Source organism: Achroia grisella, unplaced genomic scaffold (assembly GCF_030625045.1).
Source record: "Achroia grisella isolate CSIRO2021 unplaced genomic scaffold, CSIRO_AGI_Agris_v1 utg4116, whole genome shotgun sequence".
NCBI lineage: Eukaryota > Metazoa > Arthropoda > Insecta > Lepidoptera > Pyralidae > Achroia > Achroia grisella.
The window spans coordinates 348,057-492,235 of record NW_026712845.1 but is presented as its reverse complement, the minus strand read 5'-3'; the positions used below and the strand labels follow the sequence as shown (position 1 = coordinate 492,235).

Genomic DNA, 144,179 nt, shown 5'->3' with positions numbered 1-144,179 from the left:
TCGTCTGTGATAATAATTTACACAACAACTGACCACAAATTACTTATCGGGCTTACGTGCATTTGTATGTTACATGTATATACAAGTATACGTTATATAGATATAATTAATGTAGCCATCTCTGGCCGTTCGGTTGCCAATGATGTACGAAGAGGGAATTTAAACATTCCATTAGTACGACAGTTATTTTAATATAATGGTAGCACTATCAATTCAAAACCAACACCTCCTTACATTCGCTGGTCGCCGGTTCGATTAATAGCTGGTAACAACATTTGTATTCCTGAGTATGATTGTGTGTATAGAACTGGTTGTCTTCTATGCATATTAGTACATATACTCATAGTTAAAGTTTTGCTTTTTGGAACTAGATAGCGCTGTATAAATTTAAAAAAAATGGAAATTATGACGAAGGTGACTTAGTGGTTTAACACTTCGCGTCATGTTTTCATAGGTGCTAGTTCGATTCTCTCAGGTATTTTAAAATATGTGTTTTAGTATTTTATTTTTGTACATTAAAATTTACGGTTATTATCCTTAATATCAGCCCAACAACTATTTTGGGACTAGATGGCGCTGTATCATATTTAAATTTTTTTTTATTTAGTTAGGTGTGTATTTATAAAAATTTTATGTGGCGTTAAAATATCTACGACAAAATATTCAAAGAAAAGTTTTCAATATTTTGTTGTATGTATATTTTCTATTCGCTAAGCTATAACATTAAAACTCGTACAAACTGTTTATTTCATATATATACATATTTAACTTTTTAAATATATTATTTCCAACAAATTGGTAAATTCATATGAATGCAATCAGAAATGTTTCACGACTTTTTTCATTACTTATATCACATTTGCGAGATACACGCCTCCAAAGTGTCGTAAAATTGGAAAAGTTTCGCTTCCCTTCCCCCACCCCCTCTCTAATACAACTTTGTAACTACACATAAAAAAATTGATTGAAATCAGGATAGTAATGTTGTAATAAAAAGTTTACCTTTTTACAAAATTTTTATGAAATAAGCAATATTTAAAAGTACTATTTTTTTGTTTATAACTTTAATACATATGTACCTTACATATGGCGGACTTAACACCTAGAGGCATTTTCTTCCACTCAATCATAGGGCAAACAGAGATTCATGTGGGCGGTACATTGTACGGCGCACATACTTATATAAATTAATAAATAATTTCACATATACACATTTATAAACATAACTACGTATATATAAATACCTGTTTGCATACTTAGTTGATTATATATATATATATAGAGATATAGATTTAATTGTAGTTTTATTTTTAAATGAACAATTGACAGAAAAACGTAAAACGATGTAAAGACAAATAATAAAAATATTACAGACTATTCTTCATATGGGAGAGATTTGAAGACAATTATTTATTGTATTGTATGCCATATTTCCACACATGTATCAGATAAAAAAATACTAATATATCAGAAAATATTTATTGTACATAAAAATCAAATATGGTTTTAATGTAAAATACTATAAGTCACCTTTAATTTAAATCATTAAAATATGCTTAGTGAAATGTGTGTAAGTATTGCGATTATAATTCATCGGTGAGAATAGTTGATACACCAGAAACAAAATTGAATTAACAAATAATGTTACATCATCATCATCAGCCCACTTCAGTGCACTACTGGACATAGGCCTCTCCCAAGGCACGCCACTGGGCATGATCTTCGGCCCTTCTCTTCCAATTACTACCCGCAACCCTACATATGTCGTCGCTCCACCTAGCATCCAGCTGCGGGGCATCCTTCACTACATACTCAGACAGTTACATACTCATACTAATTTTAATGCCGAACTTCCATTGCCACCTCCATTAAACCTTCAAAATAGATCTTCGTCGCTATATTACTGCATTTGCTTACTTACACATATATTCTAAACCAAATTCAAATTCAGCTCAATCGGTTACGAACTAGCTGTAAATTCAGTAGCAAGATTTGATGACATACTCTCAACTGGGTAAGTTGAAACAACTTGCGAAGTGTCAAACTCATGTGATGGCCTGGGAATCTCTCATAGTTTGTTATTTCTGAGAACTAAGATGTTATGTATTTGTACCCTGAAATTGCACTGTTATATCTCATTCTTGAACCGATATACCGCTTAGAAAGAAGATGTTTTGCGGCTGACTAAAAGAGATAACAAATACGCGATTTTATACAAAGGTTACTTGTGGAAAACTATAAGCGTATAGGAGTAATGAGAACAAGTTGATTTGAAAATTGATGGAAGACTACATATGAAGTAGATATAAAGACTGTGTACATTGTCTTATTACGTAGAAAATACTTCAAAAATACAGACAATCAAATCTTACTATCTTGCATATTAAAACAATCACAAAAATTCGGTGTTTACTTTTAAAGTAATTTTAATTACATTTGTTTATATACGATTTGTATATGAAAATCCTTTATGGAGAAAGTCGTTTATTATTTATGGCTATTGCTGTAATATATATTTTGTTATATAATTTCTATTGGGATTGTTAAAAAAGGAGTCATAAAAAAGTGTAATAGTGAAGTAAAACTTAATTACAATTTTATTAAGAAGATAAATGCCTTGGTTTTTTGTATTAAGATTTTATAATCCTAATACAAAAAAGCACCTTGAGTTATAGATGTTGTAAAACGACTCCTTGTGCTTATAATATACTTTTACGGCGAATATCGTAGATAGCATAGTCAAAGGCATAATCAACTGCCTTGATAACCGCAGCTCATGCCCACATTTTGCTTCGTATATTCGATTCTACAGTTACAAAAAAAGTAATTTATTTGAAAACTCACAACCAAACCTAAAACAAAAAGTTTATTCAATAGCTACAATACGGCTACCTACCTAATGATTTTTATTCGCGTGGTGTCGCTGTAAACACACTACATATAGCATTAATGATGTTTAGTTCATCGCTGTATATATATATAATAATATTTATTTGTCCCCAATTATGAACTATTACAATTGCTACTTATAACATTCAAAAGTAATGATCGATTTTGATATAAATGCCAGAGTCAACGAAATATTCAATTCCAGGTTACGAAGGATTTCTCTTCGCCCGAAAATACTAAAAAAATTCAGTATATAGGATGTATATATATAATGTTCATATATATGTGATTTATTTCAGACGCCACCGGTGGGCACACAAAGTTCTATATATATATATATATATATAATAGTTATTATCCATGTCTCCAATTATCCTAAAAATTAATAAACAAAAACTTGAACTATTTTGTACAATTGCTCACTTATAACATTCAAAAGTAATGATCGAGACAAAATGTCTTTTCATAACTCATGTTAAAATGAAATAATGCGTTTAGAAAAGTAATTTTCATATATTTACTCATTTTGAGTCCACCCTCTCTGCTATTCTGTTATGACCTTTATGATATTTTCCAATAATAAGTTAATATATTAATACAATCAAAAGATCAAAGATGAAGTGTTGTCATATTAAAAATAAATACATGCATTTTTTTAATAATCGATAACAGGATTTTAAGTTCTAAACTATCATCTAATAGCCACATAAAAATTTAACTAAATTATATTATACTAAATATGCCCACAGTTTCACCCTCGTTAAAATTCAATAAAAAATATAGGCTATGTGTTATTCTGACACATTATCCATATTACTGTAAAATTTCATCAAAATCCGTTCAGTAATTCATACATTTCAAAAATGAACTTTTTATGTAGAAACATTGTTTTCATACATCTCATACATTTCAAATGTAGAATACATACATTTCTTTCATACATTTCAACATTTCAAAAATGAACTTTTTATGTAGGTACATCCATACTCACAAACTTTCGTATTTATAATATTAATAAGATATATAGGTATATATGTATATATATAATGTGTCATTATATATGTGATTTACGTAGACTATTGTACAATGTCGTTTATTTCTGTCGCTAAGCAACTTGTTTGCGTTTGCTTTGTAAGTTATTTTGTAAATAATGCAGAGAAATTACACACAAAGGAGGCATCTTAGTCTTTAAGGAATTACGACGCATAATAACTATATAATATCTATGGATTCACATTCATAGGCCTCTCGTAACGGCAATGAGTGTCCCAGTGATATCATTATAATATTTTCTCGTTAAATTTTATTGTAATATACCATCATGTAACGGTCGTCACATTTATTGAAAAACCTCCAGTCCTAAAAATTAATAAACAAAAATATAGCTTGATTTCCCCTTTCAATTATTTAATTAAAAAGTAGCCTTTCTCAGGGTCTACATTATCTGTCTACCAAATTTCAATTAAATCAGTTCAGTAGTTTTGGCGTGAAAGCGAGACAAACAGACAGACTGAGTTACTTTAGCATTTATAATATTTGTAAGAATATCGCTATTAAAAATAGGGGTTGGTGAAAGACGGGTGAAAATTTAGGCGTGTATGTATTTTCAATGTAACATTATAAATAAATAAAAAATTGTCCATAATACAAAAAAATATTTTTTCGGGGTAGGCCATCGTATAAAAAATAGATAACAACCCTACCTGCAATATTTGTATAACACTGTGTCAAAATTTATATATAAGATATAGCGGATATTAGTAAACCATTAATACATTTAATTGTATAAAATCAGTCTCATACATATAACGATTGAAATAAAACACCGTATAGCCCGATTTTGATACGAGTATAAACGTATCAAAATCAGGCTATACGTGGAAAAAAAATAGGCATGGAATGTAAAATAAACCATAACACAATAGGTATATACATTGGCACATAAGCCATATCTGCAGAGTGTCGGCTAACGATATTATACCTACACATTTACATTGAATCTTGAATCGTCCCTAATGAGGTACACGATACAGTTACCTACATATCTATTATATACCTATGCAAAACAGATGTCATGTAGACTGAATTGACTGCCATCTATTTTCATGCTTTGTTACTAAGCACCCACTAGTAATCCGAACTGCTTCAGATCTAGCGACATCTAGCGGCTACGGTGGCGAAATAAAATAGCCCGAAGAATAGCCCGAGTTAGGAAGGAACCATTTTCTTGTATGGGATGGGGTATCTGTATGTAATATTATGTTATCTGTGATTGCAATTCTCAGTAAGTAGCTACCTGGAGAAAAAGAAGAAGTAATCAAATTATCTCTATATTCAGTGAAGGAATTACAGAAACCAATAATATATACGCCTACATTGTATTTTGTACCTACAAAATAAGGTAGGTAGACGCGGTTTCATATAAATAGTATGGCAGCGTAAAGATTTTTCTGCCAATATGGTTATTAATCACTCAGTCGCTAAAAATATTCATAAAGTCGATACATGTATAGTACTGTTTAGAATCCGACTCAGAATAATTATTTAGCTGGGTCATTCAAGATTAAGTAAAAATTTGATAAGACGTAATACAAGACTGTATGAAAGAAGATACTGCATTGAGCCCAAATATGATAAGATAACTGAGGATTATGTAAATAGATTATTTAACAGTCTCGGTGGTCTAGCGGTTACTAATAAGGCAGTGCACCGCCTTAATAGTCGCGATTTCGATTCCTCAGACAGTACAAACATTTGTATTCATGAGTATGATTGTTGGTATCGATCTGGTTATTTTATGTATGTATAACAGTTATCTAGAATCCATAACACAAGCTGTTACTACCACCAAGTTCATCATAGCTGCAAACTACAAAGAAGTTAATCAATGTGACATTGTTCAGCAAAAGTTTATTCGACACCGTGTCAGCCCGTTATATGGTATTTTCAATCTATTATAAACGAGAGTTTGTATAGCCACCTGGTTATTTCAGAAAATCCAGCCACACTGGAAGTTTGTTACACTCAATAACCATCTGAATATAAAGTGGGTCATCAGAATTGATTGAAAAAACTCCCATCGTCGTCGCACCAGCCCCCGTAATAGACATAAGATGTTATGAATCGCCATTTTGTATCCTTTTTTACTCGCGTTGAAATCGAGCTGTGCAATATGGAAAAACGTTTTGATAGCCTTCGTGAGGCAATGGTCAAGTCGTGTCGTATATATAAATATTGAAATTATTTCCACAGTCGGCTCAAATTACATTTATATTCATTTTTTTAAGTAATTAATAAATACATTTTTTAGAAGTCTGAATTACATATTAATGCTACATCAGCCTATGTGTTATTTATTTTGAAATAGATAGAAAATGGGATTTTAACTTTTAACTCTCAACAATGTATCTATTTTTCAAGTCATATTTCCTTTAATATCTAGGTATAGAATCTTAAAAACTATGGGGACCGACAATTAGACTTAATTATAATGATATTTACAACATAAAATGAATTTATTAAAAATGAAAACTAAATCTATATACACTGAGAATTTGAATTAAAATGAAAATTAATAAATCGTTGTTAGATATTTTGTTTCTACTTTTATTTTAATATACACCATAGCAGTAGCCCTTACGTACTAATTAAAAATAAATTTAATAGTTTTAGATAGAGAACATCTTATTAGAGCTGTTTCATTTTTTTATAATATTTTTGTACGTTACAAGCGAAATATTTTTAAATTATTATACAATATCTATTTATTTAACTCTTATAATACTAAATATACTATAATTAATTGTTTATTGGCATGTACACCACAGATAAGATAACATAATCTGAATTTTAAGTAAATTATGATACTGCCAAATAATATATTGAAAATTAAACAAAAATACATCTGTCATCGGTGCAGTAAGTAAAACGAATCTATATGTGCATACATCCTGGTATAAGGAAGTATACAAACTTAAATAGGTCGTCAAACACTGCACTCATTCTGCTGAAAGGAGCTTACATAGGTCAAGTGTTGCTCATAGAGATGCCCGACTCATTAGACTAGGGTAGTTAATTTTAAAGCTACTCTAATACTTGATGTTAAAGTATATTTTTAAAAGTAAATTACTGAACTAAAAACCCTAACTCTTGTGGACAGGCACAATTTTCCATTTATATCTAACGATCTGCCATGATTTCGCAGGGGTTTTTAACAAAAAATATAAAAATAATAATAGTTTGTACCGTTATTATTGCATATACATTAAAAAATTAATTAGTGTGACATAACTGTAATAGGACATATAGTATTGGGGACTTTTTTGTAGATATTGATTTCCTCTATAGAACTGTAGTAGGTACATTAATTTAGTATATTATCAATATTTTCTACGGCGCGGCGTACGGACATATAAGAATTTTATTTTGTATTTTTTTTTACACGATCCGTTACATTATTTAGTTTTTATATGGATCTCTAACGATTTTGAAAATGTCTATCACCTATGTAATTATATTCATCACGGGTAATATAGGATTCGAATGTTAAATAAATTTTTCGGACCGGTCCAGTTGTTTCGGAGCCCATTGAATGCATGCAAATATTCCAATTATTCATTACTATAATATTATTATAGATATTGATATATATGTAATATAATAACATTATAAATGAAAAGTGTAATATGCATTATATTAGTGTTACAAGTAATAACGATGTGTCTTTTAATTATCGACATGCTATAATTTTAAAATTCTGGTTAGCACAATATACGCTTCTATATATGTATATTATTTTTAAATCACATTTGATCTCTATGATATTTAACACATCTAATATCTATAACAAAACATTTGCAACTAATGAAGTGGTCAATGAAATATCATAAAGAACTAAAACATGCTATCAAGTCTGATAATCGGGATAGTCAGTCAGAAGTAGTCAATCCGAGTAAGTAAGTAAGATAGTAAATCAGAGATGATGAATATAATACTCGAAATAACCACATTTTGTTTGGTATATTTGAATCAACGAGACTGTAAACTCTCTGGGTAGTACATTTCGATTTTGTAATTGGCGTCACCTTCACCGGAGAGTCAGAGAGTATTTATTAGTGCGAGGTTAGAACTCACGACCGTTTGGGTGTAAAACAACGTACAAAAATACTAGAACACGATGCTCAAAAGACTGTACGTAATTACGAAACCGTTGGTAGCTATTTTTTTTATTGGGGGGGTTTAGGATATTGTCAGGTGTTAAGACCTGCACTGCGACCTGTTCTTAGATTCTGTTTTTAGATCTATCGTGCTCACCTTTATTCAAAGTTGAGACCTAAGTTCTACTCAAACATGCTGGCTTACTCTGATTTCTTTTGTTTTTGTTTCTTTTTTTAAATGACACTGCGTTTCATTTATTTAATAATAAGACTTCATCATTACTTCTGATAGCATAGGATAATAATATTTCCTGCTGAGTTCAAAATTCAATCAACAGAAAATAGTATTGTACAGATTTAAAATAACAGGCGAGCCATTTTCATCTATAAAGCCCCCGTATTGAATTGAATAGACCAAATGAAAACGATATTCTCCTGTCAGTCAGAACTTATTAAAAACTGAATTAGTTAACAATATATATTTATTAATTCAAATCGTAGCTAACAGGATTATTCTATTCTATTATAGTTGTATCTTTTTTAAACATTATTATATCCTAGATATGTAGGTATTAACAATAAATATTATAGAATATTGTAGCATTATAGGCTTTAATTCGATACATAATGTAGAGTATGAAAACAATTACTTACCTTATTTTAATTTACTTTTTTAAAGTGACAGAATGAAGACGGAGTTATGATGTATTAGCGAACATTTATTTTTATCAATTGACGGCAAATCCAACAGATTATAACAACAAAAAATACGGGCCCATTTCTTTAATTAATTAAAATATTGCAAGGTATATTATTCCCCAGTTATTTACGCAATATGTCATGTAATATACACAAAATATTGAAGTCGTAGTAGATATTTATTAGTCTATGTCCAGCACTGTTTTCAATTAATCCTTATCGACTCTAGTCTATGACCGACCACAAGGTTTCTATGTAAGGCCGCAACGTTCTATTAAGCTTTCTACACCATTTAACGCGCCGTCCGTCGGTTCGTTACGGGAGCACTTTGAGCTATGTCACGGAGGCCATACAATACGGAGAAAGCAACCCAACTCAGGAAAATATACGTATACTTTTTGGAAATAAGATCTAAAATCATAAATTTTCGTTCAATTATTCGTCATTCGATAAACAAATAAAAATATTATAACAATAACAAATGTTGATTAAAAAAATAAAACCTAAAATCCGTTCAGAATTGGCAAAAATATTTCGTATAATCAAAACTTGCCAACAATATAAAAACATTTCATGTTGAAAATTGGTGATATTTAAAAATAGAACATTCACATTTTTAATTAAACAGACAAACATCTAGGGATTCAAATAAAACTAGAGTTTGCTCTTCTATTTCGAGTCCGAATTATGAGTATTCTCACATTTTGTATCGACGTCTTTATTAGGTCAATGATCGAATCGTAGATATTTAATACCTATCCTATATTGCTATGAATTTTATCCAAGCAAATTTTAATTAAATACAACAGCGGCAACAAAGAGTTGTACCAATACTGCAATAGACTGAATGTTGAATATCAAAGGAGAAATAATAAAACAACTGAACAGTCAATCACGATAACAAACCGAATTAACCCGGGGGAGCGGGGTACGTTCGCACCCTACCACGTTCATTTCAAATAATTATGCTCAGCGATGTGTAGGCATGTGTACGTTACGTTAGCCTTGTGGTGAACACAAGGCTTATATTTGACAATACCTCTGATTAACCCAATTGGTATTATGACCGTGACGATATTCATTATTATTTGGTCATATTAATTTTGAAAAACATGATACCAATCTCGACAACATGACTACCACAGGAGGAAATGCTCTTAATTGTAAAATAAATCAACAAAAAATAGCAACCTTATTGTCTGTAATATTTAAAAGTATATTTCTTTTGATGTCGGATAAAAATACTCTTTGACATAATTAATCGCAACATTGTCGATAAGATCGTTAATTGGAAATTTGGGCCGATCTTTGATCTCAAACGGTCACGGTATGTGAACAGAAATGCTCATAAACGGCTAGGGACTAGGATCGCCTAAAGATGGTATCCGAAGAATGCGTCTTATATTTCGATATTTGTTACACGATTACAGTCTACATGAAGGCGGTGTTTTTTGACCTATCTGTTAAAGGATATGAGACTTTTTATGGAACATTTACGAAAATAGGTAAGCCCTATAACAAAACACTAGCCAGTTGGAATTTATTTTAAATCTAGAATTATTCATCACTAAAATGTAAGCTAAAGCCAAAAGCCTCGAAATATATATAAATAAAATTTAAACATACTAAATTCAAATTTATTACTATTTTAATAAATGATATCATATTAAATACTTCTTACATTTAAGTCGCCAACTAATGTATAGACATTAGTTGGCTATAATGTTGCTATTATTTATTTAATTTCCGTTTTTAAAACATTACAATTATTATACTAAATATAGTATATTTTATGTAATCAGAGAGCAAGAAATCAGTAACATTTAGATTCTATGTTCATTTACAGACCATAAAAGTATATGTTTATTTATGACCATAAAACTATATATTTTACAAAAGACTACAAAATATCTCCAATACTTTTTTATAATTTTCTATGAATAAGTAATTATTAAAATACCTAAGTTTATATTGAGGGAATAATTGAAGATCAACAGATTAAAATAAAATAACCATGTACCTACTTCTTTGTTAACATTTTCATGAATATATTTAAAATAGAGCAAAGTGGACAAAAGCCGGATTAAAGAATATTTTAGTATTTATTTCAGTGTGGAATAAAACGTACAGACATTTTCAGATAAAATTAAAACTAGATGTAATAATTGTATAAACTATGGTTTTAGTAAGTCGAAAAATTTACTTAAATCTGATGTCATATATTTAAAAGAAAGGAGATGTTTTCATATATTTATATAATAGTTTTATTGACTTATATACTAAATCACGTATAAAAAGGTTTCTTTTTAAATAGTAATAATCTTTAGAGAAATAAGCTTTATTTAAGCACTTATGTATAGTCATGTTTGTACTTTACAAACTATTTGAAACATACAGGTCAGTTAAGAAAAATGAGCAAGAAACGCTTACTACTCGTTATTCATACTATATTCAAACATTTGTTTGAAAGAGGAACAAAGCAACAGATATCTGTTGGTCTTTTATGCAAATTTTACACAACTTACAATTTTAAATTAACAAATAATATAAATTCTTAGGAGTAAAATTCGAGTACTATAAAACTGCTCCTGAAAATAAATAGGAATAGCCTTAAAATAATGATATTAATAATAAAGGGCCACTGTTTCTTAAATAAATACTTGTACACAATGGGGGCTACAGACAGTACATGTATGTCGAGGCTACTAAATAAGAAGACTAAATGTAGAGTGCATAGCAGTGGCCTCCCAACGAATGTATACAAATCCTTGAATAAGGAATCGCTGCGAGAAGCAACAGCGGATTAAATAAGAGACTAAATGTAGAAATGACCATAAACAGTTAATTTACAGGTAATTCAGTAGAACAAATAAATGAGGCATGGTAATAAGTATAATCAAAGCAGCACTCGTTCATGAGTATATCAGTTATCATACAGGAAATTGGATTCTGTAGTTCTATTACACTTCCCATGTATTTGTAAAACAATACAGTGTATTGACTATTCCATCAACTACTTCTAAACAAACTAGACAATCCAACTGAAGCTGTACATTATCACATACAGATCCGTGCCAAAGATACGCTAGCGCGGGAGCCGACATAGTGGCGCCAACTTGGTACCTTTTATTCGTCGTAGATCTTGCAGCGGCTGCAGCGATGTATAAATCTAGTTTCCTTTTGAATTTCGAAGATTTATTTTAAATTACAGCTGTACTGTACAAGTAAAATATGTACGTAGATTATTAAACTACTTTAAAAACATTGCATCAAATTCTAAATTTAAAGTTACTGCATTTTATTGTGTGTATACAAAAACAATGAGTATTTTTAAATTAAATTACTAAACAATAGAAAGCTACCCTATCAATTATAACTGTAATAGATTGCAAACAGTTTTGTGTGAAACGTGAATGCACAAAACTTTTTCAATTTCTATAAGAAGTGTCTTAAAACATAGACATAGTGACAAAAGATTTCTTACTAACATTTCCTTTTCAATGACTCGTATCGTATAGATTATATAAACGTAAAAAGGATTTCGGCTTCTAGTAAAAGATATGACATGGCATTTTGCGACGGATTTGAAAGCTTTCTCGTAATCCTCAAATGCGAAAGTGGATGAAAGCGTATAATCTAGAATATATCTTGTATACCACGGGTCACCACAGTTTGACAATATCCCGCCATCTTTATCTAGCCTTCTACGCTTAAATAAAATAGATCTGAAAAATCTTGGTTATTTGGAATGATAACACGATAAGTGTTGGATCTTACTTCTTTATACTACGATTATAAATAAAACATACGGAGCAAATATAAAACACGATTTATTTTCCACTTTTTTACAAAGAGAGAGAAGGATGATAAGCAGTTTATTTTTTAATAGTGTTCAGATTACAGAGTGTTACATGATTAACTTCTATTGAGTTGTGATCAATTTTATAATCAAATCAAAGCAACATAACAATAAGCGTATTAGGTAGAAACAAATGCAATAGAAATATGTGAACAGTTTGTTTATATTTTTCTATTTACGTGACAATTACAGTATATTTCAGGAAATCTGCCAAATTATTACTACTACAACTATTACAACTTATAATTTCCTAACATTAAGTTTATTCTATTCCCTTTTGTGTTTTGTACCGAATTATAGTTTTTTTTTTACATTGGTTATAAGTGAGTTCTACAACTGTACTTTCTGTGAGAGGAATAATAAAATAGCTTTTATTTCAGTTCATACCTCATACCTTACATCACAACACTATTATACTGTTTCACTTTAATTTATATTTCGTTAATTTCATTATATACCATAGTATTTAATCTCACTATATTATTTTCAGTATTATCAGAATAATTTTCTTTTGTTTTTTATTGTAAGTTGACTTATAATTAAAAATAATTATAAAAGTCGTCTACATTTCAATTAATTGACCCTGGTGACTCGATTTAACAATGAGATAATTATGTTCGCTCATTTTAAGTTTATTACCTCCAAAGCATTATTTTTTAAAATAACACCAAGCTATTGAAATTAATCGTTTTCATTAATGCTACCTCCTTTTCTTTTATGGTAGAAACCAATTTAATAATTAGACTTGACAAATTATAAAAAAACAGTTTTTATCCATAATACGATTTGAAAGTACGTGAAAATAGAATAAATTAATAAGTGTTTGTTTTTCTTAAATTAAGCAGGAAATTGAAACTTTAGTAATAACATTCTTTTATTATAGTCACAAAATTGATCTAAATAAATAGCTTAAACTGTTACTAGTAGAACTACTTGGTCATATTTTTCAGTAAACGCAAATCAATATACTCTTTTAAATTTGACGCGTTTATTATTTATACGTACAATTAAGAAAAATTACAAGATCTTTTTTTATTAAAATCCCGATAATTCGGCAGTGTTTCAACCGTCATGATCACGGGGAAACTGAAGAACAACGGGTAGCTTATCTACTAAGGGTACAAAATTTCATTAATATAGTTGATCGGGTCTTAACCAATGTCGGTGGGTACCAGTAGTTTGGTCAACTAACCGTTAACCGCTAACATTGTTCAACGAAATATCGCGACACATAGCACCACGGCATGCGGCATCCTACTTATTGACAGATGCTACCAGTACCGAACTTTGTTTAAACTTATTTATCACTGAATTCTACGCATATAACTTTAACCATCTTCCCAGTAAGAAGGGAGGTAATATCTTATTTATTATACAATTATTCGTGTTTAAAATTAATTAACTAAATTACTAACCTTGAGGGTTTTAAAAAAGGAATATTTTAGTATTACTAAAATTTGGTAGTAAATGTTTTGAAATGTTTTTTACGAAATTATAGTGAAGGTTCACAGCTATTACCTGCGAAATCGTTTCCTTTTTTTTTTATGGATAAACTTAAGCTACGCGTGACCTTGTGAACAAATAAACAGACACACTTTCGTATTTATAATTTTAGTATGGATGTTCGGATGAAGGTGTTTACACTAAATGTATATAAGAATAATAATAGTTTTTTAATAAAAACTCTTTATTGTGCATAAAAAAGAAATAAAATAAGAAAAATAGTATGGTAGAAACTAAAAACAAAAGGCGATGTTCCACAATAACTAATTTCTTACAGAATTTCTTGAAAATCTGGACGGAGGTACTTAGATTATGTAAAATGTGAATACTATACATAACTATCAGATGGCAATTGTAAGTAGCTTTGACGTGGTCTGGTGTTTTGAGTAGTCAAGCTCACTAAAATGTCCAGACTTGTGGCGGCGTGGTGGGCCGGGTCATTGGACTCCCTAAAATATGGTCGAGCGCAGTGATGGCTGGCTCATCCGTCATACTCGTGAACGAGTGCTGCTTGTAGGGACTGGTCTGCTCTAATCACTATGACTGATTTCCTCTTATTAATTGTTTAACCAATTGGTTATATATTTAATATTTTTTCTATTTGAGTATTTAATTGAATTAGTGCTAATTGGTGGTTTGTATTCACACACTTAAACTTAAAAATATAAAGTAATAATAAAATTATTTAAAAGAGCAACACGCAAGTTTCTTGCTCGTTCTTCTTGTGATGAGACAACTTTCCGAACGAGCGGTAGATTAAAAAAATGTAATGACCATTGAAAAAAGTGCTTCAACGTAAGTTTATTTGAATAAATGATTTTCTATTCTATTCTAGACAGATTATAGATATGTTTTTTTTTATAGTCGGATAAAACGGTCGAAATAACTCCTGTCTCTAGCGCTACAAGTGCTTCAAACTACAATGCTTTGATAGAATGGGTCCTCGCTCTGAACAAATCTGATCTGAATCTGAACACCTGATAACTTTACTCTCCTTTATTTTACAGTCGGTTAAAACAGTCAAAATAACTACGCTACAGCGCTACAAGTGCTTCAAGCCTCAATTTTCCTACAGGGATGTATGCTTTGGTTGAACGGGTCATCGCCCTGAACAAACATGGGGTAGACAAGACCTGTACCGAACGATAGAACGAGACCAAACCACTTTAGGTTTTCAATAACTGAACACACAAATAAAGTAAATAATATATGAATTACTGGATAATTAATCTTTGTAAAATAAATGTCGAATTAATGTTTATTTACAATTAATATTAAATGATAATTAACAAACGAAATAGAGAGTAAATAGAGTACTTATATTTTTAATAGAAAGAATTATGAGCAACGCTCAGAGTAGACTGTAGTATACTCTGTGCATCTGTGCCAGACTACAACGCTATCAGTAAGTAGGGTGCTGTTTATTAGGAGCGCAATAGTATGTCATAAAACAAATTACATAGGTATCTCTAAGTACATAATATGTATAACCATAAGTACATAAATATGTATGTATGGTTGTATACTTATTTAAAAAATTATCATAAGGGAAAGACCCAGTCTTTTTATTATTACAAATAGCCCATAACCTTCAGTTTGCAAATTTTCTTGTTCAACAGTTAAGTTTGAGTAATTAAAGTATATAACCAACCAACTCACTTCCGCATTTATAATATTAACTACGATGTACTGGATACGGTATCGATTTCACAACTCTCAGACCATTGTTTCTATCGGAGAAACTTCACTGTTATTTAGCTCTGTAGGTCGATGGGTGCATTGTCTGTTCTAGAATGATCTCTATATTCTAGAATTAACGATTTTCCATCATCTTCTTAATGAAACAGACTATTATTATTATTGTCAATTCTGATGTATTTTTGTGTAACTATAATATATTTAATAATCCAATTCTTAACAAAGAGTAGTAGTAGTTATTTTACGTAGTACTTATTTCATCACAATTGATGTTTTATTCAGATTTATAGAAGAAGGGTTTCATTCCGCCAGATTGCAAAAGGATACCGCAGCTTCATTAGGGGAGGGATTGTTAATAATGGAGAATAGTTGCCCTATTGCTACTAACGTACCACGTGTCAACCTTTACACGGAACTTTACCTGGAAAGCAACGTGATTAATTCCTGGTGAATTCGCCACGATGGGCCCTTTATACTCATCCAATCACTCTGTACTGGTGCCTCGCCGACATTTATCATAAAGCAGCGTAGAAGGGTATAACATTCCATTATATCATCCACCAAAAACTATAAATATTTATTATACTTGCACATTACATAACCCAGAGATAGAAATATATCTAGATACTGTATCCATTGCTTAGTATATCGGTATGTACTGTGTATAGTGTAACTGTAAACAGTTATAGTACGTTACCTCGCACATTAAAAAAATACATTAAATTATTTTATATAATCCTAAAATATAATACATTACCTACATAGGCAACTATCAAAATTTATTGACTAAGAGGTGAATGTAGTTCAGCCCCAAAAATCCGATATAATCTCACAGGCACCTGGGCCTCTTCAATGTAAACTTATGGAGCCATAAATTATTATTAGGTAGATGATATTAATACCCATAAGACACGGTCAATTCAAAAACTAGGGACTAATAGAAGTCATTCAATTTGTTTATATACCTAGCTACTGTACGTCTACTTTCAAATTATGAATTAAAATAAAAAAATACTATTTCTTATGTAGACTTGCCCCTAAACCAAAATATTTTCTGTATGAACCTATGATATAATGTATTTAACAAATAAATTATTTGCATAATATTTTTGTGAATTTATTATTAGTACCTACGTATAATACGTTGACGTCACTTAAAATATTATGAGACAATTTTTGGGGGAAACTGTGAAAATTATCTTTTTTTTAAAACATTAAAAATTGTAAAATCTCTTTTTGTCCGATTCAATAATTTTCTCTCTTTTAAATTCATGTGCCAATTCTTATAAATGATGGTATTAATTGCTGTATTGTTCAGGGATCTACGTCACTTAAAACAAAACAATTACTGTTTCGAACTGTAACTTTCGATTTCGTTCACAAAAGCTCTATGTCTAAAAACAGGGTTTATTTACTAAGTGACTTAATTTTGTTATCATGAATTTTCAGGTAAGTAAATAAAAAAAAATCTCTGCAACTTCTGTAGAAGCAAATATTAACAATGTTCACACTCCGCTACTGTATGAAAATGTATATATTTAACTATCTATTTACTGCCTTTCCCTGACGTAAAACTAGGAGGCCAATAGTTTTTAATACATCATATTTGATGCTATTGTTGGCATACTATAAGTTTTACCGTATGCCAAAACTCTTTTTGTGAAAAACTATTAATATTAAAAGTTTCGACGTAGATATAATTTTGTATCCATGCATACTCTTAAAAACATACCGCTAATTACTTTGTAACTTATGCTAGGATGATTGAGGAATCTATATTCATTTCAAATTTCAAACACAAGCTGACGGTTAGTGCTCGAAATTTAAAATTTATGCATTTAAAGATCTAATTACTTTTACAGTTCTTCTTATAATTGCAAATGAATGTAAGCAAAAAATACATACATAGGACTAATTAAAAGATTTGGTACAGGATTTTTCCAACGTATAAGCTGTGTTAGAGATATGTTTATTCAGACTATTAAGAGCTTTTCCATTGGAATTTCGCCCAGGCATTGCAGGCTGATTGGGTGAAAAAAAAGACTTCGATTGCTTTTCGTATCGAAAAATATTTAACAACAGTATTGTATTTTTTTGTTTATAAATAAATAACTTTTATAGAATAAAAGGTATATCCGATAATATATTTTTAGATACTTTTGATTATTTGTTTGAGATACTCTAAATTCATCGACATTCAGAATGATTATTTAGCCAATAACAATGGCCAAGAAAATTGGACAGTGCTTTCTTATGCAAAACATATAGAACTTGTCACATAACTTTTAGAGAATATAAAATTCTCAATAACCTAAAATTATGAGTTTATCCACTACCGACTACTCCTCAAAAGGTTGCGAGTTCGAAACTGGATGACAGATGATGCTATAGACAGACGGGTTTGTGTATAATGTGTGTCTGTCTATAAAGTTGTAGATCCTAAATGAATGAAAGAAATTGTGGCACTATTTTTTTTTTATTTGTAAGTTGACGTGATCCATATGTGATCATAGTCCTAATTTATTCAACTTTATTTTTGACGTACTTTATCTTTTTAATGTTATATTTATTTGAAAATGTACTTATTAATGCATAACAATCATATCGTGCGAGGAATCGGCGATGTTTGGAACCAATAATAAAAGTAAATACCTACGCATTGTAAATAAAGTGGCTTTTAAAAAAAAGTAATTCAATTGAGTTTCTTGCCAGTTCTTCTCAATTGGATTTATATACCGAACTGGACGGTAGGGAAAAAAATATAATGTAAAAACTTGACGTTCATAAGCGGCTAAAATGTCCTACATGAATAAATGATTTTTAAATTTGAATTGAATTTGAATAGTTCTAATAATAAAAAAAACAAGTGGTAACTCATCATTAATTAATTTTAATTTATACGATGTGGTTTCATAAGAAACGAATACGATATGAGTGATGTCTATATTATTATTCGTTTCAGATTAATGATATATCCTTTTGTTATACCTGATTTTTTTGGACTGTGGTCTAGCGGTTTAGCACTCCACTTTACTTCCGATGATTGTGAGTTCATTTCCTCGGACGGTACAAACTTTCATATTCTTGAGTATGGTTCTTTAATTCGGTCTGCATATTTTCTATGTGTAAGGCTTGGTGTCGTAGATACTTATTTACTTACTATAGGCACTTATTTATATTTTTATCCAAGACCTAAAACCTTAATATATCATTAATACAGTGTAGCATTAAATTATTAAGGCTTTGGCATTTATGTGCTTAGCTTTCGGAAAGAAAAATATTATTAAAAAATAGTATTTTTTAATACAATTATGACATTTTTATGTCGGTTAAAAATGATGAAACATGAAATACAGATTATGTAACCGCAGTCATCTTTTTTGGAACCACTTACAATACTCGTCATATTGTATTGCCACCCGAATAAAAATAAACCCAACACAATACTTTACCTTCCTTTGTACTTGTCCATGAATTCGGAGAATCTGTATTTTTTGCCGTAAACAGTTGGAAGTTCTTTGAAGTTATTAAAAAATAACAAAATTAGTATGTACTTATTTATTTGAATTTATCAAAGTTTATTTGAATTTGGAGTGTGGAACTAAGAAATATTATATTCCAAATTCAAATAATTTGATATCAAATAAATTATCTATTCGATTTTATACGATTTAAATTATCGAATTATATGAAACTATATATTCCAAATTCAAATAAGTACATAAAATTTCTAATAAAACCCACGAATAGGGCGTAGTTAAATATTTCTACAATATAGGTATTCTGCTTTCAAATTGTGATCGCATTACATATTCTGTGGTACTTTGTGTGCTTTTGAATAAAGTAAAGTGCATCATGCATATTTGAATAGAAAAATGTTTATATCTATGTACCTAAGGTTGTAGCATTCCTATAGCCATTATACTCGTATCTATTATGCTAGTATAATAAGAATATAATTTCGTGAAGAAAGTTTTACCCATATTATAAAGAAAATCTGTAATTTTTTGAGTATTATTCACGAATTAAGTTATAACAACATATAGCATGGATACAAATGTGAAATATAAAAAAATCTATTTTTTTTCATCATTTTGAAACTGAAACTATTGTTAATATTATACGTTTGTATAACTACATGAATTTATAAAGCAATTTGAAACAAATATACATAAAACTTGCCTTAGCAGCTAAAATATCCTGAGAACTAAATGCTTTTACATTTCAGTTTGAAATGACGTACGAAAATGTGGAATTGTAACTCTCTTTTAAAAGTAAATTCTAGAATATTAGTCTATTAGACACAAAACTTCAAACTTGAATTCCGATCAATTGTGGTTTTAGTGTAACATCTATAAAATTGTCTGTATCTAACCGTATAAAGAAGACAAAATACAACGCATTTTACCATTTCCCCTCAATGCAACGTTTCAGAGGGTGATAAAAATGTGTGTCCATTTATTCCAGAGCCTGACCGAATTTTGTTGCATCAATATATTGTATTGTTTGCACATAGTTCAGGCTATTACTACAGCTCAGATTACGTTGGCCTCTTCCCTGCAACGGAGGCTTGGGACTAGACGGCGCCAGTTTTGTGACTCAACTTTGCCGAATCACAAAACAGCTGCTTTATCGCTTTTCAGCTGACTCACTATAATACTTCATTGATTCCGCATAATACTTGACAGCACTTAAATAGTAATGATGTCATTAATTTGCAAATATTGTAATCATCGTGAGATGGTGGTAGACTGGTCCCCCGACACCTTGCATTCATTGGATGCATTCACCTAGATATTAACAATTGTCAATGCCTCTGATTACCCTATCTAAAATAATGAACGTGAAGATATATTATACTTATATATTCGTATTTTATTATACAATTTATTGTTTTGTAATGGGTTTGCACTTCATCATACTTCGTAAGAGAAAGAGCACATATATATTGATGTAAAACAAATAATTTAAAAAAGGAAAACATAAAAAGTTGACGAATTCCCATCATCAACTAGAATAGATTCTTGAAATACCAGAACCGATCTTAACAAATTCCAAATAAATTTTCAATTACCATCACGTCAGTCATCAAACAAAAAAAAACTTAAAAATTGGTTTGTCTGTGTGGGAGATATAATAGATTATTACTTTTATAACATAACAATAAGTAAGATAAGTCAATAGATACGAGTAGATATTTTTTTCGGAAAGAGTGGCAAATATTCGAACTTATAACACGTAGGCTACATCTACTATTAAATACCACAAAATACCTACCTACTGATATGTTATGCTATACCTACATTGAAAATCTTATTTGCAACAAACGCAATGAAACAAAATATTTTTTTTTTCGACACGATATGATATACAACTACGGTTAAGAAATCACATTGTAACACTATGAAATATCTGAAGCTCACTAATCGTAAATATTCTAATAATAATAATGTTCTTTATTAACTGTAATAACAGAATAGGGAGTCAAAGGCACTGTCAACCATCGACGTCGTGGTGAACGCACCACTTATTATATGCCCACATTTTACTGTCAGTCCTTCTAAGGGGACTGTCCCCTACTTCATCGTACAATAAATTTTGTTCTGAATAATATTTATTGTTAGTCAAAAATAAAAGTTATAATTCAATACCGAATGATTAATGAGTTTCTCTAATTTATACTAAAGTCATACCCTTATTTCGATAGTGATCTATCACAGACAATTTTGATTAGGCAGTTCATAATATAATATTAAGATACACCTTATTGAACCATTTGATTGTAAAATAATATTATTTTACAATCAAATGGTCCAATAAGGTGCCTTTAATAATACATATTTCTATTATCTTATTATTATGATTTAGATCAAGTTTAATAATAGCAAATTATAAATAGACGATATTTATAAATATTCCATTATTAAACTTCTTTCATTAATATACATATTTAAATTATCCTTATTAAAACGACAGAAACATTTCATTTTTTTGTATAATAATTTATAGAATGTTTGAACAGAAGAAAAGTTAACCAAAATGCAAAATTTCAGAAAATTTTACAATTTATTTTAAATGTTGGTATTTTTCTTTTTTGACAATTTGCTTACTAAGACAATATAACGTCTGTCGGTACAATTCATTGACGATAAATGATAGGTAACAAATCCTTATGATTTAATATCCTAAGCAGACAAAATATACATGATTTGTAGGTAAATTACATATAATAATAATTATATATGTAGTAATGTAGTAATTACTGACATTTGTAAAAATGTGTTTGTATACATACACAACCATACGAATTTAATGTTTTTTTCTGTAAAATATGCTAATTGATATCTGATATGGTGCAACAAGTAGGTACATACTTATATACTCAGTGTAAAATTATTTAAGTGCGTTTTCCTCAGTACGCAAAAAAGCTTTACTTATGTTTAGTTAGAAGAACTACGCGTATAAATTAATAGCACAAAATATATTGCTATATTAATATGCCATGGGAATATACTATTATTAATACATTACTAAAAATATGTGTATTAAAACGCGTTCTAAACTTTCGCTCTTATTAATATACATTATAAAATGAGATATTCACCGTAAAATATTACACTTTGTAAAGAATTCATGAAGCGCTTTTATACGTACCTATTTCAATATTGACATACTTTGAAATTATATTAAAAACAACTTTATTCATGATACCATCATCACGAATTAATTACTTTTATAACACGTGAAGCATGAGTTATAAAGCGTTAAATAAATAATGTACGAGTATAGGTATTTATTAGACATTGACAAAATTCCCTGGTGTTCAAACTACCTATGTGCTGTACCTAAAACCGCGCCATGATACTTTGGAGATTTCCTTAAGGCGATATATTTATATACAAAAGTTATGAATTGGCCAGGTCGTAAAATCGAAGGCGGTAATTTACACAATACAACGTGGCCGCCACTTTGTTATAAATGTTGTTGTCAGAATAATGGAAATATGAAAAAAGATACATTTTCCCATGAATGTTTCCTTATGGAAATACAACCATTGATTTGCCCATTTTGAGTACATTCGTATACAATGTGGCGATAAAAAATATACTCGTTAGCTTAGGAAAAGAATCCACATACTCGTAACATATTGTGTAAGGCATTCGGAAAGGCTTATATCCAACAGTGGATAGAACAGGTTGAAATTATATTTTCTAAATATTATAAAGCAAATTCATTGTTTACATGTGTCTCTTTCTTCGTTTACTTCTTCTAAAGCATGTGACAGGTTTTGTTGTTCTTTTTATTATTTAGATATGTATAATTATCTTTTAGATATGTTTTAAGGAAATAATACGTTTATTATATGTACATCTTAATGTTGTCTATATAAATAAAATCGGACGGTTAGCAGTAATAATATATAATAATATATTATTCTCAGAACTTACTTTATCCCAAACTTACGTTATCCCAGCTAGGATAGTCAAAAATACTTTATTCGAAAATCTTTACTCAAGCAAAAGAAAAACTAATTTTAATTTTAAATTAACCTGTAATATGCTACATATCTAAATGGAATATTAAATTTTATATAAAATAAATGTAATTTAAAAAATAAATTACAGATTGTTAATTTATTTAACTTTTCTATTATATTTGCATAAAGAAAAGGCATTTATGTGGAACGGGAAAAGCTTACAATAGCTTCTTTGTTATCTCTCCAAGAAATTTCTTCTAACAACCCAGATCAAGTCGGTTGATATTTCCTCATGTTATCACATTTCTTAAGATTGAACACGTGTTAAAAACATTTTTAAATTTAGAATAAATAATAAAATACATATAGCCAGATTGCATTATTTATCAAAAGTAGACATTGTACTCTGTCTCACCTATTTCAACTTCCAAAAAACTACCTTTGTAAGCTCGGTTGGAGGGTGAGATGTGGCAGTTATATTACATGATATGGAGGCATAATACGTTAAGCAGAGTTCTCAGAAATGGCAACTCATGAGTACTTAATTTGTATGTTGAGATGATACCAATATACATTTAGAGAACTGTTCTCCCTTACTATCAAACGGGCTGTCTCCATGTGTGGCTGTGTTACCGTTCCGATAACATAAAAAAGTCCTATTTAGAGTTCAGTGAAGTTAAAATATGTATGTAAGACACACACATCACTCCTTTGACACTTGCAATTATGAACTCTTGATTTAGGTATATCCTATCTCCAATCCTATCGCCAAATAGTTTTAGTTTAAATAAAAAATATAAATAATGTTTCTAATCAAAATACATCATTATTTAAAAAGACTATAATAGATGTGACCTCGTTCGATATTTGAACGAATGAACACGTAAAGCACACAACGGTTCCCACAAGAAAATAACCAAACTTTTAAAGATTTAATATGAAACTAACAATATTCCAATTAAAACTGTCCAACTACTATATTAAAAAAGGGACATTGCGGCCTTCGGTGCGTGTTATTTCTGCTCTTCAGAACATTTCCATAGAACGTGAAACTAAAAGTTCGTATCGAATCAAACCTACGACCATTGGAAATAGTACACCAAACGATGTGCTAAACCGGTAAGACAACCAAAAATATAAACGGTCCTATTGCAAGAAATCTTTTAAAACTCGGGCGAAACATGATCTAAATGATCGTAGTTTAAACCAATCCTAAAGTTAATACTTGGAATAAACCTAACATTATTATGAATCCAAATCTAACAGAGAACTACTTAGTACCACAGTTAAATCGTTCATTATATGTTCCCCATAGATAATATACAGAAATTAGTTACTCATTTCTGTTAGCGTACAATTGCGTTCCGTTTTACCAGAAAACTAAAATTATCAAAAATAATATTACTTCAAAGAAAAATGTATAAAGTGAAAATAATTTTATTTGTATTTATCTTCGTCTTCAATATAACTATTTCATTAATATATAATATTTATTAACGTATTAGGTAAAAATCAATTTTAAATTATAATCAATTTAAAGAAACGACGAGATATTTTTATTGTATCGATCCAATGGTGTCTATTTCAAAGTCAAAAGAGTGAAAAAAGTAACAAATAATATCTTTTATATATTTTTATTATTGTAAAATTAGCTTTATAATTTTTAGCATAGCATAGCATTTAGACCCCTAAACATTACTATACTGCATCGCAGGTCTAACTTTACGAATCACGGTTTTGAGATAAACTTTTTTTGTAATAAGGAATACTTTGGTCAATGGTTTATTATTAGTGCTAAACCAGGTTTATCTTTTTGTAATAAGACAGAAATAGTTTAACAACTAATAATACAAAACCTCGCTGTTGACATACTAGGTACCTATTCCAATTCATAGAGTAGATAGATACAAAAGAAATCAACGTAAGATAGAGTTAGCTTACCGCTGTTTCTTGTTTTTTATTTTTCGACGCTCGTTTAATTAGGTTTCAAGCTGAGAACAATAATGTAGAACTCAAGTTTCCAAGAGTCATTGATAATTTTTAATTGACATTTCATTTCATTTCAAGTGTTATCTAAGTTAGTTATTTTGTATGTCTACATTTGGATTGATCACCTCTACATGGTGTTAAAAATTATGTACATTCATATTATACAAATATACAATACAAATTATTCGATAATAATTTCGTTTCTATACTATCATTAATTTATTACTACAAAAAAAAAAACAATATTCCATTTGGATAATTTGGTCTTTAAAAAACTGCTGTTGATGCTAATAAGATTATACTATGTAATGATAATGATAACCATTTCAGACGAAAATGTCTTTATTGATTGAAAATATTTATTTATTTAGGTATTACGACAAGTCATTGATTCCTTATAATATTTACTAAATCATACTGAAAATTGTCTTTAAAGACCAATTTAAACAAACTACAACATTTCAATTTAATGAAGTTTTGAGTATGAAGTATTTAAGTTGAAACAAATTATATTTGGAATTACATGAAAGTTCATCTTCATCGTAAAGTATATAAAAGAGAATTTAATAGCATCCTATAAAGTATGTTAATACAGTAATAGACGTTCAAAATAACAAAGTTAGAAATGGCTTCACATTAGATCTAGTGCCACTTGTAAATTCTCGGTTGTTGATGTCGTTATGCTGGTCACTGATAGCTTCGGTAATGATGTTCATTCCGTACTGGATGAATGGATTTTTAAGATATCAGTATATTTTTAGGGTATCGCAAAACTTTCAATGATAAACTCAAATCATAAAATCACTAGCTAAATTTTTTTGGTTCCTATTGTTATTTTAATTTCAACGAATCTATTTGTCATTCCAAATTATTGCAAGTCGATTTTCAATTAAGGGTTTTTATAGATAGAATTGTCATTTTTGATTGTAACCGATATTGTAATATTTACATGCATAGTTAAAACGATCGGTAAGAGAATACTTGTTATTTTTATTCAATTTGATAATTCAAATTGAAAATAAGGTTATATAAATAATTTGGAAATCTAAAGTATTAAATTATATAAACAAACTTTCGCTAAGGAATGTCTACAAAAATTAACATTTTACCTACATATCAAAAATTGGTATTCCTAATAATTTCGGTGCATAATCAAAAATTGTAGAATTCTATTTACCACTATGTAATATTTTTTTCTTTTCTAATTACTATTCAAGGTACAATTTTTTTATTCATACTGGTGTAATCTGGGAGTTCTAAAAATTAAGAGGTCATAAAAATGTTATTGTCTTCTAAAAAAAAATAAAGTGTTGAGATCAATCAAAGATGTCAAAAATAATTTTTGATTAACCGCCACTTTCACAAAATATATGAGTCTGGAAAGTTCGTATAAAGCCCTTCTCTCTGTAACTTTTTAACTTGCGTATAATAAATCCGAATTAAATTAGGGTAGGCATTTTACAAAATCCAACGTAACGAACATTATTTTCAACAAATCAACACTTTACAAACAACTTGAAGAGATAATGAGCGATCAAGTATAATTCGTGAACATATTTGGAGAACCCTTAAATTTTTTTAACGGCTTTTATACTAAGTTTGTAGTTAATTGACGACCTCAGTTTTCTAGCGATTTAGCACGCAGCAGTCTTACATCCGATCGTTGAAGATTCGATTCCTGTCACGGCAGAAACATTTATAATCATGATTATGATTGCTTTTATCAATGGGAGTTTTCTATGTATGTATTTACAAAAAAAAGGTACTAATGTCTCTAAAATAGTTCTCTAGTACTCATAACATAAACTCCGTGAATTGTCGTGACATATTAGCAATTAGTTTTTAAGACTTTTCTTTCTCAAGTAAATCAAAGTAGATACCAATATCAGAAGGGAGATTGTATAAAGTTGTCTGCAACTCACTTGATGTTGTGGTCAACAACTGACTTTGTAACTTGTGTTCCAGTTTAAAGATTATATTATGACAATAAAACTGAAGGTTCCGGCTGTACTTTAGTTCTCAAGAATAGCATCGCACATGAAATGCTACGGAAGCCACTATGCATTTTTTTATATCCATGGTACTATTCAAGTTTTATATATAGGCGACATTAACCAGTTTCTAACAGGTATCTGTACTGTATATAGCGATGGGCATATTAAGATTACTATAATTGAACACTTTTCTGTATATGTTATAGTTTCTGCCATCAACGTGCATATGGATAAACACAAATAATAACTATCGTTATACCTCGGTAACAATTACGTAACGCATTTAAATTGTTCTACAGTACTAATTTACGTTTAACTTTTTTCTTAAAGCTAATTTTTAATAAAATCTATGAAATAGCAACTGAAAGGATGTCTTACCTTAAAAGACATTCTTTCATAGTTCTTTCTATAGTTGTAATGGAAAAAGTATGTAGTGATAAATGTTTTATTCTAAACTATCTAAGTTCAAGTTAAATTTGCAAAACTGTAGAGAATTATTAATATGTAATAATATTATAGAAGTAAATGCGAAAGAACGTCTACCTGTCTTTTGTTACGTTTTCACGGCTAAACGGCTGTCAAACAGCTGTTAATGAAAATAGATAGGTATTACGACCGTCTGTTTGTAATATTGAAATAACCGTTATTTATTACATACACCAAAATAACATTTTTTACAATTTTTGTCTGTCTGTCTGTCTGTCCGTTTGTTCTGGCTAATCTGTGAAATGGCTGGATCGATTTTGACGGGACTGTATTTAACAGGTAGCTGATGTAATAAAGAGTAACTTAGGCTACGTATATTTTAGAAAAATAATGTTAAATTCCATGCGGACAAAGTCGCGGGAATAGCCTAGTATAGACTATATTTTACATTAAGAAAATGGAGGATAATAGCTACTATCATAATGAATTTTTATTTATTAATAGCTAGTCTCTTAATTAAAAAAAAATTGTCATTACTATTAAAACGTAGTATAAAATTTTTAAATATACTGTTAGAAAAAAAAATACCAAAACAGTATAAGTATTTCAACATACTTTCTTTTCACGTTTCCACAACTGTATTTTGTTTCCAAGCTTTCATCTTATCAGATGGAAATTTGTGCCGCCACATTATCCCCTTTCACATCTTAAAAGGGTGGACAACTCGCGACTCAAAGGGAAGTCACGCAAAGACACGAGCGTGGAGCTGCAAAATCGACTCTTCTGTCTTTATTTTTGATTATGGATATCAGATCGTAACGCTGTAAGTTATCTAGGGGCTGGTTATCATCCCCTTGTATATTCAAACACCCCCGCCGTCGCATTGCGGGAGCATTCGGGGGAGGGCCATAAGCCGACTTATAAATTGCTTTAATTTAATATATCGTAACAGCGAAGCGGGCTCCCCGCATCGGTAACATTTTTCTTTTTAAGAGGGGCTTTGGCACCGAGTCATAAATATGTTGATGTTTACGAGATATGTGTTTGTTACAAGTCGAACAAACGTTTATGTGCAGTCTGTGGCTTCCAGATACGTAACGGCTAATGACGTATTATTTCTATTTTTATGTTTTTTATACGACCAACAAGGAAGTCAAGATGGAGTTCTATATACTATACGTATAATACTGGGAAAGGCGAAAATCCATGCTCAATCCTTATTCATGGACACATCAAAATAAAACACGCATTTTGACAAGCTATTCTCAGAATAACACTGTTATAGAATAACAAATTGCTTTAATTTATAAGTACAATTATTCATGACTTTCTTTCTGGGTCTTATTATATAATAAAATTAAGAACATCAGGGATACATAGTAACAGTAAAGTTACATATAAAAAAAGCGGGTATTAAATTAAAATAAAAAAATATTAAACGTCTGGTAGTAGTAGGTAAGCTGCCAGCAACACATGTAGTCTCTGGCAGGATCCTTGTACGTTTACTATTATTATCTCTGGTCCCTGGTGTTTTGGCGCCAATCAATGTCTCCATTAATTATACGAGTCTATGCTACACAGAAATGAAGTAGTACAGTCCAAGGATTTCATACAAAATTACATTTTCATTGAAATCATACAGTCTCAAACACCAAAATGAGTTTTCATCTACCCAAATAAACTAATAACAAAAAGGATTTCCCTACTAATAACTCGTTAAATATACGAACATTGAGCAGTAGGTACCAATTATGTTCTTATGTTCATTCTACTATTGCATTATACGCTGTATACCAAAAACAGAGTCATAAAATGTATATATTTAGCAAATTATTAGGACAAACATTTGCAATCCAAACTGCCAATATAGGGCTCGTAAAGTGGACTCACATTATGTGTTGTGGGTATAGGAGATTAGACTAATTGAACTTGTTGATTCATGTCGCATTAGCTTTGTAATCGAGAGTTACTAGAAATAGAAGTGACACAAGATATATATAATCTTTTCTATATTATCAATTGATAAGTTTATGAAATATTATATGATATGATATACATGATAAACAGGAACGTGATATTGTTTTTAAAAACTTGATTTTCAGTTAATATTTATATATTTCCATCACTATCAAGTGATACCCTTTACCATTACAAAAATTAAGGATAGAAAATAATATCCTTCATTTTTGGGAAGCTCGGTTTCTGAGTGCTTTTGTTTTCATTTAAGAAGAAAAAAATAATTATTAGATTTTTGGAATACCAGTACACATATTAGTTACTAAATTTCTTTAAAATGTACTTAATTTTCCTTATTATGTTGAATAAGAGTACGTAGTGATTCTGAGAGAGAAAAGATTTAATTTCCGGAGAAAAATCATGTCCCCTCGGTTCAACGCTTTATTTCGTATTATATTGGGAGGCAGTTCACAAGATTCAATTTACTGTATCAATGTATATAATGACAATGAGCATTGTGTTGTCGAGATATATTTTTACTTGTTTGGTTCATTAAATATTGTATTAGTATCTAGTACAGAATATTTTTCTAACAAATACAATTTGTATGTACCTAAGATAAGAATACATTAAAAAGAAAAATGTGTTAGAAAAAAAAACAGAATATATGAAGTACGTGTTTTACATATCCATAGCTTGTATGTCCATATTAAATTATATTAATAGCTGTTCTGCTATGACAACAAAACAGACAAAAAGACAGTTTAGACTATCAATTTCATAGTCATGTTATTACGTATTTCGCCTGGTTTAACTTGAGATATAAGATAGTATATGTCCGTCCTCGTGATGCAACTATTAAGTTGCATTATAATATTATAATTGCTTTATATACAACAATACATTAATATGGTCTTTATTTTTTATTGACTTTATGTCCATTTTCGTAATACATTCTATTTTCAGATAAAAGTTTATTAAGATCCGTTCAGCCATTTTGTGTTGTAAATATAAAAACGGACGCATTTACGTTAATATGGCTACTAATAATTAATTAATTAACTAGGTAAGAAACAAACAAAAAAATGTATAGATACTCAGTATAGCTACACCTATATTATCTATGCGATCGGGACATACTCATAGCATAAGTACGTATTGATTAACCGGAACAAAAAGTAGCATCCTTTGTCCATTTTCATCTTAAATTCTATGTGTGAGTATATAAAGTGTCATGAGGGTTAATGGAGGTTATTGAACACAGAAAATACCTTTTTCTTTTATGTGTACGAATCTAGAATATTACATACATACTAATATTGTATGGATAGTAATTCACGCTGTTTTATTCGTCATTGTCAAAAGTACTGAAGCGTTTAAAATGCTATTTCACTTATCGATACTCACACACTAGCTTTTCTGTTATACCGAAGAGCTAAATTTAAAAATTGTTCCCAAAGGTCATGTAAAGAGTTTAAATTACATATTTCAAATTCATAATAAGTATTTTTTTTATTTCATCGAATGGCAAATACTAGTGAGACAATGAAGTATTATTCCATACTTTTTATTAAATATTATAAAGATATTCAATAAGAAGTATTAGACTTATTAAAGATTCTCCGATTACCACATTAGTTTATGATTTCAAACGACAGTATATATATACTTTATAGAGCTAACAATTTAAATTATCCAAAAGAAATAGTATCTACATTGGTAGAGTGTAAAGGATTGTTAATATGGGGACTAGTGTCCCGATTTTGAACAATGTACCTTCACACACTCTTGTCTGAAACCATCCTGGCTAGCTCTGATTAATACTAATTACTAGTCAATTTACTAACTAACTGATTTGACTTCATCCTATTATTCTCCACTAGTGAAATCAGCTGGTCCAGGCGAAAGCAACGTTCCATTGTCATTTATTAAAAAAAGGATTTATAGCTTTAACTAACTCCAAGGGCTGCTTCTCGTCCACATATACCTTAAGGATCAAAATTCAACTTCACGTCTTGCGACTACTCTGAACCAGTAGTGACCCATTAGATCGTGACTCTCTCATTTGAATATAGTTCAAAATAGCAAATCCCGCTATTCGTTATGGGTAAGCCGGTGGAAAGTTCTAGCAATTTTGAATTAAAGGACAGATAGATTAAACGATAATTAGTAGTAGGTAGTTGCTACGCAGGTGTCATTTATAGCTAAAGTTGTATGACCGCAGTGAAATCTGCCGGCGCTGCGTCCGACGATCATGGGCTGATCTTATTTATGTACAAATTTACATTACATGTATACCATATTGCAATTTATTTATGCATTATATACAACCGAATATACTGATCAAGTCGCATGCTAACTTCCACGACAAGTAACTCCGGCAATCGTGGTAGAATTCTAAAGCAACCTAATATTTCTATTTATGGGTTCTTGAGGTGTATCGTAGCATTTTTAGTGGGTAGAAATTCCACTATTTTTTATCCATATATGGTATATTCTCTATTCGAATTTTGGTGAAGATGTTTCAAACATTAAGGAAAGGCCACAAGGTGAGTTTGTAGTTTAATTTTAAAATATATCACACTGCACCACCGCTGAGAAAAAGCGGTTCGACGGAGCCTTGCTCAAAGGACATTACAGATATATTTATATAATACATATTGCATAATATACATAGTTACCTATGCATTACTAAAAGTAAACAATAATACTACTATGTCGAAATAAAACCGCTGTAGTATAATTAAACACAAAAGTTTATTTTATTAGTATTATGATTTTACAACTTTTTCGACTCAATAAAATATCAAATGTAACGGGAAAGGGTTAAGAGTGCTACCCCGTTACTAAACTAACATCACCCGCCAGTGAGTGGGAGTCAATAAAACGAAGATTATTTTCGTGTATTCCATTTAATGAAATACATAAATTCGGGTTGGCACAACTACACAGTATCAACAGTGTTAATATAGGGAAGAAATATTTCTCAGTCATAGAAAAACTACGAATTTGGTTCTACACAGAGCAACAAAACAATAAAACACAGACGAGGGCACTTAACAAATAAGATTATATGATTATATTACATAAATGATCTTATATGGGTATACCCTTATCTTTGATGAGAGCTAACATTTCGGTGCAACTTAATCTGTACTCACCTTGGTGCAATAAAAAATCTATCTTTGTTGTTAACCCAAATAATTTGTCAACAGATTTGTAGTTTTGTAGTACCCAAAATAACAAATCTATATGTTCAAATATAAACAACACTGAACAGAATTTGCATATGTATGTATTCTTGTAAAACTCAAATTAACAATCTAATGAAACAAGTTGAACTAACCGCTATCATGATTAACTATATTAATAATGTGTACTAAACGCGACAGTTTAATCATAAAATGTACGCAATAAAAAATGGTGAAAGTAGAGTTGCGTAGTCGAAGGTATTGACATAATTTGATTGGAAAAAAGTTACAACTGAATGAATCAAAATCGAGAACAAAAGGGTAAACTTTCGGCCGGAACTGTACGTATACTTGTCATTTCGTAATTGAACACCGTACCGTACTTACGTACCGATGACTATCTGTTACAGATATATTTTTATGTAATGACAAACAAGGTGGCCGTCCACATGTTGGAAAGTGATAACCATCACCTATAAACAGCATTACGAACATTTTATATTAATGTTTGTGGCACTACTTATGTGTTGCCCATAGTAGCTGCAATTAGCTATAAATAATATTTAATATAAACATACAATACTGGTGAAATTATATTACGTACCTCAACGTTGTACCAAGAGTAGTAATGTAATTATACGAGTATAGTTACACTCATGAACCTACTTTCCTAATAATAAGATACCTATGTACGGGAATTTAATGAACTTGCCATGATTTAGTTATCTAGCTACGAGCTCATATGTTACAGTGTCTTGCACTCGCCTTGCCTGCGGCGAATGCACCGTGCTCACTCTGAATAAGAGTTCTGGATGCATTCGAAACAATTGTCGTAAAAGAAAAAAAACTCATAGTTTTTTTAAAATCTCATACATACTTGTAGTTACAAAAGGGACTAGTAAAACTGAACTGGAGTTTTAAACAATACAGTATTTTTTGTAATTAGAATTTTAAACAAGCTAACGGCCCACATGATGGTATGATGATGATGATGATGGTAATCGCCTGGTACAGATATGAAATCACATCATGTGATTCGTGCGTTGCGATCCCGAAGGACTCGTTATAACTTCATATACTGTAATTTCACTGCTTTATCTCAACTTTCAACGTTCAAAAATATTCTACAAAATCTACATACCTCGGTCAAATTATACAAACAAAGTCTGGGTACACCCATAGATATGTTACAAAATTGTGATTATCTGAACTTTATTACTTATATCTACATAATATCCACATATCTACATCTTATACTATAATGATATAAGAATATAATACAACAAAGTATCAAGTCGAAGCCTTACATTATTAAAGTGTAGATATTTTTTGTACAATACAATCACATAATTCTTTCGCAACTCTTTTTAGAACTTATGACAAATATTTATAAGACGAAAACTTATAATACTGATACTAGAAAAATCAATTTACGAGGCTCGCCACTTACATATACCTATGTACATTGAAACTTTATAAACTATTTCATTCTTTATTACATGACAATTTACTTAGCGTATTTTTAAAATATGTGTTAAATATTCGATTGAAAATATAACAGACAAAGACTCTTCATTACTTTTAAGATAAAGAATATAATAAATTAAGAAAAAATATAATGTGCCACGTCAGATCGGCTTCCAAGTGGTCCCTAAAAACCATCCTAGTAAAGTTCTAGTGTATTTATTACAATGGTCTAACTGACTTAACCTCTTGCTCATTTTATCCTCCACTGGTGCCGCACTAAGGTATACTGTTTGCACAGGCAGCTCCCATTATCATCAATTAAAAATATATATAATAATTAAAAGTAAGTAGTGTAATTTATGAATTTATATTTAATAAAGTTGCGTAGTTATAATTTTTTATTGATCTGAGTGGACGGGGTCGTAAAGATCTTTATTAAATCAATAAAATAAAACAATCAGGCCGGCGGATTTACGTTTATAACATAATAAATATATTAGTACGCTATTAACCTAAATTATTTATAAAAATCAAGTACTACAAACATATTTATATATAATAGATATTTTCTGTGAAACAATTACTGTTCAAAGTTTACAAAGTATCCGATTTCTCAGTTACTTATTTTCTTTTTTTCTATGGATAATATTTTTATTTATATAATAAAACTTTAATAATAAAATAAATATTCGCTAGACGCTAGACAGAGTTATATATTTTTTCACATTTATGCGAACTTCAGATAAATTAGATAAGGACGAATTGTTTAATGTGTTCGTTATATTTCACTTAATATCTATAACATATATAAACAATTTATCTAATTATATTATATACACATTTAATTTATGTCCTCGACAATAGCAGCAGTCTTTAATTTTAAAAACAAGACATATAATTGATCTGCTTTGCAAAATTATAAATTCATTTAGTTTGTTTATAATAATAATTTATTTTATTAAAACCAAGAATAAATAAATTTAAAAATGTCAATAGAAATAATCTAGATTCACTAGAAATATGAAGGAAATTAATGGCTGTAATGAGTGTATGTACATTAATTACATTTTATTAAGTAGGTACAATGTGTCAGTTAGGTTGTACTATACTGTATAAAATCAAATAGTTATTAGATATAATTCAGTATTTAAAATACAATGAAATCATTCGGTTCATATCGACAATTTTGACGACTGACTCGATACTTACTTATATAAATGGCGACATATATAAATTTGATCTGTTTCTGGAAATAACCAACCATATGTTATTAATGAAATACCAATTATTGTCAATAGATGTTTTTATACTGAAATTAAATATAATAAAGTATAAACATATTATGATACACGAAAAGACAGTAGAGTTTAAAAATACATGAAATTATTTATGTTTTCTAGATAATTACGGCATTATTATATTGAAAAACGCGTAGTAAATATTTGTTATAACGTAAATTGATATAAGTAATATTGATGAAATTGAAAAAAAAAAAATTTTTATAATCCGGTATTCTATACAACTGGTTAATTTATGTGTCCTGTTGTATGCAAGCACCTTATTCTTAAGACAAATTGGAGTATCTATATGTAATAAGATTTTACATTCTTTTGTATAATAAATGTTTGATAATGTGATTATTTTATTCTAATTGTTATAATTTTATTTATTTATCTCCACAACAATATATTATGTATGTATATAGGTTTTGAATAGAACTTATATAAATTCTAATCAAATATACATAAAATAAAGTCAACATATAGTGCTTTACCTCGCAAGTAAATGTGTTTTTTTGTTTTGTTACAATGTGTTAAACTATATTAGAACACATTCATTAATTTTGTCTACCTATATTTTATATACTACAGTACTTGGAAATATTTATCTCAATGCAGTCGAGAGAAGGGTGATCACTGATAGCATTATGACTGTCGATATTGCTGTTCGCCTGAGTTGTGTACCAGCGTCTGGAAAAAAAAGAAAAAATAAATCTCCCCTTTGAATTCCTTACTACACTAATCTTACATGGGATAGTAAGAAGCCTTGTCAACTGTTAATATTATGATCTTTATTACATTGTAAGCTTTGACACCCCCTATTTAGTTTAGCATCTTTCATATTACTTTTATTAGATACTACGAATACGAATACTGTAATCACTAGAGAGTCAGTCGGAATTGAAATAAACACTCCAAATTTGGGATCAGTATATGTAATGTAACCAAATAATAAAACCACTGTCGGTGGTGTTGATAAGGCGAGGTAGTAAACTATATATACTCGTATATACTAGGCCGAGATGCTTTCATAAGTTTGTATAGCTAGTGTACCTCGACTACGCCAGGGTGAGTATATCTTTGAATGTTTGTGTATATTGACACTAACTCTTTTCCAGAATAATATCTTTTTTTCGAGATATAAGATAACATGATTACAGTCAAGCTGACAGGGAGACTAATTTATAATATTAGTAATTTATAATTTCCAATTAACATAATATATGACATTTGTCACTAAAATAATGAAATAGTAACTCAAATAACGACTTGAGATATAATTTTATTGCACTGGCTGTAGTTTCTGAATTTACTTACCACATAACAAAATCTTAAAACAAAATCCATTTTTAGTTATACTACTTCAAAATCAATCAATTCAGTATCACATCATTTAACTATCTCTATAGATATACTGCGACTTTGCCTTCATCAACTCTCTCTTGTTCCTATGATAATTTTGTGAATTCCTTTCGAATAGAATGCTACATTAAGTAACCTATTTACAAAATTTGTAGATTCTAACCCCAGCTGTTTAGCCTGATAGATCGGTCAGTCAGTCAGGATAAATCTCTTTATATATAGATGTACATAAATACACGACTCCGTTTATTTAATGAAACAAGTTTGCAAATGCCTATAATTTTGAAACTTCTGTAATATACAATAAGTGATTCATAGCATGGATTTCATTAATACCTTCAGAAGATAAGTGGAATAATATATTGTTAGACCTTTATCCACACAAGACAAATTCATTACAAACCTTCCAGTCGGAGTAATTTATTAAAACTAACTGGACAATTAATTTGTAATGGGTCAGATTATAAAACGAGTTGTGTTAATAAAAGTGATATGGCAATTTAAACAATACTATTGCGTTTTATAATATGTAATTTTTATGCTAAATTCTGTCATATTGGAAAATAAAATGATCATAAAAATCAACATTACGTATATTATATATAATGATTATCAATAATAGGACGTCTTATGGGCATTTTTACATATAATAAAACTATAAAATTGTGACGAGGTGAAAACTATATTTTTATCTGTTTGTGTACTTTAATATAAAAGCAGTTAATTGAAGTAGGATATTTTGTTAAACATGGCACAGGCTAAGGAAAGCTGAAAATAATACTCCCCAGAGACGTGAAAAAATGTAGATGTATATAATTTTTAATACGCCATTTACTATCTTGTGAACTCATAAAATTAAAATGGCGTCATATGCTTGTTTGATGCTTTATCTATTGTTGTCATTTAATTATAATCAATAGATGGAGTCAAGTGAATTGTAATAGAATGAGCATATTGTAGCATTGTTTTACTTTTTAAACTTATTGTTAAATTATGCAACTAACATTAGAAGTGGCGACTTGGGATTACTCTTAGATACCCAAATAAAATATATCAACGTCACATAATACAACTTTTGTAAAGGTAAATGGTCATACATTTAACAGCCATTAGGCTTGCGTCTCATTATATTCACGTACACAATGCCAGGAAATTAGCCTAATTGCCACTAAGCTCTTTGTAGAAAGGGTGTTTACACGTATCTACTTATATTAGGTGATGGTCTTTTTGACTAAAATTTGTGGCCATACTAATATTATAAAGTCAAAAATATATCTGACTTTCTGTTTTCAGAAATAAACAGTAAAGTCGTATCCGTCAGGCGGGAGTTAGACTGCAACCGCCCTATAAGTCTTTCTGCAGGTTTGGAATACCATCTGCACTCGCCTTCTATCGTCCCGTGTAGCTGAAGGTTAATTGTTTAATTGTTAGAATATAATATATTCTAAATACAAATTAAAATATTTAATGTCATTTACCATTATTTTTATCAGATATTTTGCATGTTCAGTGCAACCTAGCCATATACACGTAAAACCTTCTCTATTTATGCGCCTCACTTACTTAATCTTATTTCGTACTTATCATTCATTTTCATACTACTGTTACTTAAATGCTTTGAATAGAAAATAATATTTTTTTTCTATATTACTTTTCAGTTTTCCATTTTTAAATGTTGAATAAATATAAAGCTTTAGAACTAGCTATTTACTTTGCACAGATTTGTTGTTCGCGATTCAGATTTCTGGTTATGTTTTTAATATTAAAAGTACCTACCTACTTGTTAATTGCAAATATATTCAAAGGGTTTAATTAACTTATGTACTCAATACAGATATTCCAGAATATTATAGTACTTTTATAAAAGAAGCCACGCACACAAGCATGATTGCCGACAGAGGTCGATGCACCATGGCACGTTCGTAAATTGGCAAACACTTTGCCATGAAGCCTGAATTAATTAAAAAGTTTTCTTCAAAATGTATCTACCGCGTAATATAAAATATCGAGACATATAAAAGAAGTCAACTATAATTAACATTATTTGTGAAAAATTTTAAAGTATGCACTACTTTAATATATTTATGATACATGAAAAACATAGGCATATGTATGGATGTACACAAAATGTTTAAAATAACCGAGTTAAAAAAATATGTATTTTTATGCTACTAAATGCTATATTTGTTTTAATTGTTCTCTAAATCCCTTCAGTAGATTTTGCGTGAAAAAGTAACAAACATCCATCCATATTCTATAGTCTAGAATATATTTATTGTCTTTGTAATATATATTTTATAAGTACAAGTATATATGAAACCGATAGATAGGATACAATGAAAAATAAACTTACTGGTCTCTGGTTGTCGATATATAGAATAAACGACCGCGTCGTGGTCCTTCAGCTTACTGGATGCCGTAGTGGGTATTCTAACTTCTATAGAACTCTTTTCATGTGTCTTAATATATATTGAGTATATAATAGCTGTACACCGAATCTGTAACAAATAATTTTATTTAGTAAAGGTTCCCTACGGTTTTTTATTAAGTATATTTATTTGTTATACGTATGTATATTGATATGATTAATTTGTGTGATATTTAGATTTAGATTCTATATAATTAAATATAACATATATATATATAAATATCGTTATATGAACAATAAATAAAAATATTAATAAAAATTTCATAAAAATATTATTTTAACAATGTCATAAAAATAGAGACTTTATTAAAAGTGTAAAACCAAAAACAATTATTGTTAGAATTTTAGTCTGCTTGTCTGAGCTCTGACCTATGAAACGATTTGTGGTAATCTTCACTTGCAATTTTGTCTTTGTTTTATGCCAATCGGTTTGTAGACAAAAACGTTCACATTATTTCATTTTAAAAATTCACAAAAATAATAAACCTTTCTACAACTAAACAATACTATTTATCAATTCATAAAACTCAATCATGCAATAATATTATTCGAAATTGAAGTACTCAATCAAACACTGTATCAATACTGCATTACATATTACAGACTCAATTACTGCAAAGAAATCGCAGTGGCGTGTTTGGTGCATCGTACTTTGATCTGGGCTCACATTAACAGGTTCAGTCTGGAAAGCCGATTCCGATATACGACGTCGTTCAATTGGCGCGTTGGGTCCTACTCCCCGCCCACGTTGGAAATGCGCCAATCGAACGGTGTCGTCGTTACAGACCGTCCGATTCTTATTTAGAAATATAAGGAGAACCATGGCGGTCTGAATACCTAGACTAGTGGCAAATTAATGAGAAAAAGATCAAGGTGCAGATCATTCCTCTCCCGTTATCACCGGTGCATGCATTCAGTGCTTATCGATTATTTGATATCGATTAGTTTGCTACTAATAATAGACCCCCAGAGTATCCTATTATTAAATGACAGTTCCCGAAAAATCGGAATAGTAATTTCGGAATGGGTCCTCTGCTATAGCACAAATAAAGATCACTGAAAACAACCTGAATAAGACTAGACAATGTTGTCTGTAGGCAGGACACGTGATACTGAAATAGTTTTCTAGTTATTTGCCAGTATTTAGACAGTCACTGCATCCAGCTAACATAATCTAAATTATTGCTGCTGCCATTTCTATATACGTATACTTTTTTTTTCTACGAAGTATAATGAAGAACAAAAACAGCTAACGCTTGAAAAAACCTGAAAGTGTTTGATTGAGAACTTTTAGGGTCAGATTGATGAAACCTGACTAATATTATAAAAGCGAAAGTGTATTTGTCTGTTACATTAACGTCACATTTGCACGACTAAACAGTTGACAGGATGTTAATTCAATTTGAAGTGAAGATATATTGTGTCACAAGGGGCATAGACATATTTTATATCAGACACGTAAATCGAGTACCAGGGCATAAAAAATGATAAAAATTTATATGAATATATCTACTTATATCATGGTTGAATTTATATATAATACAATAACATAACAAGCTTAAGGCTTTAGGGTTTAAAGTTAAACAAAAAAAATACTTACTCTTAGTCTTCCTTCAATAAAATGGTGATTTTGGACTACAAATTGAATAGTGCTGTAAGCTGTCATCAGCCCGTCCGGTGTCTGTCCGTCCACTCTATGCATTACGTGCTGTTTGTGGGCCTGTCAAAAAAAACGCATACATTAGCTATATAATTTAATACCTTATAACACTAGCTGACCCCGCAAACGTTGTTTTGCCATATAAGTTAAAAAATAGCGGTTGATGGTAGAAGCGTAAAAATTAGAGTTGTATGTATTTTAAAAATTGTCCAATAAAGTAAAAAAAATATTGGGGATGAACAACACTTGTTACTTAGGGGTATATGAAATAGATAGTAGCCGATTCTCAGACCTACTATAAAATTTCATAAAAATCTTCCAAGCCATTTCAGAGAAGTACGGTAACTAACATTGTGACACAAGAATTTTACATATAATACTATAAATATCAAAGAGTTTGGTATTTTTTACGACTGGTAATTTTTTTCCCTGGATATTTGGATTTTGCACTGCTCATTTGTGTCTCACTTACTTCTACCGCTAAGAAACTTGCAAATGTATTTCAATTGAAGGCTGATCCATATCATGTATGGCTATGCAGTAAAATTGCATGATATCTTGCATGTCCTCCAGAATAGCAACGAATGAGGGGCAGAAGGGAAGGTACATCTAGACTATACTAGTCCTAACATTCGTGGTGCTGTCATGGATATAAGCGAAGTTAATTTACCATCAGGTGGGTCGTCAGCTAAATCATTTCCGTTACATAAAAAACTGTATGATATAATGAACATTACATATATAATAGTAAGGAAAGTATTACAGTTCAATTAACCCGTCTTTTAATTTTCATTATATTCTTATTTCATTTATGGGGACTCTATATTACTTCAAAGGCTTTGTCCATGGCGTTTTTTGTTGAATTTCATGGAAACACTTCGATAATAACGTCTATTTTCTTCCTCCGTTTTTATATCTACAACTTTTTACATTATCTGAAACCTTTCATCATTTTCAAGAGGATTATTCTCCAGAAATAACGTCATCGACATAAATTTATCTACAGTTCAATTACTACTATTTTATTTACAGCTATACCCCAATAAAAACAATATATTTTTGGATATTTACGGAAGCAATATTAGTATGCTTAAATCTCTTCTGAAATTATATAATACATATGTGTATTTGGACTCATTTTGAAGAGGTCAGCATATTAATAATATATATATTAATAATAATAACAAATACATTATAATATGATATTGTCAAACTTTAGGTTAGTTTATTGACTTATGAATATACATGCTAGTAAAGATGAGCCAACCGAGAAGAAAAGTAAAAGATGTTAGTTAATTCTTCGACATCTATTTGCATAAAAGAATTGACAGTGCTTAATTTCTCTGCATTACCATTGATACTATTTTTAATTTGGGTATTTTTTTCTTGTTAATTTCAATAAATAAGAGTGCTAAATAATTCTTCTTAGCTTCTATAAATATAATTGAAAGACAGTAAGAATAGTACAATTTTGTTATTTTTAACGTACTGTAGCTTAAGCTTAATAAGATATATGTAGTTCCATTTTCCTTCAAAACTTAATCTACTCAAAATTTTATCCTATACATTTTCCTTTTATTAAGTAAGGTAATTACAATTACTTTTTACATACCCTTATTCTTGTGATCAATAGCATCAAAATGATACCTACAGGAATAAGGAAAATATATATTTATTAATAAGTAAATTTATTCCAAAAATGGGAAAAGTGAGAATGCTACTGTGAAACAATTCATCCCTTATACCATAGATCAAGCTGATATTATAAATGCACAAGTAAATCTATCTGCGAGTTACCAGTTTACGCTAACACATTGTTTATTTTCTGTGCCCTGTTATTAATTATGCACAAAGTCGTATATATCAGTTACTATGTATTATAACAAAACATGACTAATAAGTACGGCCTCCGTGATCTAATGATTTATTATACCATTTTACTTCCGATCCGATCTGAAAAATCTATTTCGGTATTTACATCAGTCAGCTATGCATTTAAATTACAAGTACTTAGGTTGTATTACTACGTCGGACATAGGTTCAATTTTTATTATTATTTATAAAAAGATTGTTATTACTGTTAGTATCTACAAATAGCTGTTCACGCTGCTTAATCTGCAAATATTTTTGCTTAATTTGGAATATTTATTGAGGTAAAAGGTAACTTACTAATTGGTGTATAATACTTAATAATAATATATTTATGTACTAATATATCCGTAACAAAAATTGTAATATAACAAAATCCTAGCTGTAATTAGTATTGTTTTTGAGTATTTAATCTGGAGAAGGACATAGTAGGTAAGTTGTTGCGTACTATTTAATCTAGAGCAGGACATAAACAATTTTTGTCCTGCGCTATGATTGTCACATGGATGAAGTCATAGCTAAAATTATACAATTGTCTTCCTTTTACATTTCACGTTGCTACTATTTAATATTATAGTGATACTAGAATTTACCAGCGGCTTAGGTAATAAAAATATGTACATAAACTTAAATTATGAAGTACTAACAATAATTTTCCAAAGTTTGAAGCAACTCGAAGGACGCAATAGTTGCGTTACAAAAATAGGGCATACCTTCTTTCATCTTCTATTATAAGTAATGCGTTAGATAAAGTAACCTATAACCGTCTCTGGAGACCCATATATATCTGATGAATTTTGATGTACAGATGCATATATGGGATATCTGTGTACCAAAACTCATCATAATGATTCAGCTGTTTAGGCGCGAAAGAACAACAAAATACTCACCTAAGCATATTACTTATAATAATAGAATGTTCAAAGGTTTAGTACTTTATTGGTTTTTAAAAACTTCATAAATATATTACATAGTTATAAATACACGCACACATTTCAAAATATTCCTTTATATATATCAAAATAATCTTTACGTCGGCAGTCAGATGGAAATCTACTTATTGAGTTGTATACATCATCCATATATTACCTACATATCAATCTTTACGACGAAAGATATTCTTTTTTTATGTGACAGAAAGGTAAAAGAGATGACAAGCCACCTGATGGTAAGTGGCAACCTTCGTTTATATATACTAACACGACTACTAACTTTTAATTATCATATACCATGGTATCTTTCAATCGTGGTTATATCTGAGGATAATGTCAAGCTGCTTTGCGATAGCAATAAGTAATATAGAGTTATTTACTTAAATGATTTTATAATATTCACCCCATTATATACATAAGAAGTTTATTTAATAATAATAATAACCCAAGACCATCCCATACATCTAGTCTTAAGCTAAGCTTGCGTTATAAGTATTAAACAACTGACATAATTACACTTAGATGTTTCTTTTATAAATAGATACATACATAAAAACACAAATAGACCGATTATTTCTTTATTTTTAATGGGTTATTTGGGCTATGGTCAGGTGCTTGGACCTGTAGCACTGCGACCTTCATAGATCTATTGTGCTCGCTCTTTTTCGTTACCTAGACCCGTCAGGAACAAGAATTGAAGGATATTCTTAGGAGCGTTGGTTTTTATCTCTCCCCAGGAAAGAGTGTAAACTTTCCAAAGGAGATATTTCATTTATGCATGAGTAGACTACAACCACATAGAATGTGCCCAGTGCCCGAGTACCAGAGAGCCCTAGTGTTGCTTTTACTTAATACTAATAGTATATTATAGTATACTCAATAGTAGTTGTATTGGAATATTTGTTCGAGTAGCCGGATATTTAGTAATAGGGGTTTTCAATGTATCAATCCTAGCATTTCCTACCAGTGATTCAGTGCTTCTCATTTGTTATTAATTTGAGATGTCCCAATTTTGGACAACGAGGCACACACGAGCAGGTCACACAAGCGTTCAGACAACAGACTGAGAATCAGTCTGTTGTCAATCATAATCAGAAATACAAATGTTTGTATCCGATGACGATTGGAAGTAAAGCGGTGTGATTAACCGCTAGGCCACCGAGGCCACTTCATAGATACTTTATCTATCTATCTCTAAACGTAGCACCTTTATATCCACACGAACACTTTAATATATGGCCACTACACAACATGAGTAGTGGTGATATATCTGCGTCCTTTCGGGTGGGAGCATAAAAGTTATTTGCCCGTTTTATGACGGGCTACCAACGCTCATTGGTACCTACATGAGTTACGTAGTACGGACCGCTGTGTGAATATGTTTTCGCTGATTTGAACGGGAAACTTACAGCTACATTTGCATGCTATAAAAGCAAGATCTAAAATGATCAGTTTAGTAGAGCCGTGTTGCAATTCAAATCTTGGCACGATGATATATTTTTATAGATTTTTGTAATATACACATATAGTCTTATTTGTTACCTGCGACTTCATATATAGAATCTAAGCGAAAACAAAACTGACGCCTAGAGAATCAAGTTGCCATGCGGAACTATTAACTTAACCTATATATACATACTACAATTATCACCTCTATACACTTATTATGTGAATAGAAGTTTATATCGGCGTTAATATACTATCTAAATTAATTTTCTATCTAAATTTCTGTTCACATGAATTGTTGAAATATTGAAATCAAATTTCAGAATTCTTAGAAGTAACTCATTGCTATATTATTAAACAGACTATGTTTCCAATTGGGAAAACTGAAGACTGATGAATTTCAATTACAAGTCGTTGCACGATACTGTATATATGGTTCTTAGTATATGTAAATTCGGCCCATATCACATGTCAAGCGGTAGCCATTGACTATATACATATATGAATAGCAATACTAACATAACAATAGCATGTGACACCCATGATACTACTCGTGCTTTGCCATTCCAGAGGCCTATGCTGCTTTTTAGGCTTTAATTTTAAATTTTCTTCACCGTTATTATAATTTTAATAATAATAATCTAGTGACAATTCACATAGCACTATCTAGACCAAAGTTAAGCGAGCTTGGCTTGTGTTATGTATACTAGATAACAAATTTGAAAAATACATTATTCCAGGTTGACATATGTGGGTGTAATTATATAAGAAAAATCTTGTAAAGTTAGGAGCACCTACGCAAAGCCCTAACGAAGCAATAAGACAATGGTAGGACAAAGCGATTACAAGTCTATAAAGATTAAGTATCATGTCTCTTTCGATTTCTCATTTGGGAAGATTCTAATGAGGATTATGTGATAAAAAGTAATCTATTATACACATTATATAAGCAAGATATTTATTATGGCAATGTTATTAAAAAACACCCGATATTTCGACGCTTTAGCTATCAGGCCGTGACTAGGACGTTTGTAACCCGTCGAAATATCGGGAGCTCTTTATTAATATTATCAAAACTTTAAAACAGAAATCTAATGTCTTTAATAATACTTAGTCTATTAGGTTTTTTTTTTACGTACATTCTTAGTAATTCTTCAAAATACACTTTTAGATATCTTCATACTTTTATTTCATACACTTCAAAGTCATAACAAAGTAAAACTTTTAATATTATCTTACAAAACGTTTCAATAGTCTGGAGCGAGGTATATAATGTCTTTGCTGATTTTATTCCAGTTAATATAACACCTACGACAGGATTTAGGTAGCCTCATCTTATTTCGTGGCAAAAGAAAAATCTTCATGGAAAGTTTTTCTTTAGTTAGGTTTCAGTGATTTTCACTATTTTCCAATAATATTGAACACAATATTTCATATATATAGAATATAACTGGAAAATACCAATGAGAAATACACGTATTTTGTATGAAAATGGAATTGAATTGAATAGCTGATGACCCACCTAATAGTAAGTGGTAACTGCCGCCTGATGAAGGTGCCGTCCTTGTAGGCACCACTAACATCACGTTTATCGTAGGATGAACCTGATACCACTCATTCGTTGTTATTCCGGAGAACTGACAGCTGATTTAGAAAAAACTGAGATACTCACTCACACAATTATTCATAAAGTCTATTTTGGTATATTATTTGTAATACAAATAAAAAATACTAATTATTGACATTAGCAAACTTTGAAGCCTTAATTACAACAAATGTAATAAAATTAGTTTATTTTTTTTTATTTTAAGCAAAGTTTATGCTTATAATTTTTATGCATTTATTCGTCAATATCAAAAATCTTTAGTTATGCCGCAGCATAAACATTTTCAAAGCACTAAAGATTTTTGTTATATGAAATATTTTTAAAATCTGAAATTATACAAATTAAATACTAATAGAGAGTTCATATTAATTTGTATAGTTACATTTGTTGTAATTAAGATCACTATTCCAGCAACTCTAATTACTTTCCTTTCATTACAGGGCACACTAATGGGTGGAAGGTAAATTAAGGTCAGGTATGGGCTATCTATGTAAGGAACGCTAAAGATATGCGTCACATAGAAAGGAAAGCGATCCCAACAAGATTTAGTAGTAGGTATCCAAAGTATCTTATGTTTCATTTTAAACAAAGAGATTGTGTATCATTATTACGTAATATAAAATAATATTCTGCTGTCGCGGTCTGTCCCTTTGTATGTTTAAATTTTGAAAACTACGCAACGGATTTTTATGCGGTTTTTTTAAATAGATACAGTGATTCTAGAGGACCTTCCTCTTTATATATAAAATACATGTACAACCGTGCGAAGCCGGGGTGAGTAACTTGTCTTTTTTATATAATTGAAATGGCATATAGGCTCATTCACCTCATGGTAAGTAGTAATTGTGAATTACAAACATAAATAGCACCACGGACATCATAAAATATATTGCGAAACCGTGATAATCCTACGCATTGCCATTCATGAACTCATGCTGTTTACATAATACAAATAAAAAAAAAATCACTGCTATTTTAGCCATATCGCCTTTAAAACAAATATTACCTCTAATTGATAAAATAAATCAATATTGCCATCTAGTTCTAAAATTAAAAAATCTGATACTATAAATATACAATAAATTAAATATGTAATAATGTCTATAATTTGTGTATGTATGTATATATCAGTTGTTCAGCATCTACCAAAAATACAAGTATGTATTAGGTACTTTATAACTAAATGGTGATATGAAATTAAAACATTAAAGTCATTTAAAACTGAATGCACTTTTACGTATTCAAAATTTTAGTCCACTTACCGGTTCATTGTTGACAAAGAAGGACAAGTTGGCAGCCGGTAACGAGTCCCGGCTGATGCACTCCGCTTTGAGCTTCATTCCTGCCTTATACCTCAATTTTATTCCGTGTAGTTCTGGCCCGGACTTTGGTAGATCTGTCAAAATTAAATATCTCGTATCATATACATATTATATACATACACTCGACGCCTCGGTGGTCTAGTGGTTTAGCACACCGCCTTACTTTCGGTGGTCGCGGGTTCGATTCCTCGCACGGCAAATGTAAATGTACATGTATTTGTATCAGTTATCTAGTACCCATAACACAAGCTTTAGCTAACTTAATTTGGGCCTAGATGGCGCTGTGTGAATTGTCCTGAGATTATTATTATACTCATATAATGCGAAAACGATATAGACACCAAGCGATAAAAATGTAGATATAGGTCAAAATGATATAGAATCATTTTCCCTAAAAAGCAAAATGTACCTAAATTCTTGTTAGTGGTGTATAAAAAGTTATGCGTAGTTATACATCTGGACGGAGTTCATTTTGATCTATCGTCGATGGCAGGCATCAGACCACAACATGTTACTTATCTCTACCACAGAGTCACCTGTATACTGGTATATATAGAGAGAAAACCTTTCCACTAGTACCGATTCTCTAAAGTTATATTAATTGCATAAATCGTTGAGGTCACCTTGTCCTTGGAATGTTTATTTTAACAATATTTTTCGTATTATTCATATATATAAAACTATAATATATAACACATAATGGTAGATTTTCTATCTCGCAGGAAAAATAAAAATCTATCTTTTTCACTATTTATCTTAGCCACAGTGCAAATCCAAAGTAAGATAAATATTTGCTCTCTGTCTTAAGAACCCTGTTAATACTACATAGTGAATACGTATCTAAGTTTTTTTTATTACGCTTCAAATAATTAACCGTCTTGATAAATTAACTTCGTAATTACTTTTTGTTTACATCAATAGATAATTAAATATTTACTCGTAACTCTACTATGTAAACAAGTAATAGATACAGCATGAAGACTCCCGAATTCCTTGAGCGAAGGTTTCAAATACGCCGATATCTGATATCGTCGTTCAAGGTATCGCGAATCTCACAAGCTTAGATATTAATTAGTGAATTAGCACACAGGTCGCAGGTTCGATTCTTCGCACGGCACAAACATTTATTTTCATAAGTACGATTGTTTGTATCGGTCTGAGTGTTTACCATGTATAATATGTATGTATTTGTAAAAAAAAAACAGCTACGTATTTGTATCAGTTATCTAATACCCATAACACAAGCTTTAGCTTTACTTGGATCTAGATGACGCTGTGTGAATTGTTCTGAAATTATTATTATTATTTAACTACCTTCGTCTAGATAATTAATCATTCACTCATATTATTGAAAACGGGCGTTTGTTTTAATTTGTATTTATGAAATTTGATCTTTTTTTAGGTACATTATATTTCACCTTTGGCTTTAGGAACATTCTCTAAAAACCATTCGGCACAACCACCTCCGTAGAGTCGTAGGCGGTTTAATATTCTCAATTCCAATAAAATTGCAAACTCCAGTTACATATAATGTAATACTAAATATAATTGGTTATCAAAACGAATATTATTTTACGAGCTTTATTGATAATAGTTGAACAAAAATTTAAATAGCAATACTAACATAACGTAATTGACTTGTGAATGAGTAAGAGTTGTATATAAAGTAATAGCACAAAATTCTCTATAAATAATTAATAATCCCAGTCGCCCAGTGTAATCCTGATGTCATATCTATCATTTCATTATAAGATATTATCTCTGTACCTTTAAATTTATTTAAAAAATAAATATGTAAGTAGTATTACATTATAAAAACGACGATATCTCTGTTGGCAGACTTTACGTTAAAGTCCCACAGGATCCCAAGATTGAATCCCAGTTCAAACACTAAAGCGACTCGCGTTTTTGTACTTCATTTTTATCACAAACTTGAAAAAGAAAGAATGTTCAATTGTACTGCATTTATTTGTATTATATGTACATATGTCGATTATTAATGTATTTTAAATAAAATAAATTCTATACAAATAATAACTTTTTACTGTTGTATAATAAAATATAATTAGCAATAGCATAACAGGACACAAATATTATTCCAAACTTCCAGGCATAAAATAAAACTGTAAACCAAGCTCCGTCTGATATTAAATATGTCAAAAAACATATGTATATGTAGTACTCATATTAATAAGAGAAAAACACAGTATTTAGAATTATTCGGTTTGCACATTGATTTTAGAAACAGTTTTCCGTATTCCGATTTTAGAAACAGATTCCGTAGGCAGCAAATCATATCAAATCAAAAATCATTTATTCGTAGGACATTTTAGCCGGTTATGAACGTCAAATTTTTATATTATGTTTAATCCCTACCAAATAGCAAAATAAATAAACACTTACCTACGACGTACATGAAGGCGTGAACTTGTGCTGTTTGGAAAGAAGGTGCCTCAGCTGACACCTCGCATGTATACCGGCCTTCGGCTGTTGTCGGCATCGCGGCTATTATTGTCAATCGTTCTGCTCCAGTTGCATCTTCCTGTGGACAACATTATGCAAATATATTACCCCTGCCTTGTTTTTGAAATTACTGTGTCCGTTGAACAAAAACCGGAATTATTTACCTCAGATTAAGAAATTAACAGATGCATTAAAACAATAACATATACTACCGAATGTTAATAATTATCAAGAAAAAATGTATTGTATATGACGCTATTTTTTTAATAACTGCTTATTTGATACGCTATTGATATGGTTGTGGTCATTATGTAGTGGAGTGAAGTCCAGATGTCTTTCGTTTTACGACATTTCGCCATTTCTTCTTACTGGCTGCCGTTCTCTTTCATTTGTAGAGAGTTAATAAACTACTTATTTAAAAAAAAAACAACTAATCAATCTCTTTAACATGAAATGTATATACTATAGTACAGAAGTGAGTTTGGTTATTCGCTAATAATTAAAATAATTAATGAACATCTCTATATTAAATATATTATGAGTTCAACATAATATTGCATTAATTTTATTCATTGTTAATTGTAAAGGGTATTAAATGATAAATAAATTAAATTGTTATATAATTTACAATACTTATACGATACTTTATTTCTAGTAATTATTGTGTACCGTTTATGTATTGAAACGTTTGATTATTCCAATACTTGTAATAATATGATTAGTGTATAAAAATTATGTAATTTTTATTATGCCTACGCACATTTAAGTCAAACAGTTGCCCACACAATTTATATTTGGCCAATTGATATTGTTACAACTGTTTAAGTAAATAAATATAATTTTATTTCATTATATAAATGGAATAGCAACCAAATGTTAAGGCCCACTTTTTTGCAACCGTCGCCTATACATAACGACCGCTATGGAGATCATGTTATCATGCGACGCCCGTGATACCACTCATGCGTTGCCCTTCCGAAGGACTAAGATGTTATGCCTTCTTACCCTGTAATTTCACTACTATATCTCACCATCTAAATACAACTTACAAATAATGCTCACAATTTAGTATAACTGTCTTTGTCTATTAATGTAATAAGTGCAATAAAGTATATATATAATCTGGTTTACTGCTGGCTAAAATGAGTGAGACGTAGTCACGCAGAGATTGCGTAAAGTGTGCTTTCGATTATTAATGCGTGTAGTTATAGATTTTAAGATAGATGTGAGTAAAATCGGTAGACAATGAAAAATCTATCTTCAAAATGAGCACATAATTTGAGAAAAAATCTCGTAACAACATGTGCATACAAATAGACATACTTGAAAATCTCTTCCTTTTGAAAACTTTAACACGGTAGTAAGGGTTTGAAATTAAGAAAGTATCTAACTAGATTCAAAATTTACAGAAATGACATTGTTAAATATATATAAAATAATTTTATTATACACTAGGTGTATTATTGTGATGTATAAGCTATATTACTGTAGAGTATTATTACAGCAAAATGTATATTTATTTCTTTTCGGGTTTACAAATAATTGGATAAAGGATATATTTACAAGTTCTCGTGTACAAAAGATCGAATATTACTTTGTCTCAAATCTTTCGGAGCTACAAAAGACATAAATATTAACAAAGTACCTTAGACTTGCCTAAAGGACTTAGATCTGTATATAAAGTACTTGCTTTATTTCTTTTAATAATATTACTCGTTGGAAATTATATAGCATTGACCATTGTCCATCGACCTAAACCTAAACTAACTAACCTGATATAAACTACTGATGTACTGACAAATTGAAAATAACTAGGGCAAGTCCAAAAATGTATGTAATGTTAATAGAAATGTGTAGGGGAATACGACTGTAGTAATGTGGATTAAACCTATTGTTAGTAATTTTCTATCTCAGGTTGACCTCCATATTTGTCCTGGAAACCATTATGTAAATTCCTGGTGAATTTGCTACGATGAACTAACTAACATACTCATCATCCTCCACGCCCGGCAGGTGCCCCGCCAGCGTATACTATTAACGCAAGCGGGTGCATCATTCTATATTATATAAAAGAAATAGAAGTATGTCAGTACTCAATTTCTGAAGTACTGACTACTGAATGCAAAGTTATAATACAAATAAGACTTCCTACTTATAATTATTTACAATTCTATTCGCCGACAAGTAAAACTTATTTTAACTACAATAATTCTGTATCATTTCTTATACAAGGCAGAACGTTCGTAATGATTCCAGAAAACATCTAAATAATTATCTTTTTTTTTTCTAATTGGTGTGGTAAACAAGATGACAACCCATCTTATGGAATGTCGTAACCATTCCCTAGGATGACGGTGCAAAAAACAACGTGACGCCAGTCATGTCACTCATGCAAATTAGGTTAGAAAAATGTATACCACCTACGAATTATGAATAGTCTTCCTCTGGTAAAGTGTATGATTTAGAGTATTTTGTTCTAAATTTGTTTTATATCCTTGATGACGTACTTGTGGACCTAATTTATGAAGTCATATTCAACCAAATTACTTGTTTCATTTTCACTTTGCTTGGATGATAAATGCCTTGGCAGCTAATGATGACAAATAACATGTACCTGAAATTTATCTTCACTTCTATCTCGCTCTAACCAGCTTTTCAATATACCTTTTGTCTTTTTCATTGCCATTTTCTCTCTCTCTATATGTAATGTATGTAATCTAATTAACACATAATTGACATTAGCTATAGAAGTAAATTTCAATAGCTTACGGCTATCTCATACAATACGGACTTTTCTATTAGTAATTTCGTTAATCAAATAGATATTCTACTTTATCTAGGGGTGGCGAAAGGGATGAATATAAGTATATTTGTCCTATTCAATATATATTATGACAGTTTTACATTCTTTTGTCGAACAAATGCGAATTATTTGTTTTTATTTAAATTGTTTAATAAATCTATTTATATCCGTACGTACTGATATAATAAAATGTAAATTGTGTCAGTCTATCTGTTTCTCACCTTTTCACGGCTACACAGTAACGTGTCTTAATGAAATTGGATTTGGAGATTGATTGTATCACGGAGACGAATAATGGTTAAGGTTACACCAAAAAAAAAACATAAAATCGCAGGCGAAAATCTGTTTAAAATATATTTATTTTAAATTATATATGAATATGTATGTATTTCCAACACAATATATAATATTATGCAGACATAAAACCAACTCACGCGATGTCTTTTGTCTTGTTTTATCTCTCTATCCAAAAATTATTTGAAAGAGATAGTTTGAACGTTAAGACCGCCTTCTGCATGTAAATAAATAAAATGTAATAAATAAAAATAAAATTATAAAATATTAATAAATAAATAATATGTATTCAAGTTAAATATAAATTACTTTTGTATCAAATAGTAAGTTAGATTACAAAGATTAATTTCTTTGTAGTAAGGGTTTTGTGTAATAAATTAATAGTTTCTATAGCTTGACCAATATATATGTGCATATAATTGAAACTATATTATTTCTAGGTAAGGCTACATCTTAGTGTATTATTTTCATTGTCGTTGTTTATTTTACGGATTTATGTACTAAATATTTTATATTGAATGTGGCGACCAGTGTACCATTGTGGTCAGCGAACTCGGTGGTCTAGCGGTCTAGCACACTGCTTTACAACCGATGGTCGAGGGTTCGATTCCTCGCACGGCACAAACATTTGTAGTCATGAGTATAATTGTTTGTATCGGTCTGGGTGTTTTCTATGTATAATAACAGTTTTTTTTGGTAAATACATACGTATTTATAAAAAAAAAATTACGTATATGTATCAATTATCTAGTACCCATAACACAAGCCTTAGCTATCTTAACTTGGGTCTAGATGGCGCTGTGTGAATTGTCCTGAGATTATTATTATTATTATTATCATAATATTATACGTATATCTAGCTGAGCCCACGATTTTAGAACCCTATAACATTTTTTGTTTGTGAATAAAACATACACTAAATTTAAGTGAGCCTTACTACAACTTTAAGCTCTAGCTTATAGCTCGTACTCTAGTACGAGCTATACTAGTACTACTATATACTAGTTAAAACCGTACCGTACCTAAAATGGTGTACCTAAATGTGCGTTTAAATATACAAAGCGACAAAAATTCTAAAATATCATTATTTTGAGTTCTATTACGTTGATAAAAATCCCCAATAAGAGTTATTCTCATATATCTTCTACGTACACACGATCACAGATCACAGACTTTATATTTATATTATACTTAGATTAACATTTCGTACTCTCACCGCCATTTCACTAAATATCGGCCTACTTCACCTCCACTCTATCGTAACATTTTGTAGAATAGCAAAATTGAATAACAATTGCACTTAAAATGTTACTCTATTTTGTAACGTTCACTGATGGGAAATAAAAGCACGTAGAGTACGAGTATACGTATTGCCAATATTATGTACTAGCACTTAAGGTACTTGATTCAATTTGCATGCATCTGTTCGAACATGTCATTGGGAACTTCCCCATGAAATATGAGTAAGTACCTATATTGGCGACAGATGATATTATTCCATTTGTCATTATAAAAAAAACTAGTCAAACAACATATTTTTTTAATTTATATAGATTATATATATTTTTTATATCACAATCGTAACTGTACCACGACGATCTAATATATCATCTCATATATGAGAAATAACATTTTCTAATAGTTAATAGTTTTCTAATAGTCATATTTCTATTATACTTAATAATCTAGTAATATCGATCACTAAGTTTCCTTTTACGTTTTAGGAATGACAAGCAAGCTGACGGATTTGATGGTAAATGGTAACCGTCGTCTATGTACATGAACAGCTCTATGTATATCATGTCATCATATAACGCGAGTGATACGCATGTGTTGCTTTCCTAGAAAACTAAGATATTTAGGGTTGTCCTGCCTTAACCAAAATCCCTTCAACTAAAACACAGCTTACAAAGCTGCTTAACCGTTGAAATAGGTTAAATAAGTACCCAAACAAACGACTTCTTACATAGTCCATAGACTCTTAGAATTTATTTAAATAAAATGAATTTTGTATAATGTACGTACCTGTATAGATTATATAACTGTTAAATAATTCATTAGAAACATAGATAATAATGATATAGGAACCTAATAATATTAAAAAGTAAAATATTATACATATATGTCTACATAATTATACCAGAAAACCTTTGAGTTTGTTTATGTGACGTGGCAATATCTGAAACCAGTCAACCGTTTTTTGATGAAAATTGACATGTAGGATCTAGGAATTGACGCAACGTGTACTGCTGGAGGTCAGCATGAATTTAATATGATGGCTATTCGCAGGTAAAACTTCTTAAAGAAAATAAGAGACCAAAAAAATAATAAGAAAAAGATAAATGTTTACCCCAACTTAGACCTATAGGTGGATCATTTATATAATAATAGCTGTTTACCGCGACTTAGTTTCCTTTTTTCTTTGAGTTAACAGATAGTCTATAACTATCCTCGGGCTACAACCTATCGTAATGGTAAATTTCATAACTATCCGATTAGCATTTAATGCATTTGTAATACTTGTTATAAGTGATAACAGTAATATGTGACTTACGGCCTCAGTATACAATCTATTTTAACGTCACATTGAGAGAAAGGGAAAGTTCTTCTCACTTCATGAGATCTATTCAGCCGTAGTCTTAAAAAAATATCAAACAGATACTTTCGAATATTAAAATAGCTGAATAGGGTATATTTTTTGGAATGGCAAATAAACCTACGTCTAAACTGGTAGTAAGCGGTATACACCTACCTATATACATGAACAGTGCTACGGACACACGTCATCACATGACGCCCGCTCATGCGTTACCATTGCATCTGAAGGTGTCACTTCGAACATAGCTTACGAAGGTATCTGCTTGACGGGAGAATTATATGATACTGCGGTACCTACTAATACAGACAACTTTATATAATAGAATGTTATTATTTAAATATAAGCAGACTAGCAGTCCACCCCGACTTCGCTTGGATATTTACCAAAAAATTCAAATTACATATAGTTTAACACACACATCCTTCTTTTTGGGTCGGACGCTACTAAAAGTATATTATAAAGACAGTTTTGATATTATTATTTTAATTACCTATATTGTTATTTGGTAAAATAGTGTTTAAAGATTTGATAAAGTAGACAACAAAGGTTAAAAGGAAAACATTAATTCTCGGATTAATATCCCATTAATTTTGTCATTTATTTCTCGCTCACTTTCATTCGATAGTTAAATACATGAATAATACATTAAAAGGCACTCGATTTGGAAATACGATTCGTTAAACACAAATACCCACTTGTAATGTGACGGTCGGAGGACGTATGTAAATAAAGGAGTTTAATACAAATAAAGGAATGGGAGTTATCGAACGGATTATTAATGATCTCGTTACAGACACTTAACAGTTTATGTACTTATGTCAGGTAAATAGGGTTGTCAATTGTCTCGATTTCATAATTCGTAGGATTATTACTAATGCGAAAGTATATAAAGGAAACTATACGTGTGAACGGATTATACTGACGGACTCGATGGTCAATCTTTTTAGCACACCACCTTACGTGTCGTCCCTGGTTCCTGGTACGAAGCATGAAAATTATTATATAATCTTACTGTTATATTTAGAAAACCGTCAGACCCATATAATAATTTTCATACAAATGTTTGCTTAGTACCAAGAACCAGGGACGACACGTAAGGTGGTGTGCTAATGTATGTATTTAGAAAAAAATATCAATATTCATATGTCTAGGTGTACCAGTAGTCTAGTACCCATAACACAGCTCTGTTTTGAATTATGACTAGATGGTGCTTCATGAATTGTCCATTATTATAATGAAATTTGCCATGAAAATACAATAACAGATTATCTCACGGAGAACGGAGCTAAGTATTATCACAAAAAAAGCAGGCATTATCGTGAATAACAGCCAGTTTACAATATATGAAACAAGACATTCTAGAAGTACGAGTATACCGGTGATTTATGCACAAAGCCATTAATTACATTTACCGTAAAATTATATACGTCGCTTGTCAAAATGAAATTTTTCCGTTAATATATTCTGACCTATTAAGGTTTTAGCAACACAAACATATTTTTTTAATTAGTTCCAAATTATATATATCAATATATTCAATACATTAAACAAAGGACTTTTATCGCTTGCCGAAATATTTTCAACTAAAATAATATTTTCAACTAATAACCTTGCTACTATTGTTTCCAGAAGTAGGATATTACATTGTTTCAAATTATTAAGAAACTTAGATAATTAATTGAAAACATTTTTATATTTTTTTTATATTTCATCAGCTCTAAAATTTCTTAGACGTTGATATTATATTATCTTGACATAATTTAATTCAATATCCTGCGGCGATTCTATGACTATTTATTCGGCCCACTTATAAAAATATCTAATGGAATGGCAACACTTTGTGACTCACGTATATTTTTTATATAGTGAATAACAAAATGCTGAATGGTGTGTCAACCCACTTCATGGTATATACCTACATAAAAAAAAGCATTTCCGTAATCCTGTTTACTTATCATGACATTTCATTCACGGTTCATCCTCATCATGTAACAGCGCTAGAACTAATGCATTGTCATAAAAAAAACCTTTATACAAAGTTATAGTTGAACAACTATTATCTATCTGCAATTTCATCCCCTTCACCATAATTAACCAACCTAGAATGAACTTTATTCCTTTTTCATCTTAAATACTTCAGCTAAGACTAATAGACTACATTCTAATTGCAGACGTCTAAGAAATTTATTTATTTGTAATAGCACAAACATTTACAATAAATTTACGTATAATAAATTAACAATACACACATGGACTCTGTGTAAAGAGTATATATAGGAGTTTGATAGATGACTTGCTCCTAAAATGAAAATTTTAGTCTGTTATAGTGTCTGCTTGGTTCCTACAGTACGTTTGCTAAATTATTTTACTGTATAATAAGCTTTTTCCATTAGCAATTCTTTAAGCTTTTTTAAAATAAATTTCGAATCAGTGTTAGAATACAATATGTTTTAAACATGCAATGTGGACAATATCAGTCAATTTCCTGATGCTTTCGCCACGATAGGCTAACTAAGTTGACTTCGTTCTCATTTTACTCCCACTCTCCACTGGCGCCCTACCTGTGCTGATTGTATATATTCTGAAGATTTGATAGCGGAAGATTAAATGTATTATGATGATTATTTAAAGTTTGTGAAGGCAGAGTAACCAATTTATACTAATAGGATGTCTTGTAATTAGATAGTATTTCGTCTGTATTTATATGTTAGTCCTCTTACTTACGCCGGACAATACAAAGCTAGCCCTCAATGAGAAAACTTAGTCGGACTTAACAGCACTCTCAAATTTAGCATTCTGACGATGTAGCCTCTAATTATACATTCTAACAATCCGCAACCAAACCTGCATAGTAATTTAAATCTAACTCTGCAAACTAAGGCGAGGCCAACCTGTAATTATACGCTTCACAGATAGCATTGTGAAGTTTCTGGAGCCTGCGTGGGGACAAGTAAGAGAACTATTATATTTCTTCCGTTTGTATGTTGTGGTATATCCCCTTCTTCGCTTGAATTAAGCTGCACGTATATATAATATGTCTTCTGACCATTAAAAATCATGCGTTGTAAGGATTTTTCAACTAGATACATGCTTTTTGAAGATTACTAATATGAATATAAATATGGAAGAAATATTTTAAATGATAATTTAGTATAGTTTAGGAATACACTATCTGAAAGTATTGATCTATTTTCCACATAGTACAGTTGACATAATTTATTTAATTTCTTTTAGAAATAATTTTATAGGAATAATTTGAGTATTATGGACCTTTTACTACTAATTGATTAACACTATATACACGTATATTAACTATGATCCTTTTAAGAAGCGATGTGTACCTCAGGTGTTCGGTTTTTATAATAACGATCTCGTCTCATACACGATAAATATATTATGTAACATACCTACACAGTTAATTTTAGATACAAAATATTTTTACCTTGACATCATCGGTTTTAGAATACAAAATGCTTTACTAAGTATATCACTTGTATAATTATTTTATTTGATTTTTGTGAATACACAGCTTTAGTTTAGTGAAATCATTGTGTACTTTCCAAATGAGATATTCGGTTTATGCATGAGTTATGGCTACAACCACATAGGATATGTAGTGGCGTTTCCTCTTCCATTAGCAAAAACTGCAAATCTTTGTTAAGCACAGGCCTAGGTTTGCCATGTGATTATTTAATTCGCATATTTGAGGACCCTAGTATGATGCATACATTTTACTCAATGTCCTATTTAATATCTACTTCAGAATCCTTACTAATATTATGAACCCAAAAGTCTATAGGTTTGTTTCTCTTACTACATGCAAAAACTACTCAATGGATTTTAATAAATTACATATATGCTGATACATGAAATGGCATTTACAAAAATATCGTGAAAATTCAAAATATAACGATATGTAGGTCAAGTAAGTAGAAAAAAATCTGCGACACCCTATATCCTCTTTTATTTGTAAGTCAGTATTGACAAAACAGGGACTCATATACCTTAATTACAATAAAAAATATGATTTACTAGCTGTGGCCACGGTTTCATCGACACGAAATTTGTAGCCTATGTGTTATTCTGACGAACATATATTATTGTAAAGTTTCGTTAGAATCCGTACTTTTTGTGTGAAAGAGTTACGAACATCCATCCATTCATCTATCTGTCCATACTCATAAAACACAAAATACAACACTCATAAAATAAAACATAAAACACACATTTATAATATTAAGAATATAAATTTATATTTATACTTCTGGATACCACATTGTATACTTAATGCCTGATGACATTGACATTTTCTACCAGTTAACCATTCTATACTGCTAAAAAATGTGATCAGGCATGTAAGATGATCAAAGTTAGGACTCATATTAATAAAACAGTTATGAAAGACTTTATAAAATAAGTAATTTTAATTTTTTAATATTATCTCTACTGTGAAATGACAAATCCGAAGTTTCAGCTGAAAGTTTAGAGATTTTATTACGAACTTTATTTCATTCTGTTGGTATGGACTTCTTAATCGATTCTATTGTACTTACTATCAGTTCTTATATAAGTAGCTTATCTTATATCTCTATAATAGTTGGATATTGAACTGTAGCAACGTCTCACATTTTGAACGTTTTCGTTAACGTTTTTTTATGTAAACGAAATAATAAACAAGTTCATGGCCCACCTGATGGTGACCATCATCTATTTATTTATTTATTTAAACTCTTTATTGCACCAGACAAAGAAAACACGCAAAATGATATAGTACATAAACTGATACAAAAGGCGGTCTTATCGCTAAGCAATCTCTTCCAGACTACCAGTAGAGAAAGTAACATTAAGATAAGATCTATCTATATGAGCAGCACGGATATCAAATCAACATGTGGGTTAGTAGTGAAAAAGTGGTAGTGAACCCGGAACAGCAGGACTTTGCAAATGCGTTACTTTCAGAGAGAATAAGCACTTTTATTGAACTTAAATTTAAATACCGTACTGGTTCTGAAATACCATTGCTGAAAGGTAATTTCACAATTTGGTGGAACGTGGCAAAAAGTTTCTAGAAAGAGGAGGACCGCCATTCATCCAGATGATCTGGACGGTATTTTAATTTCTGCTGCGGGTAACACGTTGGTGAAATTCAGCAGCTGGTATTAATTCGTACAATTCCTCAGAGCACTCACCGTGATACGATTCATCGCCATTCCAATTACATAAAAAAATTGTGCTTCTCGAATCTTAATTGCAATAATAATTTAATTTGACGAAGCAACACAAAGTACGGTTAAATATCATTCGAATCTGACATTTGTATTTATAATTTCGGAGACGAGTCCCAGATCTATATGGTATTATCTAATTTCATTATCTGTAAGGACTTATCAAGATTTACGCAGATGGTCTCGAGGGTTTTTGGAACTTCCACGACTTATGGTCGATATTTAATTTCCACGAACTGATCTTTAATAATATACGATAAATGATTCTCCAATTTTTTTTATCTATTATAATGGGAAACGAACAGGTACCACCTGAAATAGGTAAATATGTACTAGACAGAATTTCAGCTCAAGCTTCCACGTCCATATCTACAATCCATATTCCTTAACAATATCTTTCTAATATTATAAAAGTGAATGTTTCTAAGTATGGCTGAACGTTTGTTACTCTTTCACGCAAAAACTACTAAACGGATTTTGATGAAACTTCACAATAATATAGCTTATACATCGAAATAATAATTAGGCTATAATTTAATAAGATATTATGTAAATTGGGTGAACTATAAACGATAAATGTCAAGTAAGTGTGATGTAGAGGAAATTGCACGGGTCATCTAGTTTTTTATTTATATTTGTATTAGAATCTGTATGTTTACATCCAAGAGTCGATAAGAAGACTGTATCAATAGAAATAGGAAAGTCATGATCTTCTGTCAAATATTGCTTTATAGAAATTATGAAAGAAATGATTTCTATTTAACCTTCTTTTTGTATAGATAAAATACCTAATATCATGGACCTAGAGGTCACATTGTAATAACAATTTTTTGTAACATTTCTGACTCCAGATAAGTAATTAATTTTATTTCTTTTGGATTGTTCGCCTCAGTTTTTATTAGCAAGCACCTACAATATGTTTTATTTACCTTATTTTAATATGTATATTATATAAATGAATTGACGTTTGTAAATGCCGCTAAGACTCAAGATTTGAACTAATTTTTAGTTTCAAATACTTTGAGAAGCCGAAGCGAGGTTTAAGAACTTAGAAAATAATTTATTCATATTAATAATATTTAATTTATAAATATTTGCTGAGTTCTAAAATAGTAAAATACCATTTTTTTTTGTTCTTACCTATCAAATGCGTTAAAAATGTTTTAATGTAACTAAACTTATAAAAAGATATAACTAATTATTTTCTTTACTCCTTTATTTTAATCTGTATACCTATAAATACGTTTATACCTACATGTTTAACCGTTATTGTTTATTATCGTATATTTTTATGTAGCTAAGTCATATATCTTAGGTAGAGTTGGACGGATCAACTGGTCTAAGGTTTGCTTCTTTTTTGAACGCACTGATCCTTAAAACTACCAGTCGGATTTGAAAAATTCTGTGCATACTTTATTACCGAGCTAGGTAAAAACTATTTAACATCAAGTTACAATCTATAAAAACAAAAAGAAAGAAGATTGAAACAAAAATATGTGGTGCGGCGGTGGCTATGATCTAGCCTTCTTCGATGGACTATATTGTTGTATAGGAAACTGGCTGGTCAAATATGAATGACTTACCCTTACTTCAATGTGATTGTTCTTCAGTGGGCCCACACGGTTACGGGAATCTCAGGAATTCACTCAGGTTGATTACAACTATTAAGACATGCGTGCGATATGAGTGCGACGTGCGCGCGCGGCGAAAGCTATGACATCACTGATTATTGAATTAGCCGGGAGGGGTGTCAATGCACATCAACAAACCAGGTACGCATCGCGTTTGGCGTAACCATGCCCCCCGCCTTGACATAATGTCAAAGTAAAATTAACAAAAGAAAAAAAATTAAAGGAACTACACAATTGAACCTTATTGCGAATGCGACAAATACAAAAAACAAGAAAGAAAAAATACAAAAAATATCAAATGCGGAATTTACTAAATAAGAAAAATGCAAAGGATTTTAACTTAACTTATTAACCTATTATAAATGCGTACTACCTATCTTATAGAATACATATTATTGCAAAGGCAATGGACATAATTTTACCACTGGCCTTTGAAAAATACCAGCCTTTGTTTTGACTGAGGCAACGCGAATAATGCCATCCTTACCCTTATAAACTCGTATTATAAGACCAAGAGGCCAATGTAATGGAGTTAAATTCTCCTGCATAACAACTACTATCGTGCCTTCCTGGATAGGAAAGGCCGGCGTGTTCCATTTGCGTCTCAATTGCAACGTATGCAAATATTCCCGATGCCACCTCTTCCAAAACGATTGAACGAGTTGGTCTAAAAGCTCGTGTCGTTTCAAAAAATGAGGAATAGCGTCACTTACGTCATGTGCTGGGAAGTGTTTTAGCGGTATAGTGTTAAGAAAATGAGCAGGTGTCAATGCTTCCAGGTCCGACGGATCTGAACTTAAGACGGTCAATGGGCGAGAGTTTAATAGCGATTCTATTTGTGTAAGAACAGTCGTAAGTTCTTCAAAGGTTAAAATTTGTAGCCCAATGACTTTACTTAGATGGCTTTTGACACATTTTATATTACTTTCCCAGCATCCTCCAAAATGCGGTGCGTTAGGAGGGATAAGGGTCCATTTAATTCCATTGTTAGCTAATTCCTTATCCCAAACAGATCTACATTCTTGCGATAAAAACAAATAAAGTTCACGTAGGTAGGATCGTGCCCCTATAAAATTAGTACCATGATCCGTATACATGCATTGAATAGGACCGCGGCGAGCGAGAAAACGTTTTAACGCGGCAAGAAAACAAACTGTACTCAATTCACTTGCGAGCTCAATATGAACAGCCCGAGTGGTTAAGCACGTGAATAAGCAAACGTATGCTTTGCGAGTGGTTATACCACGACCGCGATAAGGGGTTACAAAAAACGGACCTGCGAAATCACAGCCACAATGGACAAAGGCTTTAGGAACTTCCTTTACCCTTAGTGCAGGCAGATCACCCATCGGTGGGAATGTAGGACGCGGTTTATTGCGGAAACAAATATTACAATTAGCTACGATCGTGCGAATCATACGTCGAGCTGCGAGAATCCAATATTTAGTACGTAGTATTGACATTAACAATTCTGGGCCTGTATGCAGGTTTTTACGATGAAAGTGTGTTACAATTAATTGAACTATATGATCTCTGCCCGGAAGTAATATAGGGTGTTTATAATCGAAATCTTCATCAGAATGAGTCAGACGACCACCAACTCTTAAGAGATTGTCTGATAAAAATGGATTTAATTTAATTATTGATGCGGTACAAGGTTTTTTATTATTTAACTTGCTAATATCGTTTTTAAAATGAAACCCCTGCACAGCGCGAATAATTATACGTTCGGCGAAATCCAAATCGGAACTGGATATGACGCCGCGTGGAAGAATGTTAGCGAACTTATAAATATAACAAATTACACGAAGTAATTTCATCCATGACGAAAATTTGCGAGCGAGCGAATATAAATAAGGTTCCATAGAATCTTCAATGGTAACCAGTGCGATAGGTTTTAATTCTGGAATGTCCGATGAATCCGCAGCAAGAAATGGCTTAATTGGCCATTGTCCCTTTGGTTTACAAATCCATGGTGGACCATTTAACCAAAGGGGTGCGTTGCGAGTTGAGCAGGACTCAGTCCCCGAGACAGGCAGTCACTGGGATTGTCCGTGCCCTTAATGTGATAAAAATGCGTTGGTTCCATGTTTTCATGAATTTGCGATACTCGATTCGCAACAAACGTATGCCATTTGTGTGGCGACGAGTGTATCCAATTTAATGCGACCGTAGAATCCGAAAATGCGAATACCGATTCTATGGGGTATCTTGGCGAATAAACTTGATAAATAATTTTGATTAATTTAGAAAGAATTACAGTGGCACACAATTCCAATCGTGCCAAAGCAATTACCTTTAATGGTGCTACCTTTGACTTGGCACATAAAAGTGTAATATTTGAAGTACCATCTGGCAGTTCAATATACGCGTATACACAAGCACCATATGCGCGTTCGGATGCATCAGCAAATCCGAGAATGTTTAATTTGCAATTATCAATAACACCTATATGACGAATAAATTTAATGTTAGAAATGAGTGGTAATTCAGATTGGAATTGATTCCACGTGCGAACAATTTTTTGCGGGGGCGTTTCGTCCCAATCGAGTTTTAAAATCCAAAGTTGTTTAATTAAAAGCTTTGCATATAATATTATAGGCGCGACTAAACCTAAAACATCGAAAAGTCGTGCGACTGATGATAAAATATTGCGTTTGGTGCATGGACGATTAATGGGAGTAACTTTAAATGCGAAAACATCATCTGATGGAAACCAACATAAACCTAAAATTTTAAGCGTTTCATCCTTATCGAATTCCAGATTTTGCGAAAAACGATTACTTTCTGGAATGTGCTCTAAGACCTTTTTACAATTGCTAGTCCATTTTGCCAGTTCAAATCCACCAGTCAAAAATAAAGCGGTGAGCTCTGATGCTGCCTGCGAGGCATCTTTACTATTCTTAACTGAACTAACAACATCATCAACATATATGTCTCTCTTTACAATTTCATGCGCGATTGGAAATTTATTTCCTTCATCGGAAGCTAACTGAGCTACAGTACGTAATGCTAAGTACGGGCTGCAACGTAAGCCAAATGCAACTTTATTAAATTCAAAGACTTGGAGCGGTTTATTAGGACTAAATCTATATACAATACGTTGAAAACAACGATCTTGCGGGCGAACTTTTATTCGTAAATACATTTGTCGCACATCAGCTGAGATGGCGACTGCGAACAATCTCATATTCAAGAGAATAATAAATAAATCCTGTTGTAAGGAAGGACCTGTATGTAGAATATCATTAAGCGAAAATCCAGTACTAGACTTCGCGCTTGCGTCTAGTACCGGCCTTATTTTCGTGGACACTTTGTCCTCACGTAAGACTGCGTGATGCGGTATAAAATAACTAGGGCTGTTATTTTCAATTACGTCTACGGGAGAAATATATTGTTTTTCTATATATTCGTGAATTACCTCATCATAAAGGTATTTCAGTTGCGGTTGCGATGCGAATTTACGTTCCAAATGATAAAATCTGCGTTTAGCGATATCGAAAGAGTTCCCTAAAGACTTAGAACTATACTTAAATGGTAAAGCGACTTCGTAGTGACCTGATTCGTTACGAGTGGTCGTTGTGGTATAAAAATCTTCACAGTATTTATCGTCTATACTTGTTATTGGTTTGCGATCTACTTCTTCAATCTCCCAAAATTTGCGAATTAATACTGAAACCTCGCACGAAGTGGTGGAACAGAACGAGAATGAAGAAGACGTAGAAGTTAAGGTGGGAGCTTCACCTAAAATAAGATAACCGAGAACAGTCTCCAACGCGTTTGGAGTACCAGGTGAATTTATAATTTTACCTCCAGACAAAAGGGTCGCGAATAGGTTGACACCAATCAAAAGGTCAATTTCTGATGGTGTTCCCCACGTATCATCTGCGAGCGGAATATTAGTTAAGTAACTGAGCGCGCCAACATCAATTTGACATGTTGGTAAGTTACCTGTTATTTTATTCAAAACTAAAGCGCGAATATTATAATATTGCTCATGATTAAATCTCGATCGGAAAGAGAGATCAACTGCACCCTTAACTGGTTCAGTGGCGCCACCTATACCCTTAACGGTGGTATGTGCGTCCGGCTGCATGGTTAAACCCAATTTTAAACAACACTTAGAAGTAATATAATGCTTTTGTGACCCGGGGTCCAATAAGCAGCGAATGACAACATCACTCCCATTACGAGCAGTAGCAAATACCTTGGCAGTAGCAAGTACTTCAGTCACATACGGCTGCTCATGAATGGACGATGAAAGCGTGCATAACGACTCCTTGTCTCCACCAGTGGTGGTTCCAATAGGAACGGGAGTTGGTTCTAATCGTGTCTGTTGTGTGGGTTGTGTGTGCGCAAGCGGAGGCAATTGCGACGAAGAAGATGGTGGTAATTGGCGACCGTGCGTAGAAGATGTCTGTGCGTTTTTCGTACCCTGAGATACTTGCGTAGGTGCGGAATTATTATTTTTAAAACAAAGCAACGTATGATGTCTCGGATTGTTACAATTTCGACAGGCGGAAGTTGATTGACAACTGAAAGAGTTATGTTGACTACTTAGACATCTAGTACACATACGGTTAGTTTTAATATAATTAAATCGATCATTAATTGTGAAAGTTGAAAATTGTTTGCATTTATATAATTGAGAATGTGAATCACCTTTACATAAGGAACAATAAATGCGTTGCGTAGGATTAGTACCTAAAAATGTACGTGGCGATCGAGCGATCGATCGTTGATGCGACTGTGCACGACCACTGGCGGACGCGGCGGCGGGACCGTCCAACTTGGTGGCGGCAGCGGCGCCGGCGGTGCGGTTACACGTGCGTTGTAATGTTTTTACGTGTTGACGTATAAATTTTATAAAATTTTCAAACTGCGGTATGTCATCTTCTCCTCTAATTGATGACTCATACGACTGCGCGGTAGCCTGATCTAATGTCTTTAATCCCATATAAATAAATATAAAATCATCCAGCTTTTCAATTTTAAGTTGCTTTAATGCTGCGATAGTCGACGAGAAAGTATCAATAAATTTTTCTAAGTTTATTGCCGAAGGACCGTTAATTGATTTTAAAGAAAATAATTTATCTAAATATGACGTTGCAAGAGAGCGTTTATCTTGATACTTGTCGATTAAAGCTTGCCACAATATAGGATAATTTTCGGCTGCTGGTACTAAGCCAGCACACAGATTTCTAGCCTTTCCTGACAGGTGACTCATAAGATAATGAAAACGTTCTGAGTCCGAAAAGGATTCATTGTCATGAATAACCTGTTTGAATGTTTCGTAAAAGAAAGGAAATTCTAAAATATCACCTGAGAAGACTGGTAACACAATTTGGGGGATCCTTACTGATCCCTGTTTGTTGTCTGGTAAAGCAGACTGACAAGCGGGAGCTGGAGTTCGCGAAGATTGAGGTTGTAACGAGACCGCCATCATCTTTATAGAATAAAACATTTCGTCAAAAGCGGTGAGAGATTGATAATTAACTACATAATCAGGGTTTAGTTCCAAATTAAGGAGAATAATTTCATCGACAATTTTAACATACTCGGTGCGCATTTGATCGATCAGGCTAACTTTTGCAATAAAAACATTACGATGTTTCTCCATTTTAGTTTTCGAAGATAATTCATAAATAGACTGAAGTTGCGAAAAATATTGTGCACGTTTTGCTTCATACATTTTTAATTTTGCGTTTGTGTTAGCCATTATTATTATTTATATATATACTTCTTAAAAAATAACAACGGAAAACCAATAAATGCGATATATAAAACTATGTGCGGTAATAACGTACAACTATACCTGTACTACCGTAAAAGGGCGAGCGATAAACAATAATAAAGTATAATAGGTATTTAATGTACTAAATACCTACAAGACAGACAGATGTACTTGTAGCGAAAATAAAGTACACAAATGCGAGAAATGATGCGCGATATAAACTAGCATACATAAAAAATATATGCTTACTATGCTATAAAACTACTAATTAATAATGCGAAAAATAGGTACAACTATTATCTATATATACCTATATGCGAGAAAATAAAATAATGCATAAAAGCAATATTTTAAATATGCGGTGCGAGAAGTAAATCACAATAACGTTTTAAACACTAAAGCGCGTGACAAATAAATTTATATATACCTACTCATAAGCGGTAGTATGTAGGTACATAAGTGCGACAATGCGGAATGTAGGTATCGACCATACATCTACAAAAAATATGCGAGCGAAACATAAACTATACATAAAGCGAAATCGAAGTGAGTGATGTCTTATAGAAAATCAGATAATATATCTATAACTATAACTAAAAAGATATAAAATAACTATATTCACAACTATTATTTTTACGCGGGAGTAGTCTAAAGCGTTGTTGTTAGTCACTGTGTCGATACACCACGTATAACTTAATCATAGGTACGTAGGGCACGATCTTTAACCGACATGTATTGTATAAAACAGCTATGCGAACTAAATACCCAAACAATTTACAATAACCAGCGTATTATACGGCGAGTACTGCAAGGAAATAAAATATCTATTACGAACAGAAATAAAATCGCTGCTTATCAATAATTATTCAGATTAAATAGTGTGCTTTCCCTGCTCACTTTCTTGTGTAAAGACTACGGTAATTAACACAATGACTTTCAGCAAATTTCAAGGTCATACACTAAAATACTAACAATCTTAACATTCAAACACTACAATCATCATACATAATATTCGACAGGTAATATTGTTTCGTCAAATAGTATAACGACAATTATAATATTTCTAGAAGCTTCGATCGATCGAACAATATCGATATAATGCGGGTGAATGTGAAATTAAATGAACGAAACAACGCAAACAGATATAAAGCGAAATTGAAGAATTGCTGCGAGTTATGAACAATTCATAAGCGACATAAATATAAACTTATTTATTAACGAAAATACCAATGTATCGTTATATTTGTGCAACCGTGGTATGCAATTTGAATAGATCCTATTACATGCGCAATAAGGTTCAATATTACATGCGAGTCATTCACTCGACTTTCACAATAGGAAAAAATTAAAACAAATTTTAAATAAATAAATTGCGATTCCTATTGTGATCCGGCGACGGAAGGCCAATAACTGTTGCGGCGGTGGCTATGATCTAGCCTTCTTCGATGGACTATATTGTTGTATAGGAAACTGGCTGGTCAAATATGAATGACTTACCCTTACTTCAATGTGATTGTTCTTCAGTGGGCCCACACGGTTACGGGAATCTCAGGAATTCACTCAGGTTGATTACAACTATTAAGACATGCGTGCGATATGAGTGCGACGTGCGCGCGCGGCGAAAGCTATGACATCACTGATTATTGAATTAGCCGGGAGGGGTGTCAATGCACATCAACAAACCAGGTACGCATCGCGTTTGGCGTAACCAATATGAATTAAAAGAAATACTAAGCGGAAACCAAGCACATCATAGCGGAGTCGGGTGATATATGATATTATTTTTTATTATTTCCACAGACCGGTCCGTGCTTTTATTAATACTTTATGGTATTCCGTACTCTTTGTTATAAATTACAATTAAAATCAAAACAACAAACAAACAAAATTATACTAAAACAACAATAAATTCAACTTAAATGTCAAAAATATGTTGAAAATAAAACTAAATGAAACAAAATCGAAATAGCATTGGATTTTTTTATTATTAAAACTAATCATAATAGTCTTTCATACTGCATAACCACAGTAAACCGCATAAAGCAGTATGCAGTATGATGGTAAGTTACAATATAATATACACATACGATTTAGTAGTTCTATCTACTCAATACTAATACTCTAATAATAATACATGCGGTGATGAGTCTAGTCTGGAACTGAGGGCGACCGTTTTTTTTTTAATTAAACTGCGAACAAAACCGATTTGTATGACCAGATATAAATAATACTTTATTTAATTTTGAAATAAGTGTAATACATAATACATTATGTTGCTTAGTAACTGAAACCTATTCTTTTCTGTCCTTTAAGAATTAATTCTGTGTAAAAATAAAAACACAAAATTGTATATTTATAAGTTCAGGAAATTCTGCTCAGCGATGCTGAATGACTGATTCAGCGAATCAGTCATTCAGTACGAATACATGTCACATCTATAAATACGCAAGTAATATTGGAACAAAGCCAAAGGAAAAGAGCGGAAAAGGATAGGTTTAGTTCCTTCGGTTATATTTTTATGTGGATTATGTACTACCCGCCTCTTCCCGGGTTGGTCCCGGCTTAACAATATGCAAATATACAGCCTACTAGATGTCATCCGCGATTTTGCCTGCTTTTTTAGATTACAGTTACTCTATGTCCTTCCACATAATAGAGTTGCATGTTCTTCACGCCAAATGTCAATAAGATACATTCACAGACATACAGATACACTTTCGTATTTATAATAGTAGTATAGACTAGCGACCTACCCCACTAAACAAGTGCTCTAGAGCCATGGCAATTGTTGTAGGAATCATTTTTTTATTAAATAGAAATATCGTTTCTGAAGGTATCGTTTCTAACAAATTATTTTTTAAATATATCTATATTACTTTTGTTTAAAAATGTAGGCTGTTAACAGCTAAAATAACGATGATTTTTTTAATATTTGGGAATGTTCATAATTTACTTTATTTTCCTGCTTATATAATATATAAGAGATTAGAAAGGGCGTTCTCATCCTAAAACAGATTTCTATACACTTAAATGTATAAGTCCCAGGCACATTATGTATTATAATTTGTATTTATGTATAAGCTATTTTGTATATTTCACCTTTAATTATTAGTATAATAGTGGTACGTGTTGATGCGGCTCGACAGCTCAGATGGTAGTTGTTGATGGCTTCAGCAGATTATAGGGTTGTTGAAATTATAGATTTTGCTTATATATATATATAGTCTTGAATTTATTGGGTAAATACTATAATAAATTACAATTTTGGTGGAGTGAACAAAAGTACGTTAGATCGATCGGTTGGAGTTTTTAGTCTGTACATTATATTGCCTATTTAAATTGGATGGGTGTGCGGTCCAATCAGAACCCTCCCTTTGTGTTGCGTTTTATTGCTGCTTGTACGCGACAAATAGTAAGCAATTTGAAGTAACTTTATGTTTACATTTCTAGAAATTAATTAATTATTTCGTTTACTAGTATATATAAGTAGCGTGAGTTGTCACATTTTTATATATTATTTCAACTTTATGAGAGAATGATGTAAACAGTAGCGAAACGAGGTCAAAAGTGGAACAAACCTAATACTATTTGAAACAATATTACAAGTTGACACGCATTTGAAAAGTTTACATTGTTTGAGAAGCTTTGTTATGAGGGATCTGTGTGGAGTTAATTTCATGTTTCTAATTGCGTCTTTGTCAGTTACAAACCAACCCAAGGTACCAACATGATCCCGTGTACAGTGTCACATGAATATGACGTGTAATAATAATAACCAGGATATTAAGTTGAAAATATTACTCAAAAATATATATATATATAGTTATATGAAAAGAGCAATTGTCGCTGCATAGTAGTTTACTATAGACGTCGATACACCGTTCATAAGTTCAAATCTGACTGAAACCAAAAAACTACTCTTTTATATAAATTTATTTGCAAAGTAACTCTCTAGTAAACGAATACCGATAATTAACCAAATAAATCTGAAAGACGGATTCAAATAATGTATAATAAACGAATTGTGGACATGTTACATGGGCTAACCCTGACGTCTACAGTAAGCAATACCTCTGACTACGTATTCTAGAATTACAGTCGTAAATAATTATAATAATCCTAGACATTTCACACAGCGTTATTTGTCCCAAGCTAAGTAGAGACTGTGTTTATGTTTTTTTACATACATAATATATATACATAGAAAACACCCGCCCGATTCAAACAATTATGTTCATGAATACAAACGTTTGTACTGTGCGAGGAATCGAACTTGCGATCATCGAAGTAAAGTGGTATGCTAAACCACTAGAACACCGAAGTCACATGAACTAACAAAACAAAACTCAACGATTACTTAAATGACAAACGTGCGCGCTTGTTAAGTAATTGTTTAGGGAGTATTCAGTGGGTGTGTTCTAATGAAACCTTTACATTTATTGATAGATAGTTTCAGAATATCTTTCAGTATCTTATATATACATATGTAATTTCATTTTTTATGTTCGGTACATAAAATATAAAAAAATTCCCACAAATATACTTATTAACTATTTCTAAATGAAATAGTAAGATTGTGTTAATATTAATTATCACACATAAAAGACTTTTACAGACTTATTAGCATTTTATTAAAATTATAATATATGGATGAGTGTTCCATTATTAAAAAATCATGCTTATATAAATAACATTTACGCATAGTTCCATTTGTTTATCTAATTAAACCATAAACAAAGAAATCAATATGTATAAAGTTATTTTCTAAAAAGTATGGAATCTGTTTTGTTTCTTAAATATTAATTATTCAATATAGCTAATACAAATTTAAATTGGTTATTAACTAAATATTGGTTTTATTTACGGATTTGTATTTGATGGCATTAATCAAAACTCGTGTGTTTTGATATAAACTATAATAACTTGTATAAATCTATAATATTATATATGGATTATTCCACAAAATTGTTTTGCTTTTATAACAAATTTAATTATTCCAGCTCTCCATTTAATCGGTTTATTGAGTAACAAGCATTCGAACATTACAACTACTATCATTTACATTTTAAATATAACATTAGGGTTTCAGACAACTTGGCCAGTTCATATGTAATTTGTTTTGTAATATTAATTTTTATATTAATGTCTGAAGTCATTTTTAAGTTATATATTTTCATTTTATATAGCATTGATGAATTTAATAGGAACAAAAACTGCATAACACAATAATTTCAAACATAATGTAAATTATTAGTGAATTTCTGAAATGAAAATTCCGTAGTAATTTAAATTACTAAATAATGAATAAAAATAGTTGATGTTATGATGAATATAATTACATTTTTTTTATTTACCTTGAATATCATATGAGCTGGCTCATCCGACGGTATGAACCAATTATCGCCCACGTACCTGAATGTCACCACGAACCGTTCTTATGTGATAATCGTGTGTTAAATATCGTGTAAGGTACCATCAATTAAAAATGGTAGTCAATACACATCATTGGTTGATGTTTCATTTTCATTATTATTCAATGCGAGTTAAAACATCATTCACTCATAAGATGCCAAATCGGAGAACCATGATATCATGCTTCGTGTCTATAATTTTACTGCGAGAAATATAGCCCACAAATAAGCTGCTTTGCTGCGGTAAGAGTGAAGTTTCAATGCAATTTCTTTCTACAGTTTACTTTTGTCTGTGTGTTATTCAATATATGTACGTATTTTGATTTTTATTTAAAAACCGACGCTAACAATTCTTATCGTAAAATTTGTCTACTATTGAATTATTACTTTCATACTCAATATGGAAATATTGAGTATTTAATAATGAAAACATGTATATTTATTAACCTTACTTTATAATTAACTTAATTACATAGGTGGATAGAGACAAATAATTGAAATTAAGTTCATTACAGAACTCGTTCATTACAAATTTCACTGAAATATATATGAAGGTATCTGCCTACTTATGGCTATAATTTGAATTAAACTCAGAAAACCTTACTTGTACTTTGGTGTAAATGTACAGCAGAGTATCGAAAATGCTGAATTGGTATGAGACTTGTGTTCAAAAATGTAAACCCGGTTTTAAATCCCTAGTCATATTAATGTACAAACAATATAACAATAACAATATAAATATAAATAATAATGAGACGCATTAGTTTTGATAACGATTTAAGGAAACTGACTATTGTATGAGTATTAAAAGCAAAGACATGGCAAAGCTTATATTAATTATTAATCTTAATTTATAATGAACATTAACAAATATCTATTTATACATGTTCAATTGACTCATTGTGAGGACTGCCATTATTAACATTGATGGCATCTCCATCTGTATAATTAATTGAAGTGAATTCAAATGCGTCAAAAAGTGGAGAAAACAATATTTAAAATAAATTGGTTGTTATTTAATTACATATCAAAACCTGTCCATTTTCAAAATAAGTAGTTAAATTTGATATTTCTGATATAGATATGATACAATTGATATGTTCAATCGGATAGTACTAGGTTTTTTTAGCTAATTGGTTTTTGTAATTGTCTGTAATAACTTGAATAACGTGGTTATATTTAAGTTAATTATAAGATATCTTCATAAATTGATTTTGTTAATGTCCCTTTTAATAACGGGAATTTTATTTATTTACATAACTTTAATGTACATAATAAAAATTAAATATGGCTGACATAACACCTTACGGCATTGTAGTTTAACCCTGGTTCCTTATTCTGAGAGATAATAACATTTTTTTTTCCTAGATATAACCACATTAGTGTTGGTTCTTTATAAATACAAAGATCGCTTAAAGATTTAAGAAGTGGAAGCATATGATGCGTTCCGAACGTATGTAATGATAAGGGTATGTAATAACAGTGAAATTACAATGTACAGAGGCATAATATTTTAGTTCTCAGAATTGACAATACATGAACGTACCATGATATATTGTGTATAGCCGACAATTGTCAATTTAATGTAACTGTACAAAAAAAATTGTTTTTTAAAGTACCTGGCTATCTGAGGTACCTGGCTAGATGAATGCCTCTAAGTTAATGTAATAGACTGATAAAATCTAGTTAATGTTATTTTAGAATAAGATATACGAAGACTATGTTAATTCAAGTGTTTATATCGTTTTACAATAAAAGCCACAGATGAAGCATGTGAGAGCAGCTTCCTACCTACTACGACTTACGCTAGTAAGGTTCTGAAATCAAATGTGTCGCACACCAAAATAAATTATTTGTCGATATATATCTGAGTGACTGTTTTCGGTAAAGAAAAAATTAATCCAAGGAACGACAATATTGAAGTAGTGAAGACAAGGAGTGACCCCCGTTACATTAGATTATATGTATATATAGAAAAAATATACGCACTTTACCATTAATTGACAGTTAAGAACTGACTACCCCATTTGGATTAACAGTCGCTGTTAGAAACTCCAACAAAAATACATAGTAATTAAAACCTCATTTAACATTTATTTTATAATTTTCAAATAGAGAACGCTGTGTTCTCAAGTTCACAATTGTTTCTGTTCTTCTTCAATATTTGTAACAGTGCTGAATATCATAAAAATATATAATTACAAAAATCACATCCGTGCACCTTGTTGAGATTCATACAGTCGCAACGGTAAGTTTATTTCTATTTCGTAGCCACAGAGGTGTAAATACTATCACACAACGGACAGTTTAAGATACAAATTGGAATAATGTAGTTGACACTTTTACTTTAGAAATAGGCATTAGTAAGGATTAATTATATATACGTCCTTGTAAGTCGAATTCTCATGGGACACACCTTATGCGTACCCTACATTAAGTGATGAAGGTAACTTGTCGCAGCTAATTTATGTTGATATTGGAATTATCGAACATGTCAGAAGTTGGGATTACCTACACATATGTGTATATACTCATACATGTATCATATAGATTATTTGTTTGTAATTATTTCTTAACATATCTTTTCGTGTTTCTTCTTTCACTAGATGTGCCTGTAGTTTCATCTGCATGAAATGTGTAGCTACATGTTATTCTGATGTATAAGTTATATTACTGTAAAGTTTCATTGAAATGCGTTCAGTAGTTTTTGCGTGAAAGAGTAAGAAACATCCACCAATCCATCTATCTATCAATACTTACAAACTTTCGCGTTTACAATATTAGTAAGATAAATATTAATACAGCAAAAAATTTATTTTCACCACACATCGTGAACCACAAAAGAGTTAAAATCTGGTGTGTCCATTTATACTTTTGACTAACTTTGTTGATGAATACACAAAATTAATCCCAGATATGGTGACAGGTTTTCCCACGGCCATGTTGGATTGAAATCTCCCCAGCGAAATGCTGTGAGCATTATTGATTATTACATCCCTAAACTAGGATTGAACCATAAAGATATATTTATATATTATAAATATGCGAGGAATAAAGTCACCTATAATCTAGATTAGAAACTAGTTTTAACTTAATACCTAACCTTTTACTAAGGTATATTTTGTTCAATGTGTTCATGATTATCTCTATATTACCTATGTTAGTTGCCAGACTTTGGACAGTAGATATTTTCTTGACAGACAAATAGATAGTCAAATTATTTATTCATCAATTACAAACACATAACATTATTAAGTTACAGAAAAAATAAATATACCAATAAAAGAAATATAGATAACCTTTTGTGCCACAAAGGTAGGTAAGTAGTCAATAATGAATAGTGTATAATACAGTGAAATTACAATATATGTAAGATGGTATTCCTCCGGAACGATAACAGCTAGAACAATCACATTACAAGTATAACCTAATGTCTTTGCAGCTGTTTATGTATGTAGGCTACAGTTACTTCACCATTAGGTGGACCATCAGCCCTTTTGCAATTCCAGTTATATAATAATTCTATCAAAGAAAACATATATTTCATTTTTTTTTTATCATGACTATAATTATGACAACCCACGAGTTAGTGCGAAACAATTTGAATAGAAAATACCAAACTTTCGTCAAACCCGTTTGAGTATCTACCTCATTGAACCAAATACCTTAACAAACTTTTAGGTTAATATTATTGATTAAGGCGTTTATAGGGCATGTCTCTATTATTAAAATGTCAATGATTATATTAGAACACAACGTTACGTATATTGATAATTTTTCAATACATTGTGTTTAGTAATATTAACAAAATATTTTTTTTATAATTGTACTAACAAACCACCAGAAACTGACGTAAAGAAGTCCGTGATCGATTCAGGTATGTTAAGTCGGTTAAGATTTCTCATCATATTATTTTAAATGTTTAGGTACTAGACAATTGATATACATAGATGCATTTTTTATAAATCCATACATAATACACATAGAAAACACCCAGACCGGTATAAATAATTACACTCATGACATCAACGTGTTCTTTGTATGTCTTTATAAACACTTGGTCTTAATTTAGATATATGGAAGAACCAACTAAAGTGTGGGCGGGGGTAATATTTCATAACATTAAACTAGAAAAAATGTCTAAAAACGTAATGAATCATAATTGAAAAACTTCTGCCTACTTTCGTCAATCACTATTAAATACATTAAAAAACTGTATCAGTAATAATATTACTCTACATCACTGACTGTGATCCTAAATATAGAAATTACTAAGCAACTGATAGGAATATTAAATAAATACACATTTGATATATACGTAAATAGTACGAGACAAATACAATCTCAATCTTGTATACAAATATTTATATCCTGATAGAATCGAACCCACAAACATTGGAACTGATGGGGAATTCAATCCATTACGATTCTAACGTAATGTATTAAAGAATAGTCATTTATGTAATCATACCTACTAGAATATTGGATAGTAAACATCAACAATTTGGGCAAAATATTAAAGTTTATGTTCTATACATAGAGAAAACCATATAGATACAGCACTGTTCTAAACGTACGTTGTTCTTGGAATATTGTATACCCACTTCAAAGGTTAAGAAAATAGCGTGATATTCAACCGTCATGAATTTTAGACAGAGTTCACGTCATGTAAGTTGCTGTTTAATCTTGAACGTAAATATCTTTTATTATAACAAACAGTGGGTGTATGCAAATAGGAAGTGCACAGCAATTACCATTATTTAAAGAATTTAAGACCAACCGCTTGACAAGCCGTGCGTGGTTAGTACGAGGTTAAAAAATTGGTAGAAAGCATAATATGTTTTTATTTTAATTGTTTGTATACATTTTCATACATGACCTTACTTAAATAAAAAATTAAAAAGTATTTAAACAATTTTATGATCTCTACAAATCTACATATATACAGGTGATATTATTATGGAAAACTAATAATACATTTTATAATTTCAAGAAAGCACTTTATGTTTATAGAACATCTGATTTTAAGTAAAAAATAATTTACGTTATTGATTACTTAAACGAATCCGTAATATATATAGTTACATAAGAAAATATGTAAAATAGTGGATATTCCAGTGAATTGACTTTACACAAACTGTGTATTATGTATGTATGTTGTATGTATGTATGTATGTACGTAGTAAATGAAATAAATAAAAAAAAATCCTCATAGTACGATTCATTATTACTAATTAACTTATTGTATAAAGACCATTAAATATAATAATTCTTCTTAGATAATTATCTACATGGATATGAAAACATATCGTCATGTGTAAGTAAGTCATGTGTATACCAAGGTATAATAAACCAACTATTCATGAATTAAATTAATTATTATTACATATGTCATGTTGTAGATATACAGTTGTTCTAACTTTTTGTGTTGAAATTGGTTACAAAATAGCTATCTGGACATAATTATGTCAATTTTATTAAGCGTTGACGCTATTACAGTGAACGAATAATAAACAATACGAGTCTGTAATAACAGGGTATGTTAATACCTCTCTAGACGGTAGTACCGTCTATTCATATATATATTCTGGCATATATATAATTACATATATATATATATATATATATATATATATATATATGCTAGAATAATAGAAACAAACATGCAATAAAATATCTATAAGTGTTATGCAGAAAGTTTGTGTTGCGCAGGATTGAACCCGCGACCAGCAACATACGCGTCATCTTTTAATAATAATAATAATAATAGATCTCGATTAGCACTTACCTGGACTTCTATTCCCGGTATAGGAAATATCTTCAGCGGAGGCACATCTCTAGGTGAATATCTACAAAACTCTCGGTCACCCCGGTACCATTTCACTGAGTACAGCGTCTCTCCTTCCAATTCGTAAAGACACTTCATTTCTACTATGGACCCTCGCTGTGCCGCCTCTGGGGCTATTAAGTGTACGTTTTTTAAAGTTAACGATTCTGAAACAATAATATTTTCAACTGTCTTATTTGTATAACTTGCAATAGCTACATAAAGTATTGTAGGTATTTATGTAATAAAGATACAGAACATTTATCTGTATTGTTAATTATCGTAAATTTGCCTGGAATAGAAAATAAGCTATCGGCTCACCTAATGGAAAGATATATTCGTCGCCTATGTATATGAGTAATATGAAAATTGTAAAATCCGTAGTATGTGTTATGCGTTGCATTTTTGAGGACAAAATCGTTAAGCCTCCGAACCGTATAATTTCCAATAAACCTTATAAGTGTGAATTTTGAGTATTTCTATATGCATACATCATTCTGTTAATGTGTGTGTATATAGGATAGTCTGTACAATTTGAACAATACACAATTTAATTTCTTACATACAAAAGGTAGCAATCAGACTATATTTATTTATATTGATTGTTATTAAACCCGGATGAAGTTCAATATTTATTTTCTTTCATTACTAATTTCATTTCATTTACAGTAGCACTAAACTGATATAACTATTTTTCAGTAGCATATGATAATTGTAAATACGGAATAATTAATAGTAAAAGACTGTTTGTTATTGTACATTTAATCATTCTCTTGTAACTATAATTAAACGGAATTCCATTTAATTGGATTAATTAGATATGGTTATCTACATGTGATAATGAATACATATGTAATATTCGATCAACAGTTACCAAGACAACCCAATTGTAATGCACCTCATTAGTGGAAACTGGAACACCTGGTTTATTTTAGAGATGTAGAAGTGGACGTTTTGCATAAAATCTATTATAATTAATCATCTATTTTAATATAACCAATAGAAATTAATTATCTTTAAACATTGTAGATCATACGATTTTTTTTAGCTACACTGACATACAGACCAAAGCCCTGTATTGTAAGCTTTCTTAATAGTTTTAGGCTAAGATGGTATTTTATTTAGCTGTGAAAAATTTATGTTGTTTTATTTAAGCCATTTATGTTCGGATGAAAAAACTGTAAACTGTAAAAAACAATGTACCATGTGAGGTTGACCTGTATGTGGTCCCCTGAAAACCACCGTCATAAATTCATGGTGAATTTACCACGATGAGCTAACTGATCTGACCTCTTGTTAATTAATCCACCCTTTACTTGCGCCCCGCCGGTACTACCGGTAACGCAGACGGTACATCAGTCAATTATCATCCATCACTACCTACTTAGAAAAGTATAGAGATTATCTTTATTTATTTATATATTTATTGATGAAGTTAATTTTACTTAATTTTAAGTACTCTGTTTATTCCATTAGAGTTATTTATAAGTATTAATTGAAGTTCATAAAATGCGATTTTATTCAGAAAATCCAAATGACTTGACTTTCCTTATTGACAAAAAAAGCTTCTTAATTTCCATTCTGACAACAATTTTCCTATACTTACTACCATTATCGACTTCTTTCAATTGCTTATACAATATATACAAAATTATCTAAAAATACCTAAATGTTTAAGTTCCTTACAGGTAATTTAATACTTTTGTTTATTGTTGAAAATATTAGTTGTCCACTACTAATATACATAGTTAGATATAAAAAATATTTCGGCAAATATAGACATAGAAAGGTACACAACGGTGGTATTACATGATCTAATACTACGCGCTTTTTGTATGACTATCTACTTGTGAAAGAATATTTAAAACTATTCCATTATTTATTCATTACAAATAAAAAAATACTGTTTTAAAGGTCATTGGGTACCTTAGTGTGAAATGTATATCCACGGCCTACAGAAAAAATATAGAGTAGGAAGTTTACATAAACATCTCTAGTTTACGAATATATATGACGCATTAATACTGACAATAGGATTCAGTACATTAGATAAATTTACAAGGATTAAAAAAAATGTAATAATAATATCTAAAAATAATAACAAAATAGAGGAAAATAAATAATTACGGCAATTACTACGATTTATTCGATATAATCAATATCAAATCTCAAGTCTACGAATATATAGTATATCGCATTAATGCAGATAATGAGATTCAGACCAAAATATAAAAATGAAAAATAATATATTAAGGTTAATTATAATAAGTTTTCGGACATTTTGTTTATTTAACAGAATGCTTCATTGAAATTGTTTTATCATTTTATATATAAATATGCTCACTGAAAACCAATTTCTTATTCATCTTTTAATTTTTATTACAGTGGTTCAAAAAAAATAACTACATAAAATTAATAATTGGTTAATACTTAACAATTTCACTTAATTTGATTTATAAAAAAATAAGTAGGAAATCTTTCGTTAAATTTTGCCCAATGACCATTGATGCGCTCATTATTTATACACATGTGATTAGAAAAGTTCACGATATTTCAGCAAGTTTCAGATTTTTCTAAATATACCTAGGTATAAACAAAAAAAATCTTTCCTCTTTCAATCTATACATATAAATAAAATTGGAGTGTCTGTTTGTAATATTAAAACAACCGTTTTTTACTGCATGTATATGAATATAAATACGGAACATATACCAAAAAACCACGTATATAAATTGATAAATTCATATTACTTTGATCAAATATATTTCATAACGTAATAAATTCTATAAACCACGATACTATCGAAGTCATCATGGAATTCGATAATCATATCTACTCTTACAAGTTTATTGACATCTGTCTATCAGATGCCTATTTGTGACACTATCCAAATTGATTCCATGAAATATTCACAGTGGTTTATACAAAAATAACTTAAACTTCAGAAACAACAAAACTAGTATTTTTCACTACTTGCAATCTTATCGTGAAAGTAATAAATAAATCGTGTTCCAAACTAAACTGGCTACTAACTTAGTTGGTGATATAGTATCCAATGTCTTTAAATAGTGACCCAGTGATTTAACACCCCTATTTTGACTGAAAGGTCGCGAGTTCAAATTTCACCGATACCAACCTTTGTGTGTCAATTTATATTTTATAGTGACTGTTCGGTAAAGGAAATACTGATAACAAATTACATCAATCTGAGAGACAGCAATCAAATTACAAAAACGTTGGGTTCAAATAAAACAAGCGAAATTGGAATATGACCAAAGTTGCATTCGTCGTGATGACAATGCTTCTGACTACCTAATTTGGGTAACATTCGTAAAGATCATCATCATTTGATGATGATGATGATCTTCAGGACTCGCAATGGAAGTCTTCCAGGCTGAAATGATGTTTCATTTCAGCCCGGAAGTCTTCCACTGCTGAATAAAATCCTCCCCCAAAATTCTTCACGCATTGCAGCAATTTTGACCAGATCGTCTGTCCACCTTGTCAGAGGCCTTCCCACGCTGCATTGTACGATCCGCGGTCGCCACTTGAGGGAGTCGAGTCTACTGCTCCTACATCTATATGTTCTATGAGCTATGTGAAGATATACAAACTCACAAAAATATTTTTTTCTAAACTAATTATTGATCTTTTGCGAGCTTCAGCATACTGTATCTTATAGCAACAGTAACAGCAAAGATTTAATAAAATTGTATTGACATGAATGCAATAGAAATCAATTCCGTGACCTCGCCTGATCTCTGAACATAACAAACGTTCATCTCACAATATTAAAGTTTCAATAAATCTAGGTCTCAAAATACAATACTACTGGTACTAGTAATATATCATCTCCGACAGATTACGGGCGATATTGGTCGATGTTAGTTTCTTTAGTAAAATTATGTTTTACAAAGAAAATGTAGATAGACATAGAGTGGTGTTGTGACATAGTAATAAAAGGAAGAATTCAAATACTGCCTAAAAATGTACGCGATTACATTATAACAAAAAGTATTTGTATTATTTTATCGTCATTTATAAAAAATGTATTTTTTTAGAAATAACACCTGTTTAAATAAACTTATAAAGTAAAACCTTATCTGATTCATTCGAAAAGTTTCTAAGAGATGAGAAATTAATATAATATATACATAGTATGTTTTAGTAATATACCTACTTACCTACCTACTTTTATATTGTGTTAAAAACACAGTATTAAATTATTACTGGTGGCTGGTTAAGACTCTACAAGATGACACCAATAAACATATATATATATGAAGTATAAAAGCTGACTCATCTCCTAATGTATCTTGGTTATAATGAGAGGATTTCAAAGTCGGGGAAAACAATGTCACCGACAGATGTCTGCATAATGGAATATGGAAATCCACAAATTATGGGTAAATGGAATACAGACATTCTAAAAAATAGAAATATTATATGTGATATTATAATACATTACTGTTGCTCTTATTTTTACATACTAATTTTAATGTAATTATTGTGATATAGTTTTAAAAATAAGGACCAAAAAAGACATGTGTCCCACATGTTTGTTGGGCACTAGTGTTGGTGCAGACGATGGTGGTAATTAAAGGTGCAGTAAAAGCTATAACAGTATATTATAAAAATAACACTATTTAATAAGTAACACTATATTCGTAGAATGAGGCAAGACTATATGGTAACAATAAAATAATAGTATAAAAAGAAGGAAAGTCGTGACAGCCAACGACTGTTTTCAAGGATGAGGTAGACAGAAGCAGTCTGTCAATCTGCAACATACGTTGGCCACAGATAATATAATATATTTCGCTAAGTATATTGGAATCATCCAACATGTTAATGAGCGAGCCTCGCGTAATCTCTCGAGTTGATTGTTCGTTTTATTATCGGTGTTTCACTGTCTCCTACATGGGATAGTCATTCAGAAAATATATAGAACAACGCATCACTAGATATGTAGTGCGATGGATCGACCTAGTCTGGCGGCGAGCGGACTCGCAATTAGAACAAAATATTCTGTTGAATTTCTATCGAACTATCATATCAGGTATTTCTTAGCAGGGCATGTTGTCGAGTAATTGTTTTATTTTCAAAGGTTTCATAGAAATTTATTTTAAAAAATGTATGAAACCCTTATAAGCCGTTGTGTTAATTATTCTATGCGTATACCGAAAAGGCATATTCTTACTTGGATATAATCATTACACTAGTAAGAAAAGACACGAGTTCAAGCCATGAAAAAAACTGATTCCAGTCGTTAACAAACGCGGCGAATGAAGTTCCGGTGCGTCCGGTAAACTTCCGGTCACATCATCATTCATCATCTGATCATAAAGTCCAAAGTCGTTGGGACTATTCTAGTAAACGTAAACTCCATCGAACCAACCCAAACTACTGAATTGATATGATGAAAATTTTGTGAATCCAACGTTTACGTGTTCATATTGCATGCATGTCTTACTTGATGCTGTAACGGCTCAAACAGTAGTGATAAAATTTAGCATATACATACTATATATATTAATATTCACTACTTAATATTTACGAGTACTGTACCAGTACCTTAGTTTTAAGTAAAGGTAGTTAGTTAAAGTAGTAGTTAAGTAAGTAAGTCAGACTTGTATAAACATTGTTATTTTTTCATAAAAATATATAATAAATAAATTTACTATTAATATAAAAACTTTATTATTTCTGTATTATTTTTCCCAAGAAAGTAGGAAAGATTCGAACAAAGTTTATGGAATAATCCATGTCAGTGAAGAAGGAAAGTGCGCCCCTACTGTGGCTCCCTTATAACGGGGGGAGGGTAGGGATTAACCCTAAGGCAGTTCTGCCACCCTATTTTTATCTTATCTCAACTACTTAAGGCACCCTCGTAATAAGAAATACAGTTGATAAATTACTATAATTTTACATGCACTACTATATCTCAAAGTATCAAGACTATAAAGAAATATTCTTATACTCCAATAATTTATTGTTCCTAGGATAAATCCATTTACATTCTTTTACACCGTACCAAAACTATAAAACTCATCTACGAGAGTCTAATAATAACATAATATCTGTGGGCGATAGTATGAATGGACTGTATACTGTAAATCAAACAATAGATGGAAAATTGTAAATACTTATAATAAAGGTAACAGTAATACAATAAGTTAAGTACAGTTAACAACAGTAGCAAGGCAAAAGTGATAATAAAAAATGTGATAAATTTTGTAAAGAAAATACATTTAAAATTGATAGAAAAATGAATGTATAAAAATGTGCAAAGAGTTTGCAACAAATCTCAGGACAAAACAAGTATATATAGCCATTTAGTCCAAAGCTAAGCAGAGTATTTATATCAGTTGCGTAGTCACAAGTATATATATACATTTACATGTATACATGTAACTACAGAACGGACATACGTATATATTTATATAATTGTTTAAATACATACATATATAATGTACATAGAAAACACCCAAGTGGATACAAATAATCATACTCATAAATAGAGGTGTTATCGAACCCATGACCATTGGAAGTAAAACGGTTTGCTAAACCGTGTGGTCTAGCCACAGAGGCCGCCGACTTATATCTGTTTCACCTATTTTAGTCATGAACCTTCTTGCTTTATAGGATCTACTAGCTGTTACCCGCGACTTAGTGCTCGTATGCAACTTTCTTTTATTAAAATATTTAAAAATTCTAAAATTAAAGTTCTTAATTACTCCTAATAACGTTAGCTATCTACTCTATAACTACGTCTAGCAAGTAAATTTCGGTACAAAATCGGTCCAGCTCTTTCAAAAATTAGCAGGGAACAGACAGATATTATATAATATAAGTACCGCATATACCTACTTTCGTATGTATTTAGTAAGATTTAGTTAAATTCAATCTTATGTATTTATATAGATTTCTGTTAAAGGGCAACAAAAGCTAACGGTGGAACAGTGCACGTGGGGTGCCCTCATGCGTCATAATGTGATGACGTGATGCCCGTGATGCTGTTTATGTTTATAGGCGACAGTTGCCATTCGAAATGTAATCTTATTACATAATAATATAAAACTATTTTTTAAACTAAAACTGTTTACCCAACTGTCATCAGAATCGGAAAAACAACAGTGTATGAACTCAAAAACTATGCAAAACGACTTCATAGAATCTTTAGTAAAGTATCGAAACTAGCGTGATCTGAATTTAGAATATGGGATCAGTAGCAATGAATCCAATAATGTAATATGAGCAATTCCTATGCACACTATCTCGGAAACGATTTGAATAAAAAGTTTGTATTGACTTCTTTTTGTTGGATGCTAAAAAGTTTACTTTGCATATGTATATTTGACCATACCATAAACGATTGTAAACCTAATAAAACATAAACAATTAGAGTATATTTTATGGTAAATTTACCAATAACTCTAAAGACTTACAAACAAGGCTACTGAACCTTGTATGGAAGTCTTCAGACCTTGGAGTTTTAGCTTACTAACTAGTCTACTTTATCACCTAATATTTATATTTAGAACCATCCACATTTAGCGAAACAGATACTAATTTGGGACTAATTCGTGGTTATTTGTGTAAAGTAAGTCGATTTTATGTATAAAATATCAGATCTATTTTGAAGATGGAAAAGAAGGTAAATAAAATAGTATATTCCCGTGGCCATCGCAATTTCTTTCTAATTTGATGCATTAACCAAATTAATAACGTTTATTAAAATATATAATTATTATTTTCTGCTGCGAGTGACAGATATTTTTAGAAACAATACGTTTTCTGTTATTATTTTTACAACAATAATATATATAAGTATATGAAACGTAAATATAATATACATGCTAATCATTATTATTACATTACATAGTATAAAACAAAGTCGCTGTCGCTGTCTGTCCATCCATATGTTAAATTTCTAAAACTAAGTACACAATGGATTTTGAAGCAGTATTTTTTTAATAGATAGAGTGATTCAAGAGGAAAGTACATAATAATATATATCTGTAATACATTGTCCACCTGTTGTGGTGGGGTTCTTTTTTGTTGAGATGTGTTAAATAATAATAATATGTATGTTTGCAGAATAATTGTATTGTCTCTTTTTATAATATATATATGTCAATCTATATTTGACAACAACTATTATAAAAAAAACGTAATCGGTGAGGAGGCCGTATATACACCTAACAACACCCGTGCAAAGTTGGGCCGAGTCTCTAGTAGGTACTAGTAGTACTAAATTCGAAAAACTGTCTGTCTATTTGTTCCCTTTTCACGACTAAACGGCTAATCACGTGGATGGATATTGGCATATATTTTTTCTACCTATATGCATGTAGCTATATGCATGTATTAAATTTACAAACTTTCTATGTCTGTATGTAAGAATTTGTCGAAATTATAGTGAAAATCGTAATAAAAACTTTAGAAGTATTAAGCCGTGAAGCAGACTAATTAAGGCAGCGACTCTATATCTACTATTAATAGAAAAGACTAACTAGGTCAGTTCATTTTTACCTTTAAAATAAATTCCCAAATATTCCATTCCACTATTAAAGAACACCTACTTCTTTAATAATTCCTAAAGTCATTGATTTACCAGAAAAAAAACTATTTGAAACAAAAAAATCCAGTTTTCAGTTTCTAGTTCCAAAACTCCTGAAATTGTCATAAACGGGACTAGAGATGGTTAAGAATTTTAAAAATACTGTAATTACTGCAAACCATCTTATAGAGAGCTTATCTAAATTTAAATCTTGAGTTCAATGACCAAATAGATGAAAGAGAAATGTTATCTATAAATAATAATAGATGAGATACAAAAGCCAATTTCACGAAACTTGATTAAAATAATTTAAGCTATTAATCTCATGCTTATGTTTATTATACTATATATAATCTATAAACACACACATATATCTATGTATATGTGATTTCTATATTGTTAATCTTGCTACTACTCATAGAAGGCGTTTAGTTTTTGTTTAAATTTGTTCAAATGAAAATGAAATTTTATATGTTATTTTTCAACATAATTTTAAACTGGTTGAATAAAAAATATTGTTGTCGATACGGAATACACAGGATCATTTTATTAAATAAAATAGTTCAGGACAATTCATGAGCGCCCTATAGTGTCATACAACCAGAATTTATATTATAATTACAAAAAACTTAAAGAACTTTTTCAATATTTTTTATTAATACACACATATTTTTTATTAATACACAATACATAGAAAATACCTAAATCGATATAAACAATGATTGCAAATGTTTGCATCGTTCGAGAATCGAATCGGTTATAAGAGATTCTACACCGCGAGACCAGCGAGAATGTCAAAATGTCAGACAGGTTACTGATAACATTGTATGTCTCCGCTCATCGATCAAACAACAATATTTACTTGCGGAAAACGTATGACATACTCGTATAGTAATAGTAATATATGATATATTGTATAAAAATCACACAATAACAGGAAAATAATAACTGGGACAAGAAATTGTAGAATAAAATTTACACTAAATGTAAATATAAATCAATAAATAATACTGAAACTTGAAAACAACTTTATTGAAGCTCTATAGAGTAAATATTTACACACACACATTATTATTATGACGGCCGCGGTGGTCTAGCTTTTAAGCACACCGCCTTACTTCCGATAATCGCGGGTTCGATTTCTCGCACGGTGCAAACATTTGTAGTCATGGGTATGATTGTTTGTATTGGCCTTGAGTTTTCTATGTATTTTATGTACGTATTTACAAAACGAAAAACAAAATATCTAAGTATTTATATTAGTTTTTTAGTAGGTAACCCATAACACAAGTTAGCCTTATGACTAGATGGCGCGGTGTTAAGTGTCCAGTTATTATTTATTTATCTATTATTATATTTTAAATTCAGTACAGGTATATACAGGGGTTTATTTAGATTTAAAACGATATTGTAAAATATAGATATCAAAAGTACTATGCTTATAACGTAACGTATATCCTATCCTATTTGTTTTTATTGAGGATGGTGGGATATGATACACTAGAAGTAAGATGGAAGACTACACTGATGTAGTTAAAGTAATAAGAGGGTATGGTTGCTGATAGTAATGCATTTTGCATTACTATCAACAACCATACGAACACCCCATACTTATGTACAAGCACGAAGACAGTACTTACTTGATGTTTCATGGAGTAAAACATTCGAAGTCTATTTAATGGTGTTATTAATTGATTTCCAGATCTATACATTTTGTTATTGTTATTGAATTTTCGCGGGAAACCAGTAAATTACTTGGTAATACGTAAATTTTTAATTGTTGTTTATATAAGGATATTATATTTTTAAATATTTTTTCTAAGTAAGCACATTGAAATACTGTAATGCTCACTCGATTTTGATATCAATAAATAAACAGATTATTTTGTCTAGTCTTTGTTAAATTATTCAAGATACATTACTAAAGACAGTAAAGTGAACGTTTATTTAAAAATTCACTACAATGCAACGCAGTTCTTCTGCTATAAAAAGTTGTGTAGTCTTATGTAAAATCACGTTACTTATTTTTGTTAGCATCTGTTGAAGTATCTATCCAACAACTATACCTAATCTATTCCCTACCTATATTTATAATTACCATATAAATACTGAGATTCTCTGTTTCTAAAATAATTATGTTGCCGCAATTGTCAGGTACTATTCTACTACTTCATATCAATTACATATATTAATATTCAAATATAATTATTAATAAATAAGACTAAATCTTTTATTTATTAAAAATTATATTTAAAAACTATATTTATTAGATTGCCATATGGACTGATGGGTCGTTATTGTAAGGTTTGTTAGGTATAATCTGGAACCAAGGTAAATAAACTTTCTGTGTTAATTTAATTTCGGACAGACAATCTGAAGAAACAAATATCGGTAACAAATACAGGATAAATTTAAAGCCACTGCCACGTTATATTCAAATAATGTATAGCAAAACGTGAGAATGTAAAGTGTTTCACTTAGACGTGAACAGTTAATAAACCCTTTGACTACCTCTTGTGGGATAACAGCGAGTGACGGCATGTTTATATATATATATATACTACTATTATAAAGAAGAAAGTTTTGATTGTTTGTTTGTTTACACTAAATAAGCTACAAAACTACCGGACGATTTGAAAAATTGTTATACTACAATAATTCATCATTCGTCATCATTAATCAAGATAAACATAGGCGATACAACAGTTTCAAAACATTAGGATTTTATAAACGTTAGTATTAGGATTCATATGAAAATTTCTACACGATTTTTATGTTAAAAAAGTCCATATACGCTGTTATGGAAATTATTGACAATAGAGCCAAATTATGTACTACAGGTTTATAGAGAACATCAACATTATATGTATGTTAGTGTGTGTGTTAATTTGTTTGTTTTTTTATAAAATACCCGTGCGAAACCGGCGCGGATCTGTAGTATGCTTATAAATCTGTATACATACATAAGTATAAATAATAAATACAATATAATGGAGATACTTATATTTAGTATTTATTATCACAATTTTAAATTATGAGGCAATATTTTATATGTCGTGTAAGTAACACGAAAATACCAGTAACAGTATTTATTTTTATGGAACAAAAACATGGCGTGACAGAAAAATATAAGAAGCGTAAAAGGGACTTGAGAATGTTTTGTGTGCCTATCATATTAGAAAATTATATCATAAAAGCCTCCAGGGTGAGTACAAAGTTATAATGAACTGGAAGTTATTTTAATTTAAGTTAGCCTAAGGGTGTCCTCACATATGACAATATCGGAATATATTTCAATATTTAATTATCAATAGGAATCCCCTTCGAAATTATTGTAAATTTTCCCTGAAAATGAAATAAAACATGACTGCCTATTAAACTTATTAACTAAATAAAAATATCCTTTGTATATTATCATCCACATTCTAAAAGGTATATGTCAAAATAAATTAATCATTACCCATATCATGATCGCATCGTTGTATAGATTAATATATCATATAATAAAATGACCATGAAATACAAGAAATTCTTAAAATTGTTGCTTTATATACTTAGTAGCTGTATCTTAAGGCCCCTATTAATTCTAATAACAATATTCTACGTCCGTTGTAAAAGTGCAATAAAATCCATTCAGCCGTTTAGTCATCAAAATGTAGCAAATCGACAGAAAGACAGGTTAGATCAGTAAATAGATAGATATAAACAACAAAATATTTTTTTCATAGAATTGTTCCAATTAGAGAATAATATCGTAAAATTATTGATTATTCATATCCAGCCAATTATGTGGTATGATATTAATCTTGCGCACTGGTAAATAATAGTCATTCTCATACATAAATTTATATATTAAATATTTCATAATAAACTAGTATCTTAATTAAAGTAGGTATTATTATTGTTTTTACATATTTGCTTTCAAGATAAGAGAGAATAATTGTTATTTATAATAATACCTACGTTGATCGAAACGAAAATATTATTGGCAGTAGTAGTTAATGCACGAAGGTCTACTATTTTATAATAAGTGTGAACAATAACTATTTATATAGTATATAGATGCAACAACTGTTAACAACTGAAAATATTTATTTTTCTATATGAATGTACTACTAGATATTGAGTACCAAACGGGTTGGATAAGAGTACGGACGTTGTAATTCTGGAATACTTATTTAAAGAAAGATGTTGTGAATATGTCAATAAAACTATATATTGATCTAATTAAAATATTTTTTGGTTTTAAATAAATAAATAAAACAACGTTTGATGAATAATGTCCATAAAATATCAATAGTTATAAAAGACGATATGCAATGCGGAATTATGCACCACCGTACTGAATCGATTGCACTGAAATAGATTGGGAATGGAAAATTAAACACAGCACTGAGAAATACGAAATTCTAATACAAAAATGTTATATATAGAAAATCAACGAGGGTACCCGAAATATACTTTTTAGGAAGTCGTTTGCGTGGGTGTCTCTGTCTACCTATTTCAGGAGCCGCAGATTGATTTGTAACATGTGTGTCAGTTGAAGGGTAAGGTAGTAAAATTACAGGATAAGTGGCATGAAATCTTATTCTTTTCCAATGACTTCACATGATAACGTGACGTCAATAGTACCGAACTACTGAGCTTTTGACTTTAACATTTCATACGTACCTATTGACTTTTGGATTAACTCTTCACGAATGCTTTTATCTCATATCATATATCATATTTGATACTCTAGTATTGGGAATACAAGAGTAACATAGAAAAGCATTGGTGATTTTACCATTTTTATTACATATTTTTAATATAATTTCTTTGTTAAGAAAATCAGTTTTTTATGTATCTTTAATGGTAAACAATGCCTTCCTAATACTGAAACACTCGCCTATAAAAATATATGAACAATACTATGGACATTACGTTACTATTTTACGCCTTAGGCATTATCATTCCAAACAACACAGAATTCACATCTGTAATTTCAATGCCTAATCTGACCCTAAAAGCTAAATACAGCTTAGAAAGCAAGCTGTTCGATGTTTGAAATATGAGAGTAAGGTACCCACGAAGGTGACTTATTATAATCTACCTTTTTAATTACTATTTAAATATATTATTATAACTTAATCTTGTGTATACGTCCTTAGTTTCAATGTGACTGAAAATCAATTAATCTGATAATTTCTTCATGACAGATCAAATGTTTGACGTTGAAAACCTGAAACTAATTATCGTCAAGTAACCTCAGAGGTTTCACAGCTTAGAGGTTACGCCTCGCTTACAAATTAATAAATATTTATCTAATTTGATGCCTAGATGTCACTGCTACCTGTGGAATGGTATTTGACTATGGAATTGTTGCTGATTATTTATTATTATTAACTATTGTTTATATGAATCTGTACTGAGATACAAAGTATTTACTACACGCATTGATATGTAAATATTAGTCCTATTCTTATAGTCACAGTATTAACAATTCCAATATTAAATACTCCACATGCAGTTCTTTCGCATTATTGCTTCAAGCCATAATGCGAAATAGAACTGCATCACTGATTTGTAGACTTCGAGGAAGCGCAAACAGCCTCCTAATCACTATAGCAAATATGTCGGATTGTCCGCTCCGGAGACAGTGGACATCGCTGCATTGCTACAGACCCAGTGCTTCTAGACGTGGAAATAGGCATAAATATATGAATTAAATTAATGTAATTTACTAACATAGTTTATAAGTCGTTTACTAACGTAACATGGATACATATCCGAAATAAGTGAATAAATAAAAAATCCAAACATTGGGTAGTTACTTCAATAGTGTTATTGTGACAAGATACAAAAGTATATACGTGTTTGTGCAGCCGCCTGTATAAGTTATATATAAATACATACAAACGTAAGGTTTAGACTTTATAGTAATGTTGTGTTGTGAACAACTGTTACGTATATTTGACGCAATTTTCATATTTTGCCTTCAACTAATTTTTCATTTTAAATAAATAAACAATAACAAACATATTTCACCTAAATACCATTTGACTAAGGTTAGTAATTCGTTTAATAATAATTGCATAAGCTTTTACAACAAACTTAAAACTCATAGCGCTGACAATATTACTGATTGCAGTAGATATTAGTGCGTAGCGGTTTCTATGTTGATTATCGCATGCCTCTTACTTGTTATTGTGTAATTATTCATTTAACATAACATTTTCAAAGTCGCAACTTACAAGTTTCTTGCCCATTCTTCTTGTGTTGAGTCTGCGTTCCGAATTAGTAGTAGAATAAAAAATATGACTATTCAAAAATGCTTGTATTGAGTTGATATTATTTCTATTTCTATTCCTATTTCAAAAATAAATACAAAATATACTCTAACGGTATAGGGCAACATCTGACTAAGATGCCAATTCTTAGCATTATACTAAATGCAACACGTAACATTCCCAGTGTATATTTGATTCGAACGTGGTGTTGGCGAGACCGTATCGCCCTATTTTTGATTTGTTTTCGGTGTTTTCTTCACCAAAAAATGTTTTTATTTTAGTATGGACCTGTTTAGTTTAGCCAGTTTAGTATGCCTCTTTGTCTGTAGTAAACCACTACGGTACAATATTCTTATACTAGGTATCTATATTCATGATTTTGGTCTCATTACTCATATGTATTATTATTTAATACTAATAATATTTAATTGTTTTGATAGGACAGAACTTGGTAGAATGACATATATTTTTATTTCAATAAAATAAAAATAAATGAAAACTGTCATTTATCGTTAAGGTGCATTATATATTTTTAACATTTTTATTTTACTTGTCTGTCATGGCAACACAAATATTTGCTGAGTGGTAGTTACAAATATATTTTTGATATAATAATGTACAATTCCATTTTCAAAAAGCATTGACAAATACCTAACCAATTTACTTTATATATTCTGCTTCAAGGAGCTTTCACGTGACAACCCACATACGACTCGCTCTTTGTTTTTTCATGAACTTGATTTATGAATGGTATTTTGTCATCGCCCATTGTTAAATGGTAATATAAAAATGACAATCCTAAAATTGAATAGAAAGAATAAATAAAACAACAACGACAATAAATTAGCGGCCTAGTTTGTGTGTTTTTAATAAATTACTATGTGATTAATTATTAATAAATTCACTAATATTATTAACTTACTGATGTGAAATTTGTAAAAAGTCAACTATGTAGATACAATATAATCCTCAAACGTTGGAACCTAAATGGTCTCGGACAGTGCGGTTTCATTATATATTACGCACGAGTTCAATTAATTAAATATTTTTTCTTAATATAAAATAGGCACAGGTCATATTTCTCGAACATCATTACATAGTATAAAATAAATTCCCTGTAGCAGTCTGTCCAGACAGTTCCCTATGTATCCCTAAATCTTTAAAACTACGCAACAGATCTCGAAGCGGTTTTTATAGATAGAGTGATTCAGAGGAAGGTTTATATATATAATACAAGTACACCCGAACGAAGCTGGCTAGCTATTATAGTTTTGTTTATATAAATAAAATAACTATTTTTATCATGATATATACAAACAATGATATTTATAAACATAAATATTTGTACCGGGCGGGAATCGAACCTGCGACCATTGAAATAAGGCGATGTGCTAAACCGCTAGACCACCGAAAACGTCAAATCCGTTAATAATTTTTTTTCCCTCTTTACAAACAATATAGATTCCTCTCTATAATGTTAGTTTGACAATATGAGTATTGGAACCAGGAGGCGTCAATAAGCGCCTTATCAGATTCCTTATTTAGTTCCGTTTACAATAACAACCACAACGACCGAGTTGAATAAGCGCATTATGTGAAACTCGGCAGCAAAATTCCGCCCCTTCACTAATATGGCGGAAATACAGAATATCGGATATCGGTGCAAATACTCATACTGCTAAATGTTACAACATATACCCTATTGCTACTCCTTGCTTTACGGTATCTCCGACATCATTATTTCCGTCCATATATAAAATACCTACCTAACGTATAAGTTTGTTCACTGCATGGAAAAATAAACAACATAATAAAAGCAAGAAGACGATTTGATTGATATTAAAATACGTTTTTTATTTATTGACGGCATCGGTGGTCTAGCGGTTACACACCGCTGTAATTCCAATAGTCGCGGGTTCGAACGCTGCAAACATATGTAATCATAAATATGACATTTTGTATTCAACTTGCTGTTTTCTATGTATTGATATACTATGTGTTGTACCCATAACACAAGCTCTACTTGGTTTACAACTAAACAGCTCTGTGTGAATTGTCCTAAGTTATTATTACTTTATTTATTTTGCAAAGGACTATTTCGTCATTTAAACGTTGCTTGCAATTAGTTTTTGTGAATAAATACTAATTTACACGTATAATTAACAAATCACGGGATCTCACTACGTTTTATTTTTATTTTCCCGTTATTAAGTAACATTTACTAATTATACGTATAAATAAAATCGCGTCACATTTAAAACAGTATAAATACTAATTTATAACAGTTTTCTTTCTAGAAATAACAAAAAATATGATAGTTTACGCTGTGTCTTTAGCAATAGTCGCCCTACTGGCAATAACAAAACACTTTGATATGTGTCACGTATAAAGACGTAGCGAGCTGTACACAACATGATGGGTGGAACATTTTACTGTATTTTATGAAAAGAATAAAACCACATATGTAGAATCGATGGTAAACGTAGTTTGACTATGTGTGTATAGGGTAATATATATATTTCTTTTAAGTAATTATTTGCTATATTTAGTTAGTCTTAGTATTACCACAGATAACATAATATTACATAGTATTACATAAGGAAAAAAAATAGTTTGTTCTAAATTTTTAATCACTCAATAGTAAATGACTGTTATAGAAAAAATATCCGGCTATTCGGTCATATGATTGGCCGAATATCCGGTATCCGGCCAAACTACTTCCGTTTCATCTCTAGTTTTTTTACACTTTGGGTTACATTATTGGAGTTAGTATGGATCCCAATGTTTTTTGAATGTATAATATAGCCTATGTCACTCAGGGATAGTGTAGCTTCCTAATGGTGAAAGAATTTTTCAAATCGGTTCAGTAATTTCGGAGCCTATTCAATACAAACATACATACACACACATCAACAGCTAAATATTGTATGCGCTCCGACCCCCCGCCTGTTATACCTTCCGCCGCCAGCAAGCGCGGCGACCGTTACATAAAAATAATCCTTATAATATACATAACATGATTCAGTATTCACGCGCGATGGCTTATTAGCGTATTTCTAGTATAACTTTGGTGTTTCTATACCGAGTTATAGGATTCTTTTTTTATTGAATAAGTATATATGAATCAACCATTTCCGTCATACACGATTTCTGTGCAGCTTTAACCATAAAGGCTGCACACGTGACGGAAGCTTAAAAATGGAGTAACTTCTCCCGTTTTCCTAACATTTCTCTTCATTGCTCTGCTCCTATTGATCCTAGCGTGAAGAAAAGTATACTATAACCTGCCCAGGAGTATGAAGAATAATTGTACCAAGTTTCATTAAAATCCGTCGAGTAGTTTTTGTTTCTATAACGAACATACAGACAGACAAAATTTTTGGCATCAGTATCGATCACTAATCACCCTCTTTGGAAATATATTTCATGTACAGAATTGACCTCTCTACATATTTATTATAAGTATAGATGATGACTAGGGCCCTCACTGGACACTGCATTTTGAATAGGCCAACAACATATAACAACATGTTACCTTAGGAATTAGGCCTTAGCTTAACAACAATCTGCAGATTTTGTCAAACAGAAACCAAAACGCCACTGCACATTCCTTGTGGTTGTAGCCCACTCATGCACAAACGAAATATTTCCTTTGGAAAGTGTAGACACTATCCTGATAAGATAAAAACCATCGCTTCTTAAATATCCTTCAATTCTTGTCCCTCACGGAGTCACGGGTCTAGGTAGCGAAGTTTGAACAAGGTCGAGCACAATAGATCTATACTGGTCGTAGTGTCACAAGTATTAGCAACAATTGTCCAAAAACCCTAATAAAAAATAAAAAACTGTATATATATTACTACTACTATATCTATACTAACATTATAAAGAGGTTGTTTTAAAAAGAGGGTGAATACTGTGTACATATTTCTTAAATAAAATCATATCATTTACTACTTAGGACTGTTCTCGACAGGTACTACTGATTAGATCTTGATTTTTTTTTTATATCTCATAAATCGAGAAACGCTATCTTACTATATTATAATATGAAAGTTTGTGAGTATGTATGGATAGACGGATCTATGTATGTTTGATACTCGACCACGTAAAAATTGCTGAATAGATTTTGATTAAACTTTACACTGATATAGCTTATACAGCAGAATAACATATAAGCTAACAATTTCATACGGGTGAGATCGCAAGCACAGCTAGTAGGTTATATAACATCATGTTATCTTAGGAGTCGATAATAGCGAATCTACAATGAAAATTGCAAAAACGGAGAATATGTGACCCAGTCGAAGTTACACAGGTCAGCTAGTATAGCGTACATAGCCTATTTTTTTCCAAACGGCTAAAGTCCACCGGTATATCATTCGCCAGGTACCTACTTCCTGAACACGACGTGAGATATTACTCTATAAAGTACGGTATTAAGCCACATGCATCTCTTAACTACCTATAACGTACCTCTTATACCTATGTAGATGACGTTGTATATATTAAATTATTGATTTACATAGCTTCAGTAGTTTCAGATTAGCAATGAAGCAGCTTGTGTACTTATATAATACTAGCAAATATTATGTTATCTGTGATGCTAGCTACCAGCGGCGATTAACTAATATATTATTTAAGAAATAATATTATTATTATATAATTTAATCACATGGCGAAATTATGAAGTTGATCATGAAACACTCTTACTCAAATTAGAACATTACGGTATTAGATATGAAGCACTATGCATGATGAAATCCTATCTAAATAATAGAATGCAAGTTGTTGAAATAAATGGTGTAAAGTCTGAGGGAACTAGTATTAAAATGGGTGTTCCTCAGGGCTCTATTCTGGGTCCTTTCTTATTTTTAGTTTACATAAACGATCTTCCTTATATGGTAGAAAAGATAGCTGACATAGTTCTGTTTGCTGATGATACTTCATTAGTATTCAAAGTCAATCGACATATTGATGATATGGACGAAGTAAACGGTTCTCTCTCTTATGTTTTAAAATGGTTTACAGCAAATAATATGCTACTAAATGCAAATAAAACTAAATGTATCAAATTTACTCTCCCCAATGTAAGGCCGGTAGATTCAAAAATCGTATTGGACAATAAATCTATTAATTTTGTTGACGATACTGTATTTCTAGGTATCACATTAGATTCCAAGTTGCAATGGGGTGCTCATATTACTAAATTGGCGAGTCGACTTAGTTCTGCCGCTTATGCGGTAAGAAGAATTAGACAATTAACAGACGTGGCAACGGCTAAACTTGTGTACTTTAGCTATTTCCATAGCATTATGTCGTATGGTATTTTGTTATGGGGCAAAGCAGCTGATATAAATACAATATTTATTTTACAAAAGAGGGCCATTCGCTCCATTTATAGCATGGGTTCCATAGTCTTTGCGAGAGTGCTTTAAGGAATCAAATATCCTCACCGTTGCTTCTCAATATATTTATGAAAATATCATGTATGCCAGGAAGAATATAGACAGTTTCAAAAGAGTTAGTGATTGCACTAATAAAAGCTTACGTAACAATAACAAACTGATTTTACCTAAATGTCGTTTGGCTAAAGTTAGTAATTCGTTTTATGGCAATTGCGTAAGGTTTTACAATAAAATACCAGAGTATGTTATAAATCTGCCAGAAAAAAGATTTAAATGTCAAATAAAACAGTTCCTTTGCAAAAAAGCTTACTATAAAATTGAAGAATTCGTTAACGATAATAATGTTTTTATAGAAAAACTTTAAATCCATAGCACTGACAATATTATCTGATTACATTAATAATGAGTGCGTAGCGACTTCTATGTTGATTATCGCATGCCTCTTACTTGTTATACTGTAATATTTATATAAAAAAAAAAATCTATTAAAAAGAGCAACACACAAGTTTCTTGCTCATTCTTCTTGTGATGAATCTGCATTCCGAATGAGTGGTAGAATCAAAATATGACTATTCAAAAGTGCTTGTAATGAGTTTATTTGAATAAAGATTATTTCTATTTCTATTTCTATTTCTAATCCTGAATGCAAAGTTTCTTAGATTTTCTGTGCTATAATATGCATTTTACTTATAAATCTTTCTTTTTAATCAATCTCATGTTAAAACTGCATTAAAATCTGTTGCGCAGTTTAAAAGAATTAAGCGAACAGAGAGCGGAAGTGACTCTATTTTATAACATGTAAAGATACTCATATAGTTTCACCTACATTCGCTTTTCTTATACATATAAGAGCATTATGAGCTATTTTGGTTTAAACATAGTATTGTACACATAAATATTGTAATACCATTAAATATTGTTGAAATTAAATACTAAAAGTAATTGCAATTTTTTTATTCTACTTCAGTGCCTATAAATATATAAATTAACGCCTGATTAGTAAATGATGGAATAATATATTGAAAAACATCTATATTTATAATACCTGGACACAAAAGCAATACTAAAATGTATTTTATTTTTCCACGAATTCTGACTGGCCTGTGTGAAAGATATGCATAAAAGATAATCTCTGATGCGACGTCCGATAGGGATCAATGGAGAAGACGACATGTGCCGACCCCTAATAAAGGTGAGGCAAATGATGATACACTGTTAAAATTGAAATGGATTAATACAAATAATTAATTATAGTAATAATAACCCATATAATTGCATCCTTCACCAGCGGCATTTAGTTCCAAGCTAAGCAGAGCTTGTGTTATAGGTACTAGATAACTGATATAAGTGCTTATATACATTTTTTTGTACACATGTATATAATATAGAAAATAAACAGACGGTTACGAACAATGATACTCATGAACACAAATGTGTACACCGTGCAAGGAATGAACCCCTGAAGTCCCCATCGCAAGTAAACCGGTGGGGTAAAACGCTAGATGACCAATGCTGTATGAACCAAAAAAAACATGTAAATATCGTATAACTCACAGTATTCTTCTAAACATGGTGTCTTTACCATTAAATTTAGAACTTCTAACTACTATTTGAACATAATTATTTCATAATAAATTAATGAATTATATATGACTGTACAGTCATATTTTTTCGAAGGCCTCGGTGGTTTAGTAGTTTAGAACGCCTCCTTACTTTTGAAGGTCGCGGGTTCGATTCCTCGTTTTGATACAAAGAAGACCTCGGTACAAAGAATTTTATTCATGAGTATGATTGTTTGTATTGGTCTGGGTGTTTTCTACTTATATTATATGTATATTTACTAAAAAATAGATCTAAGTATTTACATCAATTGCCTGTTGAAGTAGGCATAACACAAGCACTGCTTAGCGTGGTACTAGATGGCGGTATTTGAATTGTCATGGGTTGTTATTATTTTATACATTCTATCGGCACGTACACACTATATAAAAACATATGTATTCCCTTCTAAGGATATATCTAATACGATTGATAACAACGATGCTAGAGGATTGTATTACGAGTATAGAGCAAAACTGCTAGCGCAGTTGTCTGCAATACTAGTAGAACAACTTGCTTTCACGTATGACTCAGACTCAAACTACAAAACTGTTTGAGTTTAACTTATGATAAGCAACGTGAACTTTATGCTTTGTGATAATACTTTAAATGAGAAAAGTGCAGTCTCTCGAATGCTATGCAAAATTGTGCAAAGGCAGATAGAAATGAATATAAAAATGAATTTATCAACTATCTAGATAAAACCTTAGTTGTAACCAACGGTTCCGCCTACGTAAAGTCAGTAAAAAATATCCCTGGACTTTGTAAAAAGTCGTCTGCGCCAGCCTCACTTATTTCAACTGGCAAGCAGCTTGCTTTGTATGATGTCTTGATTGAAGGAGAGGTAAGGCAGTGGAATGACAAGATTGCGAAGCGCATCATATTAGTCCTACGAAATGGCAAGGGCGTCACATGCTATCATATATATAAACGACGGTTACTGCTCAACATCCCCAGATAGATTTCCATTGAAATACATAAACAAAATCCTATCTCCATAAATCCTCCCATGGGTTTGGAGTGCCATCTGCACTCGCCCCGTATAGTCCGGTGAAGCTGTAAAGCCAGCTGCGGCGAACAGCTTTAAAGTAATCCAGAAAATATTATTTGTTAATCTAGTAGGTATATTGCATATTTAATACTAAACTGCCGAACTGCATATTTTGGAAAATGGATATTATTAATGGATATTATTATTTAATGGATATTATTATTATTGTTTTTTTTTTTTTGACAATTCACACTGCGCCATCTAGACCCAAGTTAAGCTAGCTAAAGCTTGTGTTATGGGTAAGATAACTGATATAAATACATAGATTTTTTATTCCATAAATACATACATAATACATAATATACATAGGACCGACATAAACAATCATTGAATACAAATGTTTGTGCCGTGCGAGGAATCGATTTCCACCATCGGATTTTACAATTTAATGGAAACTATTGAATTAGATTTCCAATATTTTACAATTTATGAGTTAATGCAGGATTAATCGTGCGATGTGATTTATTTGTGTAACGAATTAATTTCGAAATTTGATTCATTTCAGTCATTTAACCACGATTATTCATATCTATGATTTATTGGAACAAAGTTTCGCATTTATAATATTAATAGAATAGGAAGATTCTGGAACTTTTTAGTATTTTATAAAAAATATTTGAATCCCAACTCATATTGTTACAACAGTGAGTTTGTTTGCTATGCTTTTATATCTTAACGGCTTGACCAAAAATGTTGGAGATATAAAAGATTAAACGTTACTTTTTATTCTGATCATTCATATTCACATAAACAAAAGCATGGTAAAAGCATATTATGTTATCTCTGGTAAATGCAAGTTAATTCTAAACTTAAAGTCTCATTTGTATTTTGCAAAATTAACTGTACAGTCTATGAAATCTTTAAAAAGATAACTATCTAGCTGAAGCCAGACATTTTGTTTAATTTAGATGTACTTATGAAGTGTTCACGATAGCACGTGACCCTTAGGTTATGACAAGGTCGGTGAAATAAGTACCTACTGAAACAGTTTTACCACAAACAACGTTATATATTAAAGTTCCCTGTTTTTTGCTACTATACAGAATAAATGCAAATATTACACATACAAAAATCCATACAAACAATCATAGTCATGAATACAAATGTTTGTCGTGGGAGAAATATAAGTCTTTGCTAAACCGCAAAGACTTTATTATTTTTAAATGAACGTTTTCAAACGAAACAAAATTGACATAAATTCAAATATAGAAGCGGATGCTTTTCATCATCACATCAAAAGGACGTATCATTGAGATTTTAAATATAATCAAAAAGCCTTTTTGTACAGTGCTTCCTCCTCAAGCTATGAAGCCGTATAGATTCACAATTTTGTTATAATTAAATTAAATCAATATTCGATCATCATTACATAGTATAAAACAAAGTCGCGATCGCTGTCTGTCCGTCCTTATGTTTGCTTAAATCTTTAAAACTACGCAATGGATTTTGAAGCGTTTTTTATTAGTGATTCTAGAGGAAGGTTTATATATATTATACATGTATACCCGTGCGAAGCCGGGCGAGTAGCTAGTTTACTATAAATATTGTAAATGGTAAATATAAATATCTACCATTTACAATATTTGATTGTATTAACCTTATTACTATCCTATTACTTAGCAATCTATATTTAGTAACTGAGCAACCAGGCTTTGGTGATGACCACAGGTAAGATTGTTTATACTAAATATGAGTACTAATATATACATTACTATATGTGATTATTGGATTGCCTTTAATTTCTAAGTTTGCTATTAACTACACATCTATACATAAAATTATAATACAAATAAAACTTATTTATTTCCACTCTTAACGAATAATTCATTCGTTTATGTCTCAACTCAATTACTACTTTTACTGTAGTTTAAATTTGTCTCCTTGAAGTTTTAGAAACTTAGCAAACAAGCATAATGATGTACAAAGTTTGACTTATAAATTGGATATACCTAATATTTCCTGTAGAGTAATTGCAATATTTCATTTATTAAACATTTCAGAGTCTCTATTATATTATGATAAAGAAGTAATTTCCTATAAAGTACACCACTATCGATAAAAAAATTGTGAGACGTGGATATAAAACCTCAAACAAAATTGATAATTTCATAAATTTGTTCGAAATTCAAATTTATGAATAAATAAATTGGCGAACAGATAGCATAATAAATCACTTATGTAGACTTTGCAAGAAGTCACCTACTTGCTCTCTGTTTCAGCCGCCAAGCAGTTTGCTTTGTAAGTCGTGTTTCAGTTGAAGGGTTAAGATAAGACAGTGAAATGATGGACCCGGAGGCGTACACGTGTACCCACACGGTTCCACAATAGAGTTGGGCGAAATAGGTCGCCCTAGCAACGAGATGGGGCCTACACTACACCATCTACAGGGCGGGCCAATGCCGCCAGAGCAAGGGTATGCTTACGCAACCTCGTAATACCGGCAATGGCGATCGTAGGAACGCCGTGTGGTTTTATAGTGGGCAAGAATCCCACATACACTCTCTTCGCCTCTTTCTTGGCAGGTGGCAGTTTTTTGCAGACAAAAAAAAAGAAAATTGTGCAATGATAGTATAAGAGGTATGGTTTCTTAGTTCTCCGAAAATAAAAAAAAGTCTCGTCACGTCATGTATCAAAATAAAAATTAGATTCAATTTATGTATATGCTATTTTTTTAAGTAAAAGAATGTAATACAATCTATTTTTATATTGAATTACATCGCTGTCCTTTGAGTCGTTGAGCATGAAATGGTAACGAACAAATAGAGAGCGCATTTATAAAGTTATATTATTATTGCGATTACATGTGGCCAGTATAGTTCGTGGGTCAGAGTAGCCTGTTTTAATTTTTTTGTTATTTTCAAACACCATCTCTTGTAAAATTGGGAATGTAGATATATTATATATATCAAGAGATCTCTTTTAAGTAAACATAATAATATATGTGTTATATTATTAGCGTAATACGAAAACCTTTGATATCTTACTAAAATACCTTCAGACGTATCTCTATGTTAACAACAGTTCTACTCGTTATAATCTTACCTATGGCTACACTAAACACACTTGCTTGGTTGACGGACATATAATACTCTATATGTATATAGGGAATATAACACAAATTTCAATCACGACCTAATTACTATCAAATAAAATCAATTACGAAATAATCAGATAATTCTAAAGTATATAAGCCAGTACAGTTTGTGCGTTTGAGTTTTAATCCACTATAATACGGTTTTAAATTTCAGTTTTCACAGTTGTTAACATTTATTCCTATAGCTTTTTTTATTTATATAATTTAAAAACTACGACAACCGAAACAATGCAGACTAACCAAAATAGTGTAAACTATTTAAAAAAAAAACTATTTAAGATATTTTTCTATTAAAAATCCAACCATTTAATATTTAGATGCGACGAGGTTACCTCGTAACATATGTACACACATAAACGTATAATCGAATTTACAAGCATTGTCGAAATCAGATGAAAATTTGAGATATTGGTAATCCATCTTTGATCGGAAAACAATAACTTACGTCCGTGTTGCTTAATACAGCAGTATATTACCATATTCCATACCGCCAGAACAATATCGTAAATCTCGTAAACACACCTATTTGTGACGTGTTATATACAACCTAATACTTATTTCGACCTTCCCCACTGTGTCACTTCCATCACTGTCTTAACGCTGGCAGAATTCTAAAAGGACTTGCCGTCTAGAGAAACATATAGAAATACAAAATATAATATAAAAAGCATTTGTAACTGTATTTCTATATTTTATATCTTCATTCTTATGTTCTAGTACACATTTGATATTTGTATTAATTCAAAATCTTAATATGTATAATTCAAAAGATCTTTAAAGAATAATATGTATTTTATCCATTCTTTCCGGTTAATAATTTATAAAAGTAGCAGCAGAATAAAGAAAATAAAAGGAAAGTGGTATTAAAAAATGTTTATGTTATACCGATAACCTGCTATGGCTGCGCCCAGGTACATATATATGTATATACATGTATATGTTTGTATATTTACATGCCTTTACCGCGACTTCGTCTGCATTTTTGGAATAAAAGATAGCGTATATTCTTGTTCATAATTTAATATATGATAGTATTCACCACTTTATTTAGGAAAGGTAACGAACATTCAAATAGACATATTTTGGACATTATAACAAATCCAAAGACAACTTTTAGTCTATTCCACAGTAAACAAATTAAAAATAACTTCGTAGTACAAAGAAATACATCTGAAGAACAATAACTGTTGTAACTTTTATCAGAAATATTTTTATACTCTATATTTGTATTTAAGTTTAGAGTTCTATTATTTCTTGTACAATATTTGATAGAATTTATTTTTATTACCACCAAAATTTGTACCTAAATTTATAGTTCTGTTCTTCAACAATTTTTGTTTATTTCACTTCTCGACAATCTTTCAACAAATCTCCATATTCCGAGTATTTCCAATATATATATATTGCAATTTCCAACTTCATAAATATGTAAAGAGATCCAAAATTCTTACTATAACAGTATTGAGGTTAGGTATTAATAATTAATTGTTTAATTCAGTTATAGAATTTACAATCGTATATTATATACATGAAGTAGTAATTTTATTGTAAAGTGAATCAAAGCGTTTATTATTTCACGGCACACCCTTTATTTGCACAAGGCTCGCGTCACTATTTGACTTGGCCTCTACAGCCTACACATACCTACGTGACTGTTTCAAATTCAAGCCTTCTGTTTACGATTCCCTATGACGATTCAACTCAAGCATTATTTGGTTTATTTTAGATTTTATCATAACAGAATACAAAATAAATAACTCTGAACATATCCAATAGCTTTAAATAAATCTAAATTAAGATAAGTTTTCAGTTGTGTAAAGTGAAGTACGTTACATTACCTATATAAGTATTTCCTTCTAGAAGACCTGTTAACAGGACAGGACTGAACTGATGTATATTGTGACAATAAACAAAATTCATGTGTTGGTAGGCTTAAATTTCTTTTGTCTAAAAATGTTTTCACTGCAACAAAAGTACTAAATCAGTTCTTTGATCTCTACGGTCCCTACTAAAATGTACTGTGACCGAGTATATACGTATATAGCATACTTGGTATATAGGAATACGTATCTGTATACCAAATATGATAAAATCGTGAATGTTATTACATAACATTACAACGGAATGTGCTAATTAATTAATTACACATTAGCCCAACTCAAAGTCTTGTATAAAATATGTTTCTTGACATAAAATACGTTGCCTGCCTTCCAGGAAATCGCGTAAAACATAGAATTTTATTGTTATTCGAACGATCGTGGAGCTACGAGCAAATGAAAATTATGTTTATGGAGATAACTGAATATTTCATCTAATTTTTCAGGATTTGTTATACCTAATGTTTGTTATATTTAAAATTTAAAGGTAACCTAATGTTTGTTATATCAAAAATTGGTATTCCAGCAATTTCAGTAGATGCATTTAAAAAAAATGTATCTAAGTATTTATATCAGTTGTCTAGTACGCATGACACAAGCGAAACAAACAGACAATAAATGTAAAAAAAAATAGTGTATGTACCATATTTATGAATGTAGTAAAAAACGGTTATTTCAATATTACAAACAGACCCTCCAATTTTATTTATATGTGCTTTCAGCGAGATCGTATACTGTTTTTTTAGATAAATGATACCATATGTCAAATCTCTCATCGTGATATAAATGTATCTTCATGTCAAATTGCGTTACGATCCGTTCAGTCGCTTAAAAAAACGTGTAAAGGTAACAAATGTACAGACATTATTGTATTAATATTACATTAATATCACAATAATTCTAAATTTTAAAGTATATTTTGCCGGATTTAAGTGAATAATTTAATAACCAATATTTTACATATAAAAAAACGGAAAATACGATGCGAAAACTATCTGTTTATATATTTCTGTGTCAATATTACACGTAAAAATTATTGGAGTAATTACAATGGAATATTCACAGAATGTATTGTTAAATATAAGCTATAAAATTATGCAAACATGCAATATAGCGGAATGTGGCAATATAAACGAGTTAATAATTAATTGTATAAGAATGATGAATATCCCACTTACGTATAATCATATTAATTAATTTATTATTCAAACAATATAATGGTTTCATATAGATGCTTTGTTTATAAGTTACGTGTGATCACCATTAATAGTTGCGAACTAAAAATGTACATGCGTAAAAATCTCAGTCACCTTTTCTTAAATTATAACAGAAATTTCAGAATTATTTTATTAATATTAGTCAGAATCAACCACTGTCGGTAGAATCAAGTAGGTAAGTCACTTTTTCACCGTGATCGATGGTGAAACGCAAAAAGAAATGAAGTAATATACCTTACACACGGTAGCGACTTTGATCGATGCTAACTTACTGATATTTTATATATTTGGATTCATTGTTACCAGTGACATTTTGAATATTAATCTTAGATTATTTGAATACGAATATTAGCAGTGTCAATGGACTATTTTATTCCAGCCCATTTTGTTAACAACAAATTAGAGGCAAAACAAGAGTAGAACCACATAAAAAAAGACGGGCTAAGTTAGTAGAGGATGGAGTAGGCTTTTGCCAGAGGGGGCCACATAACAAGAAAAATAAATAAACCAAAAATATAATAAATACATGCTAAGAGTATGCGTTAAGAGGATTAATAAAGCTTCAATAATAGAAAAAAATAGCAGCGTCTAATATTCACAATCACATACTGCTACGGTCTGTTTAAAAAGCCTATAATTTTTCTAGATTTCTATTTTATAATATTGCTAGTCATTTTCATTGCCTTTTAAATACAGAGATTATTGTCTATCTTATCTTATTTCCTTCACACTAAACGAAGCGAGTTTGTTTATAAATATGTAAGAAGGTAACGTAACTTTAGAAGGAGGAGGTATCCTGTCCATAGATGTACGCGACGGTAAGTGGCAATTTTCTCGTGGACGAAACTAAGGCAACATGTAACACATAAGCGGTAAAGTATCGTTGTCTGAAGTTCTATGTGTCATAATGTGAATATACTTATAACTATTTTCGATAAACGACTGAGGACCATCACAATGCCATTAACATCAGAAACTGTCATTCCTGCCGAGCCACCGGCTTGCAATACACAACAAAAAAATATTAGGTGTAAATTTATATAAATTGTTTATATTCTCCTATCGTCACTTCGAATAATGTTAATGATACTTTTGTTGTCTTTTGGATAGTAGGAAGAAGATGTAGCATCGTTCGCTCATGTAGCTCACTAGTATAAAAATTGATTAATACAAACTCATTTTTTTTTAATTAGACTTTAAGCTAAAGCTATAGATGGCATATTACAATTTTTTGCTTTTTTGAACTAATCCAATATTGTACTTGGTATACAATATGTCTATTTGTGTTGCAAATAATTATGGTTGTAATGTGATATATTGTGTTTGTTATGTAATTATAGGTGTAGTTGTCATTATTATTTCTAATTTTTATTTTAAGTAGAACTGAAGCCTAGCATTGCACCGTACGCCCAAAGTCAATTCTGGTGACTTTTCTTGCTAAAACATTGTCGAATCCAGAAATCTTACACAACTGTTTTACGTAATAAAGGAACTCGTTTACATTTTATTATTTTCTGTTCACAACACAGCGCCTGACTTTTAGATCAAAAGCTCGGCCACAAAATTATTTTTAGTACACAAAAAAGTAGTAATGCTGTCTTGACTGATATTACAATAAAAACTGTGTTATTATAAGCAAATAAAATAGAAATTTAAAACTACAGAATAAATAGTAAATGAAACAGAGACGAAGACAATGAGACTGAAAGTTTGTTTAAACTGTAAGAACCCTTGGTTAAAGCGTAAATCAACGAAGAGTAGGAGTAGACTGTACCATTTTAAAGCATCAGGTTCATGTTGCCAGCAGATGCTGGTTGAAAAGATGCATGTTATATATATACCTAGCTAGCTATAAATTAATTATATAGTTATAATAGCATTGAAAGTTTTGTTACCATTCTACAAATAATAAACACTGAAGAAACAAATGTAAAATTAATGAGTTTGCATTGATAAATTACTTCACATTTTTCTCTATAATGTAACGTGTATAATGTATTTTTTGCGACAACTATTTCCCCTACCCACGAATGTTCCATTATCACATCATATCGTGTCACCGCGGTACCTACATTCAGTATATAGGGGACGGTTGTTTAAAGGTTCGCCATTCCAGAACCATTAAAAAGATTATTATATGTATCCCGGTCAAGCGGAGTAAACCCAAGATTAAATCTACCGTTATAATAAATAACTTAGTACTAGAATATTCAAATATGTAGCACACACTTAAGAGAGAAAAATAACTACCTACTCGTTTAATGCCCGCTAACGGATAAGTAGAGGACCGTTTTGTGCAATTTTTGCTACATTTACCGGATCGTAACATTTACCCGCATCTGGTTACACACATTCATCATTTAACATGGGTATTTTCGTGTTCACTTTGATTAGTTCGTTCCTTAGTAAACGTTTTGAATGGCCCTTTTGCATTTACTGAATCGTACATTTATTTGTAACTTCCAAATTACCGTGGCTCAAAGAAACTCGAAAAGGGAATATTTTAGTTTTTATTATAATTTACTTCAAATGAAACCTACAAATTGTGTAAGTAGCCATTTGATGTTATTTAAATACATTTCGATTTAATTGATAACTTTATTTCATAAAAATGTTGTTTTATTTCACAATATAGTATGACAATTTCACTTTCTTGTTTAAACGTTTTAAGACTTTAATAGAATCTCAACAAATATCTGTGTGTAATAAAAACAATAAAAAATAAGCCTGGACAATTAACTAGTCTCTCGATAAGGAGAGCTTGAGTTATGGGTACTAGACAACTGATATAAATACTATATATATATACATATTTATATATACATATTTATATATACATATTTATATACAACTATATCAACAATATATATTGTTGACCCAACTGATACAAACAGTCATACTCATGAATACAAATGATTGCACCGTGCGAGGAATCGAACCCGCGACCATCGGAAGTAAAGCAGTGTTCTAAACCGCTAGACCAACATGACTGCCAATATATCCACATAGTGTTTTATAGATTATATTAATCCTTATAATTAATTTTTTGAGAATTATAAGAAAACAATATGATCCGTTGCAATTTCTTCGAAACTGTTATCTTTATTGAGGAGGAAAATGTTTTGCTAATAACCATTTACTAACAGCGTACCGGTGCTTATAAATTTGATATTAATTTATATTTTCTTCATATATTTTATTAGGTATCAGGTATCGAGTAATTCCCTGGAGGTCATTTACATTATATCGGCGTCTTGATATGAAAAATCTATAACTTTTATATATATTTTTTTGATACGCATTAGATTGTTCTAAGGTAGATTTTGTACAGTCTTCTGCATGTACCTACCTCTAACCCTACCTATTTCTACAGATAAGTATATAACTTGAATCATCAGTTGTATATTTAGATTCAAAAGGTCAAATATGACAGTTAAATTAAGTGAATAACAATTTAATGAGAACTCAAATACACCTCATTTGTCTTTAGAAATAACATCGCTAATGGATTCCATAACTTCACATCTCGAAGTAATGTTTATAGTGCTAATCAGATATATATGACAATAAAAATAAAAAATAATAAAATATTTTGTATCGTAAAATGACAAATAATAAGCTAATATTTATTACTATCTGTAACTGACATTGCTTTGTTATTGAATCAGTGTGAAATGTATTCGCCATTTCGTTTATATCCGTCCGTCCCAGTTCAGTGATTTGTAACCTTAATCTTCCAATTCGTCGGTAAACAACTCGGGGAACAGGACATCTCCCCCTGTCCCACTCCTCTACAAGGGTTACTTTAAATTGGTTTTGTCCTATAGTTTTGGGTTTGAACTGTTATTGTTGTGGTGTCACTGAGAGCCTATAGCTTAACTACAAAACTATATATCTATCAATAGAATATTCATTTTATTGAAAAGGCTAGCACTGTATAAGGGCTTAGTTTGACGGCCTCGTGGTCTATCGGTTTAGCACACCGCCTTATATCCGATGATCACGGGTTCAATTCCCCGCAGGGCACAAATATTTGTATTCATAAGTATGATTGTTTTTATCGGTCTGGGTTTTTATCAGCTATCCAATGCCCTAACACAGCTTGTGTTATGGGTAGCTCCTGAGATTAATATTATTGTGATTTATTACTGGAATTATTATATCTCTTTTAAAGGTTATGAATTCTAATCTAGTAGACACCGAATAAGTTTGTGTGCTATATTTCCAACTAACCGTCCTATAATGGAAGAAACCAATCCGAAATAGTTTTGTCAAGGGACGGACAAATGAAAGATTTAATAATTCTCTAGAAAATGTGGGAATATCAAATGCATTTACCACAACATCAACACTAGCAAATGCAGTACAATAGTTAGGTATATCTTGACTTCTAATTAAATATCTATTTAGTCTATCTACGTATCTCATTTAAGTAGCCCTATTTATATTTTTTCATGTTATTGAAATGGCAAATAAGCTCACGATCCTGATGGTATGTGGTCACTATCACCTATATGCATGAGGATATCACGTGTAAGCAAGTTTTGAAGTGTTTCAGTGCATCGAGGCTGGAGAAGACGAGACTGATGTATCTACGCAGATGATTTGACAAGGAGTTGAACAATGAGAGGAAAACTAAAAAGTAACTGAGATCCTTATTCAAACCTAAATTTAAGTTGCATGGAAACAGATGACGCAGATGATTTGAAAAGGACTTAACAACGAGAGGCATTTTTTTATTGGGTATTTGGGCTGTTGTCAGGTGCTCTTGGACTAAGACCTGATCTATTGTGCCCTTTTTTAGAGTTTACTACCTAGACCCGTCAGGGACAAGAATCGAAGAAGGAAAAGAGGCAAAGTAAAAGGTGACTCATATCCTTATTCAAACTTAAATTTTACATAGTTAACAAACGTGCCATTGTTTGAATCCTTAAAGCACCGAGAGGTTCTGAAATATAAAGGGCGCGTGACGTCACGTCATAAGCGCGGGAATCCTAAATAGTGTGGGAACTTTCTGTAGAAATTACTTCTACAATACAAATTGTAATAAAATAAAACAAAAAGTAATTTAATGTGTATAAAATAAGCTCTGTAATGTGTCTCTATACGTATTTTAATGTCATATTGTTGTATAAAGGTCAGATCCATTACAGCTATAATCTGATAGGATTATATTGAAAAGTTGGATTTTATTTACCTACCTATCTATCTTACATTATAAAACAAATATTTCAGTTTTTTTAGTGTGTAATTGATAAATTCAAACATACTCAATGCTAGATTAGCTGCAAGTAATATGGGTTATATTTTATTTGCATATTAGAAAATAATTATTGGATATTTTTTATGTAACTATAAAGTAGACTTGATTGTAAATTACAAACTACACCTGTATGAGGTTAGAACAGGTCACTAGTAAGAAAAAAAATAACATTACATAACCTATCACCGGCATATTAACGTAAGGTCATTGTTTTGAATTTTAAAATTGCCTCGGTATATACATAGCGAAACAATTTAAAATAATGTTGTTATTGTTGTTTTTAAAATTGACATACACATGAAGCCATTGCAAGCTTTCAGTATAAGTATACATATTCGTTACAATGTTTTGGTTTCAATGAAGAAACTACTTAATTAGTGAATTAGTGAATTCTTTTTATTTTGATGACAAGATACGTCATTCGCCTCGATATATAAAAAAACTGTAAAAAACGTTAAAATTTAAAAGTAAACTGTAGTAAAAAAATATTACTGTAATAAAATGTATCTTTTTAGGTTGTTATGAGACATTACACTACCTGTAAATTTCTTCAAAGTGTAATGGACGATTGTTTTTCATGTAATATCAACAGAATTACAAATTCAGACATTCTACTAATAGCAACATTTCATGCCAATTAATTCCAAATAAGTATTTGATTTTCGCATTATGATAAAATAAATTATATAAATGTGAAATGAAATATATCATCATTCGTCATCGTTGCGATATAAAGCAGATATTATTCAATGAACACTGATCATTTTGATTGTATTGTCTTTTATTTCCTTTGTATATTTTACTGTAAAATACAAATAATGCAAAAGTGAAAACACGCAATCCAGTAATTTGTGTTTCTGTTCAAAAATCAGTACTCTCATTGCATTCCTTTATTTATATTTTCAATACTGTTTAGTTGTTTATTAGCATTTAAAACAGATTGTCATCGGTACAAGGAAGTTGTTGTACTAGATGAAATATTAAGAAGCGTAGTCAATTACATGACCACATTTTCATATCTTTGAAGTCAATATGGTCAAAAACTCTACTTCAAAAAGGTCAAAAGCAAGTGTAATATTGGAATTTTGTACAGGAATAAATTAAAAATGTTTAGTATACAATATTTTAGAGTCAGGCAGATTGGAATTCACGAGATTTGTAGTATGTCGGGTTAACAGGTTTGGCTGTTTTTCTTTATTCCTATTTATTATAGCATTGTATAAATAGTAGCCAAAGTACTGATATATTTTTTAATAAATCCTATAATTAGAATATAGAACGAAGGAAATATTAATATTACCTACTCTAAGTACTCACCTATTGCCTTCAGCTTTAGTGCTTTTAATATAGATACCTTGAGTACTTTATCGCGGTAGACTTTGTTAAAAGTCATCTGCGTTGTACCTCACTTTGACCCTCTTCAATCGACAGCTTACTCTTTAAGTTGTGTTTTGGTCATATACTGAGATTAAGCAGTGAAATTACAGGATAAGATATATTATCGAATTAAATATTATTTTGCGGATGTCTATATCATTACTCAATGGATATATATTATTTTATTCCACTACCTAATAGGACTGGCTATATAATATTCAATGTGGGGAAACATGACCACTGCTACTAGAAAAGTTACGGACTAGAAAGTTACATTATTAAGTTTATTGCAGGATGTTCAGTTTAGTAAAGTGAACATCCTTAGGTATTGAATAAAGCTCAGGTAAAGCTTGAAAATCTAGTGTTGATTATTCAGTGCCAAATTGTCGCAGTTTGATAAAATAGAGATTTCCCAAAAGAGAAGGTTGTAACGCTTCCAATACGCAGAACGCTTTGTAGCTGTGGTCAAATTTCCATACTGAATATTTGTAGTCTCACACATACTAATGGTAGCGCAATTAAACAATATAATATAAATCTACTTTGTCCATGTTCTTATTAAAATTATTTGCCGCAAACTATGACTTCCATATTTTCGCTCGATAAATAATTTACATAATCCTTCCAAATTCAATATCCAATTCTGTTTTTTAATTGTTAATCAATAATTTCAATATCTTTGTAGAATTGTTGCCAACCGTAATGCGTGAAACGACTATCACATAAATCTGCAATAAAGTAGAACAATAAAGAATTTTGGGCAATTGCCAATATGATGCGGTACCGACATAAAGAGGTCGATGGCCCGTTAGAATAAACCGTAGAATGTTTCCTACAAAACTTATATTGTTATCCGTGTAACAGATATACTCAGTCCTGTTCCAGACCACGAAGCCAAATATTTATGATTTACTAGCTGACCCGCGCAACTTTCTCTGCATCACACTTACTTAACATTAATCATTTTATTTGCTCAATAGATATGGATACGACTTACAAGGACAGTTCAAATTTTTCGTGGACAATTGCAAAGACAACAATATCATATGATAACTTTGAATTCCGTTTACATAATTCGTAATATGTAATAAGTAACATAATATCAGAATAACACATAGATATAGGTGCGATTTCATTCTCACAATATAAGATATCTTGCAATTTTTGATAACGCTTTTAATTTATCATCGACAGTGACATGCTTGGACGAGCCACCGCTGGATATAATCATGGATGTTCATAACAATAACGTGCGATAATATTATACGTTAAATTATGAATTCCATACATGTAGTTCGAAATTTAAAATTCATAATGCTGCTCATATAGCTTGATTGTACTGTGATAACTACTTTAATTATTTATATAAAGTGATGGCGCGAAACCACATATTTATAGTCTGTGGAAAACTCACGACCAAATGGGGACGCTGTTAATTAATTTTGTCAGTATTATATCCATGTATCTATGCGACAAAATTATTAAAAATTTGTAGTCATGAATGTGTTTGTCTGGGTATTTTGGATAAACAGGCATATTATTTATTTAATTACAAAAAAGAGTACAATCTCTTAGTTTGAGATTAAATTGCCCTTTATGTATTATTCTGGTAAGTATAAACATAAAAATAAATTTTAGCATTTTTTAGAATTAGTTACAGTGATTAATTCTATCATTGCCTTTTGTATGATTGGAGACCTAATAATCTTCATTTCCATATAAGATACTTGCTCCGTATGTTGTGTGATATGTTGTTTTTAGAATTTTTACTGTATATTAGGTACGTACATTAGATATGATCACGAAATATGACCTAATTAATATGCGTGGTTTTATCTGATTTTTAATATCAGTCATAAAGTAGTATACTATTACAGTAAATTAGCAGTCTGTAATTGTAATAACAGAAGTTATTATTTACTTAAATATATTTGTTCTGTGAAACTAAATTAAATTTATTTCTGAGACCACTCTCTAGAGTAAAATTTATTTTACTCGTATCTCGTAAATACGGGTATTGTGTATTCTACAATAATACGTGGCAGAAAAACTAGAGTAAGCTGACTTGGGAAATTTAAAGTTTACAATATTCTAGTGACTAATAATATAATAACTGGAATTTATACTATGTATATATCTTTTTAACAATAATGGGTATCACCTCATCACTGTAACATCATGTATCATGTGAAGTAGTTTCGCTACGTAACTAACTTGTTCCTATAGTCGTGATAATAAGTTTACAAGTGACATTTTTAAACTGTGCAATTATTTAATATAAATTTTTGTCACATGAGTTTATCATTATCGCGGATATTCAACGCGAAGTCGTAACATGGACGGGTATTACACTACAGTTATATAAAGACGTAAACATATCTAAGGGAGGTGAGTGTTGAGAGAAATATTAATAGTAATATGTAGGAATAAATCGGTAGATTGTCTAACAATATATATATATATATATATATATATATATATATATATATCCTTCAGACTGATCGAAAATAATTAGCTCCTAACTACAGTTTTGACTAGAGAGTAAAAACGTAAATATCTTTATTTATTATATTATGGAATGTCAAACAATCTGATAGTACATGCCAACCTTTACTTATATAAACGAAGAACTAGCACCACCAAAGCGTTACTATTGCGGACTTAGATGTCAAGATTCAGAAATTTAACTGCCTTATCTCAACCATCAAATGAAATATAGAACGAGATACGTTGTATAACTCCGATAGGCCTATCATGTCCCTCGTATTCACAAATAAATAATTCAATAGTGATTAAATTTCGATACCGTTGCCATTTTTGTTCATATAAACTTTATTTATGTATTATTTTCGTTAGACTTAGTTCGTGATTATTAAATATTATTAAATATATGTGAAATTTGAATAGATCCCATTTTTTAATAGATCTACAACTTACAGACCACAGAGATCATAGAGTTTAGACGAATACAATTAACTTGGAAAGAAACGGCTGAAAAAATAGCCTTAAAAAAATTTGAGAACATTAAGAAAAATTCAGAATGTTATCAATGCCGCTTATCGACGAATAAGCAAACAATAAGTAAACAGACATTGAATATTCAGAATCTAGCTAAATATCTAATGTTTGTTTACTTACCTAGTTCTACACCAATGTGTAGGATTAGATACAGCTACCTATTGAATTGTTCTTAATACGCCAATTCTATAGGTAGATAACAAAGGTTTAATATAAACAAAATTGAGTCCAACAAAGGTACTTAATATAAATGAAGGTTATATTCAACAAAAAAAGAACAATCTTGAAATTATTTGTCCCAAATCGTGTCCTGATTGATACCGGTTGATCGCCTGAGTAACACGGGAGCAAACCCTTTCTATTGAGAATTGATGTTGCGTAACATTACAAACATAATCTTCGTACAAATCCTTTGATTGAAATAAAGGAATGGTATGTATTGCTATATACACGTGGTAGTTGTATACTTGATCTTAGTGAAGCCAAAAATGGCCTTACCATTTTTGTTCATTTAGGTTTAATGAAATAAATAATTTACTCTCTTGAATTTAATTTATCATCATCATCATGAAGAGTTGATGAAGATTCATCATCTCTTCCATTTTGTGGAATGCTATCCTAACTCGACAGACGTTTTTACTTCTTTTTATACTACGATAGTGCCAAACAAGAATACGGCCCATCTAATGCTAAATGGTTACCATAGCCTATGGAGACCTGAGACACCAGGGGTGTCACGTGTTCGTTGCCCACCCTTAAGAATTTATTGTATTATATCTTATCTTGAAAAATTCCATGTCTTGTCATTGTTTCGTGAGAAAACATTAAACATTTACGTGTATTAGAAACTTAAAACATTTAACACACAAACAGGCACAAATAAAATAGTGTTTGCCTCACAATTGCTTAATTTCATTATGTATTTATTACGTAGGAAGGTAAATATATTGTAATAAATAGTACCAACATATAAGTAGAACATGCATGTTGTACACACTTAGTTATATATTATTATAGTTTTATAAGTTGTGCAAAGTAATCAAGTTAGGAACATTGTATATATGTGAATTTGAATGAAAATTAAATTTTAAAACCTATCGCCTTTCAAAAAGACAAACCTTTCAGAGAGAACTTTCTTCTTTCTAGTTGAGTTCACTGCCGAAACCTTTTAAGCATCTATCTACGACGAAGGTGAGTCTAAGTATAAAATTTTCATATGTGCTTCTTATATCAAAACCATACGTTCCTTGCACAAAGTTGCATAAATTCATGGTCACATAATATTATTACAGTAAAAATTGATACTCAAAGTCTCGAAGTTGTTGAAGCTATATATCATTTAAATTTTTAGTTTGAATATTATTAAGGTTCTATTATCAAAGACTGTAAATATTTGAGAACAAGAGTGCAGTGCAGTGTATTTCAGGCATTAGGCACTAAAATAATACTTTCCTGCAATTCTACTCGATACTAAACTTTAACTATGCCCAATTTCTCTAATTTTAGTAAAAAAGAACTAAAAATATTTTCTTCACTTTTCTAATATTATAATTATCATACAGTCAATTAAAAAGTATAGTAAAATAAATGTAATCAATGTCGATAAATTTTTATTATTTGAAAACGCAGTAGACGTGTGTGATTAATGCATTAATATTAAAAACCAACGATACATTTCTGTGGGCCCACACTGAGAAATATTTTAAAAGCATACACATATATGACGAAAGTGACCGAACCTATGCAGCTGGCAATAAACGGGTCATGCCGCAGTTACTATTCAAAAACGTATACAGTCCACGTGAAATATTCATCCCGTTTTCACCGGGTACCTGTAAATTTAAATAGGTCCTCTATTTCAAATTTCGTATACGAGTATGAACATATTTTGTAGTGAACAATAAAATAAAAGATACACTTTAAATCACTTTTTTAATTCTTCTATTTTCCGTCACTCATCGTGTCGCATTTTTCACTACTGGTATATGTATGTAAGGGAGTAATGTGAGTCAGCCCTCTCATAGGAATCCAGTGTGCATGATAAACTTGTATATGTCGTAGAAACTGTCAAAATTTGTCAGATCCATCAGTATTCTACGACTATGACGATATATATAGAACCCAAACAAATGACATTAAAAAATTTAATCCATAATAAGGATGAATAATAAATGCAAATAAGAAAGCATCACACGAGTGGACATCTGTATACACCCTAACTCTTCTCGATTTAAGCATTATAAGAATTTGTTCCTGTGTACCATTTGAAGTGTTTAATGTTTACACGTAATACTTCTTTAGCATCCGCGCTCTTAGTCCGAAGATGCAGTTCTGACCTAGTTTAGAGACTATTATTATAAATCCAATTCCAATTTACTAAATGATTAATTACAATAATGTATATTGTAATTTATATAATTAAGTATGAGCACGTATAAAAACATATATAATAGAGATGAAATCCATATGGTTTCACCTCTATATTATACATATAAATCTTCCATCAAGGATTTCTCTAAATGTTACTAAAAATCGTATGAGAATCGACAGTGCATGATTTAAAAGAAGTAAGTGAAAAAAACTGAACTGATCTAAAACACCGTTTTTGTATTATATAATTAATTATTAACTTTAGATGTCTCGATATTTTTTAATTAATAAAAAAATAGATATTTTATGGCTCTTTTATATACCTTTATGACGTTAATAAGCATTTGATTAGTGTTTAAACAGCTTGTTTCAAAAAGGTAACAATCATAATGATTCGTTTATAACACGCAATTAGCAATAAAATATGGGTAATTAAATAACGTGACTATAAGCTATTATGGTTCAAATGTTATTTATTATTGTAATCTTACAAAATATTCAGATAATGTATTTGATAACCTCAGTATGAAATATCTTCAAGTCCAGGTCAGATTACAAACAAACAAGTTAAATATTTAAGTGTATGTTTCTTTGTTTGTAATAGAAATCTTATAGAATACTTGATCGATATTAAAAACTCTTTTAGTTATAGAAAAGTATATTATTAGTGACACATAGACTATGTTCCAGAAGGGTAGTGCCGCAGAATACAATTAAACTTTTAATAATAATCTAATAAAGATTACAGAAAATTACAAATGAATATGTCGATAGGCATGAGATATGATGGTTTTCATCTATCATAGCTTCAATATAAAATACTGATTTATAGTAGAGACTAAATAAATTGGTCTGACAATAAAATCCTGTGAGGCAATGAACTGTAACGTTCACATTGCCTCGCATAAATGGGGTTCTGCTGCAATAAAAATACATAGAACAAGCTCTATTTGGGGCTAGATGGCACTGTGAGATATGCTGTTATTATTATTACATAATATTTACTATTCTCATCATCATAGAGATCTTTTTGCATTATAAGATGTACTCACATCATATAGCATGTATCATAGATACTTACATAATATTCGTAGTAAGTACGTATAGCATATAGTGTCAATATATACTATATGTACTTAAAAAAATACAACTATAAACATATTCAACAAAGAAATGTAGAAATTAAAAACAAAATTTGTTACTATTATTATTTATAATCAACTAAATTAAAAAAATATATATAATTAATTTAAATTAATCGATTATATTTATTCGTCGTAGTCGTTATTGTTTAACTTTAACAGTAAGTAAAGTTTTTGTTACGGATAATATACTTATATAAGTTTAATATTTCATAGCTGTGACAATATTTTAAAACACGTGTAAAAAGTATAACTAAACTCTATTCAATTTCAATTACTTCCAGTGATGGAAATCGCTAACTTGCAAATGTAAATTATTAAAACAAAAAGCTTCCCAAATAGATGTTCCAACACCGGAGATATTTCAAAATTAATATGAATAACGACATATTTTTTAATCAAGTCTATTAATTTGAATATATGTTATTATTATAAATACATTATAATTAAAATTAATAGAACACATACCTCGAAACATTAAAATTAATAATGATATCGTAATCCCAACTCTTTGACTAATCATATTTTCTTGAACTTTCATACAATCTCTTTTTATAACTTCAATCACAACACTAATTCATTAACCACTATTGAGAAATTTATCCATAGTAGTAAAACGACGTAACCATTCGTAGCGCGTAGCCGCGGACAAGCGTAGCACGTGTTCACTGCTCACGGATTCGTAGCGACTGATTGAAGTTCATCCAATCCCCTCCCCGTCCAAACTAAATTATTCATTTACTTGTTCTTTTGAAAAGAACCCCGCTGTGCCCGTGGTTGAGCCAGTGAAAATGTGTTTGTTTTTGTAGCATACATTCTGAACTTCTGACATGTCTTTAATAAGTGGGGTTGAAATTTTACTCGAGAGGGTTGTAACGCTAAACTTGGTAATAGCCTATCTATACAAGTATTTTGAACATCTATATGGTTTCAATATTGGTTAACTTTTCAATCAATGTTTTAAGATTGAATGAAACAATATGTTTGAAAATTATAAACAGATTTAAAAAAATGTATTCTTATTCTAATGCAAAAATATTGCAATATATCTGCAATAAGATCTATAAATTCCATTTTGTATTATTGTTATGATTTACGAATCTATCAATGCCCTAAACTAACTTCACTGAGACACATGTTAAATACTAAACCTCTATTATTTCCACGATTAAAATTATAAAATAAAATCTAGGAGAAAAAGAGAAACAGCTCAAGTAGCCCATGCTGGCAAATTGATTAGGAAATACCTACGATGGCCTTGAAGATGACACCGTGGAATAACATAATTCATTGCAAGTAATTATGGTAATATTTCGTATTAACAATCCCGTTCCACTTTAATGATGACGTTACGATATTTTTAGTACACGAACATTGCAATTTATTCTGTATCACTTGATACTTACATATATAGGTTACAACTCCTGGGGACAAACATAGCCAGCTTAGTTAGATTGGATTTATATGAATGGAATTGAATGAACTAGGTTATTATTCTACTATTTCATTAGTTATATGAAAGAAAGTCGTATTTACCCTAAATATACTTCTTTATATTTTTATATATCACTATATATTACATTAAATTTTGCAAATACTGAATAAACTTTTAGAGCCTTCAATTATTTAAGTAAAAGGATTATAAAGTTATTTACTCTTAGATTAAAACTTTCTTATTTAGGATTGTATCAGAAAAACATTTTGCTTTTAAGGATGTTTAAGTAATAAGAAAAGTAAGAGTTTGAACGTATTAAATGGAGGAGCGAAATAAAGTGATCAGGGAACCCCTCAATTTCACTGCAACTTTCACTTGTTTTTAGTAACAATTGCTGTAATAGCATTACTACGTGCCGTGACTTTATTCATAAATAAAGTGAGTACGAAAAACAGTCTAGTTTATTTAAATACATATAGATACATACTTTAATACGTATAATTAGTAAAAATAACGGGATCATACCAGATTTTATTTTTATTAAATTTCCGATATTTTGCTAGTGTTTCCACTTGTTTAGACTATAATAATGTTGAAGTAAATTACGTCTAGACAATAGTACTATTTGTATTAACAGCTTTTTTATGCTGTTAATACAAATAGTACTGCTACATATATGGATAAAGAAATATAACTATATAAATAATATAAGAAATACAAATTTCATTTAACACAATTTTAATGACTAATGTTTCTAAGGACTGTATATATTTTATATTATATTTTTAGTTACAAGAGAAACTACAGTCTAAAAAAATATAATTATCATATAAAAAAGTGCGTTATGCACAACAATGTTTTCTTGTTATTTAATTTTTAATTTTATAAGTATTATTCTGGATATATTTGAACATTTAACATTTTAACGAAAGATATCTATTGTGTGAAAATGAATGGAAATGAGTTAAATAAAAAGTATCCGTCACCGGTGAACTTGTATCAATTGTAGTTATATAATAATAATTGATGAATGTATATAAAGTTATGTATGAATCGCTATATTCGGAGCTCCAATGTTTCTGGCTACTCTAATTTAAGTTAGACGTGATGATATATATTCTAACTAAAGTTACTTACTTGTAATTAATGTATTTATATTGTAGATGTTTGTTCTACTAATAAACTCTACCTACTGTTTCTCATTTTATTAGGCTTAGTGAATAGAATATTAAAATTAATAACGCCGCCGAGGTAAGCTACGCTACGTATATTTATTGAATTTTATAACAAACAGGAGAAAATGTCTTAAAACATAAAGTGTAGAGTTAGTGACAGGTTCCGCGCTCTAATTGCTTGTTTTATATTATTACTACGCAGTTGATACCTACAGGGCGAAAAATATTTAACAGTATATTAAAATTACATAGAATAGAATAGAAAATCATTTATTCAAATAAACTTACATTGAAGCACTTTTGAATAGTCATAACATTTTTTTTTTAATCTACCTCTTATTCGGAATGCTGTCTCATCATAAGAAGAACAAGCAAGAAACTTGTATGTTGCTCTTTTAAATAATTTATTCTTACTTACAATTTAAGTTTAAGTGTGTGAATACAAACTACCGATTAGCACTTATTCAATGAAATAATAAAATAGAAAAAACATTCAATACACAACAACTGGTTAAACAATTAATAAGAGAAAATAAGTCATAGTGATTAGAGCAGTACACAGACCAGTACACACAAGCAGCACCCGTTCACGAGTATGACGGATGAGCCAGCCACCACTTCGCTCGACCATATTTTAGGGAACCCAATGACCCGGCCCACTACGCCGCCACAAATCTGGACATTTTAGTGAGCATGACTATTCAAAACACCAGACCACGTCATAGCTACTCACAATTGCCATCTGATGGTTAGACATACATTTATAATACAGAGTAAATATAATTCATCCATAGGTAGGACGTAAAAAGTCGGCCGTGTAAGTATGTTTGTCCCAATTATTTTAGCTATCAAGCAGCTTACTTTATAAGCTGTGTTTCAGTTGTATTGTCAGATTAGAAAATGCAATTACTGGTTAATGCCCAATTTACACTCAGCCCAAGTGGGCAGAGAAGTGAGCACGGAAGTGAGCAGCGCGAGAGTGTAAACACGATACTTCACATGCTATTGGTACTGCCCCTCGCGCTGTCCGGCGCTCCCTCAATTGTCGGTTTTTGTGCGCGAGTCAAAAGACTGGCAGCGCGGGTGGAAGCGTATTTTTACATTCAGCCCTCTCGCTCAGTTGTCGCCCTGCAATATTTACGGCAGCGCGAGTAGCAGGGGAAGCAGCTGAATGTAAACGTAGCATTATAACGTAACATAAGAGACATGATATCTTAGTCCTAGTAAAGCATGATTAAGGTATCATAGAATGAAAATTATAATGCTTCAGCAGGATCATCGTTTTGCTTTCATTCTATTATGGAGTAACAGGGAGGAGTACATGTGTCATCCGTGAAAATTAATGATTATATGGCTGTAAATAATAGTAGTCAGAGGCATTGTCAATTGTGACCGTTATTATTTGGAGTTTTAAATATAATATTGCTGATTTTATATTATTTGCTTGTGTAAAGCCAGTATAAGACAGTTAGTATGTAATGTAAACAATTTTGAAAAGATGACTTCCATTTTGACTTCGCAAAGGAACGCGCTTTGTTAAAGATATTTAGTTATGTTCAACGGCCGTGTTTAAAATTGTTTAAGGAATCTTTTGTCTTATTAATATCATGTTATAACTCTGCCCGGTTAATTGCGCAAAACAAAATGCCACTTTTTGTACCAAGGAACATAATAGACCTTTGGGTTATACCTTTTTGTACCGTGATAAATCTGATTTATACAAAAATATATTACAATACAAATATCGGAGAACCTATTTTTTTATTATTATTATTTTAAAGGTAGTTTCTAATATAAACTTGGATGAATATAATGGGAGAGAATGAGCGAAAAACTACTATGTGGAATATGATATAAATAAAAAATTGTATGATCTGATGAGATGGCTGATAAAAATAAAGATTACCTATCAAAGTAACTATCAAGTTCACTCCTATATCGCCTTTCCTTCATTATTTACTATATTATTATACAAATGTCGAATCCAACTCGGATGGGCAGCGTTCTCCGATATATCTTTTCGTCCAAATTTCCGCAGTGTCTCAAGACGACGGGGTACGACCAATGTGTGTTGCCAGTGATGACTTTCGGAACAGAGACGTGGTCGCTATATGGGCCCCATCAACAAGCTCAGAGTCACAAATGGAGAGGGCTCGTAAAGAAGAACCAGAGTTTTTTTGAAGTGGCAATGGGCAGGGCACATATGAATGCATAAGTTTTGGTTCATTCAAATAAGGCATTGGATGCTCGTCGTGGAGATCTTTGGGGAGGCCTATACGCGTCTTCCGGGATGATGATGATGATTATCAATCAAATACGTAATAGTATTATGATAAATGATAACCAAGGATAATTCCTACAGCACCATTTAGATTCAAATTAAGCAGCTTGTGTTACGGGTCCCTGACAACTTATATTACTTAGTTACGTGTTTTATATATATACATAGGAAACAGGCTGACCAATATAAACAATCATACTCATGAATACAAATGTTTGTGTCGTGTGAGTAATCGACTCCGCGACCATCGCGAGAAAAAGCGGTGTATTAAACTGCTAAACCACCGAGGCCGTCATAGTGGAATATGGCAAGATGAGCATAAGGTCAGATCAGTGAGGTTATTGTAGCACATTCACAAAAAAATACCATAATGGTTTCAGAAAAAGACCGCAATGGAAACCAAATTTACACAGTACATTGCTAGCAATTGGCTAAATTAATAAACTACAAAAACAAAATATATATGATACAAGAGAAGTGATACCCAAAATAAAACCCAATAACAAACCGCTAAGACAACGGAACTAACTATCGTAACATAAATTATACATAGGGTAATGGACCCAACAAAAGATAGTAATGAATTATTTCGATGCAATAGTGAGATCCCTAAAGCTGTAGAGTATGTTTCTTTGTTTGGTTAAACGTATTAATTTCAGGAACTACTATTAAATTGAAATATTCTTATAGTATAACCGATTAATTAATAATAATAAACAACTCGTACAACATACTATCACCCTAACAGCAGTGAAGCATCCATGAAAATCGCTGCAAAAGCTTCGCGGGTTAGGTAATATCTAATAAAATATTTAAAAATAAAATATTTACAAGCAGAGTTTAAATATATCGCAACACATGGCTTGATTGAAATTGTATTGTTTAAGCAAGGAAACAAACTTCAATTGTCCTAAAATGAGTAGGAAACCACAATAAAGTAAGACCTATTGTTTCTAAAAATGTCCTAAAATTTCAAATTTATTATTATGTAACTTTAATACTCAACCGGTAAAATTATTTAAACAAGCAATGGAGGCATCAATCCTATTTACAAAGGGAAACGTCTAAATCTGTCCAATGTTCAATAAAATATAATGCCATCGAAGTTACTGATAGTCGACTGAAAATTACTCTTCTTTTTTAATTTTTTAAGCTCGTTGTAAATTTACTTTTTATGTATTCTATAGTCATATACATTTGTTGGTATGGTACTTTAAAAGACTGGCTCATTTTTTCATCTGATCCAATCGTCACATTTTACACGCTTTTGTGTCTTTGGATAACTGATTTAATCTATATATTTTCATAAACAATTACTGACTGACTACAGTCAAAATGTATACATAGAAACCAATATCCAGGTAGTGCCTACACCAATGATAATAATACATACTGTACACTTCAAACAGCGATATTTCACAACGCCATCTAATCCCAATTTAAGAAGGGCTTATGTTTTAGGTAATAGAAAACTGTCAGAAATTCATATATAATTATTTTTGTATATGCATAAAAAATACTTAGACCAGTACAAACAAACATACTCGTCAATATAAATATACGAAACGAGCAAGGAGGAATCAAATCCGTGACTATCGGATGTAAAGCGGTGTATCAAACCACTAGGCTACCGAGGTCTATATGTACCTATATATCGATCGTGAAATCCATTAATAATATTATAATCGTGAGTGTTTGCGGTCTTGGCGATTTCTAATTTCGAAGTGACTGTGGATTCCTAAAGCTGTAAGAATTTATTACAGGGATGTTGGGGATTATGATAATTGTCTGCGTGGAGAGAGGAACATCGATCATTGACTCCCCTCCGAGTAAGATAGATCTTGGGTCACATTGTACCTCGGTGCGTAGCAATCAATCATTTTGATAACCAAATAACGGGTATAGTATATGATACACTGTACATACTCTTCTTATGTTTTTTCCAGGGATATGGCATTATACAGATGTCATAAGTGCATTTATCTGAATTTTATTTATTAAAAATAGCATAAACTAACTACTGATGTACACACTTACACAGCACTACGGATATCACGTCATGACATGTTGCCCGGGATACTCTTCATTCCAACGAACTAACGTATTTTATGGGACTCTTTAGCCTAATTGACTATGGCTAAATTTCAATTTGAAGTTTTACAGTTTAAAACTGAACATCGAGGTTGTAAAAAGCCGTCTGGATGGGTATTTCCACCTAACCTATTTATGTCGCCAACCTGCTTACTCGTGTGTTTCAGTTGAACAGTAAAATGGCAAAGCATGAGATGGAGATAGTGACATAAGCATAACATAATAATGTATTGTTATATATATTACTTATTTCCTATGGTAGCTGGTTCGATTCCTCGCACAGTACAAACATTTGTGTCAATGAAATGAAATGTATTTATTTTCATAAAATATTATATAAATATTAAAAGATTTTAGCATTAATAAAATAGGCCATGAGTATGATTGTTTGTATTGCTTAGTGGTTAGTGTTTTATAAGTGTCCTTAAAAAAAGTATTTATATCAGTTGTCAACAACTACCCACAACATAAGTGTGCTTCGCTTGGGACTAGATGGCGCTGTGTGTATTGACCTGGGTTATTATTAGAAATTATATAGGCGTCGGTTACCTCAAACTATAAGGTGAGCAGAGAGATTGTTTGCCAGGTCAGTTACATAAAAAAAAGTTTTATTATTTCATGGATATTCAATATATAGTAAAACTTTTTTATTTATGGTATTGTAAATATAGCTTATATGTTTATATCAGTTTCAATGAATAATAAATAATATGTATATTATTTCATTAATCACCCCACAATTTCATATTCCTAGATGTTCATTAAACTTGAACTTCATTAAATATTTCTAAGTAATTACGTATAGAGCTTGTCAACCCGTATGTGTAGTACTGCATCATAAACTCATGATTTTACAGCCGAGAGTCATCGTAACTTGTAAGACACTTCAAGTATATTGCAAACAGAAATGCAGTTTTTAACTGACTAAGAAAAATACAGGTTCTAAGTACTATAGTCTTTTTTATGTTTATTACATGCAATATATTTTGATCTAAACGGTTTTTACAATCGTTAGGACGTTAATTTTATCCAGATTGTTTGTCGATATTTTTGTGCAATAATAATTATGTAACTTCTACATATACCGACTGCAAAACTACATACTTATATTGAAAACATATTTTCGTTTTGCTACAGAAATTACGAAGACCTTACCACTTCCCTGAGTCACACAAATCTTTAATAAAACTAGTGTTGATTAATTTTTAGAGTAAATTTTGATGTTAATAAAATTAAATGTTGAATAAATATTAAGCTACACCAATCTCCTCCCAGTTTATGCTGTCCTAATAACATCCATGTAATGATAACACCAAAACCCGTCGGAACGTGCTTTCTGAACCAAGTGCGGACTTACTTCCAAACAAGAGATAAATATTTGAAATATCACCCAAATAAACTTGTGAGCCTTATTCCAAAATCCTAACTAATAAGAGATGAAATACCAAAAAATACGATACAATTACAATATGGGTTTAGTTATGGATACCAAATACTTAAAAATTACCTGCATATAAATAAATTAATTAATATAAATTATACCAATAACTTTAATCTGATTTTAGTTATTTTGCTTTAACTGCTTGCATTGACGGCTGATTTTTTAAAAATTTTGTACGTCTGATTATATATTGTATTTGTATTATAAATACTTATTTTTGTTAGAAACTACTTACAGCGAATATTAGACTACTATTTAATTCTACACATATTAATCAGCAACATCATACTGCCTATCGTATCGCCTAATTTGTAATTAAATCCATGATGTACTCTTTTAAATTATTTTTCAAATTAAAATATTGAATAAAGTTAATACTGTATATGATATATAAAATATATAAATAGAGCCCTATAAATACAAAATCAAAAATATACTAATTATATAGATAAAACATATAAAAATAATTTTGGATCACATACATTCTTAAAATAATACCTACCTGATTACATTGCCTTTTTATTTGAATTTAAAATTAAGTGGCTTCTGGTGGTGCTTCATCTGATTGTGAATGATGATGGTCTTTAACAAAGTGCATTTAGAAAGTACTTATTCACCTGTCTTGCCGAGTCCCAGGTGCCAAGTTTATTTTCCAAGGAACACAGATGGATGAAGAATATTGAACTTCAGTACATAGAAAGTATTAATCTTCTTTAAAGGTTTCCTGCAACGACTGTAGTCCTTGTAGAGTGATCATAGATTGTGCTCTGTTTTCTATTTTCGTATTTTAACGGAATCGACGACTCGAAAATCTGAGGAGTGGTTATAAATATTCCTACTCCATGTCATACAATTATTTAATAAATAGAAATAGAAATAATCTTTATTCAAATAAACTCATTACAAGCACTTTTGAATAGTCATATTTTGATTCTACCACTCATTCGGAATGCAGATTCATCACAAGAAGAACGAGCAAGAAACTTGTGTGTTGCTCTTTTTAATAGATGTTTTTTTTATAAATAATTACAGTATAACAAGTGAGAGGCATGCGATAATCAACATAGAAATCGCTACGCACTCATTATTAGTGTAATTAGATAATATTGTCAGTGCTATGGATTTAAAGTTTTTCTATAAAAACATTATTATCGTTAAGGAATTCATCAATTTTATAGTAAGCTTTTTTGCAAAGGAACTGTTTTATTTGACATTTAAATCTTTTTTTTTGGCAGATTTATAACAGACTCTGGTATTTTATTGTAAAACCTTACGCAATATCCATAAAACGAATTACTAACTTTAGCCAAACGACATTTTGGTAAAATCAGTTTGTTATTGTTACGTAACTTTTATTGGTGCAATCACTAACTCTTTTGAAACTGTCTATATTTTTCCTGGTATAGATGATATTTTCATAAATGTATTGAGAAAAAGTTGAAGTAAAATATTAAAATATAGTAACGTTAGTGGGCTCTACGGTGATATAATTATTTAAACTATAATTTATACTCTTATTATGGTATACTAATAATTCATACAGCGCCATCTAGCCCAAAACTTTCGGTTGTTTAGTACTTATACGATCTGTGCTTAATTTTGAACTACACGGCGATGTCCGTCCTCAGAGAGTGTAGAAATACTTAGTCGTTAAACAATTCAATGACATCGTATAATTAACACTGGAACTTTTCATATTATTCCATATTATAGAAATAGAACTCAATAATAAATTATGCAATAGCATGAATGTGGAATATTTTATTATTAAAAACTTTTTGTTGAATTAAATTTTGTACTTCCTACGATTTTATTCTACGAGTATTTATTTGTTTATACAATCTTTCCTGTACGTATATTATAAATACAGTATATTTAACTTTGTCCTAGTCTTAGTTTCTGTTGTTTCTTAAGTGTCCAGTTGATGCCTACATTTCTATGGGTATATTTGTATGCAACATGGCAAGCAATGCAACTTACCATCATTCTCCGTATTATTTTATGTAAGAAAATAATAAATTCTCTAATTAGTTGATATATATATATATATATATATGTATATGCTGCTTTTATACAATTATATGGTGTAACCATTATAATTGCATAACTAACTATACATATGTGGACAGTTAAGTACACCTAATATAATAATTTTGTTGTTATATTAGAGAGTTGCCGGCTGTATAGCACGTTTGTTCGTGCCTAACTCTGTAAACAAAAATTAAAGCCTACTCATACAAAACCTTGCTACATTTGTACCTTAATTATGTTTTGCTTGTAAACTTGTTATAACGTACTAGCCGTTGCCCGCAGCTGTGTCCGTGCGCCCTTTATTGCCGTCTTCGTGGAAATTCCCGAAATATTGTTATTATCATAGTCCGCTTTATACCTGATACTACTTTATATATATTATCCAGCGACACGACTTTGTGACTTTATTCGATAGATCTTTATTATTTTTTTCTAAAATACAGTCCATGTGGCTGAGTGTGTGACACTGGTTGATTGTATTGTCTTCTATAGAAGATATTTTTAATTTATTCGTTATTTAAAGAGTTTATTCATTACAAACAAAATATTTAAATACCTACTTCCTTTTTACGGTGTCAGTTTGGGTAACATATCTGTTCCCTATGTAGGTACTGCAATAGAGACATCAACTCCCGCACCTAATACTTTCATATACGAGTATATATTTCTATAGATTTGTTTTTATTGATTAGGTTTAGAAAATATTGGACCAATAATATTTTTTTATTCAATATAAGCGCAGGTCTCTAGTTATCAATAATATTGTATGCCAAAAGTCATGTATACAAAAGGTAAGACGTAGTCAGTAGTTAGATATCTAAAGTTCTACATATAATACATATACAATTACATCAGCCTTCACCATACACTATGGAATATCTCGGACAATGGTTTATTTAGGTAATACCTCTACAATAGAGCTGAGACTTACTGCTCCATTCTACTAGACTATTATGCTCTTCACATATGTATAGAATATATATCTGTACGAATAATGTACATGAAAATATTTTAAGTGTTAACGTTATGAATCATGTTAATTCATAACAACGTCCTTAATTAAGTACTATTTACACGGACAGCTGCCCAACTGCGGAGCATAGAGTCCGAAACACATTAAAATACTATTTGTAATGTATTTTTGTATAAAATAGTATGTAAATGGCAAACAAGTTGATGGTGGACTATCAAGGCGACAGTACTTACCACAAGATAAGGTCCACCTTATCTTGTGGTAAGTAACTGTCTCCTGTATACATGAATAACAGTCATATCAGTCACACGGATATCACGTCATCATATTAAAACTGTGGCACCTATCACGCTTTGCCATTCTGGAAAAATCTTGCATTTCAAGTTACTCAGAGGGTGGAATTGGCGCATTACAGACCTCAGAATAACGTGTGCCAAAAGACTCTCTCGGTATAAGGGAAAATCTATATCTAATCGTAATCAAGGTTATAAATTCCATATATACTTATACATATATATTATCTTGCTTAGTATACTACTTTTAGACTTTATTATGTTTATAACTATTTATCTCTGTGCTACATCTTATCCAATTATAAGTTGTGAGGATAAACCTTACAACTTATAATTCATTTGGCTTTAGGAAAATCGACAGCTTAACTTACTACTCAAAGAAAAACCTGTATTTTTATTCTTTGATATTATCTGTGCTTAATTATGTTGTTTTACGTTAAAAATATACACTATATACATTAGTACAGGCAGAAAAATTTTGTACTCTTTTTTAAGTACTCAACTTACTGACTTCACGGATAATGCAGTATGGTTATGAGAGTCAGGAACGATGTAATTTATAAATTATCTTTATATGTAATTTAAAATCGTGAGTAGGCCGAGACGAACTGCCTGTTTGTATTTTAAGGTATCACCTACAAAAGGCAGGAGGAATTATTATGAAACTTTTACAGAATATGTTATTAAATATTAACATAATATGCTAAATAATATAAGAAAAATACATATTTGTTCTGAAAATAATAGATGGTATTGTATAGACACATTATTTATTGTCGCCGTATTATCATTTGATATGGTAGTTACATTACCGCGCGAACAATCACGGAAAGTGTCCAGTAACTATAAAGCCACTTTATATAATGTCACGTAGTTCATGTAATGTTTAATGTATATAGCTAGAATAATTAGTTTAGAATAGAGTAACAATATGTAAGAACCTAAATACAAAATGTTTCTCCCTTCTGTGTCTGTTTCGCTTTCAACATCGATCCCGTCATTACAATCCTCAAATCCTCAGTAGATGACGATTTCGTAATAAAAAATACATATATATACGCGTATGAAGATGCGGGTACCAGTTATTTCTAAAATAGATCTTTATGCACTCATCTACATTTCTAACATATACTTATATAAAACTAGTAGCACCAATATCTATCTCTGTAATATTTGTATTATTTAAATATAAAACTTTTTCGTAATGAAATAAAATCCATACTATACTGTGAATCGGTTAATTTAAAATGAGATTGTTTACAGGAAAATTTAATGTGTCAAATAAATAAATAAAGTTTATAGTCGGATGATGTATATACCCGTCGTACTCGTAGTTACATAATAAAACAAATTAATGTTAATAAATATAATTATATTGTCATGGTTGAATTTCGAGTACTGTACAACAACTAGTTCAAGTATAGTTTTTTAATACAGGTATAGGATAAGCATAAGGTAAAAAAACTGGTCAAAAGCATTTAAAATGGGATTTAACAGAACCCTATTAATGTGGGCAAAAGCCCAAGTTAAATAAGGTAAAGACATTATTTGACTGTCTTATAATTTCTACTTAGTTACACGTACAAGTAAATCTTTAAATTCTTTTATTAAATAAATATAAAAATTAAACCGAATGAAAATCATTTGATTGTTTGATATTTCTTAAGATCTCAATAGAAAACGTGGGCAGTGCTTTTTCCATACAATAATATTCCATACAATAGTACCCTGTTTTCTAGGAATAATTACAAATATATGATTACTATAACGTCATTACCCAATTACACTTAAGTGATGATTTTTTTTTTGTACAAAACGCACAGTTGTTACTATTATTAGTATGTTTATATTTCCCTTTTTTTAATATATTAATTATATAAAAAATATAAATCTACTAATTTACAAAAGTTAGCACCTTTTGTTACATCTATATCAGCCGCCAAGCATTTTGCTCTGTAAGCTATATGTTTTAGGGTCAGTCATATTAGGCAGTGAAATTACGGCCATAACGTCTTAGTCATCTGGGCCGTTAACTTATTTGCATATGGGACGGTGATAAGTGATGTGTCAACCGCTTGGGCAGTCAAGGCACTGAGAAATAGCATTGTAATTTTCGAATAGCCTATTCTTTAAATTCTTGTTCTAAGTTTTTTTACTATTATAATAGATAGATAAATAGATAGAAATTTTATTTACGTTAAAGGCACACACACACACACACACACAAGGCACTGTAATAATAAGAATAACAATAGAAATATAATACTTATATAACATGATATGTCTTTATTGAAGTATTCAGGTCAATCAATACCTCCGCTCAAGCTTAAAAAGTCTAAGCTATTAATCAAAACTGAGATAGTGCTAACCTATCTCTGTTTTGATTAATAAAATGTTTAATGAAAAATGTATGTATTTTTATCAGTTATCTAGTACCGATAACACAAGCTTTAGCTAGCTGAACTTGGATCTAGATGGCGCTATGTGAATTGTCCTGAGATTATTATTATTAATTAATTTAATATATCTTATTAATTATTATTAATACTATAAATGCGAAAGTTTATGAATATGGATGGATGTTTCTTACTCTGTCACGCAAAGTTGTGAACTTAACAGTAATATAGCTTATACATCAGGATAACATATAGGCTACAAATTTGAAACTGGTGAAACCGTAGGCACAGATAGTATTTACATATTTCTCACTAACGATCTGCCTAAACTTCACAAGTGTAGAAATTTTATGGAACCAATTTTTTTTAATAAACTTGTCATTTTACCTTCAACTAATGTAACTTTATATACCTAGTTTAGGGAATTTCAAAAGTCAGTTAACTATGTACTCTATATTTTGTAATAATAGTCTTTATAAATATAAGACTAAAATATATATTTATATCTGCTTCACAGCAGACACAAATAACTCGGACCATGCAACACCAGAGGCATATACCGACTCTAAAATATGAAGTTCTAGATTCACAGTTGTTCATAGCCACCTTTTAGACCGAAAGACAATAATTGGCAGTAGTAAAAACAACCTTTGCAACTGACTAACTCTATAGATATTTTTTTACGTCTCCTTACAATAATAACAACTTAGAACAGTTCACACAGCACAATCTGGTCGTAAGTTAAACAGAACTTATTTTATGGATAGTAATAACTGTTAGATTATTTCGTAAATGCATAGAAAACACCCAGACCAATACATCAAATCGTACTCATAAATACAAATATCTACATATAACGTACGAGAAATCAAACCTACGACCATTGCAATTACAGCGGTGTCCAAAATTTACGCGAGACCACCGAGATAGTCCTTATTTTTATACTTTCCTGCTTTACTGTCCTATTTTATGTCTCTATATCTTGAGATCAGTCGCACTAGATCTTGCGTTTAGCATTCTGTGGCACTAAGCTATGCAACGAGGCAATATAAGGCGTATCGTCACGTACGCCTATTTCCGTCGAGGTACATTCATGTGATTTCTTAATAAAGTGCGAGACCAGCTCCCGAGCGCCCGGCACCCATATCAATAAGCGTAGAGGGAAATTTAATGAAATTCTCAGCGGAATTCCGCTCGGTGCTTCGATGGCTCCAGCGTCTTATAACCTCCTATTATTTTAAATTACAAGCCATTTTATTATTTTATACCTACCTAATATTAAATGTGATTTCTATAATAGACGCCAAATTACTCTTTGGAGGAAAGTAAGTATATAACTTATACATGTAATGATTATAAAGATACAGCAGAATGGATTTCAAAGAAATTCAATAAGTCAGATTTGACCTGGGGTTTATATGTAGTTAAAATACATTTTATTCTCATATAAGCCAATAGAAATAAAATTACTTATTGGAGATCTTATTATTAATTTCAGAGATATTACCGATACTAACTCAGAGTTCGTTGGTTGTGAATAATACACATACATTTTGAATGTTATTAAAGACAAAAATATACTTTTGTTACCGTTATGTATTGTTGTTTTATATGCTTTCTTTGTTTACGTATTATATTAAAGAAAAATAGGATCTTACCGCGTCTTGACACAGAGAGCGTAGTGTATTGAGAGAGTTTCAATATAGAGACAAATAACGAAGACGTATGTAGGTAAAATAGCATACCTAATACTATACTAATAATACTAGGTGTATAAATATGAAACCGGACTGATTTTTGAAAAAAATTATCGTTTAATACTCTAGACACATAGGGGCGATTTTATTCGAAATATTTTCCTTCGTTAGCCACACAAGCCTCCCACCTCTCGGGCAATTTTCGAATTCCGCGGCGGATGAATTCTTCACCTTTTGACACGAACCAATTTTCGACCCATTTTGACACTTCTTGAAAATTGGCGAAGCGGTGCTCAGACAATGCGTGGCCCATTGATGCGAAAATGTGATAGTCGGATGGAGCAAGGTCTGGAGAGTAGGGCGGGTGGGGTAGAATCTCCCAGCCGAGTATTCTTTTGTCGCATTTGTCTTGTGAGCCGGGGCGTTGTCGTGTAGCAAGATTTTTCCCTCGTGCCTTTCCTGCCATTCCGGGCGTTTTTCAAGCAGAGCTGCGGTCAAACCTCTCATTTGTTGTTGATAACGAACCTGGTCGACCGTCTGGCCAGGCTCGAGCAGTTCGTAGTACACCAGACCCTTCTGATCCCAAAAAAGGCAAAGCATGGTCTTTTTTCCAAAACGATGTTGCTTCACTGCTGATTTCACCGAAGTACCTGGATCAACCCAACCTCTAGGTCGCTTAGGATTCTCGAAATAGATCCACTTTTCATCTCCAGTTACAATCCGGTGCAGAAATCCTTTCCTTTCGAACCTGGCAAGGAGCATCTGACAAGTGGTTTCTCGCCGCTGTATCTGTCTTTCGCTCAATTCATGTGGGATCCACTTCCCGAACTTGAGAATCTTTCCCAACGCCTTCAAGCGTTGGGTCACGCTGAGTTGCTCTGCAAGCATCTTCTGTGTCTAACAAGGGTCTTCTGTAAGCAGCGCTTGCAGCTCTTCGTCTTCGAACTTTTTTGCGGGCCTTCCACGCGGTTGGTTCGTTACGTCATACTGACCCGCTCTAAACTTCTTGAACCACTCAAAACATTGTGTGCGGCATAGGGCATGATCGCCGTAAGCTTCCACAAGCATTTGGTGACCTTCCTCGGCGGTCTTGTGTAAAAAAAAACAGAATAGAAGATTTCCCCGCTGAACCTCACTTGACGGCATGTACCCAGCCATTTTCGGCGGTAATATAAAAATTATCTAAATGCAAAAGTGGCGGCTTTTTGATTGGAACTCGTAGTCGGATTCCTCAACAACAACATATAATAAGTTTCAGCACCGTAAGCAGACCACAGCGATTTTGGCGGCACTTTTAAGAAAAATCCGGTTTCATACTTATACACCTAGTATATATGCCAGGTAAGATAATATTATATACTATATACAAACATAAGAGTTATATTCTTGAATTGGTACATTAAAAAAAGTATATAGTTGTTTCCTCTGTTTTTTGGAATAGTTTTATGCTCAACTTTATTATCTATGTACTCGTATGTAGTTAGTCACTGAAATAAGCCATGAATAAAAACTTTAACTGACAAATATCTAAGAAATTGTTATACCTACTCATAATATGTAAGCTAGATATATAATAGATAAGAAAATAACGATAAATAAACAGTATTAATTAGTTGCTTCTGTAGTAGATTGAATAGCACCATTTGATGGGTACATATAAATCCTAGTATAAACATTATAGTAGATAAGACGGAGAATTAAATTCTCTAAACGTTTTTTTTATTTTTAATTTTCGTGATTAGTTAATACTGAAAAAAAACATATCACATATTTTTTTTAACAAAAATTATAAGACGTCGTCTCCCAACGTCAATCGCCATGAAGAATATCAAGTAAGTCACAATTATAATTTTGAATTACTTACTAAATGCTCGTCTACGCTATATGGAAAGTTTATTCAATCTTAAAACTAATTTATGTAGATTCTTATTATTTTAGGTACATAACGTAGGTTCAATATCGTAATTTGTCGAATGAAAACTAGAAGCTATTCGCAAGTACGTACTTAGAATTTGAAAAGTCTTTATTTACGATGCCGGAGAATATATCTTACGCATATTATCTCTTAGCAAACGATGTTAAAGCTTACGAACCGTATACCCTACACCATGAAGTTGAAAATGGATTGTACCATTTCTCAGATGGCATCATTAACGGTGCGATTCTACAAATTGAGTGAAGTTATGACGTGGCATAAAGAGTCGAACGCACCACTTAAATATATATCTCTTAGGTATATACAAATAAAGCTTAAATTCGAATGAAGCGAGGAATCTATCAGGGGATTCAACCGACTCCCAGATCGTGAATTTGTGAGTATAAGTTAGTAGTCATTGCAATGATAAATTGTTTGGAAGAAACTGAGCGGTTATTTGGGAGGTTGTTCGCTTATTGTGGTAATCAAAATAAAATATTGCTATTTATTTTATTCCTGGCAAGAGATTTATGAATCTGGATAAAGAGAAAAATCTGCAAAAAAAAGGAAGAGTGTTTAAAAATAATACCATTTCAACGAAACAAATTATGCTTAATAGTTAGTTAATAATATGGGGAACTAGTTCCAATATTTAAAATCGTATACCGATTTGAAGAAATGAGAATGGTAATATTCTTTTTTTTTTATATTTAGACTCCACTTGAAAAAGTCTACAGATTGTAGTATTTCCAGTTAACATCTATTAGCAAAAAAAAATGTATACACGGCAAATTACAGTAATGTTATAAATGTGAAATTGTGTCTGTCAGTCTTGTCGCTTTTCACGCAAAAACAGATAAACGGATCACTATGATTATTGACGTATTGACGTAACAATAAATTACATTAGGACAGTCATAAGCAATATTTTTTTCTCAAAAATAAATAGACAAACGTGGAGAACAGTTAGGTTATGATTTATAAACAAATTAACTTCTTTCATCGAAATTCTGAATGTAAAATTGCTTTGTCTGTAACAAAAGGCAAGGCCAAGTCTTAGATTTAAGAACATGTAGTTATAAGTTTTGAGAGTACGTCCAGTAATAAGCTCTGTTTGACAAAGTTACGCCTTCTTGGATCAATAACTATATAAATAGTTCATGCCAAAACTCTGTTTTGATATAGGCTGTAATATAATTCGCAATATAATCAATCAATGTGGGAGCTGTGAAATTGATTACTTGAGTCATGAAAATATAATTACTATAAACTTGGAATGCGTCATAAAACGTGATTGAGGTCTCCAAGCAGTGTTAAAATTAGACTTCCAGATTTTAGCACATGTCAACTACTTAAACAGGGACTCACTATGTACCTACTTAATAGCTAATATAATAGTTTAGGAAGGATACTGCTTTTTAGTAATTGTGTAAAACCTGCAGTAACCGATATACTGGCAGGGCCAGCGAAAGATAATTGTTTAAAAGCGAAGAAAATAGGTTGATAAGTCTGTCACAGCAAACTCATTGCGAAGTAACCCTATGGTTTCCAGAGGGGCAGGGAGGACATTGACATGGTCTGACATAGCAAAAATTGTGTGAGCAACAAACTAGTAACTCTTAACTATTCCTAAGCATTGTTTGTGTGAATTAAAAATATTATGTGCACTGCTCGGATATTTTTCTGCAGCAATCTCTTTGCTATTTAATTTTATGATGATTATTATGACTACTTAATAGGTATTAGAAAATTTTATATTGCATAGTACAAGCAAAGCTGCGAGTACATATTAGTATAGGTATTGTGTATTACACTACATTATCTAGAATCTAAATTAAAGTTTTATGCAAAGGAGCACCGTTAATACTTTGTTACATTCTATGAAAACCTATAGTAATAGAAGGTTATATTAGAATACGCTAATTTTAATAAAACACCGCAAACTTAAGCTGTAATATTTATGTTCCTTATATTAAAATGTTTTTCAGAAGACGAATATATGTTAGCAGGCGTAGCGTCAGCCAAGTGAAATCCCAGAAAATTAATATTCGAGTTGAGTGAAAAACTCTCTTTATAACATTACGACGGACGGCTGGAATCCACACGTACAATAGCAACGCCTCGGAAACCAGTCGCACGAGCGATCACACGCTTCAAATCTAATTTTCAATATAATGAGATCCGCCCCCGAATTAAAACAGCTTTGAATACAGCGATTCGCATGCAAAGAACCCGTTTTCACGGCCGTTACGATCACGTATTTACATAGGCAATCATGCTTTTTAGCATTCCATACACTAGAAGCTTGTATAATTTCGTTATCTTTTCATTTATCACTGTTTACGTTTATTAAACAATACGCTTTTTATTCTATATATAAAACTCAAGGGTTGAACCCATTATGTTAATTTTGTTTTTGAAATATTTGTATTAATCGAACTTTAGTTTTGTTTAAGATGAGAAAATATGAATAAATTGCAAGGAATACGAAAGCAACAATTATATTTTGGTATAAACTGTTAGTACCTGTCAAACGCCACACCCTGGCGTTCAGAAATTAATATTACTACTAAACTTATGAAGAGAAAATTAGTAATCAACTTCGTTACCGTTTTATTTTATTCCTGCATATATTTTATAATAACATTTTAATCTGTATTTGTGTTAAAAATTTACTATTATTACAATCTTTTTTATGTACTCGTAGGTTGATATATTTTGGTATGTTCAGTCACATATAAATTTCTGAGCGCCCCAGAAATGTTTGAAAATAAACAAATATATACTAGTACTATGATGTTGGAATCTAACGTAGCATTAATGCTAACGGCAACTCTTGTTTAATATTCGTCCCTTATACTTCTTTTTAAAACATTTTATCTAATTTTACATGAATGTTTACACACGTGTTCATTAATCTGTGGCTACACGAACCCTATTTTCGCCATTTTTTCGATACCTCTCCTAAGAAAATATTCGTACGAAAAAACGTAATTTTTCCGCCAATACTTGAGACTCTTGACATATCCGTCAGAATACGCAGTAATATAATCTATCTGATCATGATAGATTACTCTACATCTCTCCCGATAGACGTTTTATATCCTTCCATTATATTATTCCCAAATCGGTCGAATGCCCTATTATATTGTAGTATCTACATAGGCTAGACTAAGAATCAAAGCTGTGACCGTATTTTCTCGAAACACGTGCCCTCCTACTAAATTCTTTTATTTAATTGGTTGTCATTCCAAACTGACGGTACACTTGATGTTAAGCGGTAACCATCGCCAAAATACATGAACAGCACTATGAAATATAATAATAATAATCTCAGGACAATTAACACGGCGCCATCTAGATCCAAGTCAAGCTAGTTAAAACTTGTAACTTGAGCACTAGATAACTGATACAAATATATAGCTATATATTTTTTCTTAAATACATACATATCATAGAAAACATATAGACCGATACAGACAATCAAACTCATGAATATAATTGTTTGTATGGAATCTAACCCGCGATAATCGGAAGTAAAGCGGTGTACTAGACCACTAGACCACCGTCGAGAACTATGGTATGGATAACGTGATCTTATGACACGCGTGAAACCGTCCCATTCCAGACGACTAAGAGGTCATGCCTCTAAACCAGTAATTTACCATAACCCTACAACAGTATAGAGGTTGCAAGGAAAATATAAAAATAGATAGGTTCGGAGTTACGGTTTCGCCAAGAAAATATACGACTGTTGAACTAGCAGATCATAGATCAAGAAACTTCCATGCATTACAGGTAAAGTTGAATGTCACAATGACTCCCGTGACGCGTCGTAATGTTACTTGGCCGAGACTTTTATCGTATTTTGTCATTATACTAGGGTTATCATTTTTCTTGACAAATGCTTTTATCCCTATATAAAATATATATAACTCATTCAACATCCTTATCAATATTATAAATGTGAAAGTAGGGATGTTTGTTACACTTTCAAGCAAAGACTA

General features: G+C 30.9%; 1 protein-coding gene across 1 annotated transcript; it reads right to left on the bottom strand.

Annotated features, from left to right (window-relative positions):
* Positions 1-35,485: 35,485 nt before the first annotated feature.
* On the bottom strand, positions 35,486-123,109 carry LOC131844667 (uncharacterized). The gene is made up of 7 exons (XM_059193604.1): positions 122,913-123,109; positions 80,158-80,363; positions 50,613-50,751; positions 48,150-48,283; positions 40,975-41,094; positions 39,300-39,444; positions 35,486-36,274 (listed from the first exon to the last, which is right to left on the bottom strand). Exons 1-7 carry the CDS (start codon positions 122,983-122,985, stop codon positions 36,189-36,191), a joined length of 903 nt encoding a protein of 300 aa, XP_059049587.1. The 5' UTR covers positions 122,986-123,109; the 3' UTR covers positions 35,486-36,188.
* Between the last annotated feature and the right edge of the window lie 21,070 nt (positions 123,110-144,179).

Coding starts and splice junctions, on each gene's coding strand:
- LOC131844667 (XM_059193604.1), bottom strand. CDS start 122,985: ATGAAAGTTCAAGAAAATATGATTAGTCAAAGAGTTGGGATTACGATA. Junction 80,364..122,912: donor ATTAATTTTAATGTTTCGAG/GTATGTGTTCTA, acceptor TTATTGTTTCAG/AATCGTTAACTTTAAAAAAC. Junction 48,284..50,612: donor CGCCTTCATGTACGTCGTAG/GTAAGTGTTTAT, acceptor TAATTTTGACAG/ATCTACCAAAGTCCGGGCCA.